At 43.4% G+C, this 144179-nt stretch overlaps 1 protein-coding gene and 1 pseudogene across 1 annotated transcript; both read right to left on the bottom strand.

Moving 5' to 3' along the window:
- Positions 1-86736: 86736 nt before the first annotated feature.
- On the bottom strand, positions 86737-137770 carry Akain1 (A-kinase anchor inhibitor 1). The gene is made up of 2 exons (XM_057758729.1): positions 137395-137770; positions 86737-88721 (listed from the first exon to the last, which is right to left on the bottom strand). The coding sequence occupies exons 1-2, from the start codon at positions 137408-137410 to the stop codon at positions 88528-88530; spliced, it is 210 nt and encodes a 69-aa protein (XP_057614712.1). The 5' UTR covers positions 137411-137770; the 3' UTR covers positions 86737-88527.
- Positions 103323-104285, bottom strand: LOC130867012 (3 beta-hydroxysteroid dehydrogenase type 7-like; annotated as a pseudogene).
- Positions 137771-144179: the final 6409 nt, after the last annotated feature.

The following is a 144179-nucleotide window of genomic DNA, read 5'->3' as shown; positions in this document are numbered from 1 at the left end:
CAGCACAAAAAGTCAGCGAGTTTTAAGTGGTCTAGAGAAAAGCAATGCTCAGCCCCACCTGGCTGTGGACCCTGAGAGCTGTAACAACCACCTTCCTGGCAACATATGACCACTAGTGCTATAGTGGTGGGACCGTCGTGGGGTAACCAACCACTTTTTGATTGGATGTGAGGCTCCTCTGCTAGATGAAACCCAAGCCTGACACCATTATCAGACCCAAAAATCTGTCTAGACAGGTCACAAGCCTCATGAGAGAAACTACTGCCGTGATTTTGCTGAATGGACATGATATTAAAATGATTCCTAGTGACTTGTTGCTTTACCCATAGATCAGTGCATCTCTCAATTCTCATCAGATAAGGCTTGTTTTGTTTGCTTGCTTGCTTGCTTGCTTGTTGCAGTAGATGGAGATCAATATGAACACCCACAACTGGTTGAAGTACAGAGAATAAAAGACTAGAAAATGATCAGCCCTAAATGGGTCATCCATATTACACACCCTCCCAAATGAAGGCTCAGAAACCATTGTGGAAGAAGGCACAGAAAGATTGTAAGAAGAAAAGGCAATGAATGACTACAAGGGAACAGTATTTTCAGAACAGAATTTTGAGACACGGTCCCTTCCCCCAAACTCCTCATGTATTCAAAGCTAGCCTTGAACTTCTCATCTTCTACCTCCATCTCCCGCATGCTGGGACTTCAAGCTGCACATTCATGCCCAATCTATGTTGTGCTCATAATTAAACAGGTGTACACATGAACTCAGTGGTTGTAGCCACAAGACCTGCACATGCTCAAGCCAGACTACATCTGAGGTTCAACATCCCACCCCTAGCTAAGGGGCTATGGGTAATTGCTAACTACTGGGAGATACAGAGGCAGTTTTCTCTAAGGATCTGGCCCCTGGTAGGTCAAGCACACTCTAGTGAATGGCCACACAGTCAAAAGTATGTGGGTAACTGTTGTAATATGAGCGGCGGGGCTGCGTCCCCAGCACCCAGCCGCCCGCATGGCTTATACCCCGAAATAATTACACAGAAACTGTATTCTTTTAATCACTGCCTGGCCCATTAGTTCCAGCCTCTTATTGGCTAGCTCTTACATATTGATCTAACCCATTTCTAATATTCTGTGTAGTACCACGAGCTGGCTTACCAGGAAAGATCTTAACTTGCGTCTGTCTGGAGTGGGAGAATCATGGCGACTCCTGACTCGGCTTTTTTCTCCCAGCATCTTGTTCTGTCTACTCTGCCTACCTAATTTTTTGTCCTATTAAAGGGCTAAGGCAGTTTTTTTATTTAACCAATGAAATTAACTCCTCCATCAGGCAACACAAACTGCACTTGATGGATTAAAAATACAAATAAAGGATACAAAGTTAGGTGAGTAGGCTGGGAGGTGGATCTGGGAAGAGTTGGGAAATGGGGTGAAGAAGATCAAAAACAGATTATGTGAAGTTCTTGACTAAAATTTTAATTATCTAATTAATAAATGAAGTTATGGAATCTTAAAATGAGAGGTTATCATCAGAAGTGAAAATGGTGATGGGCAACGATTCTCGCTGGAGACGTTCATGATGATAAGATCAAGGTGTGTTGGCGACCACGAAGTCCCGTCATAGATGCAGCTCGCTGTGGTTAAGGAAGTCGGGAGCGAGCCACTGATTCGAGTATCAAAGCTAAGAAAGAGCACATAGAGGAAAGGAGGGTATAACAGGAGCCAGGAAAGAGGGGTGTGCGTGCGTGGAAAGGAAGATAAGCAGCCTCAGCGCCTTCATTCACGTTCTTTCGCCTCTGTGGGAGAGGAAAGGCACCAAGGGATTATTCATAATTTTACAAATGAAAATGAAATATTAGTGACCTTAAACCACTTCACTAAGTATTAACTGAATGAAAGACTTCAGGCTGATGGGTACTTTTGCTTGGAAAACTTCAACTCTTGTCCCAAATAAGAACCCAAGCAAAGGAGGAAAAGCTAAGATTTCTTTCTGGAAACACAAGAAAAAACAAACTATTCACACACACACACACACACACACACACACACACACAAAAATACTGCGACCCAGGAGTTTGTCTTCTAATTGAAAGTCATTTCCATTCACGCTTCTCTAATGAGGTGCAATAGAGCCGGGCCTGAAATAACTTTGGTAATGAGACAACTCCCATTAATCTACTTATGAAAGAGTCTGTTCATTAATTAGGCCGGACAGCACAAAGCAGAAGCAGTGACACCCGTGTTCAGAGCCCCAGCCAGGGTCTAATTAGACAATGAGGGGCTGAAAGGACTCAAATATTGTGACTTACCTTGACACTGGCCGAAAGCACTGGGGTATGGCCATAAATCATTTCACCCGGACGTCGTTTCACAGGGTACGGGCTAGATGGGAGACTATACATCAAGGTCACTGTCAACTTTCAAACAGCCTCCCTCAAACAGTGGGAAATAAAGAAGGAGGCTTCACTTGTCTCTCATCTGTCTTCCTAGAGATGTGTATAATCCATTTAGGTTGTGGGCTGTACTGTGGCTGCTTACACTTTAACTTCCGCATGACTCGTGCCTTCCAGGAGAGTTCATAAAAGAATCTCTGTATGCTTTTCCTCTGCCCATTCAAAAAGAAAAGCTCTTCAATGACGTTTTATTCTTTTAGAACTATCAGAGAGAAAAATCCTCCTCGGTGGCAGGGAGTCACTGTGGGGTGACTACCTAGACCCCCTGAGTCCACTCATGTTTGATGCTAAAATGTAGAGGAAATCCATATAATCAATTCTCTAAACTTTTACTTTAATTCCTTTTCTTGTAAATGGTCTCCTGAACATGTCGCTGCTTTTCTGCTCTCTGCTTTTGTAATATGTGGCTTCACACTCCCCTGTCGACACTGTTAGAGCCCTTCAGAAGTCCGCCTCAGTCCCAGATTTCTCATGGTGACAAGCCAGCGTTCTAACTTAGATCCCTGTGAGTCTTTAAATGACTGAGGGAGACTCTTTAGAGAGTAGAAGAGTTATACCCCAAATTTTTTTGTTATTTCCAAAGAAATAATGCACCTGAAGTAGCTAACTTTGATCAAGATGAATGTTTACTGCATGTCGAAAACAATTAAAATGAAGTTTCTGTTCTTTGACATAAAACTGAAATTCAATTACCTGGAAGAAGAAAAAATATCTACTGACAATCATTCCTTCCTTTTTTTCTTCCTTCCTTCCTTCCTTCCTTCCTTCCTTCCTTCCTTCCTTCCTTCCTTCCTTCCTCTCTTCCTTTCTTTCCCCCTCCTCTCTCTCTCTCTCTCTCTCTCTCTCTCTCTCTCTCTCTCTCTCTCTCTTTCTTTCTTGTTGAATTTTGAGACACGGTCCCTTCCCCCAAACTCCTCATGTATTCAAAGCTAGCCTTGAACTTCTCATCTTCTACCTCCATCTCCTGCATGCTGGGACTTCAGGCTGCACATTCATGCCCAATCTATGTTGTGCTCATAATAAAACTTAGGACCTTGTGTGACTATCAGCTCTCCAGTTATCATTTTCTACCATTACCCTGGGCTTAGCTTCCTCTTCACCCAAAAAAGTTGGGTGTTGCCTGCTGTGGGCAGTGGCAGGAGAAGAGAAGGAACAGGGTAGGAAAGGAAGACTAGGACTGTCAAGACACTACAATAAATGTTGACAAATTGTTCAGAAAAGAAGAGAAGTAAAAGAGAGCAAACAGGGGACAGGGACAGGACTCGCTGGAGGGTACCTGCCCAGTATTTGCGTGGGCCTGGGTCTGATCCCGAGCACAGAGAAGAGAGACAGAGACAGAGACCATGTGAAGCAAAAACTGCTAACAGCAATATTTTAAATTAAAAAAATAATAATAAAAAAAACTGTAGTTAGGTGAGGGGACACATACCTTTAAACCCGGCACTGGGGAGGCAGAAGCGTATGGATCTCTGTGAGCTTGGTACCAGCTTAAGTCAGCATGTTGAGTTCCGGAAAAGCCAGGGCTACATAGTGAGACCTGTTTCAAATTCACACACACAAAAAATCCAGGTAAAAGGTAAACTTTTACACATTATTTTGAAATTTTATAAGTTATAAATTGATAATTTATCTTCTCTGTCCTTAAATTCATAAAAATACAGCTTGGTTATGATTATTGATTGATGTATATTCCTGGACTTGCCATACAATTATAGGTGAGCAGTGTTAGCATCCCAGGAAGTAATACAGTAACAACTTCCTACTACTGAGTTAAAATAATGCTTATAGAATCACAACACTTGAAGATAATGTGTCTATTACAGCCTCAATGCATTTTCATTAAATGAAAAATATATCCATTTAATAGTATGACTTGAAAAAATACAAAGCCAATCTCATAGAATTAAAGACAGAAATAAACAACTCAAAAGGAGGCGAGGCCCTGGGAATCTTTTAGAGTAGAAAGCATTAAAAATCTATTTCTTCATCCGAATAACAATTACAGCTTAAAAAATCCAACTGACCCAGTTATCTTAGAACCCTGGGATCCACTGAAAGCTTCCACAGAGAGGCTTCGTGAATCACAGCAGGGGAGGCAAGAGCACAGAAGCAGGAGGAGGAGTGGAGAGACTGATTGGCTGGAAAGGAGATGAGGAATTAGAGTGTGTGCATATTGTCAGTTAAAACAATAAAACAGAGAGGCTGCTATTAAAAGCGGAACTCCTGTGTGACCAGTGATTGCTCTTTTTGATATTCAAAAGAATTGAAATTAAGGTTTTGGAGAGATATTTGTCCTAGCGTGTTTGTTTATAGTAGCCAAGAAATAGAGAGGGATACCTATTAGTGAATGAGTCAGGTAAAAAAAAAAAAAAGAGTGGATAAACAGAGGAAGAGGGATTGTCATAATATTGAGGTCTGTTCCAGGCCTGCCAAAGCTGCATAGCAAGACCTTTTCTCAAAGGGCTAAAAAGCAAAACTCCATATGGTAGGTATTGTTCAGGCATATAAAGGAGAGAAATCTCATCATGGCGGCACTGTGGCTGGAGCAGACAGATAGAGAAATAAGCTGAGCAGTAGAACTGTACAATCCAACTTTACTGAAACTGTTCTGGATCATAGATGGAGTACAGTGCTGCTTCACAAGGACAGAGGTGCTGGAGGTTATTTAATAAGTGGAAAATATTTAATATTACTGACTGTATCCCTGAGAAATGGTTACGCAGCATCAACTCAGGTCTGTAGCCTGTTTTAATTTGGGAAATATGTTCTCCTGTTAAGTTGTATGAGTACTTCATAAATTTTGGGTATTAACCATTAATAGACATATGATTCGCACATATTTCTTACCAACCTCATTTTGTTTTATTATTCCTTTTGCTTTGCATAAGTCCTTATATTTGATGATGAGAATTTATTTTTTTCTCTGTTGCCTGAGATTTTATTTGGTGTGGTTCCAAAATATAATTACCAACTCCGGTGTCAAGGAAGTCCCCTTATGCTGTTTTCTAGTCTATGATTCTAACACTGATGTTTTCAATTGAGTCCATTCTAGGTTGTTTTTATGTATAGTTTTAAGGTGAAATTTCACTTTTCTTCCATGCAAATCTCATCTTGCGCAGCACAACTAATAAAGGAGTTCTGCTTTCTCCATCATGTCTCCACTGTGTGCTCACCAAACTCGTTGGCCACGTGGGTTCAGGCTCACTGCTGGGCTCTGTTCCACTATGTGCTCACCAAGTTCGTTGGCCACGTGGGTTCAGGCTCACTACTGGGCTTTATTCTACCCCATTGTTCTATGTCCACTTTATGCCTGTACCAAACTAGAGCTGTGTAAATATAATTTTCTATCAGGAAGCCTGAAGGCTACAGTTTTGATTCTCTTTCTCAGAATTTCTTTGTCCAAACAGGCATGTTTAATATTTTAATGTTAATTCTTCTGAGCACAGGCTATCTGTCCATCCATGTGTATCTTTTACCTGAATCAATATTTTATAATTTCCAATGCACCACAGTCGTTCAGTCTGCAGGAGAAAAGTGATTGGATGAGTCTATGAGATGTGACTGTCCTTTTTCCCCTTGACTTATCCCATAATATCATAGTGTGTATCTTAAATATTCAAAACAAAGTTCCTTTTTCAAATAAAATTGTTAAGGTTGGAGAGATTACTCGGCAGTCAAGATGTTCTCCATGACACTGAAACCCAGCTTACCCCAGCACATGACCCTGCATGTCAGGCAAAATCTCCCTCACCTTGACCATTGAAAAGACCCCATCACCGCTGACAACAGTGTTCACCAGAGTATCTCCCCTGTCCCCTCTCCTGCTTTCCCTGCTCTCCTCCTCTCTCCCTCTTCCCCTCTACCCTTTCTCCTTTTGACCTTGTTGCCTCTTCTCTTACTGCCAACATTAAAGCAGTAAATTACTTGAGTTAAATAAATTATTTCTTTAGCAAGTAAAAAAAAAATGCTTCCAGTGGGGGAAAAAAAATCTGTGTTTGACATTTCTCAAGGAAACAATGTGGGGATTGTTTTGTGTGTGATTATCATGGAGAGGTCTTTGGATGTACAAAAACAGGCAAATCCTAGAATCATTCAAATGTTGACCTCTAGAAACCAGTGCAAATGTTCTGAAAGTTAAAATATTCAAATGCTTCGGAATGTTCTTTAAAAAACAAAGGTCGTTTACATGACTTATTAAATAAGACAGGCATTTCAACAAATTATGAACATTTATGTATGAGTCAAGATCTCTTAACTCCTGCCCCCTTAGAAAACCTTGAGGAAAATTACATTTGGTGTTGTATAATGCTAGTCCTTGAGAGATGTAAATGAACATCAACTAACTCTGTGTAGGAAACCAACACCAGAGCAAAGCAACAATGCTGTCAAAGCCCAGTCTGGGGAAGAAATGAGCCGGGAGGATCACTGGCAGCAGCATGGGTGGCTCAGAAGTAGCTTCATTCCCAAAGCCAAGCCTAGCATCGTGGGAAACTCAAAAACCAGAGCCCTGGATCTCTCTGTACAATCTGTAGGTGGTTCAGCAGGCTGGAGAGTCTCTCCTCCTTGACAGCCCTTCCTGCTATATCCTCAGGGAAGGAATCTGGCCAGTTTCAGGAGCTTCCCCAGACAACTGAGTTGTTGATCATCCTAAGCCTTAGCAAACCTGTGTTTAGAATCCCTAAGCTGTAAGGAGCGTCCATGAAGGCGTGCAGTATTTCAGTATTTCAGTTCAGAGAAAACTGCAACACAGCATCTGGTAAACGGGGGAAGCATAAAGACGGACATCTTAGAGTTTCTATTGCTGCAGCAAAACACTATAACCAAAAAGAGACTTGGGAGGAATGCATTTCTTTGGCTTACACAGCACTGCTCATCATCAAAGGAAGTTAGAACAGAAATTCAGACAGGACACTGGAGTCAGGAGCTGATGCAGAAGGAATGGACGAGTGCTATTACTGGCTTGCTCAGCCTACTTTCTCATAGAGCCCAGGACCACCAGCCCAGGGATGACACCACCAACAATGGGCTGGGCCCTCCCCGTCAATCACTAATTAAGAAAATGTCCTACAGCCTGCCTACAGCTTGATCTTATGGAGAAATGTTCTTAGTTGAGCTTCCCTCCTCTCACGTGACTTTAGCTTGTATCAGGTTGACATAAATCTGGGCAGCCCAAGTGAATTTCCCTGTGCTCAGCTTTTTTCCAAAATAACATTGGAATATACAGATGCTCTGTGACTTATAACGCTGTTAAGTTCCACTAAATCTATTGTAAGTTAAAAATACCTTAAGTTGAAAATGTGTTTAGTATAGCCAGTCTGCTAAACATCATAGCTTGTTAATATGCACTTTAAGCATGTGCAGAGGACTTAAATTAGCCTATAGTTAGACAAAATCATCCACAAAAGTCTATTTTACACACACACATGTGCACATGCACACATGTGAGCGCATTCACACACACACACACACACACACATACACACACACAGTCCAAATATGCTCTTTGGGGAATAACAGGGAATGAGTCCAAACTGTTTGAACTTTTTTTTGTCATATTTTTTACTCTTTAAGTTGAAGCTGTGTATTGTTATCAAGTTATTCCCATGTCTCAGATGTCAGTATTATTTGTTGACCTAAAATAAAGTTTTCTGCTAAGAGAATATTTAATGCAAACAGTATCAGAAGCGGAATGACCAAGGACTTGGGGAAACAGTCTCCGGATGCCTCAGTGGGGAGAAGAGCTCGTTGGTAGCTGCTGCTCTTGACCTTGACTTCCATAGACAGAAGTCCCAAAGGTGTTCCACTCTTCAAGGTGCTGTGTAGTAAAAAATGAGCCATGGCTTTCATTATTAATAAAGTTATTAGTCACGCTACAGATATACCTTGGAGAAATGAATTTTTAAGTTCTAAGTCCTGAATCCTACTTCGTGAGTTTTAGGAAGAATGTATTATGTCTGTCCCACTGGAATTTCCTTCTAGGCTGGGATGACAAAAATAAAGGGTGACTTTATCATGTCATTACTGTGTTCTAAACAAAAAACTGTGGTGGCGAATCTTGGTTGTCATCTCGACAGCGTCCATGCTGTTGGAAGTCTTACAGCTAGTGGTTCCCCGCCCACTGGGGCGTGGCCTCTTGTGCTCTATAAACCGATGTGGCGCTTGAGTCTGGCCTCTTTTCCGGTCTCCTTGTTATGGCTACAGATCCGTTCCAGCAGAGGATTCAGATTTGTGTGAGTTTCCCCCTAAATAAATAACCATCTATTTTCTCAATGCTGAGCTAGTGTGGGATTTCTTTTAAGCATTTTTTTTTCTCACATCTAGAATAAAGCAAAACCTAAACATCTGGCCCACCTGCGAAGTTTTTCCTGATTGGATCTTTCAAGGTGGGGAAAAAGAAGTTGTACCTTGTATCCAGATGGTTTGAAGTGGAAGACCCAACTTAAGCCTGGGCCCCATTTTCTAGTGGCAGCCCAGATAAAAGAACATGGAGGAAGGAAGCCTTTCCACTTTACCCATTCTCTCTCACTGGTAAACTCATCCACCCTGCTGCTGAGGCACCCCCTTCACTGTGGCTAGAGCCCACTTCTTTGGGATTCCAATAGAGTCTACGGATCAGCTGAGATAGCCAGCCTCCTGGACTAAAAACTACTGAATTATTGGCCTTTCTGTTGGAAGGCAGACCTTGTTGGACTTGCTAGATCACAGCCTGTCAGTCACTCTAACATATATATGTGTATACATGTACATATATAGTAAGTGTATGTATATATATGTGTGTGTGTGTGTGTGTGTGTATAGTATATATACATATATATGTAGTAAGAGGTTGCTTGTTTGTTTCTTGGCCACCGGGCAACTCAGACCCGGCTCATAGAAACTGCTTGACCCATAAGCTCTAATTTCTTATTGGCTAGTTCTTACATATTAATTTAACCCACCTCCATTAATCTATGTATTGCTACAAGGCTGTGACTTACCGGGCAAAGTTCTGGCATCTGTCTCCAGCAGCGCTACACGGCTTCTCTCTGATTCTGCCTACCCTCCCCCCCCCCAGCATTCAGTTTAGTTTTCCCCATCTACCCTATTCTTCTCTGTACAGGCCCTAGACAATTTCTTTTTTAACCAATATTATTCACAGTATACAGAGGGGAATCCCACATCATTAGAATGCACATATATGCATTCCATTGGCTCTGTATCTCTATAGAGCCCTAAGTCAGAACATATAGGAAATAAGCTCATACAGGGTAATAGGAAAGTGAAGATTACTTCACCCCAGGTCGTAATGTCTCTAAATAGCTCATGATTACTACCTTAGTAACGAACTGTGAGAGTTACAGAGCACACAAATGTATACACACACATCAGAACCAGCCTGAGGAGCAGATTTTTGACTCGCTTTTAGAAACTGGAGAGTGAATGATGACAGATGTGTAGAAGTGATCAGCCTCCAAAAGCTAGGACACAATGCAGGAGCAGAATGCTTCTACATACACATAACTTCAACAAAGCCTCAGCACCCCACTGCCAGCCACGTTGTCTCTAAATAACCTCTCAGTAGCTACTCCAGAGCTACTGTTGTCATCCTAGGGACCCCAGAGCACAGCTTGTCGTGTTCTAGCATCACGTTCACCATGAAGGGTTTGCAAAGTACAAATTATACTGGGGATCAGAGGACAGTCAAGTCTTTCTCTGATTAACGAATTTTGAAATCCCATCAGGATATTCAGAAACCAAACACAGCTGGAGCTTCAATCTGACCAACACAGAGTTCAAAAATATTTTCTAAATTGGAACTTCTTTTCAGCTTGATGATGTCATCATTCATTGTTCCTCAGATTTCTCCTCTGTTATTCTTTTTTTTTCCTCATAGTCTCTTTCCACCTAAATTGCATAAAATTATCTCTTGGCATTTCTCTGTACTTCATATAATCCTTTTGGAAAATTCTTAAGTATTATAGTCTGCAGCTGCTTGATTTGAGAGAGAGAGAGAGAGAGCTTGAATTTTACCAACCAAGAATGACAGAGAGGAACTGGCAAATCTATTAAAATATTTAAAATAATGGCATGTAACATTTGTGGAATGTTTCTTATGTGCCCGGTAATATATGCTCCATGTTCTCTCCTAACGGGTGAGCTTCTCCAGAAAGAGAGAGATAGAAAGCATGGGGTAGGTTATCACAGCAAGCAACAATGTAACCGCCAGGGTTTTGGGGCTTGACCTCTTACATCACACCTGACCACACAAGAGATATCATATTCCTGCAGTGCACTGGGTTCCATAAGAAACAGCATTACAGGCATGTAGATAACACATTCACAGTCTTGCATTATGCATAAAATATATTTGAGAAGATTAAAAGAAAGTGAAATAGTTGGGAGACTAGGTGTATGTCATTCAGTATTCGATCATACATTTTTTTCAGAAAAAATAATAATAAAAGAACCCAATGAGGTGTTTCATTAGTACTGCTTTTGCAGAGTCCTTTCTAGAAAAGGGGAGGGATTGTGCACTGAGTAAAACGGGAACAAGCCAAGTCTGAGGAGACAGCTAAGGGGGACAAGAAGGGAGTGACTAGGAAGATAACCCACAACTCTGTCTGTCCTGAATTTTCTGTAAGCCCATTTGTAGAAAAGGGGTTGGTTTTTTTTTTGTTCGTTTGCGTTTGTTGTTTGTTTGTTTGTTGCTTTTTCCCTATAAGTGACTGGACACCTCATGAGCAGCCTGGTAAGCAAAGGGTTAATAAGCAAACTCCCTGGCTACAGGTCCAGAATGAAGACATGACCACAGAGTCAGGAGGAGAAGAGACACAGCAATCAAGTAGGGGGATTCTATAGGTTAAGGAAATGAAGGCAGAGAAGAATTCTGCATATGATGAGGGAAAAACTAGATCGTAAAGATAATAAAGCATAAAGATTCCACAGAATTACAGGGTAAAAGAGCTAGAAACAGAGACACACAGCAAGAGGATACAGCTTCAAGAAATCAAGCAATAGGCAGGCAAAACTCAGTAGATTTCGCTGGTAGGGGGACTTTGGCTTTAAGTGGCCAATTGAGTGTGGCTGGGCATGAGTTACCTAGACGGATGGAAAACGTAGGAGTCTAGAGAGGAAACACCTGTTACCAGGAAGACCCAGACACAGTGTGAGCACGTGGTTTGTGTAGGCACCAAAGCAGCAAGTCTCTTCCATGCAGCACAAATGAATACAGGTTGTTAGGGGGGCTTTGCAACAAGACACCAAGTGAAGCAGATCACTTTGAGGAGCCACCCAGCTGCAAGGAACAGAGCTGAGAGAGCGTTCAGCCTGAAGCAACGGTAGACGTAGCTCCTGGGCATCTGTTCCTAGTCTTGAGTTAATTTGCTCAAAGTCTGTGTTCTGAAAACTGCTGTTTCCATTTGATCCACGAGCTTCAATGTGCATTCTTATCCAAGCCAATCCCTTCCCCTTCCTTTATGTATGGAATACTAAGGTAAATAATTGGGCACTTGTGATATGTGTTTGATTCATGTCATGATTATTTATATTTATTTTCTCTCATGAGAGAAACAATAACCCAGACTAACAATTCTTAGGAGAAATGCTACAGAGTGACTTCAAATTATATAATGAGTATATTATAAATAAAATTCAAAGGGTTAGAATTTGAGTTAATATTTCTTTTGAAATTAAAGATGTTCCTGTAGTACTTGGGTGATCAAGTTGTTCAAATGTCTCTGGGGTGAGATTTTATACTCTACCATTCAAAAGAAACTGCTGTGTAGTCTTAGAGTCCTGCTGCTAAGTTGGCAGGCCAAAATAATTAGTAATCGCCACTTCCAAAAAGTATATAAATCAAAGAAATCACAGGGCGCTCAGAGCGCCTGTTCCAGTGTGAGAGAATATGAAATATCTGCTGAGAACAATGTCTAAATGCCAGCTGGACATAGACCTGTTAGTCACTCCAGTTCGCAGCTAAAGCCTTTGACACCCTGTACTCATGAGCAAACGCACTCCTACACCTCAGAACGTTTGCGTCAACGTGGTAGCCCGTCTGTGACAGCAGACCCATAGATTATAGTGAGGCTGATTCATTCCTGCCATCTTATACACATCATACTGTGGTACAGTGCGTTTGTGTTCATAATGGTGCACACCGATGCACTGCTGGGAATATAAAAGATGACACATGCAATTATTTACAGCAACAAATACTTGCAGATCATAATAAATGGCTATGTTACCATATTGCACTTTTTGCCATTATTTTCAGAGTATACGCCTACTTCTAAAAAGTAAATACGAAACAACAGCAGATAGATCTTTGAGATTATTATAGAAGAAGGCCTTGTCTGGTCATCGTAAATGATAACCCCAAACATATGATGTCCCTGAACATCTTCTAGAGGAGTGGTTCTCAACCTTCTTAATGCTGTGACTCTTTACCATGGTTCCTCGTGCTATGGTGACTCCCAATCATAAAATGATTTTCATTGCTCAGAACTCCAAGTTTGCTACTGTTATGAATCACAATATAAATGTTTTTGAAGACAGAGGATTGACAAAGGGCTTGCAAATCACAGGTTGAGAACCACTGTTGTTGAGTGACAGATGTGGTGGAGGAAGATGTTGATGGCCCTTACCTGTTCTTTGTTTCTCATTCTCTGATATCCTCCAAGGCAGCAGGAGAAAAGAAAGCAAAAAATCAGGTCCCTCACTCAGGGGACAATAAGCAGGAACTAGACAGACAAAGAGTAGGACAGATGTGGAAATGAGGAAGGAGGATTTCAGGTACACTGAGAAAGATTTAAGAAAGGCTTGGTGGGGGAGGGGCGGGGAAGGTCCACAGAGTTAAACATAGGAGAGGTGTTGTCAGCAGAAGAAAGGGGAAAGGGACTATCTCAGCATTATAGGACAGCTTCGTTTTAAGAAGAGAAGCTTAAAACTGTAGGCGATAATTTAAACATAATGGATGATACAAGCTCAGTCTGAGACTGTGTGTACCAGGGAAGAATAATAGCATACTGAGTGTTATCAAACACATGGCCTGCTTTCTGAAAATGCCACAGTGAAATCCGTCAGCTTCTACAGTGAAAATACACAGGTAGGAAGTTTTTTAAAATCGAACAAACAAACAAAAAAAGGTTACTGAACTTTAGTTTGACAGCCTATCAGGACAGTCCTTTTGAGTGGCTATCTAAGGGATGTTGTAGACTTTAAGTGTGACTGCCCTAAATTAACTACAAAAGCCCAGAGGGCAAAGTTAAGCCTCATTCAGCAGCCAGTGTCTTATTGTCTGTGTGGATGCTCGTGTTTATGATTTAGAAGATGAGTTGGGTCAAGAAGAACCAGACCTGAAAACAAATTCAATGTTCCAGTAACTGTCTGTATCAAGCAGCTTCCTGGGTGTCTGATGGGGTTTTAAAGGTGGTTGTAAGGCAGGGCATGCTCAAGAAAACTCACCGAGGCAAGCTCCATATTGATATTTGTGTATGTGAGTTTCAACTGTTTTTTTTTTCCTCTAGGAAGAATTGTGACTTAAAAATCTGTGGCTTCTCTCTGTAATAAAGGGGAGTGTGTGGGAGGGGGACACTCCCTAAGGACTTACTGAAATCAGTCACTACCAAGGAGGAGGAAGAGACGTCATTTTCTTCTGTGGTAGCCACCAGTTAGTCGTTCATGCTTCAAACAACAACCCACACGTATATCATGCAAGCATTCCATATTAAACTCTGTAAGAGTAGGTCACACACAAAAATGATTTGAGCTCAGCTTCTCTAACCAGCCAATAGGCAAGCTTCCTGCAGGTAGGCTTCTCCGACACTCTTTCCCATCAATTGGTCCACTCTGCCCCCAAACCCACCATCCTCTATGCCCTGAGAGGAACTCTGAACCACAGGTTGCAACTGCACACATCAGGCCAAGAGAGACCTCAGTGCCTCCCTGAGACACAGACAGTGACTGCACAGAGTAGATTAAGAGCAGCTCCCTAAGTCATAGACAGCAGCTGCAAGGATTGGACCAGGAGGCAAAGACACTGCTGGCACCAATTGGAGGAGAGGGTAGGTGCGAATGCAAACATTCACTCAACATCTGAAAAGAACCCAGTAGTCATACAATAAGAAGACTTGATCATCCAAACTCAGAAGAAGCAGAGGAAAACAGTCTCAAATATCACTTTATGAAGATGATAGAGAGCCTTAAAGAGGAAATGAAAAGTTCCCTTAAAGAAATGGAAGAAAATACAAACAGAAAATTGGAAGAAATCAATAAATCTCTTAAAGAAACTCAAAAAAATCAAGAAAAAGCAATCAAACAGGTGAAAGAAATAGTTCAAACTTGAAAACTGAAATAGAGGCAATAAAGAAAACACAAACTGGGGGAGTTTGGGAAATGGACAATCTGGGTAAACGAACAGGAACTACTGATGCAAGAATAACCAACAGAATACATGAGATAAACGACAGAATCTCAAATAGAGGAAATAGATTCATCTGTCAAAGAAAACATTAAATCCAAGAAATTTTTAACACAAAACATCCAGGAAATCTGGAACACCATGAAAAGACCAAGCCTAAGAATACTAGGAATACAAGAAGGAGAAAAACTCCAGCTCAAAGCACAGAAAATATATTCAACAAAATTACAGAAGAAAACTTTCCCAAACTAAAGAAGGATATGACTGTGAAGGTGCAAGAAGCTTAGAGAACAAATAGACAGATTTTAAAAAGTTTCATCACCATATAATAATAATCACATAAAATCTATAGAAGAAAGAATATTAAGAGCTGCAAAGGAAAAAGGTCAAATAACATATAGAGGCAGACTTATCAGAATTACACCTGACTTTTCAGTGGAAACCATGAAAGCCAGACGATCCTGCACAGATATGCTGCAGACACTAAGAGACCATAAATGCAAGCCCAGACTACTATACCCAGCAAAGATTTCAACCACCATCAATGGAGAAAACAAGATATGCCACGACAAAACCAAATTTAAACAATACCTATTCCCAAGCCCAGCCTATAAGAAAGTACTAGAAGGAAAACTCCAGCCCAAGGAAACACAGGCAACAGATAACCTCTCACCAGCAAACCCTAAAGAAGGTAAACACACAAACACTACCACAAAAAAAAAAAAAAACAGGAATTAACAGCTACATGTCATTAAAATCTCTTAATATCAATGCACTCAATTCACCTATAAAAAGACACAGGCTAACAGAATGAGTACAAATGAAAGCAGGATCCATCCTTCTGCTGTATACAAGAAACACACCTCAACCTCAAAGGCAGACATGTCCTCAGAGTAAAGGAATGGGAAAAGATTTTCCAATCAAATCAACCCAAGAAACAAGTGGGTGTAGTTATCCTAATATCTAACAAAATAGACTTCAAACTAAAATCAATTAGAAGAGATGGAGAAGGACACTTCATACTCATCACAGGAAAAATCCATCAAGATGAAGTCTCAATCTTGAACACTTATGACCCAAATACAAGAGCACCCACATGTGTAAAAGAAACATTACTGAAGCTTAAATAGCACATCAAATCCCACATACTAATAGTAGGAGACTTCAACATCCCACTCTCCCCAGCGGAGAGGTCAACCAGACAGAAACTTAACAGAAAAATAAGAGAACTCACAGACGCCATGACTCAAATGGACTTAACAGACATCTATAGAACATTTGACCCAAACACAGAAGACTACACCTTCTTCTCAGCACCTCATATAACCTTCTCTAAAATTGACCACATTTTTGGTAACAAAGCAAACCTCAACAGATACAAAAAAAAAAAATGGAGTAACCTCCTGTGTCTTATCGGATCACCATGGCTTAAAGCTAGAATTCAACAACACTACTTATTGCAGAAAACCTACAAATTCATGGAAATTGAACAGTGCTCAATTAAATCATCCCTGGGTCAAGGAAGAGATAAAGAAAGATGGGGGAAGAACAGAGATAGAAAACATGTCTTGATTGAGGGAGCCATTATGGGGCTAGCAAGAAACCTGGCACTAGAAAAATTCCCAGGAATCCCCAAGGATGACTCCAGCTAAGACCCTAAACAATAGTGGAGAGGGTGCCTGAACTGGCCTTGCCCTGTAGTCAGATTGATAACTATCTTAAATGTCACCATAGAACCTACATTCAGCAACTGATGGAAGCAGATGCAGAGAATCACAGTGGAACATTGGACTGAGTTCCGAACGTCCATTTGAAGATTTGGAGGAGTGAGAAAATGAGCCAAGAGGTCAGACCATGATGGGAATACCCACTGAAACAGCGTACATGAGCTAATGGAAGCCTTCCAACTCTGGTCTGACAGCAAGGGAACCAGCACAGGACCAAAGTAGGCCCTCTAAATGTGGGTGATAGTTGTATGGCTGGGGCAGACTGTGGGGCCACTGGCAGCAAGACCAGGATTTATGCCAACTGCTATTTCTGGCTCTGGAGGAATACCTTGTTCAGCATAGATATGGGGGGAGGGCCTTGGTCTTGCCCCAATGTGCTAAGAGGGTAAGAGAAACCTTACCCTCTCTGCGGAGTGGATGGGGTTGGGAGGAGGGGAATGTGGAGAGAGTGGAAAATGGATTTGGCAAGTAAAATGAGAAAAGATAGGGTTTTTAAAAACAAATTAAAACAAACAAAACTAACTTGAAGGTAGGAAGCAAGCTTAACAGGAAGAATAGGGGCTCAGTAGGAATGAGAGGGAAATAAAAAGAGGGTCACAGAGGGTGATCAAAATTTACTATATATATATATATATATATATATATATATATATATATATATGGAATTGTCCAACATAAATAATAGCATGAATACTTATATTAATCCTTAATTTTAAAACATACATTATTTATCATTTATATATAGCACAATTTTATGCTGTGAAAACTAAAACTGAGGGGTGGGTTATGTTAGTATGAGCTTGAAAGACACTGATGTACTACTAGAGCAGGAGAGCAAGAGAAAGGAGCAACATTAGACGCGCATCCTCCATTCAGCCAAACAAAAGGACTGATTTTTCTGGAGATCTGTGCTGTTGAGAGGCCTGCTGCTTAGATCTCCACATCCCTTTTTTACTTGCCGAAGGATGCCTATTTTCTCTGATTTCAGAACTCCTTAAAACTCTGTTTGCTCTGTTCTATTTTGTCTGTTTTCAATTCTTCTAGAAACTTAGGAACTTTAGGATCTTAAAATATGCGTCCATAATGACTAGTAACTTCCCACTTCCTGGGTTTACGACTGTTCTGAGTTTCTAACTGATGAGGACAGCTGCTTATAACAATTAGTTACACGCATGCTAAACAGATACTCTACCATTGGACCATCCCGAAAGCCCCCCCCATATTTAAATGCAGGATAAATTTTCATCATGTATGAAAACTGTAGAATGGAAGGGGACACTTTAAACAGAAGCTTCTTGTGGTTATTTTCCCTCAATACTCAGAGGCAAGGCATCAGCACCATTTTTCAGATGAGTACGCAGACTCTTAGAGATCCCCTGTGCTATCCCTAGCTGACCTGCTCACTTCTCTCCACTATCAAGTGTAGTTTCTCTTAACACCAGCCCACATATTTCTGGCACCCGCAATTTACACAAAGCCATTCTAGGCGACTCAAGTTCGCGTTTGTCTCTGACCCGATGTGCAATCTCAATGTTCCTTCAATTTCTGGCAAGTTTTGTGTCCTCTCGCTTTGTGGGGTCCTCTAGGACATTCATTCTGGCCTTGGTTACTATAGCAGCTAATAACTTTGCTGTTCCTCTAATTAATTCTGAAGCACAGCCCTGGGATTTGCCGAATGTGACTGAGCTGGGAAGTTGTGCTTAACGTGTTTTCCTCTGTGAGAGACTCAGTAATGAATCTATGAACTCACAGCAACCTAACCTACATTCGCTATGCACACGGACATGCTGGGTGTTAGGGAAACAGAGAGAATGAGGGCGAAGACTAGAGTCACATAGCCAACTTCGCAACTGGTTATTTCCTCTAGCTCTATTTGTCCCTTCAAGAATCATGAGGCAAGATTATTTTTCAGTGATGTAAAGGTAGAAAACTGGTGTGGCAGAACCCTTATTTGTACTTCCACTCCAGTTCCCAAGTCCTGCCACATTCCCTTTACTGGAATTCCAGGGTTCTGTGCTGCTTTCTCGGCAAGCAGGGTCTCCCACCTTTTCCTATTGGCATGGTTTGCAAGGTCTTTAGATCGGCCTCTCTAACTCAGTGGCACACTGACGACCACCTCTCCACTCACACTGTAGCTGAGCAAGTCAGCAGGAAGGTGTTAGATCACTCCGTGGCTTCATGGCAATAACCCTGAGCCCATCACTCCGGTTCTGAAACAATCATCTTTCTATTCCCAGGAAAGGCCTTGGTCTGCCATTCACTGTAAACAGCTGGGTTTCCGTAGTTCCCAACATGCTCAAAAGTACGGGCAAGTGATGCCTGCTTCTAGCATCCCTAAAAGCAAGAGAGGGTGGCAGAGTGTCTTGCTTCTCCTGGAGCAGTGCCGCCCCCTACCGGAAATTTGTGAGATGTACGGGGTGTTATTTGATAACCGCTGGAGTAGTATCAGTATTTAATAATAAACATGAGACGGGAGTATGGCTGTATCCACGCACACTCTGTGGAGTACACTGTTAATAATGTATTTACCCGTCTGGACCAGACTGAACAATGAGTACACATGAAATATGTAAGTATCTCAGTCTGGATCTAGAGTCAGAGTACAGCTTACACTTCAAAGTGCTTTTTTGCACGCTTTAAAAACTGTAAACAAAATTCCAAGGATCCAGCAACAAGGATGTTTTTGTTTTGTTTCGTTTTGAAGTTATTCTGATTTTCTGGAAACCTCACCAGGAATTCTCACTATTTCAGAAAATGCCATTTATGATGACTTGACCCGGCTCTATCAGTCTTACTTTGGGGGGGCGCCATGTTTGGTGACTGTATATATGGGCCTCATCATCAAATCCCTTCACTAAACTGTACAAAGAAATATGGCTGTTCATTTTCATCTTAAAATACTGTGATGGATGACTTCTCTGTATTTTAGTGATTTAAATGATGTGTCCCCATAGTCTTGGGCATTTTGATACTTACAACTTTCAGTTGGTGGCATCCTCTGGGAAGGCTTAGGATGTGTGGCCGTGCTGGAGGATTCATGTCTGCATAGCAAGGAGACAGTGAGCTAAGGGCTAGCCTCATCTACCTCTGGTCAGACTCTGGATGCAAGGTGGCCAACGGGTTCACACTACATGCCGTCTTCTCCATGGTGGACTGTGCCCTAAGACTGTCAGCAAAAATGAACGTTTCCTCAGGGAAGTTCTTGTTGGGCATTTTGTCACAGCAAAGAGAAAACTGACTAATAGAGAAAGCTGGTCCTGAGAAGTGGGGCCATTGTTCTCATAAACTTGATCGCGTTGTTCTTAGGCCTTTGAAAATTTGGTTTGTGGAAAAATATGCTAATTTGGGCTAAAAGGACCCTAGAATGCTATGAGCAGAGTGTAATGGACCATGGCTGTGGGGGTTTTGAAGATCAGAGCCCAAAATTTTGAAATGCAAACAATAGAGGCCTGGCTCAGGAGGTTTCTGAAGGAAGCCAAAATCTAATAAGGGTGTGTGTGTTGAGGGAGCTGCGGGCCTCTTCCCACAGCCTGGCTCCCACATGGTTAGCTTTATACCCGAAATAACAACACACGCATTGTATTCTTTTAAACACTGCTTGGCCCATTTCTATTCATGTGTGTAGCACCCCAAGGTGCGCTTACCGGGAATATTCTAGCCTACGTCCATCCTGGGTCGGAGCTTCATCGCGCCTGCTCTGGAGCACAGCGGCATGGTGTCTGCCCCAGAGAGGAGAGCTATCGAGTCTGCCCAGGAGAGGGGAGCATGGCGTCTGCTCCAGAGAGCAGAGCTGTCGAGTCTGAGCTCACTTCCTCTTCCTCCCAGCATTCTGTTCTGTTTACTCCACTCACCTATGTTTTAACCTATGAGGGCCAAGCAGTTTCTTTATTTTTAACCAATGACCTTCCTCCATCAGTGTGTGCTAGAGTTCATTATGGTTATATTCTGGCAAAGGATCTGGCTGATTCTTCCCATTACCTGAGAACGTGTAGAAGACCAAAATAAAAACTAGTGGACTAATTCGCTGGATGGAGGAGATGCTAAGACCCTATAGAATCCAGAAGTGACCTATATTCTGTGTTCAGAGCTTCCCCAAGGGAAAGCGCAAGAATCAGAGACCCACACACTCACACACTCAGGGGTCTCACAAAAGTATTACATTGAAAGCTACGCAGAGGACCTGGGATAGACCCATGTGGACCCTGTGTTGCTGCTCAGTCTCTGTGAGTTCATATGAGCTGTGCTCAGTTGATTCAGAGGGCCTTGTTCTCTTGGTATCCTGCATCTTTTCTGACTCTTATACTCTGTCTGCCTCCTCTTCTGCAGGGTTCTCTGAGCTCAGAGAGAAGGGATTCGATGGAGACACCCTATTTAGAACTATGTGTTTCAAGGTCTCTGTCCCTCTTTGTAATGTCTGGCTATGAGTCTCTGGATGTGTTCCCATCTGCTGCAGTATGAAGCTTCTCCGATGGTTACTGAATAAGACTCTGATCTGTAAGCATTCCAAGAACATTCTAGGTTAGATGTCTCCATATGAAAACGTTTGTGGGAATATCCATATATTAGGAGAACAAAGTGAGAAGAGATAGCGAGAGAAAGAGAAAGGCTGCTCATTGTGCAAGTATCTGAGTGTAAACACACAGCACCCACTGAAGACCCTGTACACAACTCTGCACACCCATAACCCTAGTGTTAAGAGACATGGAAAGGTAGGTGGATCACTAGAGCTAGCCTAACCAAAAAACAAAAACAAAACAACAAAAAAACTTCCGATCTAAATGATTAAGAAATTTCTGGGTTTCTTCATATCATTGATATCTAAATAGATGATTGTACCTGTCTTAGATTTTTAACACGTGATCTATGACCCTCATTATGGCATGCCTTAGTTCTATGTGTGCTTGGGAAATATAAGTTCTGTCAGTTTGGAACAAAATCCTCTAAAAATGCCAGTTAGGTGAGGATTTTAAATATTGCTCATATCGTCTACTTATGCCTATTTTCCTTCTACTTGTCCTTAATTGTATATTTGCATATTTTTCCATTCTCCCTGGTGTCCTCCTCTAGCCTCTGCACATGTGCACGGCTACATGCAATAAAAAGATTACCATATTAGATTCAAACTGAAGACACATGATATGCTATTTGTGAGAGATCAAGTTTCAAAAATGTAGTTATAGAAAAAGAGTAAAAGGGGGTGGGGGAAGAAAGTTGAAATGATTGTGTCATTATCAAAAGAAATTGATTTCAGGAGGGGAATTGCTGTGGGGGATGAAAGGGACATTACGGAAGTCATAGAAATATTTTGAATGGAAGGAAAATTAAAACACCGCATGTGGAAATATAACTAAAGCATCACTTAGAGGAAAATTTGCAGTGATAAATTTTGTATCGGGAGGGAATTGACTTAAATCATCCGATTCTCTACTTTGAGAAGATAAATACAATTAGGAGAGAATGACAGCCAAAGCAATTGGAAGGAAGGAAAGAATAAACATGGGAACATAACTTAAATCAGTAAAATTCACACACACACACACCACCACCACCACCACCACCACCACTGCATCACCAATGACAACAATGGCAAAATAACATGGATCAACACTGGTTCTTGATAATGCTCAATAACAACAATGTTCTCAATTCCCCAATTTAAAAAAAAAAAACAGATTAACAGAATGATTTAAAAATAGGATCCATCCTTCTGCTGTATCCAGGAAACATACTCCAATATCTAGGATAGATATCACCTCAGGGCAAAAGGTTGGAAAATGATATTCCACACAAATGGACCTTAGAAGCAAACTTATACAGCAATTCTAAAATCTAATAAAATAGACTTCAAACCAAAACTAATCCAAAGAGATGGGGAGGAGCACTACATAGTCATCAAGGGGAAAATCCACCAAGAGGACATTGCAATTATTAACATCTATGCATCAAATACAAAGGCACCCAAGTTTATAAAAGAAACACCACTATGCTTGAATCACATATTGTCCCTTAAACACTGATAGTGGGAGACTCCAGTACCCCACTCTCACCAATGGACAGGTCATCCAGACAAAAACTAAACAGAAAAATGCTGGAGCTGACTGATGTCATAAATCGTATCGACAGAACATTCTACTGAAACATGATAGAATGTGCCTTCTGCTCAACACCTCACAGAACTTTTTCTAAATTTGGACACAAAGTTTAAATATATACAAGAAAATTGAATTAACACCCTGAATTCTATCTACCACCATGGATAAAAGCTTGCCAGGTGGTGGTGCAGTCCTTTAATCTCAGCATTCATAAGGCAGAGGCAAACAGAGCTCTGAATTCAAGGTCAGCCTGGTCTACAGAGTAAGTTCCAGGACAGCTAGGTCTACACAGTATAACCTGGTCTCAAACCATCCTTCCCCAAAAACTGGATATCAAAAACAACAAAAAGAACAGAAAGCTTACAAACTCATGAAAACTCAACAGCTCTCTACTGAATGAAAAATGGGTCAAGATAGAAATAAAGAAAGAAATAAAAGACTTTCTAGAATGGAATGAAAATGAATACACAGCAAACCCCAACTTATGGGACACAAAGAAAATGGTGCTAAGAAGAAAGTTCATTGCACTAAATGCCTACATAAAAAAATCAGCACCATCTCATACACTAGCAACTTAACAGTGAAGAGACCTAACTTAACATCAGTGCAGCCATGACAGGCTGCAGGCTAACAATACTGGGTGGGACTAGGCCTCTCTCTTACAATAACCAAAAAAACCCCAACAAACTGTTCCCTGCAGGGGACCAATCAGAACTGAGACAAACAAGTACGAGATGCTCCAGAACATTAAGGATAGCTTACCTAATTTGTATATAGGTTGCCCTTTTCCTTGCAGCAAGGCCAGTACCAATCCCTGTTTGACAAGACTTCTGTTGCCCCACTCTTGCCCAATCAGGAGTTCAACCCCCATCTGAATTCAGAATTCCTCTACCCCCATCATCCTTTACTCCTTAAAAGCCCTACCTCAACTGAGCTCAAGGCTCTATCAGTGTTGGGGAGGATGAAGAGCCTAAACTCAAGCTTTCAATAAAGGTTCTTTGCTTTTGCATATAAACTCAAACTCCTGATGGTCTGTTGGGGGCTCATAACACAGGTGTAACAAACAGCACACCTGAAAGTTCTAACACAAAAAGAAGTAAACAGACCCAAGAGGAGCAGAGAGCAAGAAATAATCAAACTGAAGTCTGAAATCAGTAAAATGGAAATAGAGTACCATACAAAGAATCAATGAAATACAGAGTTGGTTATTTAAGAAAATCAACAAGATAGACAAACCCTTAACCAAACTAACCAAAAGGCAGAGAAAAAACATCCAAATTAACAAAGTCAGAAACAAAAAGAGGACATAACGCACACCAAAGAAATCCAGAAAATCCAAAGGACATATGTTAAAAACCAGTACTCCACCAAATTGGGAAATCTGAAAGAAATGGGTCATTTCCTCGATAAATACTGTTTACCAAAGTTAAATTAAGATCAACTAAACAATTTACATAGACCTGTACCTCTAATGAAATATAAGCAGTCATTAAAAAAATCTCCCAATAGTTGGGTGGTGGAGGCATATGCCTTTAATCTAAGCCCTTGGTAGGCAGAGGCAGGCAGATCTCTCTGAGTTCAAGGTTAGTTTGGTCTACAGAGTGAGTTCCAGAACAGCCAGGACGACACAGAGAAATCCTGTCTCAAAATAAAAACAAAATAAAACAAAACAAAACAAAAACACTACTTTGAGCGAGATTCTATCTTACACATGTTGGAATGGCGAAATCAATAACACAAGTTTCAGCTTACATTGGCCAGGATGTGGAGCAAAGGGAATACTCTCCCATTGCTGGTGGGGGTACAAACCTGGACGGCTACTTTGAAAATCAACATGGTGGGTTCTCAGAATCCACCTACCTCAAGACCCAGCTATCTTACTCTTGGGCATATACCCAAAGGATACTCCATATAAGGACAGTTATCTAAAGATAGGGTGACCATAAGAGAACAATACAGGCACATGTCACTCACATCAAGAATAAAGAAAGGACAGGACTGCAATTACTATATATACTGTAGGAATCTCAAGGATTAAAAGAATTCATACAATTAGTGCTTTTTGTTATCTGTTTTCTTCTCCTCAGTACCTATGGTGGCAGGATTCACCCAAGAGTGCTGTGTGGGCCAACAATTAAGTCTCTGTGATAGAATTACGTTACTGTGAAAATATGCTACAATGTATACACTTACACTATAAGCTGAGCGTCTTTGTTTTCAATTGGGAGGTTCTGGAGTTCTATGGGGTACTGTTATATGTATCATCTTGATGAGTACAATCTCAGGACAGCTGGGGGTAGACCCAAGACTGGAGTTCCTTGGTTTGGAGTACATCTGTCATAGACTTACTTAGTGGCTTTCAAAAGTGACTGGATTGCCCTTCAACCACTGTTAATTGATGGGCACTGTGTTTGTTTGCTCCCTGTTGCACCCAGCATAGCACATGCTCTTTGCATAAAAACAGCGGCTATGAGTATCCTCTAGTGGTTATTACGTTGAGAAGAAGCCATTTCTTCCCTTTAGATCACACACACACACACACACTTACTTTTGTCCTTTCCATTTACATAATAAACATCTTTAAAAGTGCTGGTTCTCCTCCAGATTAGGCCTGTCAGTGGGGGAAGGGAGGCGCGGGGCCTTACTATCTCCGAGGACTCTCTAAGCAGTTAGTAGCTGACGGGGCAAAGGGCAGACATTTTCTTTTGTGGTGTGCTCCTACATGTACAGTGCCTGTGCTCCTGGGAACAAAACTCAATGTGCTCTTGTCATCTGTCCTGATGAAGCTCAATGTGTCTCTCCGGTCTCCTCTCTGTCCCTGTCTCTCTCTGTCTCTCTCTGTCTCTGTTTCTCTCTCTCTCTCTCTCTCTCTCTCTCTCTCTCTCTCTCTCTCTCTCTCTCACACACACACACACACACACACACGTAGAAGGGGATGACTTGGGAAGATAAAATTGCCAAAATGAACAATGAAGTTTATTATTGCATATAATTAATTTATGCTCACAAAAGTCTTAAAATACTGCCTTAACCATTTTAAGACGCATTTCACAGGCAATGATCACTTAGCCAGTGTTGGACAAGCACAGCGTTAACCACTTCTAATACTTTTCCTCAAAGTCTCTGTGTAAATTAAGCAGCTGCTCCCTGCCACCCCACCCTGATAGCCACTCATCTACACTAGTTCTTTCTACATGATAACGGCTGAGACAAAACTCACTGACTGAAATTGCAGTTCATGAAGAACAGCCACAATGAGTCGCTCTTTGTCCTTTAAGCTCACTACATCTCTGGCCGTATTTTCAAGCCTCCTCAAAAGCAAAATATCTTTTGGATAGATCTCCGTTAATTCGTTTTCCATAACGTAGCTGATGAACGACCTCTCTAAATGTGCTTTGACAGGTTAGGCAGCAGAATGTTTCCAAATTTAAGAAATGTGATTTTCATGTATCTGCGCTACATCTGTTGAACTGCGCTGGGGAGGGGAGACCATCCATAACACAGCATTCTAGAAACACAGCATCCTGTAGAAGGAGGTTGCTATGTGTTGCGTCTTTCTGTAGAGCTTCTCCAGGAAATGGAAGACAATGAGTGGTAGAAAGTTAGGAACTTGTTATGGCGGCACAGGGCTGAATTGCTCACAAATTACGGTCTCTTAACTGTAACTAGTTCCTTTGATATCTTCTTATGAGCAAAAGAAATTTGTCAACTCCTAAGTGACACTCAATCTGAAGCATGTCCCTTCATGCTCACAGAATGTAGCATTGTATGAGGAAGTATACAGAGTTATTAATCCTCCAAAAGGGGGGCTGCCATTTCACATTGCTGGCACTATGCCCTTATCCAAGCGTTTGCAGCAGAAAAGGCCTTGCGAGATCTTTAATCTACCATTATTATGTCAGGAAAACTGTCCAATATGGCAGTGGGAACACCTTTCTACCACCAAATACCACCCAGCAATGGCTCTCAGAGAGCTCAGATGGTCCCATGGACCATGAGTTATCTTCCCTAAAGAGCAGGTTGTCACCATCCCCAGAAGAGGATTGGAGCCACAGAGGAAGAACTTCCTTGGCTAAAACTCTTTCCTCTTTGGTTTGTTATTAGAGCTGAGGGATTTTTTTTTTACCTGGGACCATACATGTGAATGTTCTAGAAGCTATGGGTCAGATAATCTCTACCAGGCTATAGTTTTCAGCTTAGCCATTGATGTGCAAAAGCAACCAAAGACAACGTAAAAAGGAAGGCTGTAGGAATCTGGTTGTGATAGAACTGGGTTCACACCACAGTTAAGCTTTACTTATGAAAGCAGAAAAATGGGTGAAATTTAGCTAACCACTTGTGACTTATCAGAGCATTAAAAATTGTTCTCTGGAGGCTGGAGATAGGGCTCAGAGGTTAAGAGACCGTCTCCTCTTGAAGAGGACCTAAGTCAGTTCCCAATGCTCAGACCAGGAACTTCATAGCTAACTATAACTCACGCTCCAAAGAATCTGACAAGTCTGGTTTCTGTGGGCAACAATACTCACATGAACATACCCACACAGAGATATACACACTTATATAGTCAAAAATAAAATAAATCTTTAAAAATTAAAAAGTGTTCTTTACATCAGAATGTTGCTGTGTCTGGAAGGAGTCACACGTGAATCCCAGTAGCTGACTCTACCCCTGTCCCATCTTCCAGGTTCTCCTGTAGGTAGTTCCTTCACCTGCTAGTAGATAGATAACATTCCATTCAGTGCCTGGTTCTCCAATCTTCTCTGCATTAGGACCCTCTCTGCAGTTAAAATCTTAAATACAAGGATATTAATCATCATGGGACAAACTTCAACAACTGAAGAGAAGAGGCAGTGGAACATGAGTCTCCCTGTCCCCACAATGATTCTTTTGCTTTTAGTTTTGTATTCTCATAATATGATATGGTGAGTTCCATTATGACATCTTTATCTACTTACTTATTGTATTTTGATCACATTTAACCTTCCAAACTCTTACCTTTCCCATTCTTGCTCCTGATGTAACCCTTCCTCTTCCAATCCTTAACCAACCAATCCCCTATTCCAGTGTCATGCTTTTTTTATTTGTTGATTTATTGTCTTTCTTTGTTACACACTGTTTAATTTAGATTGCTTATAGAAGGATGGATGAAGGGTTATCTACAAGATGATGGGCTCTGACCAGTGCAAATACCATTAAAATAATGTCTTTTCTTTCTGTCGCCACAACCACCAACTGCCTCTATATTCTCAGAAAGGAACAGGGCCTCATGATCTCCATGTTCAGCAGAAAATGGTGACTGGCCCATTCTTGTTCAGGATCTGTGCAGGTAGTCATAGCTACTTAGAGTTCAAGAGTAGAAGAGCCAAGTCATGCCTAAGAGACAGGTGTTCCCCCGCACTGTGCCCTCCTCCAGTTCTGATGTCCTTTTTACCCTTTCTCCTTTGTGCTCCCTGAATTTTGGAGAGGGTATTTTAGATGACCCATTTAATACTCAACTTCGGTCAGTCACTGTCTTAGTTACTTTTAAATTGCTGTGATATAATACCATGGCCAAGCCAACATATAGAAAACGCAATTAATTGAAGGCTTAAAGTTCAGAGGGTGAGCCCATGACCATCAGAGTAGGGAGCATGGCAGCAGACAGACAGGCATGATGCAGAAGCAGTAGCTGAGTACTTACACTTATAATTACAACTTATGGTTGTTGAGGTAACAACTATAAGGCAGAAAGAGAACTAACTGAGAATTGCATGAGCTTTTGAAACCTCAAAGCCCACTCCTTCTCCAACAAGACCACCCTTCCTAATCCTTCTCTAACTTCCCCACCAATGAGGTACTAAGCATTCAAGTACGTGAGCTTATGGGGGTTAGTCCCATTCAACCCATGACAGCATTCTCAGCACCTGATGTGTTATGAGCGTCTGCAGTAACTGCTGCCAAGGCCAAACACAGCTTCTCTAACCAACGCTGACAGAGGCCTGATCAATGGGAATAAACAGAAGCAGTGAGAAGGCAATTGAACAGAAATATCATATCCACACAGCAAACTAGCAGCGGTAGCTTTCCCACGATGACTGAGATGATTCCGGCTACAGCTGCCCAGTGTGGAGCCTGGGCATCACACACTGTTCGTTTGCTTGTTCTCCTTTCCCCGTTTCGTCTCCACCCATACTCTTCCAAGAACTACTTTACAAATGGACTTTGCGGGCGCTTGTACTCTGCTATTAAACATTTCTTTTGAAGAAGTCCAAATCACGATAACTGGATTCGTAGTTTCCACTGCAACTCTGGGACAGAAGGGTCCAGGATGTCTGCGAACACGGGTAGCCCTGTGTGAAAGAAGGGAAGGAAATCCTGACAGTGGGTAGTGAGCCCCAGACTGTCCGCAGCATATGGAGTGATGTGGTGAAAAGTCACTTATTCAAAAACAAAAGCAAAAACCCAGATCTGACTCACAATTCTCCATGGACCGTTCAAGTACATGATACAGGAAAGGTTCCTCTAGCCTCTTCCCATATGAAATATGTGGACAATTATCTCCTCCAAAAATGTTTTTTTTTTCCAGTTTTAATCATTTACTTAAGTTCTTTCCCGGTATAAGAAATGTGTACCGCCTCTTACTTTTAACTGTATTTTTTCCTGAGAATTTCATACACATATACAACATATTTTGACAGAGTCTGGGATGGCTAATCTCGGTCATTCAAGTTGACTAAACTTAAAACCCAAGCAGCTAGGCACACCTGCATGGGGATTGTTCTTTTTTTTATTATTTTTATTTATTTATTAAAGATTTCTGCCTTCTCCCCACCACCACCTCCCATTTCCCTCCCCCTCCTCCATCAAGTCCCCCTCCCTCATCATCCCTAAGAGTAATCCGGGTTCCCTGCCTTGTGGGAAATCCAAGGACCACCCACCTCCATCCAGGTCTAGTAAGGTGAGCATCCAAACTGCCTAGGCTCCCACAAAGCCAGTACGTGCAGTAGGATCAAAAACCCATTGCCATTGTTCTTGAGTTCTCAGTAGTCCTCATTGTCCGCTATGTTCAGCAAGTCCGGTTTTATCCCATGCTTTTTCAGACCCAGGCCAGCTGGCCTTCGTGAGTTCCTGATAGAACATCCCCATTGTCTCAGTGTGTGGGTGCACCCCTCGCGGTCCTGAGTTCCTTGCTCGTCCTCTGTCTCCTGCTCTTGATTTGGACCTTGAGATTTCAGTCCGGTGCTCCAATGTGGGCCTTTGTCTCTGTCTCCTTTCATCGCCTAAATGTTTTTCTTTGGGTTCACCTTCTTAATTAGCTTCTTGGGGATTGTTCTTGAATGGATCAGTTGAAGGAGAAGACCCACCATGAATCTGGGCCACACCTTCTCGCAGAAGCTTACGTAAAGAACATGGAAGAAGGAATCTTGATTTTTGCCAGCTTCCCCTCATTCTTGCTGGCAAGTTCATCTATCCCGTTGCTGAGGCGCCCCTTCACTGGGGTTAGAACCTGCTTCTGTGGGATTCCGCCACTGACTGAAGACCAGCTGAGACACTCACCCTTATGGACTGGATGACGACAGGATTCTTGGCATTGTTGGACTGGCCAGACCATAGCTGGCATGCTTTTGCTTTCTACATGATTTACTAGAGAGAGGGGGAGATTTTCATTGTATCAGTTCTGTTTCTCTAGAGAACCCTGACTGATACAGTGTCCTTCCCCAGTACACCTTCCAGTTTTCCCAGACCTCTCCCTGACATGCCTACTTCCAGCATAATCTCCTCTTTCTTTTACTTTTTGATAACTCACTGAGCACAATTACTGTTGCCCATATACACACAGATGTAGAGCCAGCTCCTGGAGCATGGACAACCTATCAGTGACCACGTCCCCAAAGAAAAGTGACTCTTCTTCCTTTAGCAGCCATGAACTGCTAATAGGTCTTTACACAGGGGGATGATGGTTCGTGAGCCCATCCTCCTCCATCTGTGCTAAAAGTTTTAACCAGCTTCATCTCTTGTGGGTCTAGTACAGGAAACCATAGCTGCCGGGAGATGAGGAGTTCAAGGACCTTAAAGATGGCCTTTCACTACAGTCTTTCCTGACTTTCCCCAAGACTGATAAGAGGAAGGGGTGATACAGATGTCTTCCTCATGGCTCACGGACATGGACTCTCAGCATTACAGCAAGTTAGGAGTCTGCTTTGGCCACTGCCCACCACAAAAAGTTGTTCTCTGGTCAAAGTTCAGAATGGTAATATTTAGAAAGCAGTTTGATGTAGGACGTCCTTCTGTATGCTGTGACTATGTGTCTCTCTTATTGGTGGATGAATAAAGCTGTTTCAGTCAATGATCAGGCAGAATATACCTAGGTGGGAAAATGGAAACAAAGGTAGGGAGAGAGGCAGAGGCAGAGAGATGCCATGTAGCTGCCAGGGAAGCAAGATGTGAGGTCACAAGTCCACAAGCCTTATGGTAAAACATAAACTGATAGAAATGGTTTATAGAGAGAGATAGTCAGTAAAAAGCCTAAGCCATTGGCCAAACAATTGTAACTGATATTAAACCTCAGAGTGGTTATTTCATAAGCTGCTGCGGGGACCTGGTGGACAGAAAGAAACTGGTTCAGTGGGACCAGTGGGATGGAGAAAACTCCATCTACAGCAGCTTGACAATATGACCATCAAAATGTTTATAAGCAGAGATTTTATGAGCAGTTTTAGATACATAGGAAGAAAGTAAAGATAGTTTCCATATACCACATACTCACTTTTCCTTACTGCTAACACCTTACATTAAAAGAATATCAAACCAATGTCATACATCATACCTTATAATTAACTGACCTCCACACTTTATTCAGATTGCCTTGACTCCAGAAGCCCATCTGAGGTATCATATTACACTTATTGTACACGTCTCTCTAGCCTGCTTTTGGCCGTGGCAGCCCCTCTGACTTTCCTGGTTTAGCATGACCTTCTACTTTGAAGAGTACTGCTCAGGTGTTTTGTAGAACATCATTCACCTGAAACTTGTTACCTATTGACCTCATCATTAGACTGTAGCTATAGGGCTTTAGAAGGGAAGCCACCGAGGTCATTTTTTATCCCCTCACACTAACAGTGGATGGTAGCAATAGCACCGTCAACGCTCATGCTGTTCTTAATCACCTGGTTGGTTAAAGGCAATGCTTATCAGCTTTCCATCCAGTACAGAGGAGCTTATTACCATCATCCATACTCTACCCATTGAAAGAAAGTGCTTATGCACAGTCCCTGCCTCAGGACTGAGATCTTCTGCTCTACTTCCTTGAGGATTAAGTGCACACAGGAATTGTTTGGACATTCCACCCTGTGATGTTTACCTCTTTTATATATATTTATTAATTCAATCACGTGTTTATATCAGTAAAGACTCATGGAAATTTATAAGTTGTGTTAAGTCTTTCAGGTGTCTGTTTGACGCAACTCCCTCAAAGTAAGGTTGCTTTATTGTTCTTCTTGATTTCTGGTGGTAAACAAGAAACATTTGGATCACTTGTTTCAATGACGTTGTTACTATTCACCAAGATATTGGTGCTGTCTGTGTTCACCAGGATGTTTTAAGTCTGCAAGTTAAAAATAAATGAGCCTCAACAGGAACTGTTATCAAAAATATAAGTTAAATATGAATTCTGGCTCCTGCGAGTCTTTAATAAAATATTCACTGGTTTTTATTATTATTCTTGCAGGTTTTTGTTGTGTTCTACAATGTTGGCGATTGAAGCCAGGACCTTGTACACAGTAGGTAAATGTGTTATTAATTAGCCACATCATCAGCCCCTGGTTTCTTGAGAGAAGATGATTGTGCAAGTCAAACTGGCCTTGAGCTTGTCATTTTCCTGCCTTCATCCTCCCGAGCCTTGGGACGACTAGCCTGTGCCCACGACTGTTCTCTTTGCTCCTGTGGCAGGAGGTGGGCTGACAATACCTTCTTTATCTTTATGAAGATAAATTCTATAAAGCATTCAAGTACCGGGCCAAGAAACCACATTTACAGTTTTAACAACTTCTACAAAGACCTAATATGTGGTTAAAAAACAATGTGATAACCCAGTTTTCTTACATTAAAGCTAGACATACACATGGCCCTTGTTTGTTTAGCATTGTGTATGGAGGGGTCCTGGACCCCAGGTCCCGCCTGTGTACAGAACAGAGAGCGCCTTCAGTATGCCAAGAACACAGAGATTCTGACTTAACGAGCAAATAATCAAAGCTCTGCTGAACATAGTCTCTTCTAGATGTAAAAATACCGTAAACTTTTTATCTCAAAAACTCTGCCCCTGTGTGTATGCCCACATTCGTGAGAGTATCCAGTCTCACTTTCCCTATGAGGTTGGATAAATAATACATTAGGATGGTCTGTGTTTGCTATTGTCCTCATTCCTCAAAGAAGACTTCATGCTGTGTATGCAGATCCCCAGAGACTGAGACTGAGGCGAGCAGTATTTCTTTTTCTGCCTTCTACATTCTTATGCACAATTGTATAAAACTTGAGTAATGTACAGCGTAAGGAATAAGCCATGTGCTGAATTACTACGATGTATAAAGTCTCGGTTATACAGTAAGCATAGTCACCCTGAAGGGCATTCTGACATCGCTCACAGGTCCACAGTTATTACATTTCTTCCCCTTTCATACCAGAGGTTACAGTTATAATTGCCTCTCCTTAAAAAAAACACATAAAGTTTGAGCTGGAGAGTTTACTCGGTGTTTTAAGAGTATTTGTTCTTGCAGATGCCCCACGTTCATTCCCCAGCACCCACAGACCACAACCTTCTATAACTCCAGTTCCTAGGGTTCTACCACCCTCTTCTGACCTCAGTAGATGCCAGGCAGGGATGTGGTTCACATACACACATGCAGGTGAAACACTCATAATACATATACAAATATTACAAATCTGCATAAAGTTTTGTAGTTTTTCCCATGGAGAGTTTTTCCCATTGCTCCTTCATACATAAGTCTTCTGCCTTTGGTTCCTTGATTCCCACAGTTTTGTGACATAGATTAACAGTGATGAAGTAGAGCCAGGGTAGCAGAAAGTAATCAAAGTAGAGAACACACACCAATATTAGTGTCAGATCTCCTGAGGCTGTGAGCCCTCTCTTCGTTAAACCTGGCCATATTAATTCTATCTTCTAAAAGAAATCATTTTATTTAACTTAGTAGAATCAATAAAAAAATAACTAATAGTTTTATGGAAACTCAGTTCTGTTATAAAAAAAAATGTCTTTTAAGCTTTTTAAATAACTAAACTGGGTTTTAAAAACCAGAGAAAAAGTTCCAAAGCTAAGACGTCACAAAATCTGCTGATGCACGAATGTTAATATTCTAATAAAGATTCCTTTTGAGCAAAGGTCTGCTTCTGGGGGCTGAGAGTGGAGAAGAAAAATAGGTAATATATTATGTTGAAAACTAACCTTTACTAAATTGCAGGTTCTGGAAGCCTCGTTTAATAGTGTAGCGAGTCACTTGAAAGTAGGGGCTGCATTCTGTGACACAGCAGAGAGGTGACATAAATAGATTGCTTCATCTTTCCAAGGCCTAGTCATCAGTCAACCAAATAGAAACTGTGATAGCAGTGTGTGCCTCCTCCCATCACGTGAAGACCGAATGTCTCTACAGAACTCTGACAGCAGTATGTGCCTCTTCCCATCACGTGAAGACCGAATGTCTCCATTCAATGAAGTGTTTTATTTTTGGTTGTGAGCCTAGCCTTTAACGGCTGAGCCATCTCTCCAGCCCTCAATGAAGTGTTTTAACACTGGAGATGGGTTCTAAGAAAGCTTCATTCCACTTCCTTCCACTACTTTGTTTTCATGTCAGCATCACATGTGTGTACTTAAATAAGCCTCAACAGGCACAGTCAGTCCATCTGTGTGGCCTCCTGACGTAATCAAGAGACATAAGCACAGGACACAAGGAGGCTGCTGCCCACAGAACATGGCATACTGTTTTAATAAACACTTTTATAATTAAAAGGACTTCTAAATTAATGATGATAGTATAGCAAGCATTGTCATCAAATAATATATGGTAAACATATTTTATATGCTCTACTTTCATTTGACAGTTTGCGGGTTTCTTTATGTAACATGAGGGGTCCAGGCCTGCTTGTTTGTTGGGGTTTTTGTCCCATTCTGTACCCCACAACTGTTTAGCCCCAAAGAAAATCACACATAGGTCTCCATAAATTATAAACTGATTGGTGGGTGGTCCTTGGACTTCCCACAGGGCAGGGAACCCTGATTGCTCTTAGGGCTGACAAGGGAGGGGGACTTGATTGGGGGAGGGGGAGAGGGAAATGGGAGGCGGTGGCGGGGAGGAGGCAGAAATATTTAATAAATTAATTAATTAATTAATTTTAAAAAAGAGGGTATTTTCAATGTCGCAAAATGTTAAGCTAAAGCTATAACCATAACATTTTAAAAGTAAAATAAAACATACCCATTTTATAAAATGTGAAATGTATAAATAAATTTACAGTAAAAATATTCACTTCTATAAAAATTTATAAATTTATATTAAAAAATTATAAGCTGATTGGCCCATTAGCTCTAGCCTCTCACTGGCTAACTCTCACATCTTGATTAACTCATTTTTTTGATCTATGTTAGCCATGTGGCTCAGAACATTTTTTCAGTGGGGGCAGATCACATCCTGCTGCTTCGGTGGTCTGGGCAGGAGTAGGAGGAATCAACTTCCTCCTTCCCAGAATTTTCCTGTTCTCATTGCGTCATTTCTACTTCCTGTCTGGTTGTCCCACCTATATTTCCTGCCTGGCCAATCAGCGTTTATTTAAAACATGATTGACAGAATACAGACAATTCTCCCTCACCATCTTTACACCAATATTCACACAGACAATCATATTGCACTATTATAGTACAAAAGTTACAGTGTGACTAGCAATAGGAATGATCAGTTCCATTCAGTATTTTGTAGGGCTGGGTACCAACAGTAGGGTCTTACACATGCTAAGCAGCTGATATACCCAAACCACCACCAAGCATGTGATCAGTCATTGACCAAACTATGAATATGCCCTTGTGGAGACCCAAGACCTTGTCTGAAGATCAGAGAGTTTGAGGTTGAGCAAAAATTGTTGACAACAACCGGGGCTACACATCCTGACCCAGGATGTGGTTACTTGGTTCTTTTGATATTAAGATGCCTCTGCAGGTAGACACACTCCATCCTGTATTTGCCTAGGGTGAGTTCACTGCCTAAACAACAGAATGCTGATGAATGGATTAATGGCTTGATGGCTCAAAGTGTTAAAGCAATTAGTTTATAATCTGTCTGCATTCATTTACGTCGTTACACTGGTATCCTTATAAATTCATTAAAGTTTCAGAAAAAGATAGTCTACATACTAACAAAACCATGCAAAAAATATTTAAAACAATGTAATGCCAAAGCAATGAGAAGGAAAAGTGCAGTTCTGAGAAGCCCATTTCATTCATCCTCTTAAGCACCTTTGATTCACAGGTTAAAAGATGCATGCATTTTCTCAGTTCTGCCTCTGAGACAATTTCTCAGCGGACTCAGACAGAACTTAAATTCACTTTGCAGTACTTCGCTCTGATCCCAGTGGTGTTAATTCCTCCCACCAATCACCACTGAGCCTGCCTAACTCCAGCAGAGGGTCTGAGAGGATCTGGTTTGAGCCAAGCAGCTCAAGATGGATGGTCACTGGTCCAGAGGTCCATTCTTCATTCTCATACCCAGAAAGGCCAAGTCACATCCCTGAACGCTTCAGCAAATGCAATGTCATATCTCTAGACATCATTTTTCTATTCAAATTTTCTCTACTGTCCACAGCAGTGTAGTTCTGTGTTCCTGTCTCCTCTGGACTCTATTGCAGCTCAGTCAAACCCTTCCTGTGAACTTGGCAGATAAGTTAAGGCTGTGCTTCCAAGAATAGAGCAAGCTGCTCCAGGATGTGGACATAACACAAGCAACACCTTCCTTCCTCATTAGCAGCGCAAGTGTGAAGTACTGCAAACTGTCATTTATTCTGGAACAGAAGTGACAGGTCCCAGATCTCTCAGCCAACAACAACAACAAAAAAAAATCAGTAATATGTTAAGTTCCTAAATCTTTGCTGGGCTTATTCTCCCACAATGTGAAAAGAAAGTCATACAAAGTACTCAATAATATTTATTGTTAATCTGATAGGACACTTCCTCCTATGATGTGATGAGCAAAGGATTGTGTCAGTGCCTGCTCTAGGTCTTCCCAGACTACATATGGCAAACAAGAGAATCACCACAGCTCTTAGCAAGACCATAAATGTGTACTATTGACCCTGTTATTTGAATGTGAAAAGAATGTATTTTCCAGATGAATGGCCACATACCATTGCTGGAAATCAGAAAACAAAGTATGACAATTTGAAATGGGGTGTATCAGAAAAGCCCCTGGAACAAAGCCACTTCTGGCCATCCCTGACCTTTCTCCTGCTCCCCATTCTCCTCCAGAGCAAACCATGTGCCATGGAAATAGACCAACACCAAGGCCCTTGTTCCAAAATGAGACCTTTCCCAGACTAGGAGAAAGGCACATGTCACAGAGAGACCAAGGAGAACCAAGCACACAGGCCTTGCTGGGTTCACCTCCCACCTAATAAACATAGTTCTTATCTGTTCTTCACTAAATGAAATATGGCTCTGTGGTATGGTGGTCTCTGAGTTATAATAGAAAGAACTATTAGAAAAATAAAGTACATGGACGAATGGACCCAGGTTATAGCAAACAGTGTATAGTCTTATATGAGGGACTTGATAGCCACAAGGTGTCCAGAAACCAATTCCTTGTGGGTACAAAAGGATAGCTCAGCAACATCAGCATAAATAAATCTATCATCTATTTCATTATAACATGGTAGGAATAAAGCAGCAATGAAATGAACTAGTATTGTGGTTGTTACCTAAGAAAGCCTGGTAAAGTGAGACACTATGCCAAATTTCATATTGACAGACACTGTGGTGGAGGAATTTAGCATTGTGCATCTCATGTCCTTGGGCAGATATTTTAGCAAAAAAAAAACCCAAATGAGACAAATGATGATGGAGGAGGGTCATCTGTCTATGTGTTACTTTCATTAGTTAATAAAGTAACTGTCTTGGCCCTTTGATAGGACAGAAAATTAGGTAGGTGGAGTAGACAGAACAGAATGCTGGGAGAAAGAAGCAGATTCAGGTAGACACCATGACTCTCCTCTCCAAGACAGACGGAGGCTAGAATCTTCCTGGTAAGCCACCACCTCATGGTGCTACACTCATTAGTAGAAATGGGTTAATCAAGATGTGAGAGTTAGCCAGTAAGAGGCTAGAGCTAACGGGCCAAGCAGTATTTAAAAGAATACAATTTGTGTGTTGTCATTTCGTGGCATAAGCTAGCCAGGTGACTGGGCGGCAGGAACTCAGCCTGCCGCTCTTATCACTACAAAATTAGAACAGTACAAGAAAGGCACATGAGAGGCAATGGGCTTGTGTTTGATTGGATCTGTGTAAGATACAGCAGGGCTAGTTTCCTGCTTGGTCATATCTTCAGTAGAGTGTCGAGAAAGATTGTAAGAGCCAGAGAGACAGGGAGTTTTCTGTGAGGTTGTGTTTTCTAGGAACATCAGAAGCTACACCCGTGACTTCTCACCAGCATGATGAACATGAGATGAACAAGGATGACAACAACAGATATCGTTACATGCATGGGTAAAAGTTCAAGAGATCTCAATCCTAGACAAAGAACTATGATAACTAAGACATGCTGAGCATGAAAGCAAGTCATCTTTGTCAGAGAAGAGAACATCAAATGGTTGTCCAAAGTCAAACACTCAGACCTGAAAACACACATGCACAGAAAGCAATGATGTATTCAGGAATGCATATGTATATATGCATATAAATATTAAAGAAAAAAAAGGCACTGAATTTGAAATAGAACAAGGGGGTACATGGTATGTTGAAGGGAGGAAGGGGAAGGGGAAATTATATAATTGCATTATAATCTCAAAAAAAAAATTTTAAAACACCTCCCAGATGGTAGCTCCCAAGCCTAAATGTCATGATTGGTATTTAGCACACATCTTAGCACATGATCACCTACAGGCAAATGAGTGTTAAAACTGAAGAAATGTGCCAGGGGTCAAGGGGTGTGTTACCCACCCATCGAGGGCCAGCCCTGCAAAGATACCCAGATCCAGTCAGCAAGCACCCACTGTGCTGCTTTGCTCCCTTCCCAGTGACACTCAATACTAGTCAATGTTCCTTTCTCCAGTGGTATTTAGGAAGGTCTACCTACACTTAAAAACCCTGACTGAGATTTACATGAGGACCGACAGGTACCCAGGTAACCCTTTTAAATGATCAAACAGGAAAGCTCTGTGCGCTTAATCTGTGTGACACCTGTTAACTTCTGATATTATTAACATTAAGTAGCTTCAAATCTTTGCTTGTGTTCCGATGACTAATAATAGACCCTTGGCTTTACTGTACTAAGTTGTATGTGTTGTGTCTGTGTGTACTAACAACAGACCCTTGGTTTAACTGTTCTGAGTTGTATGTGTTGTGTCTGTGTGTGCTTGCCAACATGCTATCAGTCACACGAGCATGCGCTTGTTTCCAATATGTGGATAGTCAGTAGGAATCAATGCTCATAAGGAGGAGTCCCTTCAGTCAAGACATTCTTACAATGCTGCCAACACTAGAGTGCAGTGACAGGCACTGTGACATTGTCAATCAGCATATACAACCTGGTGGTCTGCTGTTGTGAAACGTTTGTGTACACTGTGAAGGTGTGTGTTTGCCAAGGTGCCTTATGATTAGTTTAATAGAGAGCTGAATGGCCAATAGTTAGGTGGGAAAGGTTAAGTGGGATTTCCAGGGACAGAGAGGAAGAGGAATATAAACTTGCAAGAGTTGTGGACCAGGCATGGAAGAAGCAGGTTGGGCAATACAGAGTTGAGGTAACAAGACTTGTGGAAGAATATAGGTTTAAAAATATGGGTTAATTTAAGTTATAAGAACTAGTTAGGAAAAAGCCAAAGCTAAGACCAAGCTTTCATAATTCATTATTCCTCCATGTCATTAATTGTGGGCTGGTGGTCCTGATGAAAAAGTACAACTACAAATGGCATCCAATGTGCAGCATGTACAGAGAGTCCACTTCTGGTGGAATACAGAAACACAACTCTTCTAAGAGGTCCTGCTATGCAACAGAGCATGTGTAGGAGACTAGACAGAGATGCTTATCACAGTACAGACACAGCAGCTCCCTAGAGCTAAGATGGTTAGGTGCAACTGGCCCAGTTAGGTAGATCTGAAAGGGGTAAAGCCAGCCATAGAGAGCCTAGTAGGTTAAGGCTTGCCGCACATGGTCAGAGAAGGCTGCAGACAAATAAAAAGTCAGGTCTAGAACAAGATTAACCTTTGAATAGATATAGTATACTTAAAAATATGCTTAGATGCTAAGAAAGAAAAGAAAATGGAAGTCATAAAAATAGTTTAAAAATAATAAACTCTTTAAAGAGAGGGTAAAGTAATTTAAAAAGCCATGTAAGGATAAGAAATATTATAACACAGGAATTTGGACCTTATATGGTGCTTTGTTAATTTTGAATTTTTGAATTGCTAATGAACAGAGAACGGTAGCTGCTGAGAGACACTGGGTTGTGGAAGGGACTGCTGAATTAAACCAGCCTATACACTTTAGGATGTCTTAACTTCGAAATGGAAGTCAGGAAGTGGTTGTATTTGGGGAAGAGGTTGTGCTTTTGCAACACAATTAATAAAAATCCAGAGACAGATATTGGATTTCAACCTAAAAGTCAGAAAAGTAAATCAGCCAGCCACTGGCTTTTACCTACACCTTGATCTGAAATGGTGATTCTGCCTCCAGGAGTCTCAGAATGAGACTGTGTGTGAGAGTTGTCTCCTCCCATCTTATATTCCTCTCTAGGGTTGGGATTAAACGCCTGTACTATTACTGCCCAGTTTCTATGGCAAACTAGTGTGACTACTGGGATTAAAGGTGTGTGCCACCACTGCCTTGTCTATAAGGCTGAATAGCAGGGCTGTTTCACTTTCTGATCTTCAGGAGAACTTTATTTATTAAAATACAAATAATATATCACTACATGCTTTTGTTCCTACAGAATTGAAAAGCTATGGATTACTTCAAAACTAATAATGATCAGATTAGACTGAGAGAGACCTTCTGAAAATCTTGACTACAAACTTGAAAGAAAAAACTACAAGACGGGTTATATATAAGCTAATCCTTCAACGTAGGAACAGTTCTGAGACTGGCAGAGACATGATAAATCTTGTTGGCTAAGGAGTTCTCATGATTTATTATTATATGCCATCCTTTCATATGGCATGGGCAGAGATTTGGTTATACTGTCTAAACTTATAAAGTTAATAGATGCCTTTTACCTGCTCAACCATAAAACAAAAAAATCATTTTTAACTGACTTGTACACATCACACATTCCATACTTGTGTTAATGCAGTTATGTATGTGAACTTTAAAAGTCTGTGTATTTTCAAAACAAAAAGACCAGATGCCAATAAAGACAAGTAGTTCAGTGTTCCAGTCTCTCACAATGCTTCTGGTGCAGTGCCCTCAAAATTCTGCATCCAGAACAACTTCAAAGCTGCTTGTAGAGATGGTCCAGCCTCACAGCCTACTCCAGCTGAGACTTCAGATAAGCTCTACACTTTCGCATTACACAGACACTAAACAAAAATAATATTGCTTGTTTTTCCAGGACTTGACCATTATCCCAATTTTCTCAGGATCTCCTGAAGATGTTATCATCCCCAGACAATAGAAAACAGTCTAAAGAACATAACAGCCACAATCCCAGAAGGTGTGGGGGTGGCTTATAATCATTTAGTGGATGTTTGTCAACATTGGGGGTGGTGGTTGCAAATTGTTATTGGTCATGGTCAGGGAGAAAACTAAGCAAAGAAAATTAGATTCAGGAATCTTATTCTGAAAAGAGAAAGGCAAGTTATAGAAATGATAGAATAAAAGGGTAAATTATAGAATCTACTTTTAAACTAAAAAAGCAACTACTAGTCTCAAATATTTCATATTGGTATGGATTTTGTATATTGTTTCAAACTTAATGTTATTTTTGTTATGCTGCATATGTTTCTACTTTTTAAGATATTTTAAGATATATTTGTAGAAATTTAATGTTATTTTGTTATATTATATGCTTCTATTTTTTTACTTAAGATAATATACCAATGCAACTCATAAAAAATATAATGTAAAGTTCTAGTCCTTGAAAGCTATTAAAGATAATAAAGAAGGAGAGGTTAATAGCCATTTATAACAAATTTTATAGGCATGTTAGGTATGTTTTCAGGATCAGGGATGTATTTTAAATACACAGATGGTTTTTCAAACACTACAGAGACCTATAGAATATGGCATTTAATATGTGTTAGTAACCTAAGGCCTTCCATGGCAGTAAGATATGTCTGCTCCTGGTAGCAACAATTTACTTCAAAGGATGATGGTCTCCAAAAAAAATCTCCATATGGAGTTTGTTTTCAATAAATCTTACATGGAGACTTATTATTATTTATGAATGCCTGACCTTAGCTTGGCTAATCATTTGGGCAAGAAACTATTCTTGCCTTGACTGCTGACAGGATGCTATTCAAATTGAATAAGCGGGACACAAAAGAAGGAGACTACTGAACTTTGCCAAAATGAGGTAAGACAGCCCTTCAAAATTCTTTCTTTACAGAAGAGTCTGTTATATTCTAGGCCTGTGGGATAAAGATGGATGTTCCAATATTGCAGAGGAACCAGACATTCAGATGTCTCTGTCATTTCTATAGTTTCAGAAGTTATTTGCTCTGTACTTCCTGTTTAGGTTTACTCAGATAATATTATATCCTTCTCACATCTCTGATGGGGTTGAAGATTAGATAATTATACTTATAATTTTCCTTCTTACCAAATTCAGAAAATAAACTCACAAAAGAGATGTAAAGTGTATAAGGTCAAGAGACATGAAAACTTACGCTGTTTATTGCTGGGAGCCGATTGAGTGGCCGCCATTACAAGATGGCGCTTGGCCCCGGCCTCGCTTGCTGGACAGCTCCATATTAGGCAATGCAGTGGAACCGTGCCTCTCGTATGTGCAGTGACGATGATGTGCTTAGGGCCAATCCCGTGGCCAGGAGCATCGGTAGGCGCGCATCGGCCAATCCAGGCACGACTCGTTCCCTTACCCTCTATATAAGCAGCCACCGTTTGGCGCTCGGGGGGCCCCTCGCTTCCACTCTCCCTACAACCAAGAGGCTCCAATAAAGCGTGATTTGGGAAGAATCCTCGTCTGGTGGTCGTCCTTTCCTGCTGGTCAGGGAGTTCGCCGCAGTTTATCTAAGAAAATATTTTAAGGTCTAAAAAGATATCTTTAGGATGGTAATATAAATTATGATTAAAAACTACTTTAGGTATAAAACTTTGGACTTATCAGGATATGGTAGGTAATAGAGTGCTTTCTCTGAAACTGCCCAATCCAATGGACTGGACATTGTGAATGTGATTCTTACCTGATAACTGTTCTTATTTTATATACTTTTACTAGGCTAGAGTTGAACCCTTTCCTTTTTATTTAGACAAAGAGGGAAATGTTGTGGAATATTTGTGTATACTGTGAAGATATGTCTTTGCTAAGGTGCCTTCAGATTGGTTTAATAAAGAGCTGAATTTCCAGTAGCCAGGCAAGACAGGACAAGAGGTATTTCCAGGGAGAAAAAGGAAGAGAAATCTTGAGTCACAAGCCAGATGTGGAGGAAACAGGATGTGCAGTATGGAGGTAAGGTAACAAGCCTTGTGGAAGAACATAGATTAAAAAGATGGGTTAATTGTCGATGGAGGTGGGTCTTGTATCTATCTGTTGCTTTCATTGGTTAACTAATAAAGAAACTGCTTCGCCCTGATAGGACAGAAAATTAGGTAGATGGAGTAGACAGAACAGAATGCTGGGAGAAGGAAGCCGAGTCAGGCGGTCGCCATGATTCTCCCACTCCAGACAGATGCAGGTTAAGATCTTTCCTGGTAAGCCAGCTTGTGGTGCTACACAGAATATTAGAAATGGGTTAGATCAATATGTAAGAGCTAGCCAATAAGAGGTTAAAACTAATGAGCCAGGCAGTGATTAAAAGAATACAGTTTCCGTGTAATTATTTCAGGTAAAGTTAGCCATGCGGGCGCCCGGGTGCCAGGAACACAGCCCCGCCACTACTACAACAAATTGTTATGTGATGTTTTACTCTTTTGGATTTCTTTTGGAGGTGGGAGGGCATCACCCAAGTCCCAAATAAATCTTACATGGAGACTTATTATTATTTATGAATGCCTGGCCTTAGCTTGGCTTGTTTCTTGCCAGCTTTTCTTAACTTATATTATCCTGACTACCTTTTGCCTCTAGGCATATATATATATGTATGTATATAATCTTCTTTCTATATAACTTTTTTATTTTTAGATGTCTATCTAAAAACAAAACCCTGCCCCGATATTATTTTGATGACTTTTTTAAAGTTGGGTATTCTTAAAGTATCTAGGCCGGTTTATTTTACAGTCCCTCTTTCAATTCCAGGTCTCTGAGCAGCAGCTGTCCTTTGCTTTTCAGCAACCAAAAAATTCAAAATCAACACAATCGCATACAGGATCTCCAGACTCCCTGTGTGTTTCCAATCTTTACGCGGATTTTTTTCTTTTACATCACTTTTACTGTCTCTGATTATTTTTAATCTATTTATTTCTTTTTATGATTGCCTATACCCATTTTCCTTCTTTCTTAAGCCTACATATATTGCGAAACACACTGGAACCTGCTTAGAGGTGTTTCTGAATAGACGTCTTTTCCTGTGCATCTCAGCTTCTTTTGACCCAGGAGCAAACTTTAGACTGTCCAGCCTCACCTGGATCCTCCTCGAGCTCTATAGGCTGGCTCAGTCCACTCTTGGGTTAGTTAGGTCGTGAAAGCCAAGCCTAGCATTTGTAGCCAGGTCAGAGGTACCTGAGTGAGAACGGCATTAAACCTTTCTAGAGCTCTAAAACACCCATGCTTGCACGGTGGCGGGCATTTTTACTTCACTTTTTGTTACTACTTAACGTACTGGCTGGTCAAGGGCTCGCCAGCAGGGACAAACTCTTAAAGGGGGCACTTTTTCCCCTCCAGTTTTCTCTGGCTCTAGATGGTTATTCGAGCACCATGATGGAACGCCAAAATGTGTGATGTTTTGCTCTTTTGGCTTTGTGGGGGCCTGCCACCCAGCTCTCAAAAAATCATACACAGATGTCAGGAGCCATTCCCCCCCCCCAAATTATTATAGGGATCATTGCCCTGAGAAGTTTGCAGAGGGCTCCACTTCCCAATTGTATTGAGAATTGTTTTATTGACAAAGCCTATCCCATACCCAAATTGACTGTTAATAGAGAGCTATCTGTTAGCGGAACCCGCCTCACACTCTAACTATCTAGAGAACTAGGTGTGCCAACTTGTGAACTCCTGGCAGAGGAATCGTGACCTGACCTGACCTCTTGGCCTACGTGACTGGCTTGGACCACGTGGCAAGATCCCGTGTCTCAGCCCCCCAAGCTCCTCATCCAGGGGCTATATAAGCTGCAACCATGACTCTAATAAATAGAGGCTTTGACAAATCTGCCTAGCCTCCTTCCTCTCACCAGCCCATGTCTTTCAGGTGGTACCTCTCCGTGACCCTGGAATAACTGACCAGCCAGGCAGGTTACAGACCCTAGATAGAGTAACTGGCCAAGGCGGTCTACACATGGAGGCTTATTCTTAGTTATGAATGCCTGGTTTTACCTTGGCTTGTTTCTTGCGAGCTTTTCTCAACTTAAATTATCCTGGGTACCTTTTACCTCTGGGCTTTTATCTTTCTCTATTTCTGTATTCCTTTACTTCTTTCTCCATGGTTTGCCTAGTAGCTGGGTGACTGGTCCCTGGCATTCTCCTCTCAGATTTCCGCTTCTATTTATGCTCTGTCTGCTAGCCTCGCCTGTCCTTGCTCCTGCCTCACTATTAGGATCATCAGGTGTTTCAAACAGGCACAGTAACACAGCTTCACAGAGTTAAACAAATGTAGTGTAAACAAAGTCACACACCTGAAAATAACATTCCCCCACGGTTAATTTAAGTTCTAAGAACTAGTTAGGAGCAAGCCTAAGCCAAGGCCAAGCCAATCGATGCTCTCCCTGCATCTGTGTTTCCTTATTCTGTCTTAGAATGTTAATTCATTTTAACTGTACAAATGAGTTCATTTCACTGTGACATTTCCATACTTGGTTATACTTTAAATCCATGCCACTTTGAAAGGAAAAAGAACCCTAGTAAAATAGAATTTAGAGGTTGTAATGGTTTGGTCAACTGAATTATTTAATCTCTCACCTGTGACATAATTCTCTTCTTTTTCTCCTCTCCTCTTGCCTCATGTGTCAAAGAAGCATGAATTCCTCAAGTAAATAGAGCTGTCTCAAATACAACTCTCTCCCATAAAAAACCATTGATCTGTTTTGAGATTCTTCTGTAATTTCTAAGGGCAGAGGTATACTACATGTTAATAGAATTTGGCTTTCCTTGACATAAATCTGGACAGCCCACACCACACTAACTGACAGAATGAAGTATACATGCAGACAGGCAACTTCCATCCGTCTTCTGTTTGAATCTGTGTCTCCTCAGAAACTCTTGATAATATATTGTCTAGAACATTCATCAGCTTTCCAGCGCGATCCCTTCCAGAACGTAGGAGACTAACTGCACCTGGAAATTACTCACCGAAGTCAGAGCACCTAACAGCATCAGAGACTGGTGTGTGGAGCTTAGCCAAGACGGTGAGAACTGTCATCCCATTGAGTCCAAGCTCCTTAAGGCTGTGCGGCTTCTGGGTAAACTGAGTGGGTGACCTAAGCACTCTAAAACCTCCCAAGAGGCTCCTGAGGGCATGCACAACTCAGTGGCTCTCCCCCGCCCTGTTCCTCAAAGAAAAACTGTCAGTAGTCAGCTGGGCTCCTAGAGCAGGGCAGGTGAGCTGATGAATGTGACAATTTTCAGAAGGGTGACATCTACAGCCCCCGCTGTTCACGCAATACTCCAATGCTAACTCCTAGAGGACAAAAGCGCAGTCGTGGGAAGGATAACCTGCTCTCCTGGACCGGACTTTCTATATAGGGCCATGAGACTAGAGCTGCCTCGAAATGTGGCTGAGCACGGTTAAAGGCAGGAAATGGAGGAGACAACGCTCCATTGTGTTCAGAGGCCAGAGAGTCAAGTTACAGCACTTTAGAGAGGGAAGCAGGACACCCTCCCGCTGCCTGAGGGCAGCCCTGAAGGTAGAAGACAACAGCTCTAACTACAAATGCTGTCCTTGCAATGTGGCAGACCGTAGGCACACTGTGCTGGCGGGACCCTACCCAGAATGCCTGGACCAGAATCTTCACTTTGGTCAGCCTGCCTATGAACTGTATTCAGGTTAAAAGCTTGCGGAAAAAAAGCCTCCTAAAGAGCCTCCCATTTGAGGACTTAATATTCATCCATGAGCACCCACTCATGTGCTTGTTCTCTCTCTCTCTCTCTCTCTCTCTCTCTCTCTCTCTCCTCCCCTTCTCCCTCCTTTCTTTCCTCATCCCTAAAGTAGATAAAATAGAAGCTAGAGAGTTAAGGGCAGACAGACAATGACTGAAGAAAATATAATTAACTCCAATAGGTACACATATCCTGAGGTCATGTGCAGATATGACCTGTGGCTGTCGTACCTCTGGCTAACATGTACAGAAAACAGAGGGGACGCTAGGAGACTGTGCGTAGGCTGTCGCTGGTCATCACATGTCGGCCGATGGGCCAACATCAAACCTGAAAGAAGAAAGCCAAGACCGTACTCTCACCGCTGCTTCTCCCCAACACTGAGTGTCCAGCAGAGTGGACAATGATAGCAGACCCCCCTTCCTGGGCTCCCAAAATCTCTAGACCTGTCTCTGGGAAAAGGACCTATCCTAAATTCATAGACAAAAATGAATTCTAAATTTGGGGAGAGTCAGGGTTGTGTATAGCCAAGTATGAACGGCTAGGTAGAACTACTGTTTTTAACTTTTAAAAGAGGTATTGCTGGCTAAGTTACATTTCGACCTTTTGCTTTCTTATTGAATAACTTTTGGTCAGTTTGTATCAATCATTCAAAGAGTGAATCCAATTATTTCTGAATGAAATCTATTTTGTTTTCCAAACGTATTTCCCTTCTTAATCTTTTTCTGAAATTGGAGTCTGGCTGGCTCCCATTTTGATGGCAAACTGCCCAGTTCGACCAACTTCAGAAAAGAAAAAAAAAAGCAAGTACTAATAATTTTGGCCCTGACTGAATGGCTCGGCACATAGTATACCATCCGAGACAAAAGCAAACTTGGACAATCTCTTCTGGGACCGTTCAGACTCATGCCAGATTCTTTGCAATTGAAAGGAAGAGCTGGGGTGGAAGACAGACAGACAACATGATAGCAGTGTTCACCTGACTATGCAGGGGCTTTATCGGAATGCCATGAACACAGACGGTCATTTCACTTAGAAAGTTACCAGCTCAGTGTGACTTAAAGTGTGTTGTGATATTTAACTCAAGTTCCAGGAGATCCAACAACTCTTATGACCATGGCAGGCACTGCACATACATAGTACATGTATATACATGTAAGCAAACACATGTACACATAAAATAAAAAATAAATAAAAACTTTAAAATATATAAATCTCTTCACACACACATACTTGCATACATAGGCACACATATACACACATGTGCGCACACACGCACACTGATTTTATTTCTCTGAAGAACTCTAATTGCTAATCTTTACCTTCAATAGTTAACCTACCTCTGGAGACACCGAGTGATTCAGGTGGCATAAATCATTCAACCCCTGAACAATCAAGAAAGGAAGAGCTAGGAGGCATGGACCTTTCTTGATCCACCTGCTAAAACAGCCTATAAACCATGGAAGTATTTATTCTCTGAGTAAATTCGTGGCTTCCGTAAATGTAGCCAAAAGCATTTCTCAGGAAAGGATGCAGAGCCCACACTCAGTCACAAATGTCGCTTCTCAACAGGGTACAGTATCCATTTCACTTTTAAAACCGTGTTGGTCACGTTGCATCAGAGTACAAAACAAATTTGAGTGGGGTTTAAAATGGTTCATCTGAGAAGATAATAATGGTTGGTAGGTAAGAATAACTCAAGCTTTCAAAACCAGATGGCTAATGCTTACTTCAGTCAAAATTTTGGCTATTAAATGTTTGAAGACATTATGATAAAAATAAAACAAAAGCCACCAGGGTAAGGGTGGCCCAGATGATGGGAGTGGTCAACCAATGTCTGGTCTGGCCTGACACCCATCCACGAGAGGGAGCCCACCTGACTCTGCCTGGGTGCCAGGACCCGGAGGCTGGACGGCTTAGAGACCTACGATAGAAATGAACACAATTAGAGAAAAAAAAATGTCACTGTAATGATGCCTAATGATATTCTGCTGTACCCATAGACCGGGGACTACCCCAGTTGTCGTCAGAGAGCCTTCATCCAGTAACTAAGGAAAACAGATGCAGAGACTCACAGCCAAACGTTAGACGGAGTTCAGGGAATCCTGCTGAAGGACGGAGGAAGGATTCTAGGAGCCAGAGGGGTCATGGACATCTCAAGAAAACTGACAGAAACAACTAAGCTGGGCTCATAGGAGCTCACAGAGTCAACCAGGGAGCCTGCAGGGGACCGACCTGAGCCCTCCATATATGTGACAGTTGTGTAGCATGGCTACCTGTGTGACTCCAAACAGTGGGAGCAGGGCTGCCCCTAACGCTTTGGCTGGCTCTTGGGAACCGATTGCTCATATTGGATTGTCTTGCTCAGCCTTGATACAAAAGGAGGGGCTTAGTCCTACCACAATTTGAGATGTCAAGTTTGTTGATACTCATGGAGGCCTGCCCCTTTCTGAACAGAAACTGAGAAGGACTGGAATGGGAGGGGCAGTGGACGGGTTGGGGAGGAGAATGGGGGGAGAAGAGGAAGGGGAAACAGTGGTTGGGATGTAGAATAAATAAATAAATAAATTTAATTTATATATAAAAAAAAAAAGGCCTGGGGCTGGAGAGATGGCTCAGTGGTTAAGAGCACTCACTGCCTGCTCCTCCAAAGGTCCTGAGTTCAATTCCCAGCAACCACATGGTGGCTCACAACCATCTGTAATGGGGTCTGGTGCCCTCTTCTGGCCTGCAGGCATACACGCAGGCAGAACATTGTATACATATTGAATAAATAAATCTTTGTGCAGGCTTAGGGTCCAAGCATGAAGACTTTCCCATGGCACTGCACACAACGTCTGTCTGTCTGTCTGTGGATTAAAATAAAAACAGGAAACCTCCCCAAGGCTCACTTATCCATAATGTTTTCAGGAACTGTTTTAGAAATGCAAAAAGGTAATTTTTCTCATGATTCCAATCTTTTATTATTCTTTAAAAAAAAAAAAAAAAACTAGTCTGAAACCATAGAAGCTGCAGAGATACATTCCACTGAGTCACCCAGCTCAGCAACTGGAAGCCAAGGCCAACGTCTTCACAATCATCCAGGGTTTACAGTGGTAAAACATTCTCACGCATGCTCTCTTTACACTCGCCAGACTCTTAAGGCTCCGAGGCTTCAGTAGCTCCATTTTTGCCCTTAACCGAACTGAGACTAATCAAGGTGACTTCTCATTTTCCAACAAAACCAGAAGATGTGCAGTATCAGACCCACTGAAGATGACTTTACCTGTTGACATATCCCTCAGGACCGCTTTCCCAAACTCTGCAAAACTACTTAAGAAACCAAGCACTAATTTACTCAATTCATTGCAGACACTCAACTATTTGTTAAATAAAATAATAAGAAAACAAATTAAACATCCCCAAAGAATAGAAAGATAACCGCATAGCTGGAGCCAAACTAGCAAAAAGCCTGCTGCTGGCCGAGACAGGAAATCTCCCCAAGATGAGACAAGTAACTCTTTATAATTAATATTTGTCAGTTATGTGTGTGAATGGTGCTGCTTGTCAGCAACCTTGGGCCTTTATCAGCTGTAAATGCCTTTTCCTTTTGTGGATTGGTAATGCAAAAGGAATTCAGCCGACCCCCACGGGAATCGTCACACCTGTTAGAGAGTGGAGGGAGCTTGAGCCTGCAGTTTCGTTGTCTTACAATGGCTTCCTTCTCAGCCTCCTGCAGCTGAGTTATTCGTATTCTTTCCCCGAGGCTGGGACTTTATTTTTAAATCTAAGATGCCATAAAAATAAAATACCTGTGGAAACTAATTTTGATCGTAAGAATAAAGGGCCAGTGCCTGTATCTAAGGCTGCTCACTGTACTCATCCTTTGGGATATCAGGAAAATAAGCATCTTGCCTTTATATTTACACAAATATATATATATATGATGTCGCCCTCTACAAGAGCTGGAGCGAGAACTGCAGTGGCTGAACACAGCCGTCTTGGGTGGCTTTGAAACCGCGTCTTCATCCTCCTCCTTCTAGCTTTTCCTGTTTTGTTGATGTGAAAACAGACTTTTGAGGATGCTTCTAGAGCCCAACAGTAACTATACACGATGAAAATGAACCTCATGGTAAGAAGAGAAACGATTATTTACGTTAAGTGGGGAACTTAAGGACGGTTCCACAGCACTGCGTATCAAGCAATGGTGAAGAGCACCAGGGTAGAGAAAGGTCAAGACACACAGCACTGCTGGGCGGTGGTGGCGCACGCCTTTAATCCCAGCACTCGGGAGGCAGAGGCAGGCGGATCTCTGTGAGTTCGAGGCCAGCCTGGTCTAAAAGAGCTAGTTCCAGGACAGGCTCCAAAACCACAGAGAAACCCTGTCTCGAAAAAAAAAAAAAAAAAAAAAAAAAAAGACACATAGCACTCCTGGCTCAGCAGAACCTGGGCTGGTGCAGAACACAGAGAGCCCTTGGCTAACACAGTGGCAGAAACAAACAGAACCGGAACCGAAGCAGGTGTGATGAAGGATTAAGCGGAGACTTAGAAGCCTGAAAATGGGGCTTAGCTTTTATTTCTTTTTCTAGAGACAGGGTTTCTTTGTGTAACAACCCAATCTGTCCTGGAACTCACTCTGCAGACCAGGATGTCTTCGTACTGCCTCCCGAGTGCTAGATTAAAGGCTCGCACCGCCACGACCCCGCTAAAATGGGGCTTACCTTTAAATAGAGAACGGAAGATGATCGATCCACTGGTTATCACACTGGTTAACTTTAAATAGAACGGAAGGTACCGCACTGGCTACACCATTTTCCCCTGATTAACAGTTTGGCGTGTTCAGCAGTCCCGGAAGCTTCAAGTTCTGGCGCAGAGTATGAGGAAACGGCAGATCCCCTCGAGAAACATCTCCGGATTCATGTTCTCTGTAATTTTCTCTTCTGTTCCCGTCACATTAGTAACTCATTCGATGATTCTCTTCCTTTCCATGCCATTATCTCGTCGGACCTCCAGTTACGTCCCTGTCTCCAAACTATTTTCTCAAAACTTTATAACCATTACCGCTGTCCTTGGCAACCCTCCTTCAGAGTGACTTTTTATTCAGCCTCGATTTGGTGGGGCTACCAAACCAGCACCCATACATCAGTTTCCTTATTCTAGAAAAGTCTATAAAGACCACACCAATCCTGCCCTATCAATTGCTAGGTCTCAAACTCAGGACAAATGGCCGAGTTGCCTATTTAATATACTAAGGCAGACTTTGGCTACCGGTTTCCCTCACACGTATCTATTACAGAGTCGCTGCCTGCGATTCTCAACCCCTCCAGTTCCTAGCTTCTCGGATCTCTAGAAATCTCAATCATTTTTGGCTATGTGGTCCCTTGGTGCTCTTTGCCCTCTTGCCTCCTCTCTCCTTGTTTTCCTCTCCCTCTCTCCTCTCACAGCCGGGTTTGGGTTCAGTCTGGACACTTCCAGATGCCACTGGCTTTCCTTCACATCTACAAATCAACTTTCTCCTCAATGCACACCTGGGAGCAGCCATGTCTCCACCTTTTCCGTCACCATCAACATTGCTTGGTTAGATTTCAAACATGCTTGTGGAACTAACAAGCCCCTCTTCATTTTTTTTTTTTTTTTTTTTTTTTTCAGTTTTATCCACCGAGCTTTGCTCCTGCCTAGCACAGGAATTTTCTGTTCTCTGTGTTGGCTGTGAACTGGGTTGAATCTTTTTTGCTGCTCATGGTTCTCCTTCAAGATCCAGGAAGTCAGAATTCACCCCTTGCAACAAAAGGTCAGCCGTGTGGGTGCCAGCAGGACCATTATAACTACATCTTGGCTCCTCTGGGGGCCCCAGCATTCTCCTCTCCAGACCTTACTCTAGATAAGTGCCTGGCTGTCCTGCAGCATCATGTTGTCCCCCTTTTCCCTGGCACTGGCCCCTTTGAATCCCTCTTGTCCCTGCTGTTTGTCCCAGACACCATTCTGTTACAGACTCCTGCCTCCTTTCTCCAGACTTTTTTGGACTAACTGTGGTGACCACCTTCCTCGGATCTCTGGGACTTCCCCTAGATGTGTTTGAGCCCCTATGGGAAAAGCCGTTGCTGAATTCCAGCTTCTGCCTTATCTCCCAGCCCATTTACTATTCTTAGGGTTGGCCAGTTAGTTCCCTGAGCCTGAAGACCTTGAAATACGTTGGCGGTTCCTGCAGATCTTCCCAGATCGTGTCTGCCATCTAGTGGAAATAGGCAATAACTACACAGGGTCTAAGTCAAAAGATTTTGTTCCATCTTTCCAAATGGGTTTGCAAAAGAGAATGCTACACACTTAGATCAGCCAGAGCGGGGATTATGAAGTGGATTTTATTCCTTCTCCCCGAAGTCAGTTTCAGTATTTTTGTGCTTTTCTATTTGTACCTACTGTTCCATTGTATAAATAGGGCAAATTTTATCTAACTGGTAGACATTTAGATAAAATTTATCTAACTGCAAAAGTTATCTAACTGGTAGACATTTGAATTCTTCTCAGTTTGGGACATTCGTAAAGTTATTGTGAATATCATGTATAAAATTTTTAGGGACAAGTGTGTCCGCTTCTCTTCAATAATCAGCCAGGAGTAAAACCACTGTCAAAACTGGAGAGAGGTGGTTGAAAGGATGCCATGATCACATTTCTTAGCAACATCGCTGTGCCCTTGGCTACCAAGGCCCTCAGGCCCGACCTCTAGGAGTTGATCTAGTTGATCCTGTGTGCTTTGAGGAGTAACTGATCTGGGTAATGTTGTGGATGCTTCCTATATAGTTAATACCTAATAGGGTCTGATACATATATAATAGATGCTTTGTATATAGTTAATACCTAAGAGATTGTTACTCACTATTGTCTACTTTAACATCCATTTGGGAATAGCATAAAAATGTATATGCTTTTGCCTGTCATAAGAAAACCTCTGGGTGCATACATAAAAGACTAGTAATTGTATCACATTTTCCTTATCCATTTTGTGGTTGAGGGGCATTTAGGTTGTTTCCAGTTTCTGGCTATGACAAACAATGCTGCTATGAACATGCCCTTGTTGAGCACATGTCCCTGTGGTACAATTGAGCATCCTTTGGATATATACCCAAAAGCGGTATTGCTGGGTCATGAGGTGGGTTGTTTCCTAATTTTCTGAGACTTCACCACATTGACATCCAAAGGGGCTGTGCCAGCTTGCATTCCCACCAGCAATGCAGAAGTGTTCCCCTTTCCCCACAACCTCTCCAGCATAAGTTGTCATCAGTGTTTTTGATCTTAGCCATTCTTACAGATGTAAGGTGTAATCTCAGAATCGTTTTGATTTGCATTTCTCTGATGACTAAGGATGCTGAGCATTTCCTTAGGTGTCTTTCAGCCATTTTAGATTCCTCTGTTGAGAGTTCTCTGTTTAAGTCTGTACTCCATTTTTATTGGATCATTTGTTCTTTTGATGACCAATTTCTTGAGTTCTTTGTATATTTTGGAGATCAGACCTCTGTCTGATACATTTACACAATGGAGTACTATACAGCAGAAAAAAATAATGACATCTTGAAATTTACAGGCAAATGGATGGAGCTAGAAAACATCATATCGAGTGAGGTAACCCAAACCCAGAAAGACAATTATCATATTACTCACTTATAAGTGGTTTTTAAACATAAAGCAAAGAAAAACAGCCTACAAATCACAACCCCAGAGAACCTAGACAACAATGAGGACCCTAAGAGAGACATACATGGATCTAATCTACATGGGAAGTAGAAAAAGACAAGATCTCCTGAGTAAATTAGGAGCATTGGGGACCATGGGAAAGGGTTGAAGGGGAGGGGAGAGGCAGGGAGAGAAGCAGAGAAAAATGTAGAGCTCAATAAAATCAATTTAAAAAACAAAAAAAAAATTATAGTCACATGACTATAAAAGTTCATGTAACCTTTTACGAGATAGAACATGTCATTTAGAATAATGTGAATTCATGTTCCTGAATGTTTTTCTCGGAATAAATTATTTTCTTATTTCCTTTAAAAAAAAAAAAAAAGACTAGTGGAAATAGCTACTGTAGAAACGGGAGCCAAGGACTCCCGACTGAAGACAAATATTGTCAGCGGATACCTTTCTGCAAATAAAATCTATATTCAGTATAGATTTTTCTGGACACTAGAGGCAGGGTTAAACCTGAGAGCTTTCATACCCTGAGATCCTCAGAGCTTGAGCCTTATGCGGTGCACATGCGTTCCCCGCTCGCGTTCCACCCCTTCTCTCTTTATTAGATACCTTAAGATGGCTCTGGAGATGCCCTGATAGGAGCAGACAACTGAAACAATGGCGGTTTCCATTACAGGCTAAACCTTAAGAACTAACAGCGTTAACAGCCTCCAAGAACCCGGAGATGCGGATGAGGAAACCGCATCTCCAAAAGTCTTAAATCCTCACCATGCCTGAGCAAGCGAGCAAAACCGCCCATCTGGCTCCAGAGTCATGGTCAGGGGCTCTGTGTACACAGGCTGGGAGCCAGGCAGCGAGAACAGGGGTCTGCCATCACGAGGGACGGGCCTGCTATCACCGAGGACGGGGGTCTGCCATCACCAGGGACGGGCCTGCTATCACCGAGGACAGGGGTCTGCCATCACCGAGGACAGGGGTCTGCCATCACCAGGGACGGGCCTGCTATCACCGAGGACGGGGGTCTGCCATCACCAGGGACGGGCCTGCTATCACCGAGGACAGGGGTCTTCTATCACCAGGGACGGGCCTGCTATCACCGAGGACGGGGGTCTGCCATCACCAGGGACGGGCCTGCTATCACTGAGGACAGGGGTCTGCCATCACCAGGGATGGAGCCCTGCTATCACTGAGGACAGGGGTCTACCATCTCTTACTTGTCTTAGCTGCTGTTCCTTACCAACAGAGGACTAAGGGTATGACTCGTCAGTAGCAAATGGGTCATGAGGACCCGTATTTTATGTACAATGAAGACCTTGGGCCACCCTCTACTCTAGAGGTCGTCCCTCACTGCAAAGTCCTTTTAGGTCATTGAGAGATCTCTCCGAGTTTGAGGCCAAACCTTTGGTAATAAAAACAAACACTTCCTGGCCCATGCCTCTGTCTTCACCCTACAGGGAACTGTGGACTAGGCCTCGGAGCTCTGAGGTGCCAGCCCAGCCATGTCCTTTCCCTTCGAGCAAGGCCTAACGCATAGGCGCCACATAGATGACAAGTCAGAGTGTGAATACAGGGGTCCTTTGCAAACCTGAATCATGCAGCATTCGAGAGAGTGAAATGCTTCTCTTTTTCAATTAATAGAAGTAACCACACAAGTGAAAGTTAGGTTTGGTTTGCTTTTACTTTTGTCTTGCCCAACTTATTTTGTGCCTTGACAAATAAGAGAGTTCATGTAAGATATGATCACATGCCTAGCCAGCATTTAGATCAGCGGGAAAAGCCAGCCATGTCAGGTTTAGATGCTTAGGTGAGATTTTCTGTGTGTGATTTCTCTAAGCTACTTTTGCACATGCTCAGAAGATGCCAGAGAGGCTTAACGTGGTTGTTGCACCATGTCTGGGTGGGCAAGCTCATCAGGTCAACATCAGTGGGGTGAGCTCTATCTTGATGCTTCAGGTACTTTCTTATAGCAACATAAATCCAATACAAAAGTCCATAGAGAAAATAAACTAAACTCAAGCTCAAAGTGTTATTTCTACTTCTTTCAAATCTGAGTCAGGTCCTGTGTGACCCCAGCTATGGGTTCTGATTCTGCAAGGACAACTAACACTTGTCATTTAAAAGCAATTTAATATATAATGAAGAGCCTACAGAGGCCAATAAGTTATTGTAAAAGCAACGACAACAGTATTGGAAGCCATGAGGACAATAATAACAACTAATGGCTGTTGAAAGGAGCTGTGGGTTTGCGTTCCTGCCACCCAGCTCCCAGCTGCCTCGCTAGCTTATGCCCCCAAATAACAACACACAAACTGTATTCATATAAACACTGCTTGGCCCATTTCTATTAATGTGTGTAGCACCACGAGGTGCACTTACCAGGAAGATTCTAGCCTATGCCCATCCTGGGTCAGAGCTTCATCGCGTCTGCCCTGGAGAGCAGCAACTAGATGCGTCTTACCTCACTTCCTCTTCCTCTCAGCATTCTCTTCTGTCTACTCCACCCACCTATGTTCTAACCTATCAGGGCCAAGCAGTTTCTTTATTAATTAACCAATGACCTTCCTCCATCAAATCGCTGGCAGACAATTACCTACATTAGACCACACTTTTACCCACAGCTCCATAGGTGTAGCCTACTCAAGTTCTCATTTTGTGAAGAAACTGAAGTTCACCAGGGCTCAGTGATTTGACTGTGATGTCATAGGCAGTAAATCTCAAAGCTGCCAGTTCTCACACAATTAAACCACCATCGACAAGATACAGTCCGAGGGCCATGTCCCGCTGTGTCACCTTAACTCTTAGCACGTCCTTGTCCTGTGAGTAAGGTAGAGGATGTCTCCTGTTGCTCCAGCTTGAAGTCAGCATCTGGGGTTGCCTGCCGCTGGTGACAGGAGTGTGGAAAGATGTGGGGAGCAGAGGACATTACTGTACTACCAGAACATGGTCACCAGCTGACAGCGTCGTCCTTCGTTTTGCTATCGTTCCCAAGGACATTTTGCCCTCAAGTCATTCCACCTGTGAGCCCATTGTGACAAGATCTGTCTTCTAGAATATTTCCCCCAACAAGGAATTATCCCAAAGACAGCATAGCAATACAAAACTTCCCAATTCTGTTTCAATGTTGCTAACAATTTGATCTTTCTAATTACAAAAAAAAAAAAAAAAAAAAAAGAACAAAGTCATGGTAGGAGTTGCCCAAACTTTCTATATTTATCAGCGAATATCCATCTCATCTTACATCATGTGCTCATATCAGCTATGGAAACGCCCTGAGCCGTTAGTACCTAGGCAACCTCAGTTTGCCTTTGCTGCTGAACAAACATGATGTATTCACATCTTTTCTCCCTCTTGGCTTTGTAAAAGCAAAATTCTCAAAAAGCTTTTGCTTTGGATAGGTTCTGTTTTAAAAGTCAATATATTCTACTGAGAAAAAAATACGTTTTCTAACCACAGAGAAAGGCTGGCTTCGTTTATTCAAGCTCCATATTTATTCTTTTCTTTCCACCTAATCCTGATCCTACAATCCTAGGCAGTTAACAGTGAGGTTTGGGATCTTCTTACTTGCATTATCTTTAATCTGCAGCTGGGAACACATGGCCTCCAGGCACACTGTGCCCACCTGCTCCTTATTAAGGCTAGCAGGGGCTATCCACACACAGTGACCCAGGAGAAATTGGACACAAGATTAATGCTGCATAAAATCTCACACTGTGAATGTCAGTTCTGGACTGCAGGATTTCAGTAATTGGAGGGGAAATAAAACCTTACGGATCTTTTCTCTCACTGTAAAATGTTAATTGACAAAGCAGTCAGAATAAAGAGCTTCCAAACAACGGCACAAGGAGTGCTATTAAGTGGGAGAAAATTCCACTCCTGCTACACGGGCCTTCAGAAGAATAGATCACTAGGGAAAACATGAATACAATTTATAGGGAAGCTATTTAAAGAAGGAACAGTCGCTTAAAAATACAAAGGAGGATAAAACGCTATTTCTGATACCACATGACTCCTTTCTCAACCCCAAGCGTAAGCATTTCTCAGAAGAAACCTTTCTTGTGGTCGTTCACAGGTAGGGTCTAGATCATCTTTAAAGTCATGAATGTAGAAGCTGCCTTTGGCGGGAGTGGGGTAGGGGGAGAAGAGAAGAGGAGAGAACGGTGAATTATATACATGTGTGAAGATGTCACATGAGACCCACTGTTTTGTGTAAGTAATATACACCAATAATAAAGAACTCAAAGAAAGATGACTGGGGTTAAGAAGGGTAAAGGTCAAACAAGCACTCAAATCATGAAGACATCCAGACTCCTTCCATCCTTTCTGTTTGAGTTGACCCACAGGCTGTATTTTTGTGATCCCAGTCTGCCCCTGCTTAATTATTATGACTTTGTGTCCCAAAATAAAAAGAATATAGTTTTTGTGTCATTACCTCATGTCATTACCTCATTGTCTGGTGTTTGCCTGTGTGAACTCGCAGAAGTGAAAGTGGGGGTTGCTCTATTTTGATGTGAGATGCTGTCAACAGGTTGCTATGGTTGAGCCTGGTCCCCAGCTAGTGGTTTGTTTGGGGATGTTGTAAAAGCATTGAGATATAGGTCCTAGCTGGCAGATGTATCATTGGGGACAGACTTCTGGGAACAGATTTCCTTGGGTTCTGGTCTAGAACCTCTGTCTGCTTCCTGATTGGCTAAGACGTGAGATGTTGCTATGTTGTGTTCCAGCCACCATGGTGGATGGAACAAGAATCCAAACCACATATTTCCTTCCTTAAAGTCTTACTGTTTCTGTCTTTCATTTTGTCAGAGTTTGGACTGAGGCAACTCCCAGGGGAGGGAGCTTATGCCAGGAGCTGGGGTGAAGCCCCCAGGCAAATAATCCAGACTTTTTATATAAAGAGGTGTTAGAGAATTTAGGAGATGCATTAACAAAGAATCATAACCAGGAGAAAGAAAATGTGCTTCAAGATGGACAGACAGCAAGAGAGCAGTTAATCAAGCATGCAGCTGCCTAGAGCCCCTCTGGTACCAGGGGCTGCCTTTAGTGAGTCTGGGGGAAGAAGATCCGGTTCCTGGAAGGACTTATCAGTGGTCCCTTGATTTTGATTGATAGATTGAGATTGTAAGTTTTATGTCCTTTCCCATGGTGCATCTGATTTAAACAATACTCATGCCTATGCAAAAGATGGCAAATAGGGAATTTCCCCTAAAAGTTTACTCAGGGGATGTTTTTTGCCTGACTATGCGAACACTCAAAGCACTTCAGGCTAGATTAGCCCTTTGCCTGTAGGTTCCAGTACGTCCTGAAATGTGTCTGACTGTGCATGAGGAAAGAATGGGAAGCAGCCATTTAGGAAGGAGCTCCTGCATGGTGGCAGTTCGTTATGTGTGAAGGTGTAAGGGCACAGTGCCCAGACATCTGGCAAAGCACAGACGTGTTGTGCAGCCATCTGGTACTCATTATTAACACGGGCAACTAGGCACGGAGAGTTCTGCAACTCAGTGTGGCTTCAGCAGAAGGTGCTGACCCAGGGTGGGGACTAGATGTGACCCAGACCCTGGGCTACACTTTATCTTGGTCAAAGCCACTTCCTATCAGTGGACAGCAGTCAATGCAGAGATGTATAGCAGGTCAGAACGCTGAGAAGGGACCATAGATGGGAGGTGCCCTTAAGTGATGGGGAGGTGCCCTTAGGTGATGGGGAGGTGCCCTTAGGTGATGGGGAGGTGCCCTTAGGTGATGGGGAGGTGCCCTTAGGTGATGGGGAGGTGCCCTTAGGTGATGGGGAGGTGCCCTTAGGTGATGGGGAGGTGCCCTCAGGTGACGGGGAGGTGCCCTTAGGTGATGGGGAGGTGCCCTCAGGTGATGGGGAGGTGCTCTTAGGTGGCATCTGTTACCAAGGAGCTATAGGCAGTTGGCAGCTGCTGAGAAAGAGAGACCCATCTTTTGTGAGGCTGTGGCTGCTGGTAGGTCTCCTGTGCTCCCATGATGGCCTCATCACTAGTTGGACTTTCTGGATTAACAGAAACGCAAAAAGGATATGAGGAGTAGGTGCTGGGAAATCCAAAGGGACTTGGCAAGGTATGGAGGTGTATGTGATTGCATTCTGCTGTTTGCATGCATGAAATTATCAAAGAATTGAAAGGGAAGAATAAAAATATGGAGAATTTACTGACTTTAAATAAGAGAGATAAACCTTTATAATGTGGGTGGGTAGGCCTCAGGCAAGCAGTTGGAGGCCTAAGAGCAAGGACTGGTGTACCCCAAGTGGTAACTTAGCCTTGCCACACCTCCACCTTCAGTCTCTCTCTCTCTCTCTCTCTCTCTCTCTCTCTCTCTCTCTCTCTCTCTCTCTCTGTCTCTCCCTCCCTCCCTCCCTCCTTCCCTCCCTCCTGCTCTCTCTCTTTTTCCTCCCTCCCTCTCTCTTCTCTCTCTCTCTCTCTCCCTCTCCCTCTCCCTCTTCCCCCATCTATGTGTGTGTATGGCAGGGGGAGGGGGCAGAGAGAGATTTCTACAGGACTCTAACATTGGAATCACTTCTACAGTTTTAAATGGTGCAATTTTGTACAACTAAGATATTAGGAAGAGGGGCTGGAGAGATGGCTCAGAGGTTAAGAGCATTGCCTGTTCTTCCAAAGGTCCTGAGTTCAATTCCCAGCAACCACATGGTAGCTCACAACCATCTGTAATGAGGTCTGGTGCCCTCTTCTGGCCTGCAGGCATACACACAGAATATTGTATACATAATAAATAAATAAATATTTATAAAAAAAGATATTAGGAAGAGGTCCTCTTGGAGTGGCTTGAAGCAGGCCGGAAGCGACAGAGTCAGTTGGTTCCCGTCTCTTTTGTAAATTACATTTTGTTTGGCATAACATGTGCATAAAAGTCAGAGGACAGCTTGTGGGAGTTAATTCCTCCATTCCATTATGTGGGTCCCACAGATGGAGTTTGTCCAGCTTAGCAGCAGGCATCCTTGCACACACAGGCCTCTCAACGACCCCACTATGTGGGTTTTCTTTACAACCCATGTTTGCCAGAGCTAGTGAGGATGGTCCAGACTCATGCCCACCAGATTATCGTGTTGAAGGACTTGGGCATCATGTGTGGACTTTCAGAATTCCCCACAGGACCCTTTGTGTATTTGCTTATGTTCATGTGCACCACAGGTCAATAAAACCATTGTTCCCAGAGCCAGAGCCAAAGGGAACATGTGGAGGGAAGTGGCTACAGCGGAGGCAGGGGAAACTGTGAACTTGCGTACTGCTGCGCACCGTGCGCCTGTGTCTGCGCTCTGTGCGCTGGCACCCAGTTCGCGAGCTTTGGGCGAGGGGGCTGGAGGTTAAAATACACAGACACACACAGACAGAGAGACAGCGACACGGGTCATCCTTGAATTCCCCAAGAATGCCCCTTTATTGTGTTCAGGGACAGATTATATAGAGATAGCCATGCCCCAGCCAAACCCACCAGAAACCACTCTCCTGCCATCAGGAACTCCTAAAGGTCTCGTGCTCAGAGCAGCTGTAGGCACTCAGATCAGGGGATTACAAGAAATTCAGGATCTGGGGTCTCACTGCTCCCAACAGCATACTTCTGTAGGCATCTCATCATTCACGTGCTCACTTGGGGCTCGAAAACATCCATACCCAATGCAGCTACTCCAGGCATTGTAAGATTAGCCTCAGTGAGACTTTCTGTGCTGCCTGGTATTGATACAGGAGCATCCAGGTATAAATAGCCCTGGGAAACCAGTTCTTTGCATTACAGTTAAGCAGCCTAACACACATTTGCTTTCTTCCAAACAGCAGCACAGGGCCCAGAAGGAAGGGCCTCTCTGCTTAATAGAGACTCATTCCATCTTTGGGGACTAACCCAGCTCAAATTTCACAAAGCAGAAAGCAGAAAAGATATGGGTCTGGTGAACTACCTACCCATCAAAGCAATTAAGAACTATATACCTCACGTTCTCCTCGTCCCCCAGAAAACTCCAGATGAAGGTCACAGAATGTCATTTCACCACATTGCTAATGGACACAGCACATAAGTTATTACCCACATCTGCAGTGTACAAGATCTCTTCCTCTTCTTGCTGCACACTTCCCCCCCTTTTCTCATCCCCCCAAGTTTACTCCTCACCTCTACTCCTAAATTCTCTCCTGCCTGTGAAGAACCACCAACGCAGAACATGGCATCCATGGGTGATCCATCACTGAGTTAGGAGCACAAATGCCCAAATTATTTAAAGTCCATTGGCCGGTAAAGGGGAACAGATAATACTGAGCCTACTGCTTCTGGGACATTCTAGCATTAGTCTTACCCTCTGGGAAGTACTGTCCAAGACATCATGTGACAGGAAGTTGTTTTCTTGCTGAAATGGCACAAGCATCTGGGAGTTGTTAATCTTGAAGACAAGCGATGTTCTCGACCCTCCAGAAAGAATCACGTCAAGTATTCTGAGTTTCTCGCTGCACCTCTTGAACATCGGTGTGGCGAATGCTGGGTAAAGCACCGTGAGGACCAAGATGCAGGAGTCAAACCACAAGTGCACCTGGTCAGGTGCATGATGACAACATAGGACACTGGGAGCAGAGGACAGTGTTGAAGCACTCTACTGGGGAAACGGGATAGCCCAGAACACATACAGACCTACCAGTACAGACATCTTTGCCTGGAAGCTCATCAGCATCTCAACCTCCTGTTAGTAATTGAATCTGTAATTGAACTAAGTACCTACTACAAAGCAAAAGACCCCTGACACCTATTCTTACCCTTGTCTTCTCCCCAAAGTTTAATGTAAGTATGCGTTGTCTTGTTAATCACATATTAATAGCTTGCTTTTCTGTTAATTAGATTTGCCCTTGGACAATTTTATATTGTATATTGTATATATGTATATTGTAATGTGCACATTACATTCTGTTGGCTCGCATACCGACCCTCTTTGATCTCCCTCCCACCATCATCAACACCCGCCACCTTACAAGTCCCTTTCCCATGCTCATGTCTTTGGTTTGTGATCCAGTGAGTTCAACCACGGCCATGGGGGTAGCCACGGATTTGGACCAAGTCACTGGAGTGTGGTTTGTACCTCAGTGGTACACAACAGAAGACAAAGATTCCCCTCCTCTCAGAATGTATCCATAGCCGCTAGTTCAGCGGCCAGGCTTTTTAAGGTAAATGTACCTCCTCGGGTTAGAGCAGTATCCCCTGTGAATGCTGCCCAAGCAGGCAGCTGCATCTTCTTCACTAGACTTCATAGCTTCTGTTGCCATATGTTTCACAAGTGATTCCAGATCATCAGAGGAATGGACCAGGATCTCTCAAAAAGAAAGGACAGACACATAATTGAATTAAAAGTTCAGGATCTCAGTTTATGATTCAGAGTCTGGGTTTCACCAAAATACTTTAAAATATGTATTTTATCCAGTGTCTAAGAGTTTCACTATAATCATTTTAAAATGTATTTGTTTTTTTCAGTGATGCCAACCCCAGAGCCTATCCAGGAAGATTCTCAGAGGGCCAAGAAGGATACCTGGGTCTCCATGTGTACAAATTAAATGAAGAAGGAAATCAGATCAAAGTCATTTTAAAAATCGGTTTCCTGTTAATATTTCAAGACTGCTTCCTAATTCACGGAAGCAAAGGCTGGAGAATCTTGCAAGGAAAATCATCTATGAAGACGATTGGAGAGTCGGCAGGTTCAGCTGGCAAACGATCTGAAGAAACAAGGAAGTCAGCTCATCGGAGCCTCGCAATTAATTGGAAACTATCACGCTAAATGCAGAGGAAGGAAGTCTCATTTTCTCAGAAAGAAAGGCCATAAATCTGCACTAAAAGAGGAAAGCGGGCTCTCTAAAGTGCTGTTGTGAGCGGCTGAAGCCCAGCTAAGTGAGCAGGAGATACTGATGGACCTTGCACAAGAAGCGCCAGCGAGTCTCCAGAATGAATTGGTATTATATGCTGGGTCCCTTCATGAGGCTCATTCTTCTAGACCTGGTATTTCTGTTTCGAGAGTCTTATCCTTGAGAAAGAATGAAGGAACAAAATAAAGCTTAACCACAAAGACATTCATTTCCCTGGACGCTTAGAATTGGTGAGGGTATTGTATCAAAAGAGGCAAGCAGACAGGCTGGAGAATTGGTTTGTTCATCAAAGCCAAACTCCACCTAAGCCCGTGTGTGTGTGTGTGTGTGTGTCCATTATCTACTTGGTGTTTTTTCAGTGCTGGGTATAGAAGCGCCAGGGGCTTGTGCACTCTAAACAAGCTGTCTACCACTGAGCTATATCCCTAGCCTAAGATCTTCTGATTCAAATGAGAAAGTCAAGATATTCCTTTTAATTAACCAACAACCCAAGAAATTAGCCCCTTATAGCAATCAATGAAACTTAACCTCATACATGATCCTTTATTGCCTTCCTGGAGTAGGCTTTTTCTCTCCATGTAAAGAAAGGGTTTGCACGATGACCCTTCGGTGAACAGGGATCCCACATTAGAATGGGAATAAAAAACTCTTTTCATTACTGACAATCCAGCTACCCTTTACTGAAGCAATTCACCCATGGGTCTGGATGGTGCTGATGTAAGCAAACCCACTATGTTGCCTCTCAAAGAAGTCATAACTTACAAAATTATGCACAGTGCATAACGTTTGATACTAAACAGATATAATGCTGGCTAAGGTGTTTACAGCCTTACGGTTTAGCATTGCATTAACACGCTCTTCCCACTTATGAAAAGAGTTGACCGAGGGTAGGATGCTAAGTCATCTTACACCGGCAGCAGCAGGCAGCTTGAGTTCACTGTGTCTCTTGATCCGATCATTTCCCCTTGAGCTTTTCCTGACTTCACGTTGTTTTTGTTTGTCTGAAGAACCAAAGCCTATACCATAGATCTGAAATTACCTGGAGTGAGTAAGAAGGAAACAAGGAACACGAAACTAACCCACTTAGGAGTTTATTAGAGGGGGCGTGTACAGGCCTGGGGAAGTTTTGTTGGGGGGGTCAGTCCAGCTTTTAAAAGCTGCTTAGCGCATGCGCACAGGGGGTTGACTTGACTGCATCATGCACAGATGACAGGGCTCACACATGCGCAAGGGCTTAGCTGAGTCATACGTGGATGATGCCGTTAGCACTTCTGCCTAAGGGCTTGCCCACACATGCATGGCCCTAGAACCCGGAAGTGTCAGCCTTATTGTGGCTGAAATCATAACAATGTCTACCTATGTGGCATGCAGCTGGACCTTATATCCTGATCTGAGCATGCTCTGTGATCATGACTAACACAAGCACACACTGGCGCATGGCACTTTATAACACAGTGATCGTGGCCAGGACAGGTCTGGGTGCGGCCCTACCCGCCATCGGCACGTATGGACCAGGTAAGCGTGTCCCACACTTGACAGCTTATTAGAAAAGTAAAAGGTATTGCGTCTGTTTGTGGACCAAGTTACAAACAAATCAACACTCCTGGGGACTACTTAGTGTTCGTGACTTTCAGATAGTGGCTTGAACAGATGATTTCCATGTTCTCAGACTAATAGATAAGAGAAAGAAAATAAAAACTAACATTTGGGGTATTTTCCCCAAGTAGGCAAAAACAAACAAACAAACAAACAAACAAAAAGGTAGATATGTACTATTATGACTAACCCAGTCAAAGTGTGTGTCTACCAACTCATGTAATTGGAGAAAACTCACAATGCAGGAAATAATTAAGTGATCATCACTGAAAAATCTGAACGTCTGATCTCCCAACCCCTCCCATTTACTGACCCCATCTCCCCCCCCGCCCCCCCCCTCCAGTTTACCCAAGAGATTTTATCTAATTCTCCTTCCCAGGATGATTGAGGTGTCTCTCTTAGGGTCTTCCTTGTTGCCTAGATTTCCTGGAGCTGTGGTTGGAATGTAAAATAAACTTTAAAAATACATAAATAAAATTTCTAAAAAAGGGAAAAACTGGAGGGCGTCTAGTTCCAAGAATCACCTGGAATTTTCTTCTTAACCTCTAGGGCGCCATCTAGTGTCAACTTGGAGAAGTGAGTCCACTCCCAGGAGTCACCTGTTCTTCCCTCGTTTGTCTTCCTTCTGGATCAAAATGCCCACTTACGGTGTCCTCCTGTCCCAGATTTATGACAGAAAGCTCTGAGCACTGCTGATTGAGTCATCAGACCTGGAAATGTCAGGACACTGAGAAACTTAATTCCTGTGATTCAGAGAGAGAGTGGCATCTGCTTGTAAATCCAAATTAAGAGTAAATAAAAAATATTAGTCTGAGACCCAGAAATACTCTTTAATATAATATGTAATAAATTATGAGAAAGCCTTTAAGGAAAATTCGTCACGATTTGGATTAGAATGACTATTCACACAGAGGAAATATTTATGATATTCTGCTAAGAGTGAGGAAATAAAACAAAAGTGCCAGATACCGAACATTCCAATAGATGTGTTTGAAATACATAAAAATTCCCCAAATGAACAGGATTGGTGAGACCTTAGGAACAATAGTATTTCCCTGTAGGCAGTGTGATTAAGGTTTTTTTTTTATTACTCTTCTTTGTAAGCACTTTTTTTGTAATAAAAACAGTACAAAGTTTTTACAAAGTTATAATACGAATAAATAAGAGAACTGGGCTCTGTTATTCATTCATAAATGAGATAAATAGAAGATGAAATAAGGAGCAGAACAATGCACACTTGGGTAAGAAGAAATACATTCGTGGATACCAAGTCATCAGACATGGCAACATCTCTCTGAGCCATGAGTTCCTAAATTCCAATTTTACTTTCAACCTCCCCTCCCGTGCAGCAAATTTTGGTATAATGTTGCTGCCTGAAATGCCCTAAGGGCCAAGGATACATTATTTTTCCAATTAATTATGCATGCAGACGTCATTCACACAGACAGACAGAGCACAGAGACACTCAGACACAAGCACAGACACACACAGTATAGAGACAGACTTACCTTACCTGGGACTCGAACCGGCAACCTCTGGCTCCGCGGGCGGCGCTCCAATCCTCTCAGCCAGCTCTCCAACCGTTCCAAGAATACATTAAATGCAGGTAAATCAAGTCACAGACCGTCGTGAAGCCTGCAGGAATCTAGACGGATTTACCTCCTCAGAACACATTCAAGCTTGTGTCTTACGTCTTCTCTCCCACTGTTCACTTTATAATCACTTCTAAATCGAGGCCTCTTTAATGATTAGCCCCTTCTGAACTGGGCATGTCACACCAAGCCTTAATTCCACAATGTGGTAGTTGAATCAATACTCACTCAAGAGTACCCAGTGGTACAATCTTTCTGCTCAAACGTCCTGGGCAGTCAGGGTTAGCAGCTTGCCTGGACACTAGGAAGCTAAGCCAGCAGCAATGTGGAGGGAAGGCGCTGAACTTTAGAAACAAGCAAAGCAATGAAAACCCCTGCTTTGCTACCTTTTAATACTTTTGAAAAATCTACTTGCCCTCTTTAGTCTTAGCATTCACATCCGTCTGAAAGCAACGGCTTCATGAGGCTGTGACGTCAGCTCTGGAGATTCCTGTCATGTTCTCAGTTGCTCATCCCTGCCTGGAGTTGATGCTCTAACTCCTATCCTCGCATCAAGTAGATACCGAACCAAGGCTGGTTAAGATCTGGGTCTGTAGATCCCGTTCTCCCCCGCCTCAGTTCTTTACCGTTGCGTTCCTCCGGCTTGCCAGACCCTCTTGTTTCCAAGCGCCGTCGTTTCACACAGAATGGAACCTTCACGCCGGGGGCCACTCGCAGCTTTTCTGCAGGGCTGGCCCTCAGCCAGGAAGTCAGACCGTAAGCATTCCACCGGACTGAGGAGAAGATTCAGAACTGATATGCACACAGTGCCTACTCACACTGCTCGGCCTCAGTCCTCCCCCTTTGAGGCCGAGCCCCTCCAAATCCTTACACTGCTACTGTAGAAATCTCAATTCTGCTGTAACTGTAGCCAAGGGTTAACAACTTCGCACACATTCCAGGTTTTAATAACTGCTATTTATACTGCTCTCCCTGTCTTCAATAAGATAGCTTTGATTTTGTTGAGTAATGTCTCAGTTGGGCCTAATATTGCTGTGATGACACACCATGGTCCAAGCAACCTGGGGAGGAAAGGGTTTATTTAGTTTACACATCCGCATTGCTGTTCAAAGGAAGTCAGGACAGGAACTCAAACAGGGCAGGAACCTGGAGGCAGGAGCTGATGCAGAGGCCAATGAGGGGGGGGGGTGTTGCATAGTGATTTGCTCACACGGCTTGCTCAGCCTACTTTCTTATAGATCCCAGGACCACCAGCCTCTGGGGTGGAACCACCCACAATGGGCTGGCCCTCCCCATCAATCTCTCATTAAGAAAATGCCCCCACAGGCTTGCACACAGCCCACTCTGAAGGAGGTGTTTTCTCAGTTGAGATTCCCTCCTCTCTGATACCTCTAGTTTGTGTCAAGTTGACATGAAACTAGCCAGAACAGATGACCCATTGTCAATTTAACATTAAAAAAAAAATGCTTTGTTGCTAAACCACAACCTTTCCTTTTTCCTCATCCCAAGGATCACACATTAATAGAGATACCATAACACAAAACATTGTACAAACTTAAAAAACTTCCACAGCCTTACAAATGAAAACACATTTAAAGTTGTCTGTTTAAAAATACCCATCTCAGGATTTATCCTAGTGCCTGAACTAACATTTTGGAGCCCATTCTTTTTGGAAGGATACCTTGCTCAGTCTAGATATAAAGAGGAGGGCCTCTGTCCTGCCTCAAAGCAATGAGACAGACTTTGTTGACGCCCCATGGGAAGTCTTACCCTCTCTGAGGAGTGGATGGGGGACAGGGGTAAGAGGGAGGTGGGGGAGCAGGAGGAGAGGAGGGTGTGGGAACTGGGATAGGTGTGTAAAATGAGAAGATTGTTTTTAAAAAATGAATTTAATAAGAAACATACCTGGTCTCCAGGACTTATTCCTAGTACATGAATCTAACTTTTTGGAGCCCATTCCCCATGGAGGGATACCTTGCTCAGCCTAGATGCAGCAGGGAGGGCCCTGGTCCTGCTGCAATGTGATATGACCAACTTAGTTGACTCCCCATGAGAGGCCTCACCCCCTCCCAGGAGTAGGTGAGGTGGGCTGAGTGAAGGTGTGGGAAGAGGGAGAAGGGGAGGGAGGAAGAACTGGGATTGGAATATAAAATTATTTTTAAAAAGACTGTTTTAAAAAAGAAAATAAAAGTAAACAGGAAATAATTGCAAAAAATAAATACAATGATAAATTTAAAAAGAGTACCTGGGAGGCAGAGGTAGGCGGATCTCTGTGAGTTCGAGACCAACCTGGTCTACAAGAGCTAGTTCCAGGACAGGCTCCAAAGTCACAGAGAAACCCTGTCTCGAAAAACCAAAAAAAGAAAAAGAAAAAAAAAAAAAGAGTACCTGGTCTCTTTGAAAATCCAAATTCTCTGTAAAACTCAAAAAAACTTTTTAAAATTTTAAGTCTCAACTGTGGCTTCCTATGAAATCGAAAATAAATGAAGTACTTTCTTTCTTCAAGGAAGAAGAACCTGGGCACAGTCGCAATCTGAACAATGCAGAACCAAACTCCAACAGTATAAATAACTCAATGTCCAATATCTGGGATTCACTCGTGACCTTTTGGACTCTTCCAAAGGGCCTGGACCACTTCTCTGGCTCACCTCTGAAGCTCACACAGCTGTCTCCTAAGCTCGGGCAGGCTCCACCCCACCACAGCTGCTCTACTCGGTGGCCATCCCACGGAAGTAGCATGCTCAAAAGGCTGGTGTTGAAGTAGTGACAGGCTGCGTCCCGCCACCCGGCTAGCTTTACCTGAAATAATTACACGGAAACTGTATTCTTTTAAACACTGCTTGGCCCATTAGCTCCAGCCTCTCACTGCCCATCTCTCACATCTTGATTAACCCACCTCGAGATGGTGGCCCACCAGGAAGGATCCTAACCTGCGTCCATCTTGGCGAGGAGAGCTATAGCGTCTGCTTGGAGAGGAGAGGCATGGAGTCTGCCTCACTGCCTTCTTCCTCCCAGTATTCTGTTCTGTCTACTCCGCCTACCTAATTTTCTGTCCTATCAAAGGCCAAGCAGTTTCTTTATTAATTAACCAATGAAAGCAACAGATAGACAAATGACCCACCTCCAACACACTGGAGTCCCTTGCTGCAACTGAGCTGCACTTTCACCGATCGCCTCCCATAGGCTCTCTTCACTGTGCCAAGCCTCAGTTTCTTTGCATGACCCCTTCAGTCCCGAGCCTTCAGCTACTACTGAGGCTGCACCTTCTCAATGGTCTCTTGTAGGACTCAGCCAACTATGACCTGCTTAATAGAAACAGACCACCCAAAGGAAGTTCTTAACCATGATCACCTGCCAGGGTAGGACCCAGTCATGATAAGTTTAATGGAGACCTGAGTCTCAGTAGTTTATCCTGAGGCAATATCTGGTTGCAACAAGGACCACAGACTAATATTATCCAGGTACCACCCAAGAACAGACCATCCAAAGGAAATGCCTAATGTTCCAACTAGTGTAGATAGGATCATCTGCCAGCACATAGCCATCGCTTTTCACCAGGATACCCCTAGACAAATGTCAGCATTCAGGCATCCTGAACCTTAGAAATCCCTCACACCCACCTTTACTACTATAGAAATCCAACTCTAACTGAGCTCAGGGCTCTCTGATTATTCTAATATGCTCATTGAACATATAGAGAGACCAAATTTGCAAACTTGTATAAAATAAAGGCTCTTTGCTTTTACATACGGGACTCGGTCTCCTTGTTGGTTTCTGGGGGACTTTGCGGATCTGGGCATGACACTCTCAGGGCCAAGCCTCTGCTTTCCCCATGACTCCTGCATACCTTCAAAGCCGGTGTCCCTGGGTGACCCTTACACACTGACAACTCTAGCTGCCAGCACAAGGTACAACAGTGGACTCCTCTGGAACACAGCTTCTCTGTGTTCTCAGGAAACACTTCTCAGAAGATTTGACTTCAACAAGGCCCGTCTCTTCTTAATCACTGCTAATAACTCGGCCCCAGCTCCCAGCATCAAACGTTCCAGTAATACAAAGGCTTCACTTCAGTCTTGCCAATCTATTATTAATCATGGCTGACCAGAATGGCAGATCTTAATTCAAAATAGCAAATGGCCCTGGTAAAATTTTTAACAACTTCACAAGCCAGGCTTCCATCATCTACACTGATCTAAAGATTCTTATCCTCTAGGCCCCTACAGAACATCCCACTGAGATCTCACACTCAATGTTTTTTTCCCAGCCCAAACTTCCAAAGTTCTTCCACGGTCCTCCCCAAAACACGGCCAGATCTGTTACAGGAATACTCTACTATCCTTTGTATCAACTTGTCTTTGTCAGGATGATGATTGCTGTGATGAAGCACCAAGCAAGACCAAGACAACTGGGGGAGGAAAGGGTTTATTAGCTCATGCTTCCACATCACTGTTCATCACTGAAGGAAGTCCTGGCAGGAACGCAGCAAGGCAGGAACCTGAAGGCAGGAGCTGATGCAGAGATCTTGAAGGAGTGCTGCTTACTGGCTTGTTAACCATGACCTGCTCTGTCTGTTTTCTTATAGACCCAAGGACTGCTAGCCCCGGGATGAAACCACCCACAATGGGCGGGGCCCTCCACCCTCAGTCACTAATTAAGAAAATGCTCTGCAGGCTTGCCTACAGCCTGATCTTACGGAGGCATGTCCTCAGATGCGGCTCTATCCTCTCTGATGACTCTAGCTTATGTCAAGTTGACATAAAACTATTCAGGATAGGTAGTAAGAATGGAAGTACATTAAACTGATCAAAAATGAATCCAGTGTATATGATAACTTTTCAAGACAAAAAAAAATCTAGAAATGCTGCGGGGTTAAAGTCAAATTGTGGTGTTATAATTAGGGTCTTATGAGTTTGATAATCATACATGTGATAAATCCTGCATCCCCAGTGTGTTGCTACTGGGAGGTGGGGCCTAATGGGAGGCCTTTATGTCATTAGAGGCGTGCCCCTGCAGGGAGCTCTGCACCCCAAACCTTTCGGTCTTTATTTTTCTTCTTTTCTTTTCTTTCTTTCTTTTTTTTTCTTTCCTTGGTCATAATGAAAAGCAGTTTTGCTTGACAGGCATTCCAGGTCCTGGTCATTCCTAAGTAAGGAGCCCAGAATTTATTTGGCTTATACTTTTCCCCCCTGGAAATGCTCATTGGCTCAGGACTCTGCTATACTAGCACAAAGCTAAACTAAAGCAATGGGCACATTATAAACACATCTTTAAATTTTTAACGTGTTTTCTAAAGTGTAAAAGGCTAATATAAACACACACATTAAATTAACTTACACATCATAAATGTTGCTATATATCACCACATTGATCAAAGCATATAACAATGTTCCACCTTGTTTCTTTTACAACTAAAAATTGCAAGGAGCAAACAAAGGCTAAGAGGACAAATGAACCAAGATATGTAAAGTATTTGTATAAGAGTATATTTAAAATATTTAAATATCCAAACCAGATTATGTCATATGGCCTTGGATATATTCTTATAAACCACTGAATATTTGGAAAGCAAAAACAACTTTTAGGAGTCAAGGAACTGCAGAGTTGTTTAAAGTTAGACTAAGGGATTTGACCAAAAATATCTTAGAAGTATTATAGAGGATTTGTGAACGCGTTCATAAAAAGATAATCACCAGCAGTAATCATGTGTTCTCTAAAACTAAGCCATAACAACTGTATACATATTCATATGTGGTAAGATATATCGGGGATCCTGTCAGTTCAACAAAGAGTGATGTGTTGTTATCCCAGGGACCACGTACATTGTAGGCTCACTGTCAGTTTCCAAGAGTGGACCGCCATGTGCAGTCTTGCAGCTTTATTGGCTGAAGAATCATTTCCAACCCGACTGAGTGTAGCATTTTCTTGAATATTGTAGAATTCTGAGAACATTGTCTAAAAGGCTCCCAATATCGGTATTTCATGGTTAGAGCAGGTCTACTATAAACCTTTGAAATGAATGTTGAGTAGTTAGAGCACACAGTTTATAAATGGGGTGGGACATTTTTAATCAAAGCATACAGAAACAGCTTTAAGCTTTCATTACTTCTTAAACTTGGAATTTATATATTAAATGGCCCAAACAAAACTCATTTTCAAGCTAATTTTCAAAGCAGTGCTGGCTTCAGTTAAGTGTATTTTCTTATTAGATGCTATTCTGGGCTAGTAAGATCGGATGGGCAACAATGCATCAAATTTAATCGTATGCTAACTGACTTACAGAAAGGAACAGTCAGTGGTCCCTCTACAATTTGGTTAGTCAATCTCACATCCTTAATAAGAGAAAGGCCTTTGTCCCATGTTTGAAAGAAACACTGAGATGTGCCACAGACACGATACGAACAAATGACACAAATAGCCAACAGGTGCACCCTTCGAGCCTATAACTAGACCCATCCTCCAAGACGCATTTAAAGGGCAATTGTGTACACAAGAGCTTTTAAGGAGACGACTTGAAGCACCTATCAAGAGTTCTTACACCCAGCTGGTATTTATGATGTTTCTGTGTGGATGCGTCCTGCAAATACCAACATTCCTGCCTCTCTTTTCCTTCCACAGCTACTCCTCTCAGTACTCTGGACTCTAACCAAGGTGTCCAAGGAAATCCAAGGCTCAGGCCCTGGGGCTTCTCCTTTCAGCCTGCTCGAAAAGAGAAACCTCCCCTTCTCTTCCGTTCTGCCTCTGTTTTTGTACAGCATTTCAGAAGCACCTCGGCTTTTTCCCCCCAGACATCTCTACATTCAGCTTGCTATGAATAAAATTTGTGGCTCCACTTGGGCCCCTTCACAGGCACGCAGTCCCACCCTGAACCATGGCCACAAGCTGCAATTTGCAGCTGCAGTGAGCTTTTCTTCAGCTCTGGTCTTGCTTTCTGCTGGAGGAGTGACTTGGGGTCAGTAAGATGGCCTTTAGTTTGCAAAGGGAGAACTGTCTGGGCTGCCCTAGACAGACAACCGGGGACTTGACTGTTTACTGTAGAAAAGAAACCGGGGTGTGGTGTGTAGGAAATGCGAAACATTGAGAGTCAAAGGTTCTATCAGTCATTCATTTACTCACAGGTACTCATTGTGGGACAAGCAAACGACTCCAGGTCACGACCTTTGTGGATTCCTTAGCAACTTTTGTTATAACTGCTGTTACTATTGACGTGAAAACTAAAAAGCTGAAGGAGAGGAAAGACGGAAGGAGAAGACGGAAGGAAGTAGGGCCTCGTTGGAGAAGGAAAGATATCTCTAAGTTAGCCAGAGTCTTAGGCCATAACGGCAGTGTTCAGACATATTAAACTCATTCCACTTTTCTAATAATATTTGTCCTGTTTTCCAAAATTTCATCCCTTCAAACTGACCCCCTGAGGGCAGGACCTCTATAATTCCACTTAGGCTTAACGAGTACTTTAAACTGACGTGGGGTGGTGACGGGGCTGCAAGCTCCATCCACGGGCCTGAAACACCCTACACATCATAAAGAGCCCCAGTCTTGGGCATGTGGGTACGTTTTCTGGCCCCCAACAGACTCATTTTCATTCAGCCTTCAGCTGACTTCTGTCTTGATGGACCTTATTACGAATCCCAACGGGGCCTCTCCTGTTCAGCTTCTTCTTGGCAGCAATGTTTTCCTCTATAACCTGGCAATGTTTCAGTGCATTGAGGGTGATTTTTACTGACAGCAGAGGCAGTGGGGTAGTCAGGAGCAACACAGGGAAAGCCAACATTACCTGGAAGGAAGTAAAATGGAACCCTCAGGTCTGCAAACCTATCTAACTTACAGGCTGCGAAGAAAACGGAGTAGGAGCAACCTCAATGGCAAAAATACATTAAAGTGATTGTTTCCTTTATGAGACAAAATTGATACTGAAAAACCTGAATAAATCCAGACCCCTCTAGCAGAAAAAATGGAGCCAAAAATCTAAGCAGGAAGAGAAGAGCCAAAAATCTAGGTCAGCCAGTTCAGTGACTCTGTTTTCAGGAACTAGCTGAAGATAAAGTTAGATTATAATCTTGAGAAGAATCTTGAGAAACAGGGAGTTACCCCCTTGTGATTATCACTGGTATTTTCAGAATTTTCCAATGACACCCTCCCTACCCCCTTTGGATTACTGGGTTGTGGTTTTTTCCCCTTAAATACCCCTTCTCCCAGCCACTCGGGGTCGAACTCCCTATTCCTGCATGGGAAATGAGTTTCCGCCCCAGTGCACTGGTTCCTGTCCTGTCAATAAATCTCATGTGATTGCAGTAAGGATGGTCTCTTGTGAGTTTCTGGGGTATCGTGTTATCCCAAGACTTGAGTGAGAGTCTCCCCGCTCTGGAGGTATCAGGAGCCATTTTCCCAAAAAGTGTAGTAGGGACTATTGTCCTAAGGATGTTTGTGGAGAGCCCCACACCCCAACTGTATTGAGAAGTGTTTGTTGGCAGAGCCCACCCCACACCCAACTATCTTGAGAGCTATCTGTTAGGGGAACCCGCCCCACACCCCAACTATCTAGAGAAATGTTTGTGGTTGGAATCACAAAAGGAACGATTCCACTTGCATAGAGAACACTAGGTGTGTCGACTCGTGACCGACTGGAAACCTCGTGACCCACTCGTGACCTCGTGACCCACTCGTGACCACTGCTGCAAGATCCCTTCCTGCCCTTGCCATGCCCCTGTCCCCATCCCAAGCCAAATTCCTCATTCAAAGGCTATATAAGCCACAACCATTTTGCTAATAAAGTGAGACTTTGACAAGAGAATTTTGCTTGGCCTCGTTCCTCTTTCCAGCCCATGTCTTTTTCAGATAGCACCCTTCGGGACCCTGGAATGACTGACCCGCTGGGCGGGGTTTACACGGAGGTCTTTCAATACTTTACCTAAAGTTCTTTTAACTATTAACTTGGGGCATAAACTACTGTGAATACTTTTAGCATAAGGATTTCACACCCTAAGACAATATAAGCGTTAGTCCTCACATACCTCTTAAGTGTTGCATTACAATTAAAAGTAATCAAATCCCACTACTTAAAAGTAAGTAAAGGCTTCCAAAATTTAAAAAAAAAAAAAGAAGAAAGAAAAAAGATAAAGAAAAAGAAAAAAAGGAAGGAAGGAAGGAAGGAAGGAAGGAAGGAAGGAAGGAAGGAAGGAAGGAAGGAAGGAAAACTTGGTGGAAGTGAAGTGGGAGAGAACAGGGTGAGGTCACAGGCACGGGTGTGAAGGCAGGCAGAGATACTGTGAGCATTTTAGGTCACTTGAGGATAATGTGGGAGATAGGGCATAGACGTGAAGGAGCCACAGAAGCCGGAGACTAACATTTACAATGTTGTATTTGAAAAATGTCGTTTTGAAATCTGATAGGAAATCATATCAAAACCTCTGATTTCCTCCGGCTTTCTGACTAGTCTCCCGTGGTGTCGGTGGAACCGGAGCCGGTGCAGCCTTTGTCGTTTTGTCCTGCCGTGTCCGTGGAACCACTGGGGCTCTCCTTCGGTGTTTTGTAGCTTGGTGAGCCTGCTGCTTTCTTTTTTATGATCTGTGCGTTTGCTTTCACACGCCTTCAACACCAAATAGGCACTCCTTCCAGAAGCTGCTTTTGCTCAAAAGCATTAACACCTCACTGGGGGTTCTCGGGTGAGTACGAATAGGATGAAAGCCCAGCCTTTACTTTGTGTCCGCAAGTCATCAAGGGTGCAGAGGTAACAATCCTTAACCTTTCTCTTCAGCCGAATTCCGAGAAGACGAAAATTCCCAGGACAGACATCCTCACCGCCAGATGTGGACAGTGTTTCTGAGTGTTGGGTTGCACCTCATTGACAAATTACCAGTTTAACCGGATCACACCACTCAGTGTGAGGTGGGGCCACCCATTGACAAGGACAGCTAACTGTGCACACTTTCTGTGTTCTGTTTAGACAGAAAGTTCATGTCAGTTCACCGAAGTCGCTCCTGGGTTCATCTGTTCCTCTCCCAGTATAGCCACAACCGATACATCTCTCTGCTTTCTGTAATTCCTTGTGTCTTTAATAGGTGTGACGAGAAATAGGGGTTACCCTATCCTGCTAGGGCTGTTAGTACCTGCCTTCTGCTTTCAAAACTCCAGTAACAAATCGGTCTGGAAACGGGAGAGTTCCCACACAGTTTGTCCTGCCTTATTTATTCTATGTGGTGCCTTGAACTTTTCTAAGCATGCGGATTTCTGTAAACAAATCCCTCAAAGTAGCATGCATGACACTCTCTTACCCCTAGAGGGAGCTCGACACACTTCCGCCTACTCTAAAGATGTTTTAATGGACCAGGAGCAAAGGGCAATCTAAATCTAGATCTTTAACCAAAAGATGTGTCTTCTAAAAGACTGTGCAACTTTATGGGGAAAAGTCGATCTGGGCTCGTCTGTCTTCCTTTTGTATGGGGACAGCCTTTTGATGGCTCCCCCTTTCCTGAACCTGGTAGAGGAAGACCTTGCCTAAGATTACACACCCTCAGAAGGCAGCAGGAGGGATGGAAAGTTATGTAAAGAGCACAAATCAAGGGCATATTAATCCCAGCACTCGGGAGGCAGAGATAGGCGGATCTCTGTGAGTTCGAGACCAGCCTGGTCTACAAGAGCTAGTTCCAGGACAGACTCCAAAACCACAGAGAAACCCTGTCTCAAAAAACCAAAAAAAAAAAAAAAACCAAAAAAAAAAAAAAAAAATCAAGGGCATAAGCAGCAGAAATGCCTTCTTCTAGTGCAGATAAAAGTCTTGCCCTTCCCCAGAGAGGGAAACCAGAGAGTGAACTGGCATTTCTGTCTAGCTAGTATTAAAGGTGATTCGTCTACACAGCTCCCCGTTCGTCTGTGGCAGTCCCCAGGGGCCCAATTTAACAATAGCAACATTCCGACGCCAATACCATACCACACTGATGGACAGCAGTTGGAATTGGTGGAATAATCCCCTTTCTCGGAAATAACAAAAACAAAGGCAGTCAACAAATGCTCATTTGCCTGAGGTGACAAATCCAATTAGTGTGTACAAATGTCAACACAGTCATTTATAACAGTTAATGATCACATGAATTCTAATGTTCAACCCTAAATTCAGAAAAAAATAAATAAAAATATTTGAGCCAAATCAGGATCTGAAGCTACTCCAGAAAGAAAACCACCTTGTAAAAATAGTAGTGTTTCTGTTATGTGGACTTTCTGTTGTTTTTATGTTGGTTTTGTCTTATTTCCTAAAAATAATAATAGCAGGACTCACTCTATCAAGCACCTCAGGAAAATAATTCTTGGGCTAGGAGGTTTGTTCCACGGTTGAGCTCTTACCTAGTGTGTCCAAGGCCTCTTGGAGATGAGGGGAAGAGGAAAGAGTTCTCTTTGGAATTCTGGCTGATGGAAATCTGTGTCTAGAGAGAATTACTTTTAATTTTCCTGATACCACAGAGCCCCATCACTGGGAAGAGATCAAGCTACAATGTCCTTCTTTAAATTATTCATATCTTTAGGAACTGTTACAAAATGGGCTTACTTTGTCACGTAGAACCAAGATAAAAAAATTTACTACTTTCATCCTAAGCCTACGTGTTTGGATTTGGAAGTTAAATGCAAGCATACACGCTTACACATATAAACACACTCCTTTCCACAATCATCTTAGCCTCTTGCCCTGCTTCTTCTTTCCATTCCCTCCCCTCCCTGCCTCTTATTGTTATGCTCTAAATTGTTTGGGGACAATGGTAAGGAAGAAGGTCCGCAGAGGCAGGGAAAAGATTGTTGAAGAGCAAACATGGAAGGATTTGAAGAGCCACACGAGGGAGACAGATGGAAGATGAGCTGTTGATAATCATTCCGAGGGTCTGTGACTTCAAGCATAACTTTAGCTGACTTTGATCCTATAAAACAGCCCCATGAAGAAAACCTCGGTGGAGTACCCCCAATGTCACGGTTCTAAAAGAAACCGAAATAGAAGTTGTGTCTACACTTGGGTTTTACGGCAAAATCAACACACAGCAGTGCAATCTGAGGATGATGCATTTCAGCACTCTCATTGCAGGAACTTCAAAACGGGTAGAAAATTCACAGAAAGCTTTAAGACCGAGGTGAGCTGAAAGACAGACCCAGCCTGACTCCTCCACAGCGATTTCTTACGAAGGAAAGGGAACGGCTGTGTTAGCCCACTCACTCCAGACACAGAACGGAAGTGAAACAAGCAAGGGTTTGAGCAGACGAACTCAAGAAGCGAAATCAGTTTTCCCCGTAAGGATTTCTGCTGAGCTGTGGGTGGCAGCGCGCATGTGAACTTGGATCCAGGGACTGCGACGGGAGAGTGGAATTCCCCAGAACTTTATGCTGTTTACAAACAAGATTGGAGTAGGTAGCTAGGCAGACATTAACAGGGATCTGGACAGTGCCATAGACAGCCATCCCTTTTCCAGTTAGGACACCCGGCCTGAATATGCAGGGAACGCCACGGGAGGTACTCAAGGAAGCCATACCTCTGCCGCAGGAACTGTGTCTTACAAACTGTACCCCTAGTGGTTAAAATGACCCTTTGTGGCTTGACATCCTTAAAGCTGCAGCTAGGTTCTTCCACCAAATCAGAAATTAAGGTCCAAGGTCACTTTCCAAAATGAGCACACATGTCCACCAGCGAACACCCTGATAAGCAGGGAAAGAAACCCCAGGGACATTCTAACTGTGGAGTATGCCCAGTGGAGTGGGCTGAAACAATGATGATGCCCAAGGGTGGAGCGTCACAATTCATTGGCATTTTCTCCCCTTGAGTCTGCCCACACTGGACCTTCTCTGGAACATGGAGTTTGCTTTACTAAGTCAACTTTTGCTTAAATTGCTTCTCAGCTCAATTCTTTCATTTAGGAACTGTGGGAAAAAAAAAACTCCATTTGATAATAGTGAAAAAAAATTATATCCTGGCGATACTGAAACATGCAAGACAATCCATATATGGCAGTTTTGTTGATCTTGTTCATGTTGGGTTTCATGGTCTAAGTTGATGAGGATGTCTGACCAGGTCTCTTTCTCAAGAGGGCATCAGATCTCATTACAGATGGTTTTAAGCCACCAAGTGGTTGCTAAGATTTGAACTCAGGACCTTTGGAAGAGCAGGCAGTGCTCTTAACCACCGAGTTATATAGTGGGAAGATAAATTAATACTACCACATTGGAAACACCTTCAGCAGGGTGCTGCAAATTAAATGCATAAAGCAGTGTCCCTGAAATTGGGTCCCTGGAAACCTACCCAAGGGAAATGTCATATACCTGACCAAATATGTATATAAGAATATTTATAGCCGGGTGGTGGTGGTGCACGCCTTTAATCCCAGCACTCGGGAGGCAGAGGCAGGAGGATCTCTGGGAGTTCGAGGCCAGCCTGGTCTACAAGAGCTAGTCCCGGGACGGGCACCAAAGCTATACAGAGAAACCCTGTCTCGAAAAAAAAAATGAAAAAAAAAGAATATTTATAAATAGCTATATTTGTGATAATCAATATTGGGTACCTTAATATTCCTTGTTAGAGTGAACAAATAAGTAGCCATATATTCATACAATATGGACAACATATTACCATAGTTTCAAAGCCAGGCTGAAATCTCTCATTGAGCAGAAGAGAGTAGACACTGCGATGTCATGTGAATTTCACAGTGAGTAAAGCTGTTCTGTAATCACACAAGTCCCGCCACTCTTTCATTTGGAGGAAGCTAAAAAATAATCTTTCTCGGGTAGTAGATATGTAGGTTATACTCACAAATAAAAAGCCATCAAGCTGCAAAACTTGGTGAAGCCTCTGCAAAAAAAGATGGAACACACAGGATCATTTATCTGTAGACAGAGAAAGCAGCTGAATCTCAGCCAGTTTGGATCCCAACGTTAACTCCCTGGGTAGCTAACCCTTGGCTGTATTCATACACACTTACACCAGTGCAAGAGGAGAGAGAGTACCCTAGTTTGTGTTCTGTTACTCTGATATAACAAGCCAACTTGGGAAAGAAAGGCTTCATTTGGCTTAGAAGCTACCGTTCTTCATCCAGGCAGAAACTAGAGTCAGGAACCGAAGCCGAGACCACAAAAGACTACTGTTTACTGACATGCTCTCCGTGGCTTGCTCAGCTGTTATTCACACACAACCAAGGACCATCTGCCCAACAGTCACAGAGCCCACAGCGGGGTGATCCCCCTCACATTAGTCATTGATCAATAAAACATCCCATAGACATGGCCAAGGACCCCTCTGATGGAATCAGGCCTTCAGCTGTGGACCCCTCCTCCCATCTGACTCCAGTTTCTGTCTAGTTAAATAACCTAAAAAGAGAGACACGGATCTGTTAATGTTGTGAATGTCAATCAGGAGCACAGGATATTGGTAGCAAGTAAACCTGAAACTGAAGACAGACCCTTGGCTCTCAGAGTCCTCTACTCTTGAATCCACCCGTCCTATCTTTTTTTCCAAAATCTGTAGAGTTGAAAAATAAATCTATAGGCCTATAATGGAGAAACTTCTCAACATCTCAAAGGCAACCTAATAAATGAAGGGCTGTCTCTGCCCCAGGATTTTCCCCACAAATATTCCATTTTGGCAAGAAGGACACGGATGGAATTATTGCTCCTGAAATGTGATTTCTGCACACCAGTACTCTTATTTAGATTTGTAAATCATGTGACCTGACACTTGTCTCTCTGCCACCTTCCCTCAGGAGAACAGCCTCCAGCACCTGTTTATTTGATGTCTGTGTGGATCAAATGTCTATCAATTAACCACCTTAGAAAACAGAGCCAAATCAGTTAATCTTGAGAAAACAAAGACATCTGTAATAAAAATGAAGGGTACCACACATCAGACCTCTTAACCATGCTGTGAATGACAACCCACTGCTCCGTATTTGACTGGCACTGATTGGCTGTGGAGAAAGGCTCCTCCCATTTCCATGCATCGAGGCACAAACCATAAAAACTATCAGCTTTCTTTGACAGAAGCATGGGACCCTCAGTGTGGGCCCCTTTGAAGTAGATGCTGAGACAGAATTGGAGTAAACATGGTTGGTTGATTTGACCAAAAGAAAGCAGGAGAGACAAGAGAAGGAGAAATAAAGGTTTATACACATCTGGCCTCCACCAGAAAAAGGCTGCTAGGACTGCTGGGAGGCCAGGAGATGACTTCTGAGTTGGTCCACCTGACGTTAGGAAAGCTGGAGTCTTTATGCCCCAGCTCTCATTCACCAATGCCTGGGGCCTCTTTTGTATTTCAAGCTGGCCCCGTATGTGGGCTGATAACACAGCTATAGGTAGAGAAACCTGCAGGACAAATTGACAGCCTTTGCAGCAGGATGCCATCTGTGCATAGAGAAAGGGCAAGTTTGAGGACATATGGATGGATGTCAACAGTGTCATCACACAAATAACTCAATTAGTGAATTTTTCATGTGAGCATGTGCAAGAGAACCATTCTTTAAACACAAGACACCAGGAGCATAGCCTACGTTCCATTCAGTTAAATAAAAACTTGGTACGTATTCAGTTAAATAAAAAGTCAGCTGGAAAAAAGGCATAGGCCACACTAGCAACTTCTTTCAACACTGAAGAGTAGTATAAGAATAGAACATTCTTTTTCTCTCTCATTACTTAAACTGTGAACAACCTTCGGCCTCATTCTAATCGTCAAAGAAATATTTTCCTCTACAAAGGTACCATTGGCCATCATATCCAACAAAACTCGTTCTGTTCATCAAAGGATTCTTCTCCCTGGCAAAAGACACAAGCGAAGTCTGTTGTAGGAAGCTGCTTGTTCATTTCCCAGCCACCCAGACTCCCGAAATAATCACACGAAACTAAACTAAATCACTGCTTGGCCTATTAGCCCTAGCTTCCTATTGGCTAGCTCCTACATATTAATTTAATCCATCTCCATTAATCTGTGTATTGCCATGTGACTGTGGCTTACCAGCTAAAGTTCTGGCATCTGTCTCTAGTTGGGCTACATGGCTTCTCTCTGACTCTGCCTTCTTTCTTTCAGCATTCAGTTTAGTTTTCCCCACCTACCTAAGTTCTACCCTATCAACAGGCGAAGACGGTTTCTTTATTTGCCAATTGTATTCACAAGGTAACGGTGGTCAGACATTCCAGACAAACATGGCCAACTCAAGAGAGGAGACATTGTTTCTATTGCCGCGTTCTCTTACAGGAGGAATTTGATCCCATACCAGTTCTTTCCATCTATGTAGACACTACAAGTGCCAAAGGAGTTACCCTTTGTTGGGGATTTCATTTTCTGTAATAGCTATTCCATGGATAAATCTGTAGCTCCCTTCTTCATTATTATTTTATCACAGAGGTCATAAAACCTACCTTGAAAAACAGCCAGGTGCTTGTTCACTGAATGGTACAAATTCAATGATTTTTAAATATCCCCTTAATTTATTAGTAACCTATAAAAAAATCCCATAATGAAAAGACTAAGCAACTGCTGCTTCATATGACAAAAGTATCTGTTCAACTATGTTCATAGCAGCATTGTTTGTAATAGCCAGAACCTGGAAACAACCTAGATGCCCTTCAATGGAGGAATGGATGAAGAAAGTGTGGAATATATACATATTAGAGTACTACTCAGCGGTAAAAAACAATGACTTCTCGAATTTTGCGTGCAAATGGATGGAATTAGAAAACACTATCCTGAGTGAGGTATCCCAGACCCAAAAAGAGGAACATGGGATGTACTCACTCATAATCGGTTTCTAGCCATAAATAAAGGACATTGAGCATATAATTTGTGATCCTAGAGAAGCTAAATAAGAAAGTGAACCCAAAGAAAATTGTATAGTCATCCGCCTGGAGAGGGGATGTAGACAAGATTGCAGGGCAAAAAACTGGGAACTTGCGGGTGAGGTGGCATGGGGCAAAGGGGAAATGGGATGAGAAACATGAGAAGGGGAGGATGGGAGGAGCTCGGGGGATTAGGATGGTTGGGATATAGGAAGGGTGGATACGGGAGCAGAGAAATATATATCCTAACTAAGGGAGCCATCTTAGGGTTGGCAAGAGACTGGACTCTAGAGGGGTTCGCAGGTGTCCAGGGAGATGTCCCCAGCTGGTACCTTGGGCAACTGAGGAGAGGGAACCTGAAATGACCCTATCCTATACTGATGAATATCTTACATATCACCTTAGAACCTTCATCTGGCGATGGATCGAGGTAGAGAAAGAGACTCAATTTGGAGCAACGGTCTGAGCTCTTAAGGTCCAAATGAGAAACAGAAGGAGGGAGAACATGAGCAAGGAAATCAGGACCACGAGGGATGCACCCACCCACTGTGACAGTGGAACTGATTTATTGGGAGCCCACCAAGGCCAGCTGGTCTGGGACTGAATAAGCATGGGTTGAAACTGGACTCTCTGAGCATGGCGGACAATGAAGGCTGATGAGAAGCCAAGGACAATGGCACTAGGTTTCGATCCTAATACATGAACTGGCTTTGTGGGAGCTTAGCCTGTTTGGACGCTCACCTTCCTGGACGTAGATAGAAGACCTTCTTCTTCCCGCAGGGCAGGGAATTTGGACTGCTCTTCAGTATCGAGAGGGAGGGGTAATGGTGTGGGGGGAGGAGAAGAGGAGTGGGGATAGGGGGAGGGGGTTGGGAGGAAGGGGCAATATTTGGGAGGAGGGGAGGGAAATGGGAAACGGGGAGCAGGTGGAAATTTTAATTTAAAAAGAATAAAAATTAAAATTAAAAAAAAAAAAAAGAAATGGGGAGGTAATGAAGACTAAAGCCGGGGAAGCCAGGGAGTTGTTCTGTGTCTCTTTGCAACAGTGTTTGTGCTGAAGAGAGGGTTACAGAAAACCAAATCCACATGGAAGGATCCCTTTCTTTAGTTCTTTCCTGGAGATAGGCAAGCCAGGCATGAACAGCTGAACACACGGAGCTGGGAAACTCTCCTGTGCTTTACCTTGGAGTAAATCAAGGTCATAAAAGACATTAAATAAATGTTCCCCCTGTTCTGAAAACAGAGCCGAGGACTGGTTTATGACAGTAACCAAGAGGAAAGTCACAGCAGGTTATGTGGCAAGAAACTCCACGCCCACTTGTTGAAACCCGATAGCCTTATCACTGGACAGGGTGACTCAAGAGTACAGCAGCCACACTGGTTCTTATGACGGAATCGCATAGATCTCTTCATAATTCGCTACCCTGAAGGCACTGGTTGCTCCGTTTCACCCTGTCCTCCCAGGACTCAGTGTCACTATTCCTTGCTTCTGACTTTCCACCTCAGAAAAATCGTAATGAACACTTGACAGGCCAGATCTCCTTACCTCTCTCTGCTTCTTAGTTCATTTCTTGTATTGTGATGTATGCCTTTAATCCCAGCATTCAGGAGGCAGAGGCAGGGGGATATCTGTGAGTTAGAGGCCAGCCTGGTCTATATAGTTCTAGGACAGCTAGGGCTACTCAGTGAAATCCTATCTGAAACAAAAAAATAATAATAAATACGCTTCTTTTCTACAGTCAAAGCTCTCCTTAGTCAAGGTAAAGGGACATTAAACAGTTGGCACTCTGCCTGTGGTATGGATGCGTTTGAAGACACATTTCCCTGGAAAGCCTTTATGCAGGTAAGAGTCACATATAATATGAGCCAAACAAGAACGTATAGAAAACTGCTTTACATGGATACATATTTCAAATCTAGATATAATTTATTTATAAATAGTATTTAAATACAGAAATCAGTAATATTTCCCAGATGCCTTGTTTATTTGTACATACACGCCAGAGAAGAAAGGTAACATATTTATGTTTCTGCCATTTGACAGTAAAACAAGGTTGTGTACAGTCAGATGTCTTAGCAGAGACACAGTGTCAGGCCACCTGCAAACTACAGGCACGGGGTATGTTTCTTATTTGTGGGAACACATGAAAAATTTCTCCAAATATACTTATTCCCATAACCCATGCTATGAGACTGCCATAAATTCAGCCATATGATTTTAGGTTGACTTAAGTTTGTTCTTTAATTGCCATGAGTTCTGCTTTAAAAGAAAATTGATGAATAAACAATATCTAAAATTTAACCCCCTCTTTTTTCCCTTGTGAATTCTCTCCCAGGATTAATTTGTTCCACCTGTGCATTACCAAATACAGTCTAATGTGGTGAAGGTGGATTTTTTTTCATTTATTGTTATCTGTAGTATCCCCAGCCGCACATAGTAGGGCAGATTTGAATTTTGGAGATGTGTAAACACTAGCAATCTGTTGCTTTTAGAGTGAATGCCAGTGTAGACACTGATACTCTGTAGCCTGGAGGGTTTTAATCAAGGTTGACTTCTTCCTCTGTCCCCAGTAGCACCAACTCAGTGGTTTTCATGAAGCACAGTAAAGGAGGCTCTAAAAGACTTGAGAGGGATGCCTGTTGTCCACACAGGAGCAGCATGAGGTTATCCTGGTGAATGGAAGTGGCTGTGTTGGCACACTTGCACACACGTCTCTCCAAATGCCTTCAGCCCTCAGCCACATAACTCTTCTCATTCTGTTCGCACGCCTCGGTGAATTAAAAAGAAAAAAAAGAAGTTTTCCATGTCTTCACAGTTCTTATTCCCGGCCTTATAATTTTGATAATGTTAAAAGAAAAAAGTCACGCTGATTCTTTTCGTGGGAGAGGGAAATCTATCAGTAAGGGACTAGCGAAGATGCAGAGCTGGGTGATAGCATAGCTGTCACCGGGCTCAGCCTGGCCAAGGAGACTGTCCTCTCTAGCTTCAAGGGTCGGTAAGTCCAGGATGGGGAGCAGCTAGAAGCTCAGAGTGTGTGCTGTTCCCTTTAGACTGCCGAAGAAAACTCATGTGTGTAGGTTCGGCCATCTCTTTTAATCTTGAGTTAAGAAGAAATAACCATACTGTCCCCACCAGATCTCTGCGCAGAAGGTAAATGCCAACAAACAGCTCAGAGAACAGAGAAAAGACTGAGGTCTCACACGGCATAAACACAGTTTTTCCTTGGAGAAATATAAACGTAAGCTCTAGTACAGGGCTGGGGCTGGATTCTGCTCTGCGCAGTTTGACCTTGAACCTGAACTCTCAGCAGAAAAGTCACCAAGTGTCTGTTTGAACAGGGCTAAAGCTCCAGTCCCTCATCTTTCTAGTGTATCTTTTAATATTTATGAAGAACACAGAACCACCCTCAGTGACTCAGAAGGGCAATAAAGACCGCTGGTTGAATTCATGGAAAAAAAAAATGCATAAACAAGACGTAGAATCCTTTTTTTTAAAGAAATAGGAAAATAGGTTGTGTTACGAAATGACATCTGCAGTGTGAGAGCCACATCTGGCTCAGCTGCTCCCAGAGTCTCCCCACAGATATGACGAGTCCCTAACACAGGTTTGCAAACCACAGCTCATCACAAAGACTAGCATGAACTCATCCTACTGATAGGCATCCATGACACTTTGGTTTGCTTCTTGGCAACATCTGGTGGCACGTCCTACACTACCAGAAAAGGCAGAAACCAGGATGGCAAGAGCCAGACCCAGCACCTATTACTTCTTCTCGTGCTTCTTGGTCAGCTCGCATCCTCCCAGCTGGCCCCTGGCCTGGCTGTCACTGGGTCTGCCTTCCCTCCGCAGGCTCTCCTGGGAGACTTGCTGCATGGCTCGCAGGATGGCGTTCCGTACAATCTGCTTGCTGGCATGCTGAAGCTTCACCTCCTCTGGCTCAGTCCCAGGCTTCTCACCTAGGCAAAGGCATGAAAAAGAAGAGAGAAGTTCATTTCAGGAGCTGTGACTCTGGAGGGGTAGGGGAAGCCCTCATAACAGAAACTGCTATTGTACCCCTCCATTGATTTGCCCTGCACTGCACCCTAGTTCATGTTCTCACCATCCCAGAATGCCCAACTGCTAGAGGTGGTCACAGGACAGCCCTGGATATTGAAGTCCTCTGAGAAGTCTGTTAGGAATGGACACAGCCACACCTCAGGTGTTCATCCCTAAGGACATGTGCGTGAGGGCAACACTAAACAGACTAAGTAGGAGATATGCATCACATATGTCATGCATGCAGCACATGATTCTATATCTATTACATATAACCAAAGGCAAGGGGGCCATGAAGTCAAGAGTGAGGGTAGAGAGACATGAGAGGAATGGAAGGGAATGGGAGGAATGAACATGATGTGTAGCACGATTATTAAAAACCTAAGACAGATATTGGGGCTCAACCTGAAGGTCAGAAAACCAAAACAACCAGCCACTGGCTCTTACCACTTCCTCAACCCAATATGGCGATCCTGCTTCCAGGAATCTCAGAATGAGACTGTGTCTGAGAGCTGTCTCCTCTCATTTTAGATTCCTCTCTAGGGCTGGCATTAAAGGCAGGCACCACTACCATTGGTTTCTGAGGCAAACTAGTGTGGCTACTGGGATTAAAGGTGTGTGTCACCACTGCCTGGTCTGTAAGGCTGACCAAGGCAGCTGTTTCACTCTCTAATCTTCAGGCAAGCTTTATTTATTAAAATACAAATGAAATATCACTACAGTGATGTAAAGTATGAACATATAAGAAATTTTCAAGAAAATAATTTAAAAAGAAGAAAGAGACAACAGGGGACTGCTAGTAGAAGAATGTTATTATTGTTGTTGCTGTTTCTTTTATTTTTTGAGAGTTCAATATAGTTACAGCATTTTCTCTTTTCCCATTCATCCCTCCAAAATCTCCCATATATCTCTCCTTTCTGTTCAAAGTCATGACCTCTTCATTAAGTGTTGTCATATACATATATGTGTATATGTATATATTCCTAAATATACCCCACTCAGTCTATTTCATGTTACTGATATGTGTGTTTCTGGTCTGGTAAAAAAAAAAAAAAAAGCCAGAAACTATGCCCAGAAAATTTCACTAACATTGCTGCCTAAACCTGGGTTGAACAGGGACAACAGCAGTAGACACACTAAGGTAGATGGGTGAAAGCCCCGAGGACTCACCCCTACAGGCAACTAAGGAACGCTGAGTGCAGTAGAACAGTCTCCCCAGGGAAGAGCACACCAACTGCTATCCAATAGCGAATGGTCAGCCCAGAAAGACACTTTAGGGCCTCATTCCAAACCTCCTACCCCACACAGCCTTGCAGTCTTGTGCAAGATCCTTAACCACTTGCACACCCATTAAAGAAGATTGCTATGGGGCAAAGTGATGTAACATCTATTCAGAACGCTGAGCAGATTCTGGTACCAGGTAAGCATCTAGGGAAAGACTGCCACGTTGTATTAGTGAGGGGCTGACTACGTTGTGGGAACAGAGAGACGGAAGCATGAGACTGCTCCACGGACGAGGATACTTGTGCTCTCCCTGTAGCACTGCAGATAGACTCCAGTGTGTCTGGTTTGTGGCTCTGGGTTATCTGGGGACTTTTCTTCGTCCTGTGTCATTATCCTGATATTCGATACAATATGACCTTCGCCCGCATGAGGGACACCGAATAAGCACCATCCCAGCTGGAGTTGGAAGGAAACAAAAGATTGTTTCCTTTTGAAGACTCGTTAAAGAAACCAGGCATAGCTGTGCACACTTGTAATCCTTCACGTGGAGGTAAAAGCAAGAGGGTCAGGAGTTCAAGGTCATCCTCGGCAGTGAAGTGAATCTTAAATGAGAAAGAGAGCCCTCTACGTTGAGCACTGACCTAGTATTTAAGCTAAGTTATCATTTCTTCACTCAGCCATCACAAATATAAATGGATGAATAAGTCAAAGTTGGTGTACGCCATAGTCTATGGGGCCCCTCAATAGCCAGGTTGGCGTAGCTGATGCCCTCTGTGAGCTGACCTCTCATTGTCCTCATGACCTCTTTGTCCTGGGCCATGAATATTCACTTGCAGAAGAGATGAGGAACAAAGTCACGTGTAAGGAAGGCACAAAGGAAGAGACACGACCAAGAGCACTTAAGAGATCACTGAAGAAAAAGAAATACACGTGCTTGTGCATCCGACATTTGGGTGCATCCCCTACCTCTTCCCTAGGCTATAAAGAAAGGGACAGGGCAGTGACTGTAGGGACATGAGTCCCATAGACAACGTCTAAGATGAGCATCCTAGCTCCAGCCACTGCATTATCTGGGTTATCCTTTGCCAAGACAGAGTCAGTTCTCATCCGCGGCTACCAGCCGACAACCTCTCCTGTTCTTCTGTGCTCTCCCCAGTTCCATGGTGCTACTCAAGTCTCTGCTTCTCCGTGACTTGTCTTGTTTCCTGATTTTACAGGCTTCTCACAGGCATCCTGTATCACGAATTCTAATAGGTCTTAATAATAAGCCCGGAGTCAGATATAGGGGAAATGCTGAGAGATCAGAGAGATGGAAGAGCAGGACCACAGCCACCTTACCTACTGTGGGACCCTCACCCCTTATTCTCAAAGGGGCAAGAAGAGATTTCCTAGCAGAATGTTTTCCCAGGAACATAGTGACCTTCCCCTCTCCCACCCAGGAGATTCCAAGCACAAAGTCACTTAGCTCAGCCCAGCCAGCCACCTGGTACAGGCTGACAAAGATGGCCTAACTCAAGGACAGTGACCTTGCTCTAAGAACAAGGAAAAGGCTAACTTAACAGAATGGGAGGAAGCAAAAGTCCTTGTACCTGTGCCAAAGCATCTTCAAAGATTCTCTTTGTAGTTATGCCTTTAAAAGCTTACCCCACAGAGGAGATACAACTCCTCTCTAACTTGTTGTAACGGGGATGGAGATGAGTTCCAAACATGTTTGTATTATGCTGATTAAACCTTGCTTATTACAGTCTGGGCCTCTCTGGTGGTCTCTCTCTAGGGGTCATAATCTGGACACAACACCTACTAAACTTCCCAGCCAAAAAGAGAGTGAGTTCCTGTCCCCTCCCACCCTACCACTTCCTCTCTCTGCCCAGCCATATCACTTCCTGTCTATAAAGGTTGTTCTGATTCTTTAAGAGACAAGCCACACCCACTCCGTCCCCCATCCACTGAGGCAAAACTGATCTTCAACTTCCAGCCTGAATTCTCTCTCTTTTCCAGCTCCCTCTTGGAGAGGCAGTTTCCGTCTCTCCGTTCTTTCCCCTCTCTTTCTCTCTCTCTCTCTCTCTCTCTCTCTCTCTCTCTCTCTCTCTCTCTCTCTCTCTCTCTCCCTCTCCCTCTCTCTGCTCTTCTCCCCTTCTCCCCTCCCTTCCATAACCACTAAATAAATATCCAACCTCACTCTGCATGGTGTGCCTATCCGTCTGTCTCTTGCCCGCCAGCCGCCACATGGCTTGCTGCTGCCGGGGACCAGCCACCTTCAGAGACCTGCCGTGTGGTCTTGTGCGCCATCCTTGCCTGGGACTAGCTGCTTTCAGGATCCCGCAGCAAGCTACTTGGGGATCCGCAGCATTTTTAATTTTTCTATTACACTATCTGTCTGTATTGACCTCCAGGTCTGCCTCTATGATCTAACTGCCCTCTGATCTTCAGGTAAGCTTTATTTGTACAAACTAGATATCACCACAGTATCTCAACTACCTGGCCCTTATATCTTCAGCTGAAATTCTTAGGAGAGAGTGTTAGACCTAGCACACCACCACCAACCTTAGAAAGGTAGGGTCAATTGTTATCAAGGGTCGTCTCTCTGCCACTTTTTCTGATCCATTCATCTGTGGCTAGGGAGGTCAAACCTACAGGTAAGAAAATAGCTCCTTGAAAGAAGAAATCACCAGGCCCTTGAAATGTAGGCAGAACATGTGTTCTTTGCCCAACATAGTCTAAGCCAAGAATCCATTTGCAGGAACACAGTGTTGGAGAAAATCCTGATGGAGATGCAGCTTCTCCCGTGAGTATAGAGTGAAGATGTGTAGTACACCCGACAGAAGGCAGAGGCAGCCACAGAAATGCTTGGAGCCTTGCCACTTACTCACAGGCATTTAACTTGCTGCAACATAATGTTCACCTACGCATTTTAGGTGGCCCACTGCCTGGTTTTTAATGACGCAAATGTCCTCTAGGCTAAGTAGCATTTTAAATACCATTTACCTGTTCCACAAAAGATGACGAATTGATTTAATTAGCTCTGAAGTCAAAACGCCCAATGCAAAGTCAAGAATGTGACACAGTTAAATTGGTCTTCAGTGTCTTCCTGTGGAGAATTGCTAGTCCCTCCCTCTGCCTGAGCACCCAGAATGCCTTGCTCTCCAGGGTCCATCAGGCCTAATCTGTGGGTGTCCAGCATTCCGGAAGCCAACAGGAGCTCTGCTACTCCCTGCTATCCTTGCCAGAGCTTCCTCCTCAGTGCCTGTCTCACCCCCCGGAGCTCAAATTCTAATTGGTCTTAGTAAATAAAACCCAGAGTCAGATATTAAAGCACGAAGCTGAAGGATCAGATAAGCAGAGAGGCCAGCCACTAGAGAGACCTTTTACCTCTACTGATGCTCAGACCACAAGGGGACTGCATCTGTCTCCACCAAACCTCAGACAGCAATGAGCTCTTGCCTCCTCCCACCTTATAGTCCTCTCTTGCCCAGCCATATCACTTCCTGTCTCCACCTCCCTGGTGCTGGGATTAAAGGAGTAGGATCCCAAGTGCTGGGAGCACCATCGTCTGAATTCTGTTTTAGATAGATTCAATTTTGTGTGACCCAGGGTGGCCTTGAACTAACAGTGATCCCTCTGCCTCTGTCTCCTGAGTCCTAGGACTTAAGGTGTGTGCCACCACTCCCTGGCCTCTAGTGGCTTAGCTCTGCACTCTGATCTTCAGGCAAGCTTTATTTGTTAAAAACATAAACAAAATATCACTACACCCACCCTGGTGGAAAGTGTCTAAAGAATTTAATTGACACGTGGCTCATGGTTGCTGTCTAGATGGGATTGGGAATTTTCCTGAGGCCCTGATGATTGGATGCAGGTATTTTACCCCTCACCTTGCCGGTAGACCAGCTATGGACTGGCATTAGGGCCTGGGTTGCCATAGTCCAGGAACGGGCACTTGACATTTCTCCCCATGAATGTGGTCAAATGTTCTAGATACTGAGATGTGAAATGTTGTCTGCCATCCCAGAATTCACCTTGCTAAAGGTGAAGCTTTCTCTCTCTCTCTGACTCTCTCTCTCTCTCTCTCTCTCTCTCTCTCTCTCACACACACACACACACACTTGAGAGTTATAAAAAGTTAATAAACTTGCTAACCCTTGCTGCCCTTCAGACCCCAGCCTTTAACTCTTCGTTAGCTCTTTATTTCTCTTTCATCCCAATTCCCCTACCCCAGGACCCTGTCAAGAACCCTTTTTTTAGCTGGTCCTGCTCAGCTAATAATTGGTATTAATCTTTATGGATAACTTAAAATTATGCATCTAACAACTATAGGAAGACACAAATTTGTATCAGTCCTTAACTCCTGAAACCTAAATGCTGTTTACCTCTGATAAGTTCACCTTGTTATACTCTCCTGCAGTGGGGCTTGATACAGGATCATGTTGCCATTCAGTTTAGAGACAGGATCTGAATGGTGACTTTACCTGCATCACACAGAGAGTGGCAGAGGCTACCTCTAGGCTCTCATCATTGTCTGACGGGTCACCAAATATGCCAGGGGATCACCAAATCTGCCAGGGGGTCACCAAATCTGCCAGCGGTAAATGCTCTCATCAGGACAGCAGAGAGCCCACCACCTCTGCCCCCACATGCTCTCAATATATCAAGTTGCCATGGCAACCAGCCAGGCATTTGTTATCATTTGACATTATAAGGACAGTGTTGTCATTCGTCAATGACCAGAAGATGAGACACAGAAGAGGAGAATTAATTCTGGTCCCTTTAATAATGGAAAGCACAGTCTTTTCCCGGCTCTGTGCACACAGGAATTTTTCATGAAGGACCAGATGTTGAGTCTCGCCCATCTGTGCCCATGGCTAATGAAGCCCTGCTGCCTGCCCCACTTTGGAACTGAGAATGGTAAAGCTCCAGCCCCTGCTTCTCCAGCTTGATGCTAACCTCCCTAATCCACGCTTTCCCCACACAAACCATAACCACATCAGGGGGGACAGTTTAGAGTCTCCAAAAGTAGTTTTGATGACATAGTATCATCAGCAAGTGAAGAACACTTCTGATCATATTTAAGCAGTATCCTGTTATTATAGGCTCCCACACCTACGTGTGGGGCAGCAAGAAGGCCCAGTGTCTCTGCCTGCAGTGGCCAGGAATATTATTTCTGTCGGGTCCAGCCCTATGGGTCCTTGTGCTCCAGAGGATGGGATGTGGATTGAGGAGAGGAATAGACAAGAGACAACAGAGGGAATCACTGGAGCATCCAGTGAATACTGCATTCAGCCTCAAGTTCATTATTCAAAGTTCTCATGTACCCCAGTCACAAGGGGGGATGGCAAAGAACTTCTTTACCATGATACAAAGAACAAACAAAGCAATTTCCTCCTCACCTCTCCAAACATCAAACCACACCCTTGGTCAAAATATACTTTTGCTCTAGAAGAGCTAGTTCCAGGACAGGAACAACAACAACAACAAAAAGCTACAGAGAAACCCTGTCTCAAAAAATCAAAAAAATATATATATACTTTTGCCCACGCAGAGCATCCTGTAACCATTACTTAGGTCAAGCATCCTGTCCTATAACCTTGAAGGAGCAAGAATAGGTCTGAACCCTCTGACCTTTAGCCAAGGTGGAACAGATTCATTCTGAGGGCCCCAGCGTACGCCAGGGCACGGCTACTCTCATAAACTGTACGGAGCTTGTTGAAATTTCCTACAGTACAAAATAAAAAGAATCGCCGGGCGGTGGTGGCGCACGCCTTTAATCCCAGCACTTGGGAGGCAGAGGCAGGCGGATCTCTGTGAGTTCGAGACCAGCCTGGTCTACAGAGCTAGTTCCAGGACAGGCTCCAAAGCCACGGAGAAACCCTGTCTCGAAAAACAAAAAAAAACAAACAAACAAAATAAAAAGAATCACAAAGACTTTTTAATTAATAGATTCTTTAATGGTTTCACACACGAATGTAATACAGTCTGGCTACCTTGGCCCACCATCCATCTTTGTCCTCCTCTAACCCACACAAGGCCCTCTCCTCCCTCCAAATCTCCACCGTTTGTTCCAAACCAATGTCACCAGAGCCCCATGAGCTGCCAGGAGTGTGGCGCTCTCCTCTGGAGCATGGGTTACACGGCGGTTACAGCACAGAAGACAATGAATTAGCTTTTCTCCTCTGGTAGCCCTGGCCTGCCGTCAGTTCGCCTATGTGGGAGCCCCTCTCCCGTCTATGACTGAATATTTAGACGCTCAGCCTGCCCCTCTCCCATCTATGACTGAATATTTAGATGCTCAGCCTGCCCCTCTCCCGTCTATGACTGAATATTTAGACGCTCAGCCTGAGAACCACAGAGACAGTCACAGAACAACCACGGTGCAGGGCACCGCTCAGTGGACCAGAGTCCTGCGGGCTGAAGCATTTCTGTTTTTGCATTCGCCCACAAAATAATTACAGGGCATTTTCTGCAGAATGAACACTAGCTTGGGAGTTCAGAGGGGGTCAAAATATTGAACAGAACAGGCATGAGCCCTGCAGGTTTTTTTTTTTTTCTCGTGTAAAGAAGAGTAGGGTTTAAACTGAGTAACTGAACAGGTTTGGAATTTTTGAGCTGGGGCACACACTGCGACAGAGGAACAACCACAAAGGTGACTGATCTAGTCCGGGGTAAGAGCAATAGCTTCCCAGACAAGAAGCCTCTGTGCTAACAAGACATTAATCTGTGAAAGTGCAGCCACGAGAACAAGAAAGCAAGAAGAGGTGAGGCCAGGAGGTCAGAGTGGAAAGCCCCAGATGCATGCAAAAGCGAGGCTCACGGAGACTTGAGGAAACCTGAGTGTCTGGGAGGAGAAGACACGAGGTTCCACAGGAAAGGAGGCCAGCCCAGATGGTTCAGGCTATGAAAGGACTTGAGATGCGTTTGAGTGGCTTTTGTAGCAAAGAAACATGACCGTCAAATCCATACCACATATCATAGCTGGGGAAACCCAAAAAGACCTGAGTCACTGGAAATCTGTAGGATCTGGACAAGGCCTGGAAAGACAGATGGAATTTAGACTGCCAAGGGGAAAACAAACTGAGTCTTTCTTAGCCCCAGACGACAGGGTAGGCACGGGGCTCACTAATAGCGCCAAGGAAGGCTTCTAGCTTTAGAGCCGCTAAATGATTTCAGCGCATAATTTAATTTCTACATTACTGGGTTGCAGTGCCCTAGGGAAGCCATACAGAATAGTGCCAATATAACCTGGAAAGGAAACAGCAATTTTAATCTAGGAATCGGATTTGATTATTGTGGGCACAAAAGACCGAGGTAATTGGAGAAAAATCAATGAATGGAAGGGTCCAAGTTAGCAGCTACCAACATCAGTTATAAAGCAACCTACTCAGGAAAGCGCGGGAGCATAGTTTCCAACCATCTAGAAAAACATCTTCCAGGAACAACCCAATAAATACATGCACATTCCTGAGAAACACAGAAAGGGGTCTGAGCCACCCAGAACTTTGACTAATTCACACTCTCCATAATTATTTCCAGGTAGATTTGATGTCTACATTAAATATAAATTTGGAGCACAGAGGATGTTTTGCTCAGTGAAACTGGTCCTATGTATAATAGGCACATGTCATGGTCTACTTGCCCAAACCCGCAGGGGCTCGCGCGGGGAAAGAGCTTTAAGATGTCACAGACTTCAGATGTGTGATACCCACGGGTCACTGTGTGGAGTGGAGGGAGGTAACTGTGAGTACATGAGCAGGGACGAAGGGCGCATGGAAAACCCGTGTCTTTTTAATTCTGCTGTGAACCTGAAATTGCTCCAAAATAGTAAATTCTTTATTTTTGTTATTTTTTAATATGTTGTATGTATGATGGGGGACTCGTGTGTGGATGCTGTTTTAGGTGGAGGTCAGAGGATAACCTTGGGTGTCCGTCCTTCCCTTCCACCGTGTGAGGAAGGATTTTATTGTCCTCCCCTGCATTCCCCAGGCAAGTTGTCTGCCCTACTCCTCTTCCCTTCTAGAGATGTTATTTCTGTCTCCCATGTACACTTGGCGTTTAGGTGGATTCTAGGGGGTCAGAACTCCAGTTGTCAAACCTGCGGAGCAAGTACTTAACCCATTCAGCCATCTCCCCTGCCCTAAACACCAATGAAACCTTAGAAGAAAAGGGCACAACAAGCAATATTTGTTAAGGGGGGAGGGGTCAGACTAGGGAAACACGGAATGGAGATGAGGGTTTGAAGGGATGGGGAGAGTCAACAAATTCTGCAGTGGAAGAAGTTGGAGCACAGCAAATGTTTATGAAAATCTTATGTTGGCGATGTTTAAATGTTGCATTTTTCTGAGCACGTGGAGAACAAGAAGCTCAACCAGAAATGGGTTGAGTCCACAGAGCCCCAAAGATGTTCTGTTGAGTACAGGGCAGAATGGAGTTAGCAGAGATTTGGGTTCCTGCCTTTCACACCATCACTTCCAACCCCTACTTTCGGGTGGTCAACAGTCGTAGAATATTCCAGAGAAGGATGCAGTTAGGAATGGCGAGCCACCAGAATAGGAAATCAAAAATCTGTACATCAGTGGGGCTTGTGAACTTTGGGCAGAATAAACCTTCCCTCCCGTCTCCTAGGCCAGGGTGGGTGAGACTTCCAGGCGCGCCCCCAGGTACGCGTTCTCGCGCAACACAGCCTCAAGCTCTATCCCGCGGTAGAGCGCGGCCCCATCGGGTGGAAGGGAAAAGCCAGCACCGAGTGGCCTTGCTCCAGACAGCTGGAAACGGGAGCGGACCGAGCCTCCGCTCATGGAGCCTCTGCTGGCCCCCTGCCGGTCACTCAGTGCTGCCACAGCCTCGAAGACCCAGAAGAGGTCGTAGGGTTAAGCTGAATGTCCTGACCCCTGGACTCAGGGAGACAGGGGTGTTGCTAGGGTTTTATTAAGAATATCTGCATCTCTGCCCCCATGGGCTTTTTGTTGCATCCTTGTTTGGTTTGGGCAAGAAGATGGCGCTTGCCTCATAGTGTGAGTTTGGCAAGTGTCTTCCCTTTCAGACTTGCGGAGGAGCCATGCAAGAACTGGCACTGGCTCTTCCTGGAAGCGTCCTTGGGAACTAGAGGCACAGAGTATCAAATCTGATCCTGACTAAAGTAGCGTGGTGGTGTCCTTTCCCTGTGGCCTTGCCTGGGGCTCTCGAGCTCTGCAATAATAGCTAAGAGCCCAGGGGCTTTCTCCTCTCCACAGAAAACAGACAACACATTGAAGTAGCCTCCCACTCACTTCCTCATAGTCCCTTGTTCCAACTTGAGTGGCCATCTTGTCTTTGAACTTCCCTTAGCTCAGCCAAGACGACCATTTGAAATCACAGCACTCAGGAAGCAGAGACAAGAAAGGCTAGCAAATCTCTCTGAGTTCAAGGTCAGCCTGCTCTACTAGGACAGGCTCCAAAGCTACAAGAAAACCCTGTCTTGAAAAAAAAAACAAAAGAAAATGAATCAGGCAAATCATACCCTGCTCGGGACTCTCTCACCAAATTTGAAATGCGAACTCGGTATCCTGATATGGAGTCCTGGCTTTCAGTGTCTGCAGGATGGCCTTGCTCCTCCTCCCACCTCAGCTGATGTGGATCTCCCTGTGATTTTCAAACTATCATACAGGAGATCTGATTCACAGTTTGTGACTGGCATGTGACCACCTATTGTGGGCCCAAGCCAGTTTCTTCCTTTCTATGAAAAGTGAAAACCCTCATATGGCTGTAATTCATAGTGAATGTGGCCGCTCTCCTTAGCACAGTCAAACCCAAGTGCGACACCTCTGCCCTGTCTTGTTCCCTTCTCTCCCCAACACCTTACGTTGCCAGGGGACAGTTAGTAAGCATTGCTCAGGGGATGACAGTTCCAGTAGCTTTCCATTTCTGCTCTGACTCCTCCTCTCTTGGCTCCCATTAATCTTCGTTCTTGCCCTCCTTGTCCCTTCTGTTGCTTGGCCACAGTGGACTAAAGAACATGAAGAAAGGGCCTGAGAGATGATCTTTGAACACCAGCTCCAGCTCTCTGCAGGGAAACTGAAGGACACAAGCAGGAGTCAGGCTGTTAGAAACCTTCTTCAATTTCCCGGCCTTGGCCACAGAGCTGATGTCTAGCTTGGAGATTTTTATACTAAGTTCCCATCTCGATGTAGCAGCTTCAGAATCCCCCCATATCTTACTCCTTTTGCATCTCAGTAAGCCTCTTACAGGGGTGGAGGGTTCCTGTTCTCAGCTCACACAGGGGTGGAGGGTTCCTGTTCTCAGCTCACATAGGGCTGGAGGGTTCCTGTTCTCAGCTCACTCAGGGGTGGAGGGTTCCTGTTCTCAGCTCACATAGGGCTGGAGGGTTCCTGTTCTCAGCTCACACAGGGCTAGAGGGTTCCTGTTCTCAGCTCACGCAGGAGTGGGGGGTTCCTGTTCTCAGCTCACACAGGGCTGGAGGGTTCCTGTTCTCACCTCACGCAGGAGTGGAGGGTTCCTGTTCTCAGCTCACGCAGGAGTGGGGGGTTCCTGTTCTCAGCTCACACAGGGCTGGAGGGTTCCTGTTCTCAGCTCATGCGGGAATGGAGGGTTCTTGTTCTCTGCTCCCTCCACATGGACTTGGGTGCTTTTCAGAATAAGAACACACTGACCCCTCCCTCTAGTTGGCTCCAGGGAGCTTCCCAGTTGGTTTTGTTTCTATCGGCCAGCCACTTCCTGTGAGCACACGCTCCATGAGGTTATGAACTCCCAGAACCCTGAGTGTATTGGTCATGACTACTGAAGAGTCCAAGAATAAGAATATAGAAGTGTAGATTCCAGAAATAATAATGTAGAAATAAAGAAATGCAAAGTTGTTAGCCTAAGAGAATGAGAGCAGGCTGTCAGATTTCTCAGCAGCTTAAGGATTAACAGTGGGTTACTTTGCTTCACAGATAGCTTTGTTTGCAAAGCCGAAGCAGCCCTCTGCAAACTGGGGGTCAGCTTTTAAGTACCCCCTGGCCACTGATGGCCAGCAACTGATGTGGGCTGAGTTAACTTTTAAATGATGGGATGTACCTGACGTTTTGGTTGTGCGTTTGCCCATACACTTCTTCGCTATGTGAAAAACTGTCTCAGGGGAGGTGCACACCAGGGGAAATCAATGGACTAAATACAAACACTAGTTTAACTGGAAAACTCTGTAAATGGAAATTGTAAATAAATAAATAAATAAATAAATAAATAAATAAATAAATAAGAAAAAAAGAAAAAAGAAAGAGGCAATGTGTATCTGAGTTTTACCTCAAGATTGTAAAAACTCTTTGTTCATACCTAATGCTTGTTGCTTCTTGCTATTGAAAGGGGGAGTTCAAAAAACCGTCCTTTGCCACAGCCTTACAAGTCCATCCATCTCTGGCTGTGGTCTCAGCTAGCTGATAAGTTTTTTCTACCCCATGGAGATTTATTTCTCTGCATGACCCCCGTAGACCCAACAATGAGCAAGTTTTGCCAACTTCTGAGGCCCTGTAACCATCAGTGTGGCCTGAGAAAACCCTCATCCAAGACACCATCCATTCAAATCTGACTTCTGCAGCCACCCAGCTTTGACTGAGCACACATCAGCCTGCTCATCCTTGCACAAAACAAAGTGAAAACATCTGGCCCATCTTTAAAGCACGGAAGAGAAGACTGGTCACCACTGCTTCATCTAGAAACCGGACAAGAAATATAAAAGTCCTGCTCTGTTCACGAATTTCCCATGGGTGAAACTTTAGTATATGTGACTTTTCTTGTACCTTTATTTTTCTCCAACCACAAGAAGCTTGACTCCTCTTGCTGTGTTGGGGTTAATTAGAAGGAGAGGCCTGAAAGCGAAAGGGAATCGAAGAGCAAGATCAGATGTTCTGTGTCTTTTCCCCCATCACTGGCATTTCAGAAGGGAAATGAAGTTGAAGAAAAAGAAACCGACTTTATAAGTGCTCGTTAGAGTTTTGCACCATGCGCCTCATGCCTCACGTTTCATCCTGTGTTTCTGTGAGTTTTGAGTTGCCAGGAATAAAATACTCCAAGTTAAATGCACTGAGCTTTTTGTCTCAGAACTAGATACTTAGGAGGCAGGGAGAAGTAATATCTCATAGCATGACAATTAGTTACCCCAAAATAGCATTGCTCCCTGTATCTAGTTGTAATTGGAGGTAGTGCCCTGAGTATGTCTAGCAAACACACAGAAGACAGAAACGAATTACACAGGACACAGTAACCAATGAAGCACTTATGGTGTCAGCACGGTAAGAGCTGTAGTTCCTGCTCTATCAGGGGGAAGGTAGTCCACCGTGTTCACAATTTACTCCTCATCTCAATTTTTCATAGAACAGGATGCCTCAACCACAGATCTCCCATCATGCATTACTTGGTTGCTATCTTTAGCCACCATCAACATAAGAACCAGCGTGCAGTACAAGCTTCCCGAATGTCCCTACGCAGGTATGTCCTCTCTTCTCACTAAGTAAGAAATCACCTGGATTTCCTCACAATCACTTCCTTGCTTTTCTTTAATATTGTTCCAAAGAATCGCACTGTTGCTGACAGCCATGGTTTGATTGTCTTTGTTGGAGTGTACTGTCTCAACCACGGATCAGATTCACAGGCCATATCTGCAGCTAGCACAAGTTTTGGGGTGGGGTTGTACACCGTTATTTTGTTAAGATCTGTTTGGTTTTATTTATTTTTATTTTATTTATTTGTTTGTTTGTTTTTTGGAAAAGGATTTTAATCCAGGCTTGACCAGATACACCATGGTTGGCCTCCTCGGCAGAAAGCTAACAATATCACAGGCAGTGAATTTGGTTGGAAGAAGAAAGGCATGGAAAATCCTTGATTTCTTCAGCTTTCTTTAAAGCAAATTAAAAGGTAAATGTCTAGAATAGATACACTTAAGATATACGGAACTACAACCCTTTAAGGAGAGCCAGGTGTGGCAGAAGCCAGGTCTGAAGACCAATTGGAGGAAGCAGACCAGCGTGAGCCCCTTCCTGCTTGGGAAACCAGAAATGGGAAGGGTAGTGAGATCATTTGGGAATCAGTTTCGCCAATCAGCTGGCAGGCCTCAGTTGGGACCAAAGATAAGTCTGTCCCTAAACCCTGCCCTAGAACTTGGAGGCTGGGATAGCACCCAGGCTCAAGATCTGTGTAGTTAAAACGTGGCACGGTTCCTACCACCCAGTCAGGCACCACAGCCCCTAACTTCAGAAGGCAATGGTTTCTCTCCATCCAGGCTCTGAAGATTCAGGACCCTGAGTGTGTACCACAGTGGCCTCCAGTCCCTGGCCCTGCCATCACCAGGCCGAACCCTCCAAGGCCTGCACCCAGTAAATAGTGCGGGCCTTGCGCTCTTCCCATGAGAAGAGGGGCTTGTAGCCAAAATGGCGCTGTGCCTTGTTGGTACTGACAATAAAGGTGGTGTCGGCCACGGTCAAAGTGTAGGGATTCAGTGGGGGTGTGTACAACCCCAGTGGGCGGAGCAGCCACTGAGGCAAGGCATTGAGGGTAGCCAGCAGCAGCAGCAGCCAGTAGGGCAACAGTGAGTGGGTGCCTATCAGCCGAAGTCCACAGGGACCCAGAAACTCCGTGCTGAAGTCGATTTATCACAGCAGAAGTACATCTGGTCACCCGTGAGTGCTGCCCGCTGTTCCAGCTCTCAGTCCGCCAGCACATGCATCCAAGCCACGTTACCAACATAGACTCGACCTTGCTCCACAGAAGCTGGGACAGCCTGTGGGTGGAAGGGCACATGTCACCAGGGGTAGCCCTCTGTTGACCTTCCTTCCATTGACCTCCAGGACCAGTTGCTCATCAAGGGCTTTGCTGCAAGGGTAGGGGTGCCTGTGAACTGCCTCATATGGGGTATCTTCATTGCCCCGTAGAAGGGGTGGCCCTTGATATTAGGTCCCACAGTGTCTATATTGCTTGTGTAGACCAGGAACTGAGTTCCAGTCTGTATACAAGCCTCAATCACATTCTGTGGGCCCTGCACGTTCAGTTGGTGGACGGTCTTTAGACTGGCCTTCCCAAACACATCCACCAGCCCAGCTGTGTGGAAGACCACATGAGATCCAGCCACGGCAGCTGTCACCTCGTGGACCTGAGTCCAGCCCGGAACTGAGGAGCAGGTCAAAGACACACAGTTTCCAGAGCCTGGGTTCCTGCTCCAGCAGCATTCAAACAATATGATCCCCCAGGAAGCCACAGCCACCTGTGACCAGGTAGACCAGTGTGGGCACCTGTGCAGATTCTGCCATGCCCAGCTATGGCAAGTCCCAGGGAGTCCAAACTGGCCACTGAGAGGGGCTGTGTCCTGGGCTAGTGGGAGAGCTAACTGCACACGGGCTTCCTTCCTTCCACGTGCTCCTCCTCTGTTTATTTTTATTTTATGTGTATGCTTTGCCTCCCTGTGTATGCATATCATGCGCATGCTTGGTGCCCACAGAGGCCAGAAGAGGGTGTCCGATCCTGGAACTGGAGTTACAGATGGTTGTGAGCTAAGGTAGGAGCACTGGGAACTGAACCAGGGTCCTCTGCCTGTAACATGAGGGCCTGCTTGTTGGGGTTTCTGTCCTCCCACCAGGTCCCACAGCCATTTGGCCCCAGAGAAAGTCACACAGAGATTCTATATTAATGATAAACTGATTGGCCCATTAGCTCAGGCTTCTTATTAGCTCTTGTAGCTTATATTAACCCATTATTCTTATCTATGTTAGCCACATGACTCAGTACCTTTTTCAGCGGGGCAGATCACATCCTGCTTCTTCAGTGATCTGGGCAGGACTGCAAGAAAGCTTCCTTCTTCCCAGAATTCTCCTGTTCTTATTGTCCCACCTCTACTTCCTGTCTGGTTGACCCACCTATACTTCCTGGCCAATCAGCGTTTATTTAAAACATAATTGATGGAATATAGAGCTGTCACGTACCATCTGCCAGAGCAGCAGTGCTCTGAAGTGCTGAGTCCTCTCTAGTCCCAGTATCCTCTTATTGAATGGTCAGCTTTATACTCACAGAGGATGCCTTGTGTAATTAATGGAGACAACCAAGCAGATGATTCAAGATCCAAAATGCAAGGTTTGCCTTTTGCATCTAAGCAGCTAATTTCCAAATGTGCTCTGTACTTTGAGACTCGGTAACCAAAAATTAACCTTTGCAAATGTTTAAACCATTCATTTCAAAACGCTGAAGATTCTATCTGCATCTCTCTGGGTCTCAAGCCAGGGTGTCATTTTGAGGTTTGCCTGCTTTGGTTATAGTTAAATTTCTCGAAGCACTTGGTTCATGAACAACATTTTTTGGAAAGGAACTGTAACTACTTCTATGATAGTTCTCTGGTAGTTTTTTTTTTCTTTTTTTGAATCGCTGGCAAAAATAAATCACATGAAAATATTCAAATTGATTTTGTGGTGACGCCAAAGGCCAGAAATACCACCAGGGATATGTGCCCATCCCCCACAGGAGACTCTGTCTTTCATTTTCTCAGCCTTTCTTTTCCTGTTAGTATCCTCTGTCCCCTAGGTAGTTTTACTTTTGTGTTATCTATCTATCTATCTATCTATCTATCTATCTATCTATCTATCCATACATACATATATGCATGTGTGTGTGTGTGTACACTCTAAAATCTAGGTGCCACAGATGAGAGCAAAATATGATACTTGTCTTTCTGATATTGGTTTAACCATTTTCTTACTCCTAAAGAGCCATTTTAATTCATTACTATTATCTCTAGTCAAATATTACAAGAAGTTGTTAGACGGCTGCCAACGAGACAATGTCGTTAACCTCCAGAGAATTCAGAGCGCGGATACGGAAGAAAGTTTTCACAGTCAATCGGGGAGTCAGAAGATACTACTGGGAGAAAGAAAGCTTGAGAAAGGAAGACAGGGTTATGAGAGGAGTATCCTCACCACACAACACGGATATGAAGGATAAAAAAGAAAACAGACATTTTAGAGGCCAATTCCACAAAGCCTTACTTTTCCAGGAGAGTAAACCTGTATAAAACAAGCAGAAACCAGAGTTCATTAAATTCTGTAAAAGTAGGAAAATGAGAGAACCCGCCTCTCAATACCGTGAATCAGGAACAGGTGACTCAAGACAGAGACTTCCAGAAGAGGAGAAGGACATGCTGGCAGACAGCATGATCAATACGAGTGTTCAGAGGCTGAACACTATGACTCGAAGTCTCTGGGATTCATTGGGAGAGTTATTTGGGTCACATAATGTACCGGACAGTTTATTTTTAAAATCCATTAGTACAACAATTATGCCTTTTTAGAGGACTGAGGAAAGGGTACGATGCCAACAATAGATGAACGAAAAGGCCAGTACATACGTGAGGATGTGTGATAAGACCAATTCATACGTGAGGACATGTGATAAGACCAGTACATACGTGAGGATGTGTGATAAGACCAGTACATACGTGAGGACATGTGATAAGACCAGTACATACGTGAGGACATGTGATAAGACCAGTACATACATGAGGACATTTGATAAGACCAGTACATACGTGAGGACATGGGATAAGACCAGTACATACGTGAGGACATGGGATAAGACCAGTACATACGTGAGGATGTGTGATAAGCAAGACTCTGCTTGTGGATTAGATACTCTACTCATGTGCAAAAAAACTAAAGTAAGATGAAAAAATCCATGGTTTAAAAACCTACTATTTGAAGATAAAATGCACAGAGACGCGAATTTATTTGCAAGCATGCTCTCTCAGGCTGTAGGTAATTCGGTGTGCACGAGATGAAAATCCATGAGAAGCATACTTACGAGGGCCTGTGCTCGTCATGAAGTTCTGTTCCACTAGCAGGTCAGGAGTCAACCAAACAGAAGAGGGAGCATTTGATTTCTCAGAATTTGGGGTACGGTTAACACAATTTCAAGACACGTTTGTGTTAAAAATATATGGTAGTTTTGCATTTAAAAGTATCATTTTCATGCAAAAAAATCCTTGAAGGAAAACAAGTAGAAGTATGATAATTTATTCAGTATATGGAACTCAATTAACTCAGCTGTTTTCTAGAGGGTTCAGGACAAGGCCATGCCTATAATTACAATAGAACAAAAGTTCAAGTCCCCTTGGTGACTTGAGATATCCTCAGTGTAGCCCTTAGTTGTCATGGAGAACCCCTGGTTGAAGGGATTTAGCTTAGCAAACATTTGAAGATTATAGCACCTGCCAATCCATGGTAGGAGACCTAACAGCAGTTGCACCGCCCAAGTGTAACATAAAAACCAATCAAAGCAGAGCAGACCCCGTGGAACCCAGGGAAGATGGCGAGACAGAAGCTGCCTTCATGTGGCTAGTTGAGAAGAAACAACAGACTCTGCACAAAGTGAACAGTCAGGAGCTTCAGAGCTCACCAAGACGATCACAGAACATCAGAAGAAAAGTGCAAAGAAAAATGTAGGTGTCACGGGGTGGTGATGACACCCGGCGCCTTTAATCCCAGCACTCAGAAGCAGGCAGATCTCTGTCAGTCTGAGGAGGTCAGCCTGGTCTACAGAGCTAGGTCCAGCACAACCAGGGCTACACAGACAAACCCTGTCTTGAAAACCAAAAAAAAGGGGGGGAGGGGGCATTTCACTAAAAAGAAGCCAAAGGGAGGCAGGAGGCTGAGAGGCTGCATTACAAAGGTGTTCCAGACAGTCCTGCTGAAAAGTGGCCCTCGGGACAACTCCAGGCCTCACAAGCCTCCTGTACAGATGGCGGTTGATTGGGGGAGCTGCGGTAATTCCTCTAGATGGCTGCCCAGCAGTGAAGAGGAATCCCGTCTTGGCCACCATCTTAAAAAGTTTGTATTCGCCGGGCAGTGGTGGCGCACGCCTTTAATCCCAGCACTTGGGAGGCAGAGGCAGGTGGATGTCTGTGAGTTCGAGACCAGCCTGGTCTACAAGAGCTAGTTCCAGGACAGGCTCCAAAACCACAGAGAAACCCTGTCTCGAAAAAAGCAAAAAAAAAAAAAAAAAAAAAAAAAAAGTTTGTATTCTGTCAACCGGAGCTTCCCTGGGAGCCTGACATGTGGAAACAGCCACAAGTCTGCAAGCCAGAATCTAACCTGCCGCAATCCCAGGAAGAGAGGCCTCCTGTTCAGTCTTTTTAAACAGCACTAACACAGACACCCCTCACTCCGCTCCACACATCAGAAACGGAAGGAACACAAACCACTCATTCTACAAAGCTGGCATTACCCTAGTGCCAAAACTGGATAAGAACATAACAAACAAAACTAGAGACTAATTTCCCTCACAAACGTTGTCTTAATTAGGGTTTCTATTGCTATGAAGAGACACCACGGCCACGGCAATGCGTATAAAAGAAAAACTTTGAATTGGGGTGGTTCACGTTCTCATCACAGTGCAACACAGTAGTGTGCAGGCAGACATGGCGCTGGAGCTGAGTCCGACATCTTGATGGGCAGGCAACAGGAAGTGGCTGCGAGTGGCTTGAGCATTTATGGAACCTCAAAGCCCGCCTCCACAGTGACACACTTCTTCCAACAAGGCCACTCCTACTTCAGCAAGGCCACACCTCCTAACAGTGCCACTCTTTTGGGCGCGTTTGCTTTCAAACCATCACAAACATAAACACAAAAATTCTGAATAAAGTTTTTAATAACCAGCAAGTTGAGATAAGTAAGCGGGTAGAAGTGCTTGCCATGGGAGCCTGAAGGCTTGAGGCTGATCCCCAGAGCCAACACAAAGGTAAGAGAGAACGTTCTCCACAAAGTTTCCCTGTGACCTCCACACATGTGGCATGGCACACACCCACACATATGCTCGGATGATGATAAAGGGTTTTTATTAAAGTTTTCAAAAATTCTTTTAAATTAAATTTGAGAACCAAGATGGTTTCATTTCAGGAGTGCAAGGAAGTTCAACATATGAAACTTATAAGTAAAATCCAGGATAGGGACAAATAGAAGGTATTAATAATCTCAATTGATGGAGAAAAGGCCTGGCCAAAGTTCGCCATCCCTGTGTGAGATAAGCTTTAAAAAAAAAAACTAGGAAAAGACTAAACAAATCTCGACATAGCGAAGGCCAGACCAAACAAACCAAGAACCAACATCCGAATTCTGAATGAAGACAAGGCACCACACTCTTCTATTCGTGTTCAGTGCAGCTCTGGGAGCCTTAACTAGAGCTGTAAAACAGGAGAAAAAAACGGAAAGGAATACAAAAAAGAGAGGAAGAAGTCAAAGTATCCGTGTTTGCTGGAAACATGATCTGATATTTCCAAGACCTTCAGGCCTCCACCAGCAAATCTTTGATCTCACATTAAGCATAGTAGTCAGATACAAAATCAATATGCAAAAATCAGTAGCTTTTTTATAGATCATGAAAGAACTTTCCAAGAATGAAATCAGGAATAAAAAAAATCTAATGCACAATGGCTTTTAAAAGATAGTAAAATACGACTCCATCATTGTGGTGCACACCTTTGATCCCAGAACTTGAGAGGCAGAGGCAGGCAGATCTCTATGAGATGAGGCCAGCCTTGTCTACAAAGAGAGATCTAGGCCAGGCAGAATTGCACGGTAAAACTCTGTCTCCAAAAATAATAATAGTAATAATAATAAATAAGCAAATAAAAATAAAATGCCTACAAAAATTCTAACCAAGGGGTAAAGAACTTCTTTTTCTTTTTTTTCTTTTTGTGGTTTTTCGAGACAGGGTCTCTCTGTGGTTTTGGAGCCTGTCCTGGAACTAGCTCTTGTAGACCAGGCTGGTCTCGAACTCACAGAGATCCGCCTGCCTCTGCCTCCCGAGTGCTGGGATTAAAGACGTGTGCCACCACCGCCCGGCCTGGTAAAGAACTTCTACAATAAAAATGTTAAGACATTGAGGAAGACAGTAGCCGACAGGGTTGCCTACCAACCTCATGGATTGGCAAAGCTGATGCTGAAAATGTATCACCAAAATAAATCTATAGGTTAAATATAATCTCCACTGAATTTCAATGGTGCCTTCACGAACCTAGATAAAATAATCCTAAAATTCATAATAAACTAAAAACAAAAGCACTTCTAAGCAGAGAGTGTTAACAGTGGAAGTATCACAATACTGGGTCTTAAATTATACTACGGAGCCATAACAGCAAACGCTGCATAGGACGGGCACAAAAGAGATGTGGATCTTAAATTATACCACAGAGTCATAACAGCAAACGCTGCATAGGACAGGCACAAACCAGATGTGTGCAACAATGGGACTGAGAACAAAACTGGCTAGGCTACAGTCACCTGAGTTCAGGGGGAAATGTCAAAAACATGGGTGAGAGGAGAAAAGACAGCCTCTTCAACTGATGAGGTCTGCAAAAACTGTAGACTAAGGAAAGCAGGCCCATAGCTCTCACCCTGGTCCAAAACCTATTCAAACACCTTAGAAATACCTTCAAAGACTGGAACTCTGAGACTGCTACAAAAGACGTCGGTAAAACGCTTCAAATATAGGCATAGAAATGAGTCCAATAGCATGAGAAACAGCCCCCAAAAATTGAAACATGAGATTATTAGAAATTTAAAAATTCTTATAATAATGTGATCATTCACATCAAGGGAAAGCAATCTCCAGAGATAAGACTACCTGCAGGGCAGGAGAAAATGCTCACTGAGTATTCATCAGACCAGAAGGAAATATGCAATATATCTATATCTGGATAGATAGATAGATAGATAGATAGATAGATAGATAGATAGATAGATAATTGATAATTAGATAGATGATTGATAGAGATGATAGATAGATAGATAGATAGATAGATAGATAGATAGATAATAGATAGATAGATAGATAGATAGATAGATAGATAGATAGATAGATGATTGATAGAGATGATAGATAGATAAATGATAGATAGATAGATAGATAGATAGATAGATAGATAGATAGATAGATGATTGATAGATAAAGATGATAGATAGATGATTGATAGATAAAGATGATAGATAGATAGATAGATAGATAGATAGATAGATAGATAGATAGATAGATAGATAATTGATAGAGATGATAGATAGATAGATAGATAGATAGATAGATAGATAGATAATTGATAGAGATGATGATAGATAGATAGATAGATAGATAGATAGATAGATAGATAGATAGATAGATAGATAATTGATAGATAGAGATGATAGATAGATAGATAGATAGATAGATAGATAGATAGATAGATAGATAGATAGATAGATAGATAATTGATAGATAGAGATGATAGATAGATAGATAGATAGATAGATAGATAGATAGATAGATAGATAGATAGATAGATAGATAGATAGATGATTGATAGTTAGAGATGATTGATAGATAGATAGATAATTGATAGATAGAGATAGTAGATAGATAGATAGATAGATAGATAGATAGATAGATAGATAGATAATTGATAGATAGAGATGGTAGATAGATAGATAGATAGATAGATAGATAGATAGATAGATAGATAGATAGATGATAGATAGATAGATAGATAGATAGATAGATAGATAGATAGATAGATAGATACTTGAGAGGAAGGAATGGACCCCAGAGAGGAGGCCAGAGTAGATGGGTGAGGATCATGGGGGCGAGGTATGTGTAAAGAACAAAGTATAATTATGAATATGTGTGGAAATGCCGTAGCAAAACCCTGTAATTTATTTGTCAAAATTGGTATGAAAAATACAGCCTACCTTCATCCAATTAAGTCTAAAGGCAACAAAATGGGTAAGTAATGTTACCCTCTGTGGTCTGAGTTCATCTCTGCCTCTCAAATCCAAGGACTGAATAATTTTAAGATGTCATTTCGTTTCCTGTTGGGTATAACTCCTGTTACTCATGTGTTTTGTGCTATTCTGTCATACAGAAAATAAGTCATAGGACATAAAAACTAACTGAGGAAGTATGAACCTATCAAGGGCTTGCGAAAGGAAGTTGCCAGAAGGAACGGCCCCTTCTTCCGCTTAGCCTGCCAGGAAGAACTGCTCCTTCCACTTAGCCTGCAAGGCAGGCTTCAGATTAGGACTTCAGGCATATACAAAAATTGGAATGGGGCTGGAGAGATGGCTCAGAGGTTAAGAGCATTGCCTGCTCTTCCAAAGGTCCTGAGTTCAATTCCCAGCAACCACATGGGGGCTCACAACCATCTGTATTGAGGTCTGGTGCCCTATTCTGGCCTTCAGGCATACACACAGACAGAATATTGTATACATAATAAATAAATAAATATATTTTAAAAATTGGAATGTTGCTGGGCCAGCGCCAAATTATAACTTTCTTTGGGCTCTCTTTAGCCCCTTAGTAGCCATTCCTTGCTCCTCTCTGCTCTTCTCTTACCTAACATGCTGGGATTAACAGATAAAAAACCTTTAGAAATGTACTAACATAACAAAAATCACAGCTCTCACCAACCGAAAGGCTCCTCCCACCATCGGCCAGCATCTATGGCCTCTAGCAAGATCCCTCTGTTTTGCTGTAATTCTCCGATGTGCTATTTCAGACTATTTGAAAAGTGACTTTCTTTGTTACATTACTATAAAAAAAATTCATGAAACTTACCACATTGAAACATAGACTTTGGGGGTAACCTAATCTATGTCCCCCGGGCGTGGTCTCTTATATTTGGATCCAGAATAAACTATCTCCTATCCTGTTGAGATGAGAGCTGGTTTTTATACAAACAAGCTGGATGAAACAGAGGGGAATTGAGAATACCCTATTCAAATGCTTCAGCCTGTATGCTTTGCTTATCCTGGGGGATGCCCTGCCAGACCTTCATTGGGAGCTAGTCTAATGGAGAGAAATGGCCAGCAGCTCTGCCCGATGCTCTGCTCATAGATGGAGTATGGTCCAGTCTGTAGCAGCATCTCCCAAAGCACCCACAGTAGTGGGAGATGATAAACACAGTATGAGAGGGAGCCATGCCAGCTATGCAGCTGTGCAGCTTTGCAGCTATGCAGCTGTGCGGCTATGCAGCTGTGCAATCGTGCCAGCTATGCAGCTGTGCAGCTGTACAGCATGGCCCTACCTGGTCACACACACACAAACACACACACATACACACACACACACACATGCACACACACACCTGAAAGTCAGCCTGAGGGTCATGACGTTCTTGGGCTATGCCCAATTCTCCAGGAAAGCACAGGTAAGAGTTTTCAAAGATAGGATGCCAAGGACCTATGTTCCGGTCCGCTTGATAGTAAAACACCTCATCCACAGACCCAAAGTGGCTTACCCAGAATCCTTTGTAGGCTAGACAAGAGTCTCTGCAAGCCCATGTCCTGAAATAGAATCGCAGTACAGGCAGCATGAAATATCATGGCTCTGCTAAGGAAGGCACTGCAAACCTATTGTGTAACTTGACAAAAGGCAACAAGGCTATGACCTTGTGATCCTTCTATGCTGTCCTCCAAATGTTCTTTTTCCTGTAATCCTCACAGAAAGATGTCTGCAGTTATAGGACTGCATGAAGGTCTGGGGACACAGCCACCCTGCCCTCTAAACTACGTGACGTCAACAAGACACTGACCGGCCCAAGTATTCCTCCCTAGAAAAGGGACTCCCTGTCTCACTCAGAACTCACAGATGTGCTGGGCAATTTCTGTGAGAAGCCATTATTTTCACTATTTTGAACTGATTTCTGAGAAATTCATTAAAATGTAGAGTATGTAGAAAAAAACCAAGGTGGTGGTGGCACATGCCTTTAATACAACTCTGCAGGGGGCAGAGTCAGATGGATCTCTGAGGTCAAGGCCAGCCTGGTCTACAGAGTGAGTTCCAGGACAGCTAGGACTATGTAGAGAAATCCTCACACACGCACGCACAACACACCTGTATATGTGTGGTACTAACACACATGTATATATGTATATAATACATATATTATTGAGACTGTTTCCTAAGATAAATAGCAAATTAAGTAAGTGTCGTGTGTGTATCTGTAAACTTTCCTCCAACTAATTGCTGATTTTTCTTAGGCATTAAAATGCTAAAGACATACTGTGGTGCATCTGGATTTGTCTATTTCGCAACAAAATGCTGGAGATTTGTTTCTTTCTGAGTAACTTTGACTCTTCTTGAGATTATCAACACCAGTTTCCCCCGCAAGACGAAGAAAAAGATCTTCACGTTTTCCCTTTTCCTTCTTAGCCTCCAGCCAGACCCAGAACCTCCAGCCAGTGCTATTTTCTAGAACAAAATTCCATTCTGTACCCAAAAGCAAAGGACTTCTCAAACATCCTACCTGCCCACAGTTCACTGGAATAAGAATCAAACCACATCTCCACCAAAAGCATACATGAGGATGTTGATAACCATCCATTTCAAATATGAAAGCATGCTTAACATGGGAGAAAAGGTCAGGGCCGGACCTTGTCCTCTGTCCCATTGCTCTGGCCCTAAGAGCGGCAACAGTGAGACCAACTTCTTTTTCTGTTTTTGTTTTGTTTTCCGAGACAGGGTTCCTCTGTGTAGATTCGGAGCCTGTCCTGGAACTAGCTCTTGTAGACCAGGCTGGCCTTGAACTCACAGAGATCCGCCTGTCTCTGCCTTCCGAGTGCTGGGATTAAAGGCGTGCGCCACCACCGCCCGGCTGGGACCAACTTCTAAGGAGAGGCTAGTAGGCCACAATTTAATGTCACAAAATGACACTCACGGCTAATGTCTTCAGTAACTGCAGTTCGAGTTCACTGAAACGTGAGCAATCTGCTTCTGTCTGAATCAGGGAGGGCGCTACTTTAAACACGCTCTGCTCCTAAATCCCCATCTCCCAAATGTTTGTGCCATCTGCAAATGCTCTGCACACTTGGCTTCAGTGACCAAGACTAGTAATGTGCTACGCAAAGAGGCATCGATGTGCAAATTATCGAAGAACAACTCCCTTTATCGTGTCTAAAAGAGACTGAGACACGGACGTCATGCAGAATACTCCTAGTAAAATGTGTCCCGTGTAATTAAAGCAGTATGCTGCTAGCACCGGAATGCGCAGATGGCAAATGGAGCAGGTTGAAAAGCGTGATGCTCTCTATGTGCTGGAGATGAATGCTCACACGAGGAAAGGAACAGAACAAAGTGGACACATCTTGTAGCCATTACATCTACGGCTCTAGGCGGGGTAGCGAAGTGGGCAGTGCTTCCCCCTCCCCCCCCCCAATCCCGGCAGGTTTCTTCCCACAACTCTGTGGTCACATGACCAGAGCAGAGCCCGTCCCACGGAATGGGAATGAAACCATCAGTACAAGCAAGGAGGATGCTTCTGCCTGACTCTCACAGGCAAAGGCTGGATACCAGAGAAAAACCCAGAATGAAAACCTTTCCCCTTCCGTGTGAACAAGCAGGGAGCTGCGGTTGGCTCCGCAAGCATCTGCATCTGCCACACCAGTGTTGCCAACCCTGCAGAAATACCAGGCAGCAGGATCCTGCAGGAAGCTCGAAACAATGAGCTTATAACAGAGACAATGTTTTGTGGCACAGATTCTCAACTATCACCAAATGCTGACGACAATAACCAGATAGCCAGACAGGAGTCTTATGGTATTGTCCTAGCCATGTCTTAAGTATTTTTCTTTTTACTGATCTCTATAGAAACTGCTTCAGTGCAGATGACAGCAGAATAGACCATGTGTATTTTCCTATCTAGCCTGATTTCCTTGTTGCTGTCGTTGCCTGTTCTTTTCACTTTGGACTGGACCAATCTTTGCACTAAAATTCCTGAAGTTGCTGCTGGCTACTACTCTTAGGTAACTAAGCTCTTACTATGATCCCGGCATCACTAAGTGCTTTTTGTGAATGTTTCCAGGGGTTCCTCTAAATGACATGAATCAGTGCCCTCTTCCCTTCATGCAGGCAGAAAGACAGCCACATGCAGGAGTTGACTGAAGGGAAACAAACATCATTTTCCTACTGTGTCTCCTAGGTTATACATGAACACACAACTTTTCCTGAATTCTGGTTACTACCAGAATTTTGTCACTGGCTTATTCCTAAGCCTTTTTACCAAAAAAAAAAAGTAATAAATGGCAAAAGGGTGTATTTTTATTTATCAAGAATGAACAGTCCCATAAGCAGGGTAGAGTAGGGTAAAGAGAAAAGGCTCTTGAAGACCTAGAGTTCAGGGCCAGCCTGGGCTCCAGCCTGGGCTCCAGCCTGGGCTATATGGTGAGTTTGAAGCTACCCAAGCCTATATAGGAAGGGAAGGGGAGAAACAAGAGGCATAGGAAGGAAAGAGGGTGGACAGGGTTAACCAGCGGCCCGGTGCAGTCTTGCTGAAGGAGCCACCAATGACTGAGTACTGTGTCTATGCCTTCCAGGTGAGAGCTGTGGTCTTTTGTTACAGAGAAAGAAAGCTGCAACTCATAAAGGTTAGATAACTTGTTGAAGACCGCTCAGCTGGGAAGTTTCAGATTTGGGTTCAAATTCAAGGGACCAGATCCACAGCTCACACGCATTCTTCCTCAAAACCACTGGTCCCACTCTGTAGTGCACATTTGATGTGGGAGTGATTTAATTAATAAAAAAAAACTGTCTAGGCCCATTTGATAGGCCAACCCTTAGGTGGATGGAGTAGACAGAACAGAATGCTGGGAGAAAGAAACAGATTCAGGAGTCGCCATGATTCTCCCACTCCAGACAGACGCAGGTTAAGATCTTTCCTGGTAAGCCAGCTCGTAGTGCTACACAGATCATTAGAAATGGGTTAGATCAATATGTAAGAGCTAGCCAATAAGAGGCTGGAACTAATGGGCCAGGCAGTGTTCAAAAGAATACAGTTTCCGTGTAATTATTTCGGGACATAAAGCTAGCTGTGTGGGCACCCGGGGACGCAGCCCGCCGTTCCTACAACACACATTGCTTAGCGGGCAACTTCCTCCCAGAGTCTGGGTCTTCCTCAGGGTCTGTGTTGCTGTAGAGAAACACCATGACCAAAACACAAGCTGAGGAGGAAAGGGTTTACTTAGTTTACACTTCCGCATTGCTGTTCGTCGCTGAAGGAAGTCAGGACAGGAATTCAAACAGGGCAGGACCCCAGAGGCAGGAGCTGATGAAGAGGTCATGGAGGGGTGCTGCTTACTGGCTTGCTCCCCATGGCTTGCTCAGCCCACCTTCTTTTGGAACCCAGGACCAGCAGCCCAGGGAAGGCACCACCCACCATTGGCTGGGCCCTCCCCCATTGATCACTAAATGAGAAAATGCCTTGCAGCTGGATCTCAAGGAGGCATTTCCTCAACTGAGGTTTCTTCCTCTGGTGACTCTAGCTTGTGCCAAGTTGACACAAAACCAGCCAGTACACTATGCTAGTCAGTCTTCCTTCTCTCTTAAAAGAGGTAGATTCACCAAAACAAGAGAGATTTCTTGTAAGGATTTAGCCCCTGAGATGTTGGAACTCAAAAGCTAAAGTGTGCAATGAAAGCCAGTGGGGACACAAAAAGAGCTCAGGTCGCCATCTTGAACACCAGTTCACTAGGGCAGCATCTGGGGAAAGTGACGTAATTTCCATGTCTCCGTCTTGAGAATTACTTCAACTTCAGCAAACCTCAGTTGACCTCAGTCTGTCAACTAATTGTATGAGATCCAACCACATTGAGGAGGATAGTCTGCTTTACCCAAATGTGATGATTCAAATATTAGTCATATCTAAAAATTACCTTTCTGGCAACATATAGACCAGTTTTGACCAAATCACTGATACCATGGTCTAGACAAGTTACCATATCCAAGTAACCAACACAAGAGGTGTAAGCAAACTCAACAAAGTATCAAGGACACAAACCAATTTATGGTCAGCTCCTCCACCTAAGACCTTGACAGATATTCCTTGTCAGCCCATATCCTCTCCCCCAAGGAGGTGTTCACAGCTCAGCTCCAGGAAGCCATTTTCACTGAGGAATAACCTGTCAGTAACCGAAAGATTGACTATCACACGGATTACCATCACATGGCCACCGTCAACTTGTGGGACACTCCAGTCCTCTCAGGGCCTCTCTGAATACAGCAGTTACGCCAGAAAGTCTTTATAAATTAATTTTATAAATCCAGTTTTAGTTAACATATTTCAGAGGGAAATGGCGAAGTTTAACAATAAGGCACATTCATTATTCACTAGGGAAGAAATGGGCACTAACACAGCAAAGCCATTTGTGTCACCCACCCCCACCCTAGGCTCTGCTTGCCTGGTCATGGCAGTTCTTCACATGTGGCCTTTTGGATGTGTGCTGGCCAGAAGGTTTATTAACCATAACTATGTGCACGCCTTCTATATCATCAATTCAAATATTCTAATACTCAAAGGTACTCTTATTTAAAAAAAAATATTGTCTATTATGTAGTAGTCGTGATCTTTGCATAAGCTCATGAATTAAACTAATTCACAAAATAAGTGCAAAAAACCTTTATGGATGAACAAAAATCCACTCCAAAGTGAAGGAAGCCTATTTCTCTAGGCTCAGGGTTATTCAGAAGTCATGAGCACTTGGTGCTCTTCACTTTCTATTCAGAGACCTCTTCTATGGCTATGAACTTGGCAGTTCCGCGTCCCATTGTCTGATGTGTGGTGAGCTCTCGTAATTGTGGCCTCTTGGCCTCAGTTTCTTCTGGAGAACTGAACAAGTTAACCCTTGGGCTTGGATCTCCTCTACCTGAACTGAGAATTTCACAGTCTGAGTCTCCACTAAGCAGAGAGACTTTTTCACAGTAGCCTAACACATTCACACGGGCAGTAACAACAGTACGTTCATATTTACCAATTACAATGTATGAACTATATCCTTTCCATATATTGACTCATTAAATATTTATTAAAGGTATATTAAGTAAGGACATATGAGTTCATATTCTGCAAAAATTTACCACAGCTACACATATCCTCTGTTCCTTATTCTTTAGAACTTTGCTACCTCTCAAGGGTAGGGTTACTACCCTATCTTCTCAAACCAGCCTCAGTTAATACAATATAGCGGGACAGGACGTCCAAAGGTATGTTATGACAAGGTGACAGGTGGTCTTTTCCCCTTGGATGCAGCCATCACCCAAGAGTTCCAAGCCATAAGATTATGGTTGCAATCAGCTATTTTTTACCTGACAGGCAATATCAGTCCCTAGTCATCAAGTAAGTGAGCCTTTGATCCAAACCTCTGACGTCAAAGTCTTCCTGGCTAGTGGCTGTCAGGGCAGAGATGAGCTCTCTGGGAAGTCCACTCTCCAAATCAAAGATTGGTGACCAGGGTGAACGGAGCCACACTGCTCAGCCACTGGGCTCTATGGCACACCAGGGTGAACGGAGCCACACTGCTCAGCCACTGGGCTCTATGGCACACCAGGGTGAACGGAGCCACACTGCTCAGCCACTGGGCTCTATGGCACACCAGGGTAAACGGAGCCACACTGCTCAGCCACTGGGCTCTATGGCACACCAGGGTGAACGGAGCCACACTGCTCAGCCACTGGGCTCTATGGCACACCAGGGTGAACGGAGCCACACTGCTCAGCCACTGGGCTCTATGGCACACCAGGGTGAACGGAGCCACACTGCTCAGCCACTGGGCTCTATGGCACACCAGGGTGAACGGAGCCACACTGCTCAGCCACTGGGTTCTATGGCACACCAGGGTGAATGGAGCCACACTGCTCAGCCACTGGGCTCTATGGCACACCAGGGTGAATGGAGCCACACTGCTCAGCCACTGGGCTCTATGGCACTTTATTTTGTAGAAAGAGGTGACCCGTCCAAAGCTACTCGCAGTTCATCCTCGTTTTACACATAGGCCTGAGGTCAAGAATCCACTCATTGGATTTTTATAGACTCTTATGTCTTCTCTTATCAAATACTTATTGAAAGAATTATTAGCCCCTATGAGGTTTCTCTGAATACTTCATCTAACCATTTAAGCCAATTAATACAAATGCTTCTTACATAGTTTTTAATGTAGTCACATGTATTTTACCCTCAAGAAATCCTACTACCAAAGGCTAGGATGGCTGATACCATTATTAGCAAAAGGAAACAGAAACCCAACATCAGAAAAGAACTTGTTGCTCCAAGTCTTCCGTGTAGACTCACCAAGAAGACAAGAAAGTGACATTCTACTGTTGGGAGCAGCGATTCCTGGGAATCCTGACTCACTTCTCTGTAAGCACATCTACAAGACCTTCTCTGGAGAACATCCAGACTGAATGTGGCCATCCTACCAAGAAGTGAAAGAGTGACCACGGAAGAAAATGGTGACATTGTCAAAATTACACAACGGCTGCGACTTCAGATCGATCCCTGAAAGTTTAGTATGTCCCAGACGTTGCCACTTCAAAATGGCGTGTGGGTGGGGGAGGGGGCACTGTAGTTCTTTTAACAGAAAGACAAAGAGGCAACCATGAAAAAGATGAGTGAGAAACAAAATCTGCAAAAAAAAAGTAAAATCAGAACATAAAAACAGGAATTAGTTTTTAACAGAAGCAGCATCGCGTTGCTCCTGATGGTGCATGCCTGTGTTCTACACACCTTGAAGGCTGAGGTTAGGGGATCGTGGGTTCAAGGTCAGCCTGAACTACACACAGTGAAACCCATACGAGCTAACATCAATGCCTGAGAGTATAGGAACTTATTGGTCAATTATGCAAGTTGAGTCTCTGATTGAGGTTAATAACCTAAATACAATTATAATTTAATTTTTTCTATGATGTATGAACCATTAAGCATTCTACATGTCTCTCTTTAAATCGTGATTGAAACTCTGCAAATAAGAAAGATTATTATCAATTCTATAACTCAGCCATCTGAGGTTCAGAAAGACTAAGTGATTTCCCTTGAGTCAAATGGTAAGTAGAAAAACTGTGTTAAACCAAAATTCCTGATTCAAAGCCTTACTTCATATGCTAACCTTGAGTTATATGTTTAAAGAATGAAGACAAGACACTATATGATATTTAAGATTATAAGATATTGTAGCTTATATTTTAGAGAACTTATCCCCCCACCGTGTGTGTGTGTGTGTGTGTGTGTGTGTGTGTGTGTGTGTGAATTGCCCTGCCCTTCACAGCATTATAAAACCCTTTGATTCATTCACTTCCTGGATTCTCAAAACAAAGTGAGCTGCCTAGCTGATGTGGGAGTCCCCTCTGGGTGTTGCTTATATTGATTAATGAATAAAGAAACTGCCTTGGTCTGATAGGGCAGAACTTAGGTAGGCAGAGAAGACAGAACTGAATTCTGGGAGGAAGAAAGCAGAGTCAGAGAGACGCCATGGATCCGCCAGGGACCGATGCTGGGAATTTTACCTGGTAAGCCACTGCCACGTGGTGATACACAGATTAATAGAAATGGGTTAAATTAAGATGTAAAAATTAGCCAATAAGAAACTAAAGCTAGCCGGGCGGTGGTGGCGCACACCTTTAATCCCAGCACTCGGGAGGCAGAGGCAGGCGGATCTCTGTGAGTTCGAGACCAGCCTGGTCTACAAAAGCTAGTTCCAGGACAGGCTCCAAAAAAACCACAGAGAAACCCTGTCTCGAAAAAGCAAAAAAAAAAAAGGAAAGAAACTAAAGCTAATGGGACAAGCAGTGTTTTAATAAATATGGTTTCTGTATGATTATTTTGGTTCTGGGCAGCCAGGACAAATAAGCAGCCTTCCTTACATTAGCATATGTAATAACCTAGCATATATAATAACATTAATATTTATTTTCAAAGTGATGCATTACATACTCTATAAACAATAGGCATGCTGATTTAATTTTAGCACATAAATTGCTTCAAATTTAAGTCATATAATAAAAATTTAAGCCTTGAACCCAAAGGAAAGCTAATTCAATAATCTACTTACCTCGCTTCTTTCCTTCTGTATTTGAAATTTATAATAATATGCCATTCTGGAATATGAAACCAAGGCAACCAACCCTATTTCTCCATTTAGTCCAGATTACTGACTGAAAATACACCAAACACTGCTTGGATGGGAGTTGGGCAGGATATCTCTGGTGTAGTTGCCATGCATGTGGCCTGATTCTTTCACGCACTTTGATTCTGTCTCAGAGTCAACTCAGTGCTAAACAACCAACCAAAGACTATTGATCATAAGACAATACCTCTGTCAGGGCCAGAATGAGGAGGCAAATCAAATATGCCTGCTCCAATTAGAGAACCTCTCCTGCTCTATAAGACTGTGTCTCCTTCTTGAGGATGTCTTCATGGCCATTCAATGGTGTCAATGACCATTTCTTGGTGCTGGGCTGTGTCCGACTGGTAGAGTGCTTTTCTTACATGCACAAAACTCTGGGTTCAATCTCTAACATCCCTTATTCAAACATAGTACAATTCTTCAAAGGGCACATTGTGTACCTACACAGACATAATGGAAAAGGCTCTTTGCCATCAGCCCGTTTTCCCACCCCCCACCCTAGCATTCACAAATGGTGCTCAACTGTGCTAAGAGAGGCAACAGAAGAGGATTTGCTGGATCTCGCATCTCTTTCCATTCCCCCAGAATTACTCTCTCAAAGGGAATTGGGCCCAAGACAAATCAGTTGTCACTCAACAGAATTAAGCCATTTTTTTGTCAGTACCCAAAAAATCTGAGCCTGTTCCACCTTATGTAAAGGGCAGAGAGTTTGAGTTTATTTTGCCTCCTCAAAGTTGTTAACAACAAGTGTGGCTGCATACCTTGACACAGGGTGTGGTTATTTGGTGTTTTGGACATTAAGATGGCCCATAGGGGTAGATCCGTTCCACTCTGACCATAGGTCAGAGAACTCAAGCTTATTTCTGCTCCTTCTTTTGAAATAGAAGGTTTGACCTAGGAGTGGATGCCTTCAGGATGGTTGGTCTAGGGTGTGTTCACTGCCTAAACATCAGAGTGCTTAACTCAGGAAACAGTTGCTTGGTGTCTGAAGTGCTGGGGCAATTAACTGTTCTGATTGTCCTTTGCATCACGTTAAAAAAGTCTTTTGTCTTTATAACCCCCCCCCCGTATTATTGGGGTATAAAAGCGTATAGAAAAATAAACATAAAAAAATAAACTCAGAATTGAAGAATTCAGGCTTCAGTATTTGCTGAGTTACCCTCCTGTTACTATCCTGTGTCTCTGTGTTTCTTTTTTATCTCTCTTTCTCCTACCTGACATTTCTAATTAATCCTCACATCCCTACCCTGGAACATATGAACCCACCACAGTTAGGATTGTGGCAAAAGTCACCCCCAAAAAAAGGTGGCTCCTAACAATTCTTCCTTTGATCTCCCTTTACCTTCTTACCTCTAAACACAGAATTCTAACTTGTAATGTCCTTTATATTAACATTCCACTGTCCACTGCCTAGTAGACTGTAGGATTCACAGATGAGCAATTTACTACATAAATAGTGAAATTATCAAAGTGTGTGCCACCATACACTTAAAATACCACACACCACACACCGTCTTGGGCCTCCCTGATATTCTAGCTGAGTTACCACCACGGCAGCTATTTCCTTCCCTTCAGGACAGGCTCATGTGAGTTTTGCTAACAGTTCTGGCCCTTATAAGGCAGTTAGAACAGAGGTTATAATCTTGTCTTTTTGATCACTTCAGATACCTGCAACTACCGTTGGGCTCCGTGCATGAATGAAATGAATAGAAAGCGAATGGAGCTTTAAAGTCTGACTTCTTTGATATAAGTCCTTTTTTGGAGTAAAATAACTGCCATTTATTGACTTTTGTAGCACAGCTTCATCATCTGGTAAAATAATATATTCTGAGCTATGGAGAAGGAGTTCAGTCTAAACTCCAGGGTAGGTCATTGAGACCTCACTGATGACGCAGCAGAGAGTTTTATTATTTATGAAAATGTATAGTTCAGACAGAAAGGGCTGGATGTGATGATGCACATCCCTAATGGGATGCATTTGGATGGATTCCACAGTCAGAATGGTGCATCTCAGAGTTCAAGGTCAGCTTGATCTACATTGCAAGTTCTGGGGCTACATGATAGGACTTTGTCTAAAAGAGGAGGAAGGAGAGAAAGGCAGAGATTACCAAAGAATGTTAAAAATAAATACCACGGAGGCAAAAATATCTCTCCTCCAACACGAGATGTGGGTTACAAAGAGGTATCCTTTCTAACTACCAAACAGACCACCATTTCCTCCCAGGAAGCAATACGGACTCGAATCTGCGTTTATTTCTCGAGAAGCATAAGAACTATTGGTCTAAGTTGCGGGGGCGGGGGGAGGAGATTTTAAAGAGAATTGGAGAGATTGTTTCATTTTCATCTACTTATTTCAGCAAACAAATCAGCTGCAACCACAGTGGATGCAGGCGGCCTGGCAGCCACAGGTTAAAGGACGTTGTAGCTTGGCCTGTCCCTATCTAAAGTTACCCTTGCTTTACAGAGCCATGCAATGCGTCTGGCATGTGACAGGCTGTCCCACAAATGCGAGCTCCCTGCTTTGTGCTCATTTTCTCTTGCATTCATCTCCACAGTGAAAAGTCTCACCCGAGAAGGAAGAGGCTAAGCTCTGAATACGCTACAAATGATCGTTTAGAGCAGGAATGGAGATGGGGACACAACCATGTAGCAAGTAAATATTTCTAAACTTTGGTCCTCTCCAAACTCCTAGAGAGGGCTGTGTGGTTGCCTCACCAATAATACTGTAACACGACTAATGAATACCCAGAGACAAATATTGGGGTTCAAGCTGAAAGATCAGAGAAGTAAAGCAGTCAACCACTAGAGAGCTCTTACCTCTATGAAATCTTCAGACTGAAAAGAGAACAAGTTCCTGTCTCAATCTACTTTATATTTCTCTCTAGAGCTGGGATTAAAGGCATGCACCACCACCGCCCAGCCTCCATGACTAACTAGTGTGGCTGTTGGGATTAAAAGTGTGTGCCACCACTGCCGGGCTTGTATGGCAGACTGGTGCAGCTAGCTTCACACTCTGGTCTTCAGACAAGCTTTATTTGTTAGATCATAAACAAAATATCACTATATACTACTGTGGCTTTTTCTTCCTAAGAGCATTCACATCATGCCAAAGATGAGGTTCACTGAATAGCACCTAAGAATGTGTGAGCAGCTAGGGCACAAAGCCACAGGATGGGAAATGATTTCCCAAGCAAATCAATGGATACCAAGTGGGGAACAATACCTTGATGTAAAAGTTTGCCATAACTTGATGTGAAATATTAGAAACACGGGTATGGTGTTCACATCAGAACAGCCTCTTCCCTGTGCTGCTCAGTATTCTTAAGGATTCATCCCTGTACCTAAACCCAGTCAGCTTTTAAATTTAGACAAGATGAGAATTATTCAGATCAGCGAGATGGCCATCTGCTCGCAAGCATGCAGCTGCTAGCCTTTAAACAGCAGCTTTTCATGATTCATAACTTATTCATCCCAAGATGCACTCAGACATCTGCTTTGTCATCAACTCAGCTTGGTGAAGCATTCTGTTTTCAGGTTTCATAATCTCCACCCAGGTAAGTGAGCTTCCTTCCACAGAAAGAGTCCCCAAGACTGATAAAAATTCAACTCTAAAATAGCAGTGATGACAGCAACAGCTACTCCTTGATCTATTGTCCGTCCGTTTTACTAGCTTGTGTTGTTGGTGATGATCAGGCTCAACCTACTCCGTCAGTGTGCAGTCCATCTCCTTGTGCATGGAGCTTTTGGCTTCTTTCCTCTCTGTGTCCATAGAATATATAACAGCTTACTATGGATTCTGGCATCTGTGAAATGGCAGCAAGTTCATTCTTTCCGTGTCTGTTGTCTTGCCTCCCATATCTACCACCCCTTCTTCTAGTAGCCACTATCTTAATTCATATCAACATTGTTCTGCTTCCAACTATAACAGAGGCCAGGCGGTGGTGGCGCACGCCTTTAATCCCAGCACTCAGGAGGCAGAGGCAGGCGGATCTCTGGGAGTTCGAGGCCAGCCTGGTCTACAAGAGCTAGTTCTGGAATAGGCACCAAAGCTACAGAGAAACCCTGTCTCAAAAAACCAAAAACAAAACAAAACAAAAAAAAAACTATAACAGAGATATGCAATATTGTCATTTTGGGTCTGGCTCGTTTCACATTAAATGATGGCCCACTGCAATGACTCTATTTCCTTATTTAGTACGGAATAAATATCCACTATGTGCAACAAAATGCATTCTCTTCGGCCATCCTTCCGCTGATGAGCACCTAGGTTGTTCCTATATCATCTCTATTTTTAATAGTTGACACATTAACTTTATTTTTATCTTTGGAAAATACATATTATGGTATTTATTTATGAGAAAATAAACAAGACTAAATAATCTACCCAATGACATTAAGACAGAGATGGCTGAAGTGTATTGCTGAAAATCAGACACGTCTGTTCTCAAATTCAAACTTCGACAACAAGCAATGCAGCTTTCCATTGCAATTCTCATGGAGCAGCTGAAATGTCCTCATAATATCTGTAATGTCAGGACAATTACACTGTCCTACGCCATTCATCCTGAGTCTTGGAATGGCCCTGGGTTATGGGAATGCCCTGTGTACATTGATTGAATTGGTTTGCTCTGCTGAACAGCATAGACAGGCTCAGCCACCCAACTTCTCTCCCTTTTTGAGAGCAGCAGCTGGAGAGATGAGGAACCCAAGAAGGATGCAAAGACAGTCTTCTATGAGATCTGAAAGTAGATATCCTGTCTACTCAGAGAGTTCTAATATAGGGAAGACCCTCTCTGAAGAGAAGCAATTGTGCTGAGTAATGGCCAGGGAGATGACTCAGCAGGGAAAGTGCTTGCCACCAGGCTGATGATGTGAATCTGATCCTCAGAGTCATGGTAGAGGGAGAGAACGGAATACCCTGGTGTGTGTGAGCCTACACACATGTGCATGCACACACACTCAAATATACGAGTTCAAAAACATATTCAAACTACTGCTGTCTCCTGCCTACTCCATAACCACGCTGCAGAAGCAAACCAAGTGGACCCACGTTTGGGTCCTGGTTCTGCCATCTAAACTCCGGGCTTCTGGGTCTCACATTTGTCATCTGAAGTAAAGGAGAAGACAAAATCTTTAGCTCCATCTTTTAAGAAAGTAAGATATGGGGAGACAGCTGCGGGGCACTGAATGCTGATGGCAGCACACGGGGCGAACAACCAAGGCAAGAAATACTATGTCAGGGTTGTTTTAAAAAAAGAAAGTGTTAGCCGGGCGATGGTGGCGCATGCCTTTAATCCCAGCACTCGGGAGGCAGAGGCAGGCGGATCTCTGTGAGTTCGAGACCAGCCTGGTCTACAGAGCTAGTTCCAGGACAGGCTCCAAAGCCACAGAGAAACCCTGTCTCAAAAAACCAAAAAAAAAAAAAAAAAAAAAAAAAAAAAGAGTGTTCATGAAGACGAAAGCTAGAAATTACATATAAAATGCTAACATTTGTTTTGTGCAATGCTGATACTTATTTCCTTTGTTTTGGTTAGCTAAACTCATAGCAACTCAAGTTTCCAAATGATGAAATATAATTTAAGTGCTAATGGAGAAGTAGAAAGTGTGGTGATTACGGAGAAAAGGCATCTAGGCAGTTAGTAATTGACTTAACTCACCTTGAAGATAGTACATCAGATTAAAACAAAACCAATAATTCCCTGTGTCCAAGATGGCCACGCTGAATATGGAAAAGTCAGTTTAAAAGTAAAACGAAGCCAAGCATGGTACCGTGTACCTTCAATCCTGCCACTCAGGTGGGAGAATGAAACAGGATTTCAAATTTGAGACCCACCTGGGTTGTGTTGAGACTCTGCCCTATCCCCTCCCCCCCCACACACAAACAGTATGTAAAAGAATGAAAGATTGTAGTCAATTATTATCATTGGCCATGGTCCACCTGTAGAAAGCCTGAAAACAACGAATTAACAACTCTGTGACCACCACTCTAAAGGGAAACAGAGTTACATCCTCTGACCCTCTATGGCGTTTTGTCTACTAATCAACACATAACCTTGATTTGTGCTTTTCCTCAAGGACAGAGTTTTTGATACGTATGATCTATTCATGAACACTGAACCCACACAACAGCACTGCAGCATAGACATGGAATGGAGTTTCTGAAAATACATCTATAATCTTACAGACACCACATTGCATCTAAGTGGAATGTTCGAGGCCATGTAAACACTGATATCACCAGCCAAGAGTCCCGCGATGAGGAAAACACTCCAGTGTATAGCGGGAGAGTAAAAAGCTAGGAACGTCAACCTCAGCTAGTAATGGACATGTCAGGTGACCCAGCTCTTTCGCCATTTGCATATGCCTGGGCATTAATTTAGGAGTTACAGATAAATTTTAGTAAGTAGATCAATCTCCATAAATAATGAAAAGCCATGATCTTTTGCAACTACGAAATTAAAGAAACATGGACTCATTTCTTGTCAATGTGAGAGTTGGTTTACTTTAGTGGTCCAGCCCCTAGTATATAAGCAGTGCAAAATGGAGTTGATAGTTTTTTTTTAAATATATGTAATATTAAGGACACATAATGAGTATGGCTAAGTGGGTGGATCTTGGAGGAGTTGCAGCAGGAGTGAATATGATCAAAATACAATGTATTGTATGCAATTCTCAAAGAGCTAACTAAAATACTAAAATTTAAATTCAAGTTTAAAAGGAGAGAGAAGTGGGCCAGGGAGGCTCTGCAGCACTGAAAGCTTTTACAGAGTTCAGGGGAACTGATTCCCAGCACCTACATAGCAGCTTGTTTTCTATAACTGCAGTTCCAGGGGATCCAGTGCCCTCTCCTGAACTCCGTGGGCATACAAATAAGTGATGTACATATACAAGCTGTCCAAACACTCACCCATATAAAATAAAAGTAAATCAATATCAATCTTTTTTAAAATAGAGAAAAAAAACTTTTGAGGTGAGAAACCCCCCAAGTTTTGTGACAGGCGCTGCTGTCCTGGTGCTCAGTAGAGCCAGCATCAGCTAGAGTCAGAACAGAGGAGCGCTCACTATATCACACGATGGCCATACAACAACCCACCGTCACAGAGCAAAGCTTGCTTACTGCCAAGTGCATATGAGGTACTCGCTGAGATGAAACACATTGTGTATTGCAAACATCCCACCAAACTTTTACCGCTGAAATAGAAAGGTTTTTCCTAGTTTAATAATAGAATTAAACTAGAAATAAAAAAGGAAGAAGAAATTAGAGACTCCTCCCAAAACTGGAAATTAAGAAACACACTCCTAAATCAAGATTCTGAAAAAGAAATTGACGGACCAATTCTACTCAAACTGTCTACAAACTAGAAAGAATACCCATAAACCGAGCAGTAGCGGCTCACACCTTTAATCCCAGCACCTGGAAGACAAAGACAGGTGGTTTCTGTGAGTTTGAGTTTCAGGGTTAACAAAGTGAGTTTCAGGGCTTCGGGACAGCCAAAGATACACAGAGAACCCTGTCGAAGAAGAAGAAGAAGAAGAAGAAGAAGAAGAAGAAGAAGAAGAAGAAGAAGAAGAAGAAGAAGAAGAAGAAGAAGAAGAAGAAGAAGAAGAAGAAGAAGAAGGCGGCCTATAAAAAAGTAAATCAAGCACTGAGACAATGGGGATGTTCTATCGGGAACTCACCAAGGCCAGCTGGCCCAGGTCTGAAAAAGCATGGGATAAAACCGGACTCGCTGAACATAGCAGACAATGAGGACTACTGAGAACTCAAGAACAATATCAATGGGTTTTTGATCCTACTGTACGTACTGGCTTTGTGGGAGCCTAGGCAGTTTGGATGCTCACCTTACTAGACCTGGATGGAGGTGGGTGGTCCTTGGACCTCCCACAGGGCAGGGAACCCTGATTGCTCTTTGGGCTGAGGAGGGAGGGAGACTTGATCAGGGGAGGGGGAGGGAAACGGGAGGCGGTGGCAGGCAAGAGGCAGAAATCTTTAAGAAATAAATAAATAAATAAGGAAAAAATGGCTGGACAAAAAAAAAATAAATAAATAAGTAAATCAAGGACGTGAACCATCATCCCTATGGAGGAATCATAAACACCAACAAAACACTGGAGAAGACATGAGGGATGGAAAGACGCACAACACATGGGGAATATTATTCAATCACCAAAAAACAATGAAATCTGTCGCTTGCAGGAAAATTGATGAGATTGGAAGATGCTAACTTTAAGTAAAATGAGACAGACACAGGAAGAAAGCAACATACATCCTCTCTCCGACGCAGAAGCTTAAGGACTCGCTGTAAACAGAGAATAAAATCGTGATGACTGAGGGCTGTGAAGGATGGAAGGTCGGATACTGAGAATCACAGCCCAGCTGAAAAGGTGGCCTTGGCTCCAGGGCTCCACAGCACAGTGGGGCTGGCTGTAGCTCACACGGACCTACTGCGCATCTTTCCAGGAAGAGAGGAACTCATGCTCCAAACCTATGAAAGTCAGAGGGAGGCAGAATTGCTGGCTTCCCTGGAGTGACCAGAGCATCCTGCAGACACAAGCTGAAGTAACATTCCACGCCCCACAGACACACTCAGCTACAATATGTTAACCAAAAAGAGCAAAATGGGTGAGAGGATTTTCCAATGCACCCAGGCTGCCCTGGAACTTCCTATGATCTGACAAACTCTAGCCCCTCCAGGTGCAAAATTATAGGTTTACCACCACAATTGGATAAACAACTTTTAAAAGCAACTGAAAATAGAGCAGAGGCATAAAATTATAAAACTTGTGAGAAAAAAAAATCTTGAAGACTTTGAGTTAGGCAAAAGTTCTTAGATATGCCATAAAATATAGCCTATTAAAATCCATAAACCCCTCTAATATTAAAAAATTAGTTTGAAAACAGTGTTGAAAGAATGAAAAACTCAGCCATCATCTATCATCTATATCTGAGAACAGCTTGTACAAAAAAATTCCCAAGCCCAACATGAAGAATGCAAACACTCTCGTATAAAAATTACAAGATATCAGAGGCAGGCGGATCTCTATGAGTTCGAGACCAGCCTGGTCTACAAGAGCTAGTTCCAGGACAGGCTCCAAAACCACAGAGAAACCCTGTCTCGAAAAATCAAAAAAAAAAAAAAATTACAAAATATTTAAACAGATGCATCAAGAAAGTAGACACTTGGCAAACAAGCTCTTGAAAAGATGATACACGAACAGGGGGCAAAAATGGCTCAGCAGCAAAAGAGGCTGGTCACAGAGTCCGGCAACCTGAGGTCGATCCCCAGAACCCACATGGTAAAAGGAGAAAACCAATAAAACTTAGTCCTGAAATTTATCTTCTGACTTTCATTTGTGTGCACGTGTGCACATACACACACATGCACATGTATACACACACGTACACACATACATAATACATACATACACACATGCATGTGCTCACACACACACTAAAAAATAAATAAAAACAAAAAAAAATATTTGAAAGGTCCACAATCATCAGTCTTCGGGGAGATGTAAATTGAATCATGCTGAACACTATTTCACATCTATTAGAATGGCGAGGACGAGGAGAATGGAAATTTCTCATGGATTGATGGTGGCCTTGAAATCAAACTAGTTTTCAAGAGAACAGCTGAGGTTTAACTTCCTATAAGCCCCATCATTCACAACCTGGTATATTTGCCTCAAACAAATTAAATATAGGACACAAACACATGTGAATATTTAATACAACCTTATTCGTTACTGCCTTAAACTGGATATAGCCTAAATGTCTTTCAGTTGGGGAAGCAGAAGCCATATATCCCAACACCAGGGGTCTCCCATAGATCCTTCATAATGGAACTGGTGTGGAGTTGGTTGTTTTTTACTCTTTACTCTTTGGATGGCCAGCCACACAGCTCCCAAATAAATTACATGGAGGCTTATTTTTTCTTATGAGTGCCCAGTCTTAGCTTGGCTTGTTTATAACCAGCTTTCTTAACTTTAAATTATGCCATCTACCTTTTGCCTCTGGGCTTTTCTCTTTCTCTATTTCTCTATATCTTTTCTTTCCTTCTTATTCAAAGTCTGGCTGTGTGACTGGGTTGCTGTCCCCTGCAACCCTCTTTTTCTCCTTTTTTCATTCATTGATCTCCTTTTGCTCTTTTTCTCCTTCTATTGATTCTCTCTGCCTGCCAGCCCCACCCATCCTTTCTCCTGCCTCACTATTGGCCGTTCAACTTTTAATTAGACCTATCAGGTATTTTAGACAGGCAAAGTAACACAGCTTCACAGAGTTAAACAAATGCAACATAAAAGAATGCAACACATCTTTGCATCATTAAAACAAATGATCCACCGCATAAACAAACATCTTGAAATAATATTCCACAGCACTGGTGTCATTCATGAAGGCACACCTCCCATGTTCTGCCATATGAAATCACAGTAAGAAGGTGACTGTCCACAGGAGATCTGCCATACTTTGGTCTTAGACTCCCCAGCCTCTGAATTTGTAGGGAATGAACTTCCATCTTTTATAAGCCATACGATCTGTGGTTTTTGTTGGTGTGGCTAATTGGAATCAATGTGTTCCAATTATAGGACATTCTGAACAATGTAAATGGTGAGGGATAGAAAACAGATCTGTGATAAACTCAGGGAAAAATGGGGATGGTGCTGACTGGGAAGGGAAACAAGAGAAGAAGATTTTAGTGTGTTGAAGGTATTCTGTGGCAATTACATGAGTCTATGCATATTTTTAAACTCATTCAACCATATGCAAAAATCAAATGTAGTGTATATTAATTTTAAAGTAATGAATATGTTTCTAAAAGACTATAGTAACAGAAAAGAATTCATAAGGCTGGCAGATTATAAACCTGACAGTTAAGACAGTGTGCTATATAATTTATTCATCACTTTATTTAAATTGATAGATTTATATGCATGTATAAAGGCTATAACTACCTTGTAATAAATATTTTTTTAAATATACTTGGCCGCTGTCTGTAGAAATACTGTGTTTGTTAAATGTTCTCCAAACGCAGCTTAGATGTCAGGGTCTGCCTAACTAATTGCTTGCAATTACACTATTTTATGTCCTTATGAAATCTTCATTATTATACCTTACCTCATTTGTGTGCAAGAGAAAAGATATTTTTGTTGGCACAGGATCCAACTTGAATCAGATCCAAATAAGTGCAGCCTATATGAAGCCCATCCACAAGAGAGGTGAGTTAATTCCTGAAGTGTATGGTACCCGCTGGCAGAAGCAGCGTCACCCAGAGATGAAAGGAACTTCTCTGCTCACTCCCATCCTCATTTCTACTTCTACTGTGTGTGTGCGTGTGTGTGTGTGTGTGTGTCAAAACAACACGACAGTGAAGAGACATGAATTTGTGAGTGTACCTTCTTTTTCCATCCTGGGACTAAGCCAAGAAATACATTCTGCTGACCTTTTGCCAACTTTAACACAATTGGCTAGTGGTCTCTCTTTCTTCTTCCACTTTGCCTTTGTCTATAAATAGACAAGAACACTGTGATACCTGCTATGGGATAATCTTTTGTACACTGTGAAGATGTGTCTTTGCCAAGGTGCCTTCTGATTGGCTTAATAAAGAGAAATGGTCATTCGCTAGACAAAGAGGTTTAGGCAGGAGAGTCATACAGAGAGAAATCTTGGAAGAAGAAGGGCATAGTCACCAACCGGGTGGAAAAGAAGCAGCACAGTCTTTACAAAGGTATCTGAACCACGTGAAAAAACATAGATGAAAAGATATGGGTTATATGAACTAGTTAAAAACAAGCCTGGGTTGGTTGGTATGTAAAATAAATTTTTAAATTTAATTTTAAAAAGTCAGCTATTGGCCAAGCTTTTATAATTAAGAAGCCTCTGTGTGGCTTTTGGGGAGCTGGAAGGTGGGACAGAAAAATCCTCCTACAAGATACCACTACTCCAAACACCTGAGACACTGCGTGGAAGTCCAGAAATCATACAGTACTTCCCCACTTCCTAAACAGTAGCTATTGCTATGCCCACAGATGGGTGATGTGGGTCAGTTTAGCATCCCAAATGGAAAAAAAAGTCTGTTTCCATATTGGTGCATAGGCAGCATCTCCCTTCAGGCCTGGTCATTCACACTTGGGAAGTTTTTCACACTGCTTTGGAAATATTTTTTCCTTCAGTTAGAAGAGACAGTAACAGAATGAATGGGGAAAGAAACACAAGGCCTCTTTTACCCATGTGACACATGGCTTAACCTCTGTTTGAGGGTGTTCTGTCAGTCCCAGCAGAGAAATCGATATGCCTTGCTGCTCATTCACTCACTGGCTTTGGGTAACTGCCATACAAGGCACGAGAAATGAGTAACCGACTTCAGGTCTTTAAAAAATATTAGTAGGGCTGGCGAGATGGCTCAGGGGTTAAGAGCATTGCCTGCTCTTCCAAAGGTCCTGAGTTCAATTCCCGGCAACCACATGGTGGCTCACAACCATCTGTAATGAGATCTGGTGCCCTCTTCTGGCCTGCAGGCATACACACAGACAGAATATTGTATACTTAATAAATAAATATTTAGAAAAAAAAATATTAGTAGTCATGGCCCCTACTTTGGAGAATTTTAAAATTAGTTTACACAACTTAATTAAATCCTCCTAAGTTACAATGTTTATTAATCATGTAAGAGAAAGGAAATATGTGGAATTTATTTTTCTGTTCTAGTCAAACTGAGGAAAAGTGCTCAAGGCTCTTGCCCAACCAAAACCTTATTTCTTCCAATGCATAGATACCAAGATATGAAAATGTACATGTGGTTCACAGCGAATGGCAAGCGTAACTTCTAACTACGTCACACGGAGCTCCGTCCTGGTGCTTCCCCATCCCGCTGCATTGCTAGCCTGAAAGTGGCTTCGCTTTTCCCCTTTGCGTGTGAGGTAGGCAGAGAGAGAGTCAAGCCTGCAGAAACAAGGCCAGAGCTAGAACCCAGGGCGCCTGTTTACTTCTGTGAAAATCCAGTAAGAACACAATACACACTAGACCAATTTTAGGATTGGCTGCTTGCTAATTTTTGAGTAATCATAGTTAGTGAGTCTCCTTTGCATATTAGCTTAGCTAGGAGGAGTGTGATGGGAAACATTCTCCTTAACTCAGAGGAAAAAAAAAATGTGTAGAGTCCCAGTCTACCGTGATTTGGAAGAATAACAAACCAATAGTGAAGTTTTAATGGCATTCAGAAATCACTTACTCTTCTGTTTTCCTTCCAGAATGATGGAACCACAGGGTTCGGAAGTGATGGGCAGGAAGCACAACGGCGATAAGATATTCTTAGCTCCCAAATGCTTGTACTTTTCAAGAAAACCTCAAAATTGGGGCAAGGGGAGACACGAGGAACATTTCACACGTTTCTGCACCTGTCCTATTCAGGCCAGTTTCTGAATTTTTTTGGCAGATATGAATCATCACTTTCCTCCACAGCGATCAACAGAAACTATAAATTTTGAAAGTTAAACGGGAAGGCCAGCTCCTTCTCAAATCGTGAGTTACTTGAACCCAGACTGCCCCTCCAGAAAGGGTCTGCCATTCATTACCCTGCCCCCACCCCTTCATTTGTGAGGAAATGTCTAGATAGCATCCTATCCATAGCCATAGCACTGAAATACAACTCAGCCTCCACCTCTGTAGCTGGGGGGGGGGGGGGGGGAGTAACCCCTCAGGAGGAAAGATTCCAAAGACTTGGTGAAATAGGCAGAGGCTTCAGCTCAGCCTGGCAAGACTGTCTTCCAAAGACTTGGTGAAATAGGCAGACAGCTTCAGCTCAGCCTGGCAAGACTGTCTGGAATCAACCTCCATGGAAGTGGTAAAGCTAGGTGTATTGACTTTGCACGGTGCCTGAAGTCACAGGGAGATGCCAGCAAGGAAGCTAAGTGTTTTCTGAGGTTGGAAATGGAAACCCAAGCTGCTTTCCAACTCACTGACCCTGGACTGCCTGTCTGTCCCTCACATACCCAACCTCCACTGCACTCCCCTTGAGTTACCTGCTTTGGGAAGGAGAAGGACTCTTGGCCATTCCTCTAAAGCAGGGGGTTCTCAACCTTCCTAATGCTGCGACCCTTTTAATACAGTTCCTCATGTTGTGGTGGCCCCGACCATAAAATTATTCTTGTTGCTACTTCATAGCTGTAGTTTTGCTACTGTTATGAACCGTAATGTAAATATCTGGTATTCAGGAGATCTAATATGGGACCCTTGTGACAGGGTCCTGTGAACTCCCCCAAGGAGGGTCGCGACCCACAGGTTGAGAGCTGCTGCTCTCCAACACTACCTGGGGTAACTTGGAGCTAACATAGACTGGAGCCTGCCGGCTGAGCTAGCCTCCTGAGGACATGCGGTGGAGGGTCGTCAACAGATGGACAACTTCCTCTTGTTTTATTTCAGCGATCATTTTTTAGAGCCAAATCAAATTCCTTCCTTTTAGAAATGCTTTATTTTTCTTCTCCAGTGTCTTGTTCCTTGCCCAGGACATATTCAAACCTGTTTCTCAAATTAAAGACACCTAACGAATCTATAGAGAGCCAACCCCTGTGTGTTTCCGGCTGCCTGTTGTTCACTGCCCTTAAATACAAGTACAGCCTTAAAAATAAAATAAATAAAAAAGAAGGAGAGAGGAGGGCCAGGGGAGAGGGAAAGGAGAGGAAAGGTTAGAAAGGGGAAAGATAAAAAATAAAAACACAGGCAGACAGACAGAGGAACTTTAGATCTAAAAATGTCAACTCTGACTGTGGTCCACGTTTCAGCTTTCCCTTGGATTCCCTCATTCTGCCCCTCGCCTCTCCTGCTCCACACACACACACATCAACCTCAGATAAATCTGACTCCTGGTCAACTTGTAGCCTCTAGCAGCAGCAAAAGGACCAAGGTCCTTCTCCACCTGCCCCCAAAAGGCACTGCAAGAGCCGCTGGCGCCGCAGTAGCCGCCGCCTCCTGCTGCAGTCCGGACAGAGTTTCAGATCGAAACCCTGAGAGCTAGCGCTCCTCGGCCGCTCGCCCCGCTGCCCTGGCTCCGACCTCTTTCTCGAGAGGCCCGGAGGAAGCAGGTCACTTTGCCACCTCTGAGGCTGGAGTGGAGCAGCCGCGACGGAGACTCCCACCGAAGGAGTCCGAAGCCGAGTACCCTTCGCCCAACTCCCCGCCCACACGTCCGCGGGGCAGGTCCGGTGCTGCTGGCGAGAGGGGTCACTTGCCAAGGTGCTGGGTGCTCACTGGGGTGCGGGGATTCAGGCGGGATGGTGAGGAGGAGAGGCTAGGGGTTGCCAGGGAATAGATGGGGCGGGTAGGGAGAGGGGCGACCAGGTGCTCTTCAACCCCTGGCCACCGCAACTCCGACGCGCGCCGTCTTAAAGGCCTTTCCTTTCCCTGGGCGCTCGCCTCCCGCCCCGCTCCCCGCCTAGACGTCTGAGGGAAAAGAAGGTGTAAGAGTACCTGGAGCGAATACCATGACTTCCCTCAGCCGCTACGCTGGGTTCAGAGAAGTGGGCCAGCCAGAGGGCGGGAGCCGCCCGGGGACGGGGATCCACGCGCGAACCGGTGCAGGCGGGCGCGCGGGCCGCGGGCGGGCGGGACGGTCAGAACCTCGGACAGCTCCCCGCGCGCGGTCCCGGGCTGTGGCTCAGCGCTGGGCGCGCGCTGCCTCCACAATGCACCGCTGCGCAGCCGGCGGGAGGAGGAGACCCAAGCCGGCTCAGCTCATCCTTGGTCCCCGAGTCAGCTCGGCGTTCTGCCGCTGAGGGAGCAGGGCGCTTCTACGGCTTTCATCCGAACAGGAAGGACGGAAGGGGAAGCCAGAGAGAAAGGTAATTGCCCGGTTTCCCGACAGGGGCACGACTAATTGCTTCTAATTACCTGCTGTCACTCATCCCCAGGGATGCCGGGCTGACATTTAAGATTAGTTTGCCCCTTTCTCCACATCGCACCGGAGTTTACTCCAGAGGCTAACTAAATCTGAGTTCTCGGAGTCTGACTGGCTCTGAACAGAAGGAGGGACCGCCAAGTTAACCCATCTTTGGTGTTCGCGACTTCTCTGGCTGTCCCAGGCCTCTCCAAATGTCAGCAAGAGAGCCAAAGGAGAAAACCAGGATGACTGCAGAGTGCGTGAGGAGGGCGCCACTAATGAGCCCTGCTCCCGGGTGACAGCTCCGTCAACTCCCATAAATTGCAGGTTCTCAAGGTCATAGCCTATAGCCTCGGGAGGAAATGGCGACAGCCAGGGCAAAGGAAAGGTACAGATTAGACAGGTCTCGTACAAACTCAAACTTCCGCAGAACCAACATATCCCTGAGATTGATTACAAACCCAAACGCTTGCCCAGAATTAGCTCAGTTGGTATCTGCTCCCTTTCTTCACACCTGGCTCCACCCTACAAATACCAGGACGTACCGGCTGGTCAGTGCAGCTTCTTAATCCATTACTCACTAGAAAATATCTGTTCTCCAGTTAACATCTGTGCGATGTGGGCAACCCACGTTAGATGTCACCAGCTTGCAGCAGGTGCATGCGGGTTCTGATGCCAGAGTCAAACCACGAAGGATCCTCTTGCCTTGGCTTTTATCCTCCATGTCTGCCGCTGAGTGAGGTTGCCCAAGCACAAAGGCCGTCAGAGCAGTCTCCGGAGTTCTTTGAGCATTCTTTACCTTTCTCTGGATTCTGAACACACAGTATTAACAATTTGGTTGGAGCCATGGGTAGCTTCAACACCATACAGCCAGAACCACTCTTGGCGCCTGGTTCCATACAAGCTGAAACAGATGGGGACTGCCTCAAGACAGCTGGTGGGCAGGATAAATGATAGGCACGAAGGGATGGAGTCCTCTCATACCCCAAAGTTACACTCACACCCGAGGCCAAAGATTCTTGGCCTCTCTTGTTTCAGCACCGCGGTGCCACCTCAATACCTTCACCATTTACTCACTGTGTGACCTTGGATACATCACCCAACTTGTCTTATCTGTGCTATAAGGATGAAGGCAGCTGGAAGGTTTGCTGTGCAAACTCTCTGAAATACGGATTGTGAGCTGAGTTTAAGAAAAAATAAGGGCGCCGGGCGGTGGTGGCGCACGCCTTTAATCCCAGCACTTGGGAGGCAGAGGCAGGTGGATCTCTGTGAGTTCGAGACCAGCCTGGTCTACAAGAGCTAGTTCCAGGACAGGCTCCAAAACCACAGAGAAACCCTGTCTCGAAAAAACCAAAAAAAAAAAAAAAAAAAAGAAAAGAAAAAATAAGGGAGCCAGGTGTGGGGGTACGTGATTTTAATCCCAGCACTTGGGAGGCAAGCAGATCTCGTGACTCCAGGACAGCCAGAGCTACACAGTGAGACCCCGTCTAATAAAGAGAGGGGAGGGGAGAGAGAGAGATAGGAAAAAGTATGACCCAATTAAACTCATTCCAGAAATCACTGACACCCTGGGAGAACATTATGCCCTGTGGAAAACAAATTAATAGATCGGTACCTCATGGATGCTAATGTGCCCGTGAGTCCCATGGGGATCGCGTTAAACTGCAGGCCGTGAGTCAGTAGGCTACTGTAGATCCTGAGAGTCTTCATTTCTCATCAGTTTCAGGTAATGTCCATTCGGCAGGGCCTTGTGCTATCCTCTAGTAGCCAGGTGGCAGGCATATCAGCATTTTTTTTTTTAAAAAAAAAAGTACTTACACCTCCCCCAAACCAAAACTTATCTTTTTAAGCATTAAACAGAAAAGGAACAAACGCCCACAGAATGCGAGACTAGACAGTAGCCATTATAGCAGGGGGGTTTAAATCATAATAAATAAATAGAAGCATGTCTGAAGATGGATCCATGTGTTCTCTTTTTCATGAGCCCAAAGTGGCAATTATATGGAATACGATTTAACAGAAACCAGAACAGCAGATCAATGCTAAACAATGATTCTCAGCCCATCTTCTTCCGTAAGAGTTACAGACCCTGTCCTTTCCTGAATCACTCCTCATTGCCCTCCCCCAACCAAACACCACACTGCTACGGAGCTAGAGGACAGACAGTATTGAAAAGTTGCTGCACCCCAATAAGCCTCTCTACTGAAGCAATAATCCGTCCGAATCAGACCAAATAAGGCAGAATTAGAAAAGGCCCAGGTTTAGTGGATACAAACGCTCCTGGATGACTTTCCAGCCCCTCAGAGAGGAGACAGGAAAGGAAGACCAGAAAACGACCTTTGTTCTCTGGGGGCAGTTTAAATACCCTGTGGGAGTGGTCCTGAGCATCTGTGGGAGGGGCCATCCTTTGACGGGCTTTTTCAGGGGCGGAGTCTTACTGAGGCAGCTCCGGGGAAGGGGGCTTGGGCTTTTTGGATAGATGGATGCCAGGGGCTGGAGTAAAGCCTTGACCCAGACAAGTATGTTTTCAGTCTAAGTGTGTGTGTGTGTGTGTGCGTGTGTGTGTGTGTGTGCGTGTGTGTGTGTGTGTGTGTGCAAAATTTTACTTCTACTGAGGATCATTTCAGGGCCTCACACATTGCCAGCAGTGGCTCTACTGCCAAAATATAATTGCAGCTCCTGTATATAGTTTAGTCACAACAATTAGTATTTTTCCTTAAAAGCCCAAGTTACTTCAGTGATGCTTTGGTTTCTCTCAAAGATTTCAGTTGAACATCTCACCCAACATTATGTCTAATTTGCACAATGCTCAGAATAATTCTGCTGATTTAATTTCCTTATTCTGACATAGCTTCTAGATTTTAATATCTTCACATCTTGATATAAATGATATATTTAATAAGTGAATACCTAGTATGATGGTTTTTCCCTTTAATTCTACCATAATATGAGCCAGAGTCCTTGACAGATCGTTTGCCCAGACTTACCCCACATCTGAAGCTTGAGTTCTTGGTGTCTTTTCCCTCTGCCTCTGTTTGAACACCTCCATGCATGGCAGCTCACTCTACTCAGACGGCCATTCTACCCACGAGGGACCCATTGCTACCATCTACCATACTCTGACTTTCACAGTCATTTCTGCTCAGTAATGGAAGCAGCAATAAAATGTAAGACAGGAAACAAGCGATAATGGATGCCCAACTTTCAATTCCAGCACTGAGTCCGTCACACTGGGCACTCTCCCTTCCAGGGGTGCTTGGCAAGGCTCGGGAAGGGCTAGAAGGCACATGTAGAGGATGATCACCTCACCAAGGTGATTGGGGACTTGGGAGAGTTTTTGGCTTATAATACACATGGAAACATTATTAAGTAAGAAGAAGAATACTTGGGATACACAAATGCAGAATAATAGATTCTGGAAAAAGTTCACCACAGGCCACTTGGAGCTGTACTTGTTGGGTTTCTCCAGACCTTCCTTTATCACGCTCTTCTTCTACTGTGCACTAGAGCTTTGACAAGTAGAAAATGTTGCAAGTCCTTTCCAGAGCACACCCAGGCCCCCAACATATGTGGAGCAATGTGGTTCCAGACAAACCCTGATTCTTCTCACGCAATACTCATTTTAAATACATTATCCAACCAACTAGACTTTAAAATAATTGTTCACCTCTGGAAACTATTGATGTAGATTGAAAAGAGGCATTTTCATTATGAGAAATTAAGCCATAGTTCTTTCCAAAATATCTGAGCATACCAGTTTTGAATTATTAGAGAAATAAAATGCTGGAAATGAACAGCATCCTTCCTCTCCTAAAAGTCACTTGAAGCTGTTGAGTTGGCCCGAAGGAAGGACAGGGGGTGATTAAAAGCACAATGAAAGGGAATGCGTATGTGCTACTGAGACACAGGAATAAGAACTGAAGGAAGAAGGCACAGAAAACTAATTGTTATACTTTCTGGTCTGTAAAGACATAAGAACACTAAAGCAAAACGACACTGCAAAAAGAAAGACAGCATCAGAGAACAATAAAGGGGAAGAGATGAGATGGAATAAAGGAAAATCATGACATTAGGAAATATTAAGGCATTTTTCAGGCTTGAAGGATGCAGAGTAATGCCTTTGCAGGTTTACATTTATGAGCCAGTTTATGAGTCCTGTGAGACACTTTAAAATGTGAACTCATCATAGCTTCTGAAAGGGAACCAACAGCGAAACCTTCATATTGAAGAAATTATATTGGAAGAGTTAAAGTTTTACATTGTGCTCACAGAAAATGAATAATTTCCTGGAGAACATCCACTTCATTGAAAACCCTTTTCCCTTGTCAGTGACCTATAAGCCCATACTCATTTCTGTAGGTAAAATACTCCCGAAAGCAAAACTGTCTATTCCACTAGATAACATGGATGGAAAATGAGACAGTACAGGAAGACCGACTTCCTGGAAAGTGAAACCGCATTCAAGCCATGGATGAAAAATGATACAGCAAGAATGGTATGGGTATTCCAGGACAGGCTCCAAAGCCACAGAGAAACCCTGTCTCGAAAAACCAAAAAAAAAAAAAAAAAAAAAAAAAATGGTATGGGTGGAGTGGTCAGAGAGCCCCGAGCTCACTTAGGGTTGGGTTTTTTAGTAGCAAAGGTGGGGGTGAGGGATTTCTAAGGTTCAGAACTCCTGGTTGGCTGACATTTGACTAGAGGTGTCCTGGTGAAAAGCAATGGGTGTGTGCTGGCAGGTGATCCTGTCTACAACGGTTGGAACGTTAGGAATTTCCGTTGGATGGTCTGTTCCTGGGTGGTGTCTGGGTGGTCTCAGTTTGTGGTCTTTATCAACCAGGTATTGCCTTTGGTAAACCACTGAGACTCGAACCTCTATTGAGCTTCTCGTGGCTGGGTCCTTCATTTAGCTCTTTTTTTCTTGTTTTTTTTTTTTTGTTTTTTTTTTTTTCGAGACAGGGCTTCTCTATAGCTTTGGTGCCTGTTCGTGAACTTGCTCTGTAGACCAGGCTGGCCTCGAACTCACAGAGATCTGCCTGCCTCTGCCTCCTGAGTGCTGAGACTAAAGGCGTGTACCACCACCACCCACCTTGATTAGCTATCTTAAGGATGAAGCACCCAACTGACAATATTCAACTCATCTTCAAAAACTGAGTTGACCTTATAAATTTTTTCACTAAATTCTGAGCATATGAATCTATTTTTAACTAGGTTCTACAATCAGTCATGTTCAAAGGGACAGTGGAAACGGTAACAAAGAAAAATGGAGGGAGACAAAGAGAAAGAAATAGAACAGCAATGAAGAGAAAAAATGAAAACAACAAATGCAAGAAATACTTTCCTAAACAAAAGGAGAAATGCGGCAAAGAAAAAATGATAGTCTTTCTATTTTCTTGGACTTTTTGTTTCTTGAGACAGGCTGTCACTATGTAGCCTGGTATAGTATCCAGGAGCTGACTACGTAGACCAGACCGGCTTCAAACTCACAGAGGTCCACCTGCCTTTGTCCCCTGAGTGCTGGGATTAAAGGCGTGTGCTACCACACCCAGTGCTTTTAAGAGTTTTTGTTCTGTATTGGTTTCTTGCTGAGACTGAAGCTCACAGGTGCCTTAAACTAACTAAGTATCCCAGGTGGAGCTGGGGGTGGGGTGGGGGTGGAAAACACTGAGACTCAGCTGAGACCAACGAAGATTTGAGTGGCAAGGTCGAAAGAGAATGCCACTAAATCAAGGAGCCCTTCGTTGAGGAGGAAAGGTGAGGAAGGAATAAAGAAATTAAAAAAGCATTCTGCACTAGAAGTAATGAGGTCAAAACTCTGGCTCCGTGATGACAAAGAAGAAAGCAAAGAGGGCTAGACAGGGACTTTGTGTTTTAAATTTGATGTTTGGTTTCAGTTAGGATAACAACAAGACTGCTGAACAGGCAGAGACAAGAAAACCCATTAGAGTGAAGCCCTGAGCCGCTGAGTCATCCTGGATGTGGACGCAGAGGAAGGCAGCCTTCCCCGCAGCATCCTCAGCACCAACCCAATCTCAGGTATACAGCCGTCAATCACCCCACACCGAAGAACTGTGCCAAATGCTATGCTCATCTCGTTGCCTGGATTTACCTTATTTAACTCTCATGATTGTGTGGTGTGTCTGTTATTGTTTTTATTTGAAAGGCAAGCATACTGAGGCACAGATAGATTAAATACCTTTGCAAAGGTTATACAGGCAGTCCGTGGTAAAGCCAGAATTTAAATACAAGTTGGGGACAGGGGACAAAGCTGAGTATGATTAATAAAACCACTTGCTTGCCTATATCTTACATGGTATCTCCTCCACAAGTGCAAAGATAGTGGCATGGATCTCCAGCCATCCACGTGACACTGCAACAT

The sequence above is a fragment of the Chionomys nivalis genome, chromosome 26 (genome assembly GCF_950005125.1).
Source record: "Chionomys nivalis chromosome 26, mChiNiv1.1, whole genome shotgun sequence".
NCBI classification, from domain to species: domain Eukaryota; kingdom Metazoa; phylum Chordata; class Mammalia; order Rodentia; family Cricetidae; genus Chionomys; species Chionomys nivalis.
The sequence above is the reverse complement of the archived record's forward strand: the minus strand, read 5'-3'. Positions and strand labels throughout refer to the sequence as shown.